Raw genomic sequence first — 144179 nt, forward strand, 5'->3', positions numbered from 1 at the left:
CTTTGTGTTAGGTTACGGTTTAGTAGCCCCACTCCACTGACAGCAGCACACTCACCATTGCGTACACACTCACACTCAACATTGCGTACACACCCACACACACACATGCACACACACATACAAAACACACTTGTGCACAAACACATACCCATATAATATCACTCAAAAAAGAGTGAAGAATCTCATTGGATTCAGACAGACACTGGATACCACTGTATTTGTCAGTGTTATGGTGACCCCAATTGGTCAGAGAGGATACTGCACCAACCACTGTGAGACGAGCAGCATGCTACTTCAGGTACAATCATACCACCTGAATTTGGAATGGAGCAGTGGGATAGAACATATTCCATTGACCCATATTCCATATGGCATAATGAACAGGAAATGGGGGAGATGCCATGACGACAAAGCGTCCACTGTGGGGGGATAGTGATGTCATAGACTGCCAATGGAGTGACCTCCCACCTTTCTTTCATACAGTATCCGATTCTGCAAATCGGGACTTTTTCAGTTGGGGCAGTCTCTGTTATGTAGTGTGGTTGGTAAATGGTACACTGTAGCCTAGTTGTATGTGATTCTTTGTGTATGAATAGTGTGTATTATAGTTTTTATGTTTCAGCCCTGCATGCAAACCATTGATTGTCTTGATTAGAGCACTTCTTCCATCACTCAGACGTCACACTCACTGTTGGCCATACACACACATTGCTTTTCAATGTAACCAGATTTGGAACAGAATTTGTTCTGTACTTGTGGGGTTTCAGATACACAAAGCCAGCCATCCTCATCAGCCCCCCTTTACAGAGAGGACTAGAGGAGGAAATCAGGCGTTACTGCTTGCAGAACTTTCGCATCTCTCCCACCATCTCTCGCTGGGATAGATTATTTAAAAACTCAATGAATGGTCCTTTTGTTTCCATCCTACTTCTGTAAGATGGTTATTAATCAAAATTGTACAGTGGTCTAAAAATGCAATTTATAAACTTTAGACATTAGAATACAATAAATCCTTATATTTGTAGAATGACAGCTTCTGAATGGGACCAATTATTTTATCACTTGCATTGTTCATCTGTTTCTGTATTTTGTATCAATTCTTCTTTTCTGAAAATCAATAGCGCTCTACATATTCTTGCCATATAAAACCATCCACGTGGTATAAAACTGTTGCATGAGACAAACGGGGCAAGTCGTTATGACTCATGGAAACTGGTCCTAACGGAGCATGGACAGGAAGTTACTGGGGGTGGAGAGGTCAAGAGTCACCGGGTTTGTTTGTATGCGGGAGTTTTTAATACACAGCAGCAAATTATGGATAAAAGAGAGGGAAACGACAGAAAAAGAGAGTAAATGGGAGAGAAAATAAAGATCTAGAGAGTTAAAGAGATATAAAGGGGTGAGATGTGGAGAACAGAAAAAGAAAATGGAAAATAACAGGAAGAATAGAGAAGACAAAGGATGAGGGCAGGGAGAGAGGAAAAAGAGGGGGAGCCAGACAGAAGGTGGGGGTGGAAGAGTTTTGTGCATTGTGTGAAATTTGATCATGTCATGGAGTCTTTACAGACAGCTGGGAAGTCCCCCCTCATTTTGTTTCCCAGCTGGGGATCTTCTGAGGGGGAGCCTGCAGCATCAGACTGGCTCCAAAGTGAACTGTTAATTTACTTACAGTGGGATGAGTTTGGGATGAAAATACACACGGGACACTTTTGTCTTTTTAGTCACATTTATTGATTTTAACCAGTATGACTACCTTTACACAGACATAACACCTCTCTATAGGAAAACAAAACAACACTTTCATAGGATTAGCTCAGCAGTAATACATTAGACTAAACTCATTTTTTCATCATTTTATTTTTTCACTTTTTCAGCATCTCCAAAGTTATAGGTTTGTTTTCGATTCTGTGTAAAGGTTCCCATGACTGAAAAACATGCATATGACAATAAGTTGTAATCAATATGCCACTAATTATAATGCACATTATTGATAAGAATACAGTACTGCATGACAATCCAAATAAATACCAACATACAGATTAAGTCGTTATTTCATATAAAGGTATCAAACTCAATATGGATCAATACTGAAACACAATATGACAATATAAAGTTTGCACGGCTAGTGTATTATCACAATGCTATCACTTCCAGCAAACAGAAAACTTTTATTTTCCTTGTAAAACAGCTTTTAAATTGCACTTTATTTTCTCTGTATTTTTCGCTTCTCAACCGTATTGATAACTTTTTACGCCTCAACAAACAAGCATTGGCTAGGATGGCACTATTCAAGCTTGTTGATGCAAAATCTGTTTTCTATTTCCTGAAATCACAACACTTTAATATATGATGTAAAAAAAAATATTCAATAAAAAAACAAAAACAAATCAAAGAGAAAATGCGCTCTCTGCACATTTGCCAACAATACTGTAGATATTACATTACCTTCACCATACAAAGCTAGAGATCATGTCGATGTTTCCAATAGTACACTGATCTGCCCAAACACATAGTGGTGCATGGAACATTTTGTTCAAAATGAGGCCAAAGGGATTTCTTTTGGTTCCCAAAGTTTGATAAAAAAAACTACATTTTCTCAATACCCCTGAATTTGCTGTTGGGATCACTGACCTGCAGAATTCAATACAATATCAGTTGAATTGAGCTAATTTCAAAACGATCATCTCACTCCTGCAAAAAGGGCTACTCCTCTTTGCATTTATTGCTGCTCACAAAGTCATTCAACCCAAACTCCTCCCCTAAAAAACAAACACAAAGTACTAGTCTACAATTCTCCCTTGAAACAATGAAAGGCACTACTGGTCAGAATGAAGAACAAAACAAACCCAAAGCAAAACCCGGGTAGCGCTTCAGCAGAAAGCCACAGCCCCAAACTACACCTTTCTCACTGATGTACGGCTTGTCTTTCTGATTCTTGAATCTTTTCAAACCTAAATGGTGTACCAGGATTTGGCACGATAAACAAAGAGAGAATTAAACAATTCCAATTTGGAATTTAATCGTTGCACTTGCAGAGAATTCTGTGAGCCAGTGATCCCTTATCAGTGTGACACCCCTGGTAAGAAGATGGAAAAAAACAAAATCATTTTGTCACTCCATTTTCCCCCCCAAGAACTTCTTACCAATTTTTCTGAGTCAGAGCGTCGTCAAGTTTCTGCGCGTTAGCTTTGAACTATTCCTAGGAATAATAAATACATGAAAACCCCAGAATTAGCTCACCCTGGATTTTGTTTAGAACATGGCAGTAGAACATACATAAAAAACCAAACCAACAGCATAATAAAGCAATAAGATGAGACATAACAATAAAAGGATGGTTATTCAGATGGATCAATTCTCAGAAGCACAATAACAATAGATGGACTCTGGTTTGCGCTGAGACTTTAGGAGAGTAAATGGTCTCCGTAGATGGTACAAAGAGACCATATACAGGAGGAAATATATTCCTATTAATATATGTGTATACTTGACTAAATAAGTCACAAACCTTAGCACTACAAACCTTTCCTAGGTTAATAATATAAAGTTATATAATCCTATAATAAAAGTGCACAGGTTAATGAAAACAAATAAACTAAAACAAAAAAAGATCAAACCAGACAAAACAGTTGGTTGATTTACATTGAGAAAAGACCATGGTTCCCCTGGCTTCTCATTGGAGGGATAACTCCGCCAATCACAAACTCTGATCATCATTTCATGAGGAGGGCAGAGTTCACTGTACTTGTGAGCATCGGCAGCAGCGAGGGGAAATGTGAAATACCTTGTTCATTCCCATGCATAGGACATAGAGGTCGTGCTATATTGCGAGTTAAAGGGCAACCTGGAGGAATATTGGATTTTAATATCAGAGATTTCATTTGATCTTTTTAGTCTTGAAGTGGGTTTCATAATCTTGGCCTATAGGGCTATCTGTTTTCTGCACAATGAATGTGACATCGGCATTGTGAGAGGATCCTGTGTTGGAGGATCCTCCTCCGGGCAGAATTAAATGACTGCAAAACGGAGAAACAAAGAAAACATAAAAATGTGCATTACTGGTAGAGAGATGTTAACTTCGTCAGAAATGATTCCATTCCAATCAAAAACATTAAATAAGGAAGAGTAAAAAGATGTACACCGAAGGCCCAGTTTAGTTACAGTAGCTACTAACTAGCGGTTGGTGCAAACTGGGTTAGTAGTGCTGAAGCAGACTGTCATATCAACATTGTGTCAATATGTTTCAGAGGAGCTGATATAAAAGCACCACTGCACGAGGAAGACCAGTGAGTGCAAGAAGCTGATGACCTCACAAGTACCATGACCTTTGACACACCTCCAAAACACATGATGAGCCCCAAGAGTTTAATCCACACCCCAGAACCAGGTCAGTTATAGGAAGGGCTTTCCTTACTGGCATGCAGGTTAATGAGAACGGGTGTGTTTTTTAGCGTGCAGGCGTTCAACCAATCAGGAATCAGACAAAGAGCGTGTGAGAGAACTCAAAGGTGAAGTGGGCGGAGCCTAAAGGCAGAGGTAGGAGGGAGCTTATTCTGGTGGCATTCTATTGATGACACCAGATAAACAGACATTGATTTCAAACTAAACCAAGAGAACTAGGGAGGGTCTCTCTAGCCACAATCACATCCTGGATTATGAAATATATAGATTATTCAGTGAATCTATAGTGCCTACACAAGGGAACAGGGATAGAAGGTCAACTCATTTGAATCAATGTCCACTGGTAAAATACCACATTTAGAGACAAAGTAGTCAAACAAAAACCTCATGTAAATACATTTGTCATCTTAGAGCATCTCCCTCAGAAAACCCTGGAACTCATTTCCCCAAACACAGTATCAAAATAATGTTCAGAATCGGCTGAGAGAGCTCGTCTTTCGGGTGCAGGTGCTTTTAAACACCAGTATTACTTCTCTCTCCTCTCCCACTCTCTACACCCAGAGCAAACTGACACAAAGTGTGATTCTATCACTTTCGCTTAAGTGGAACAAGAACAGAATAGTGATTTCCCCTCCCGTGGAGGTTCTTCTCTGATGTGAGCGATAGCCTCGTCTCCATACTGTGTGGCGTGACTAAAGGCCTCGTAGGGCAGCGCAGCACATACTCAACTCAAGCAGGGTTGAGGACGTCCCTCGTTCGGAGGAACCAAAGCTCTCCCTCTCCATACCCGAGAGAGGTGGCCTAGGAGTATCCTAGAAGATTAGAACCTGATTACGATCGTATTATTAAGAATATATAGTTTTAAAAAGCATAATTGAATTAATCTTCCAAGAATCTCTTCGCATCAACCCTGCTTTTAGCGCCACAAAGCTAATACCGTGTATGCATTACATGGATCTATCTAACACAAGCCCCACATCAGTTTTTTTAATCTGCCTGGCACTAGATTGCAAGGGTTAAAGCTTTTTTTTTTTTTTTGGGGGGGGTAATAAAGACAGTACATTGGTTGTCCTCTCACATCCACACAGCATCTCAGAAATGAATCTATTTGCAATATTTGGAGAAAACGACATACACACAAGGGTCTTTCACCTCAGTGTCGGAGCTGAGATTACACACACACACACACACACACAGGCAGGGTTCCAGAACACACGTGCGCAAGGACGTTACCTGACAATATCCAGGGGTTTTCCCCACAATCCCCCTCTCTACTTAAAGGGAGAGTGGTGTTGTAGAGCGAGCAAGCTGCTGACAATCTAAAAGAGAGAGAGGTTGTCATGACAACAAAGCGACGAACCACACGTTTGAGACGTGAGGAGGACAAGGTTTTCAGCCACATAACCACACATAGTTCATTTGAGAGCTCAAAAGGGCCTCCCAAAAGAGAAAGAGAGAAGCGACAGGGAGAGAGAGAGGACGAGAGATCAGCATTAGGCTGACAGACACAAAGACAGGGCTTTACATCGATATATAGATGTAGTTGATTTCAAGTGTTTGGGTCGACAGGCACTTTGCCGAGGGATATTGGTCGGTTTTGTTTGTAGAATTACGATCCGGATCTGGGTGCCATTGATTTTTGTGCTCTTTTAGGATCTTTTCTGTTATTACAAAAATCACCATCAATCAAAACTATATTGTATCTGTTCACAGTTATTTGATCATTTTCTTTCGTTCTTAAGTAATATGGCTGAGAGAATCCACCCAATATGACATATACTGGGTCACATGGAATAGCCCTCTGTTTATTTCTGCAGACGTTAAATAACTGCTCTGGTTCAGATGTAGAGCCCTGTAGCACATCTGCATGTGCTGTGACACACCTGTTTACAGAGAAAAACTGTTATAAAGCTCAGTAGCATTTTCAGCTGCAAAGCCATGCGATTGGACTGCCTGACTCTACCGCGTTGGTGTACAGCTTAAAGGATCTTGAAATGAAACACCTGTGGTCTTAGGTGCTCCTTTACCGCCCACCTCCGACATCATTAATTATCAGCCAACCCGCTTTGAGAATTTTGAATTTCAGTTAGAAAATCCAGCAAATCACACTGGGCTCCCTAGCAACAGCAGGGGGAGTTTGCATATTGTTTTGTTTCATTTGTTTATGTAAACATTAATGAGCGACCTGATTGGTCAGTGGGTTGCTGGGGCTGGCTCAGTCCTGGGGGGCCAGGAGAGAGAGGGGAAGAGGAGCGGGGGCTTTATCGAAGGAGCACCAACGCCAACAGGCAAGCAAAACGAGGAGAGGACGTCAACTTCTGTCACATGATCCTAAAAGTGACACCCTCTTCACAAGTCCCCACCCCCCAAATGCATTATGGTTACCAGGCAACACACTCAGGGGGGGTCAGAACACACTAAGCACAAAAGCTGCCACCTTTTACATCATCATAAGTACAGCACCATGACGGCGGAAAGAAGTGACACCCCATAATATCCACAGAAGCCCAACGGCGGCCGGTTGAGGCCATATCCACATGCCATACATTATGTCTACTACAATCCCAAACTTCTAGGGCACACTGTACTGTACGGTACAGTACATACACAGCTGCATTCCCCTAAGCGTTTACACTAGCAGGCGTGAGTGGCCACACGTGGCCATAGGCATAAGTATGTACTATAGGTTAGACACACACCAGGCTCTATGAGGCTGCAGGCTGAGCAGGCAGGGAGCTAAGCGAGCATAGTAGGGCTCTTTAACACTAAGTCAGGGGAGGACCTCGGGCTCCTCCCCTCTGTACACAGCAGTCCCGTGCTGACAATGCAGCCGCTTCAGTCGCAGTAGATCTTGTACTTCTCGCTGCAGAAGACCACTGGGCCTCCCAGGATGCCGTTGGGCATGATGTTGTGCTCACTGGGGCGACCGATGCCGGCGCAGGTGAGCCCGAGACTTACGTGGGGGTTGTTGGCGGTGTTGGTCTGGCCGTTGGTGGTTCTGCCATTGGTGGTCCTGCCTTTAGGTTTGCCCCCGCGGCGGGTCTGCTCGGTGTCAAACTCCAGGTCCTCCAAGCGCTGGGTCAGGGCTAGCTTCTGCTGGATGGCCATACGGAGGAGGGAGTTCAGGGTCTTCTTCTCATCCTCTGCCGCAGACAGCTGTCTCTGCATCTCATCCAGCTGAGTCACATACTCGTCACAGCTACAGTAGAAGGAGGGAGAGAGAGAGAGGGATGGAGGGAGAGAGAGAGAGGGATGGAGGGAGAGAGATCACATTAGAATAAGGCATTTGTCGCCAACGTCAGTGAGATTTCAGTCCTTAAACATTTACTGCATTTTCACTAGCCACCCAATAGGTGGCAGTAGAAACCTCCAGTGTTAACAGCCAAAGGCACAGTGATCTGACAGTGACTGTGGTCTGTATGGTTCACTACCATTGGTAATGGTCTGGATCTCCAATCTGACTGTTCATATTGTCTGTGGCTATTTCAGATGGATTTCACTGACCTTCAAGCCCACAGAAAATCAATGCAAGAAAAAAGGCTTAACCTACATTCGTCTTGACCTTTGACCTACTTCCCCAGTGTCTTCTCCACCAGATAAAGCCCTTGAGGTGTCTACCAGAGCCTTGCCATCCGGCAGTCTACCATTTCATCAGACTATCTCTCCATTTCCCCCAGCACCACTCTCTTCTCCCTGGAAACCTCTCTGTCCTAAACTTCTTGTGCTGAGCAATAAGTGCTTTTTGAGGTCAGTTTGGTTTCGGTTCGATTACGAAAAAATAATCATGGTTTTAGATTTCGGTTTTGATACTTTTTTTAAAACATGAAATGCACTATGTGGGTTGAATGCTGTAACATCCCAGAATAAAACAATTAATACAAGTCACATGATGGTTGTGAATGCCCATTATTAACCATCATTTATTCACATTACATTACATTAATAAAATATTTCAGCTGTTGTGTATATTAAATTTGTTTTATTTTATTTCAAGTCATCACCTCATCTCTATAGGGCTGCTTCCTATGCTGTCTGACAAAATCACTATTTTGTAGTATTTCAATGAAAATATGGCATACTTTTATGACTGCTGAACACTATCAATCACTTAAACCAGTGGTTCCCAAACTGGAAAGGAACTGAGTCCGGCTTTAAACGTACTCTTTGTTGTAATAGTAGAATGCACAAGGTGACATTACTAAATTGGGTAGTGCATCATGAGTTCCTCATCATGAGTCATGTTAGTCATTGCATACCTTAGAGAGCTATTTATAACTTGTCAGAAATGTCCAGATCAACTAGCCCATGTGAGCTAATGTTTTTTAGCAATTTTTGGGGGGCCCATAGACTTTGTCGTAATGTTCGAGTCACTTAAATATGAATAAACATTAGACATGGCAAAATGTATTGAATTGCAAGAACATTTGCTTTAAAACTGCAACATTTCTCTGCACCTTACAACAAAATGTGTAGAATTGCAGGAAATATGTTTTAAATCCAAATAATTGAAAGGTGTAGGTGAAAAATAACTGAAAAAAAAACAACTAAAATGTTGGTTAATGCTCAGCACTATAGACTTTAAACATCCTATTCAAGTAAGAACAATAGGAACTCATTTCACCCCCACAAGGCTCACTTAAGACCTCATCTGTATTGCACTGGGCCAGTAGAAAATGTAGAGATGTGTTTACTATTCACTAAAAGCCCAGCTACGCATGATTCACTTTGTACTGCTAATATCCAAACACAGTATGCATTATATATGAAGAGTTTAATGTCTGAACATACATCCCATTTGAATGTATCCCGGGGTTGGGGTTCATGTGGGCTGTGTTGATGTTGATTATAACCCCTATTGGTGTAATTAACATTCATGAACAGTGTTGCTGAGGGCTGAGGTTGAAAGCAGCTCTACCCGGACGTCTGTCTGCATGACAATATGAGGAGTCTGAGCACGGAGTAAGTTAATCGTAGACCACGTAGAAATACTTCTAAACTCACCAAACTGAGATGTTCCTTCCTCTCGCTATCACCCAAACAACTCTCTCCACTCTTTCTCTAGCACCAGTGTAATATAACATCAAATATCAATTCTGCCTCCCACGTTAGTGTGAAATAGCACAAGATCTCTCACTCACTCACTCACTCACTCACTCACTCACTCACTCACTCACTCACTCACTCACTCACTCACTCACTCACTCACTCACTGTGAGCACTTAAGTGTGTGTTGGGGCCATGCAGGTCCAAAAAACTAGGTCATGCTGCCTGGAATGTAGAGGCAGCGGTTCATATCACTGTCCTTCATCTGCTACATCCTTCCTCTTTCATTATTAATCATTCTGCCCTTCACTCTCTCTCTACCCCTCTTTCCTTTCTATGCACCCTCATATTACCTTCATCTCTCTGTCATCCTCCCTCCATCCTTCATTTATATCTCCATCATCCTTCCTCCATCCTCCTCTCTTACTGTCCTCTTCTCTGTCTGCCTCTGCCTTTCTCTAGCCTTTTTTCAAACTCATCTACTCTCGGTACCTGCAGTCACTCCACCCCCCCACCTGTCTCCATCCTGCTAACACAGCGATCTGAGATGACATTCCCCAGTGATAATGGTAGCCACACCTCTGCAGAGATCTGTGCAGTACACCACCTTCCCTTCCAGCTGTCATTCAGCCTAACCCACATTGGAATGAAATTCCTGGCATCTCAGAACACTCCTTCAGACCTACCTGCAGGACAAGAACAGTCTATATCAGGGGAATTAAAGGTTACTCTGAATCTAAATGTGGGACAAAAACACTCCCTGTTCTATCTGGTGGATTGGAATGTTTCCTCTACACTTCCAAGTGTCAATTACAATCTACAATGAGTGGAAAAGACATTAGGAACACCTTCCTAATATTGAGTCGCACCCCTTTTGCCCTCAGAACAGCCTCAATTCATCAGGGCATGGACATTACAAGGAGTCTAAAGTTGAACTGACGTCTGTGCCCAGTGCGTCTTCTCATTGGTCACATAGGACCTAATGTTGCTATTCAGTCTCTCACTATTGGCTCGTTGAAGTGTTGTGTTATTGCACATGGGCACTCCCCATGATGTATACATCCTCTCCCCCAAATACACAAACACAAACCCAGTCCCCCCTCGTGGGCGTGCAGTCGGACTCCCACTGGGGGACACACCCAGACAAAGGGGATCAGTGCAGCTTCATTTGACCCAGTGTGAGATGGCGAATGGGGGGGCGGGGGTGGGTTCCCAGGGGGTCACAGTGCCCTTTAAGATGGACCAGCCATGCTGGGTGGAGGGTGTAAGAGGGCGTGGGTTTTCCCGGGAAAAAATACAGGCTTCCATTCTAGGGATGAAGGGATACAATGGGGCCCTTCTTGGCCTGATAGAGAGGGACTGGAGGGCCACAATGGCCCTGGGTGGCGGCTAGCCCTTTGTAGAAGAACAGTCTCCACATTCAGAGTAGTGTGGAACAGAGGCTCCATGTCTCAGATAATCTACAGTAGCCAGGGGTCACGAGACACACACAGGCGTACTGCACACACATGCGCTCAGAGTATAACGTGCACAGCATACACTCATATCCACACCCAAACACATGCACTGCATGAAACACGATGAAACGTTCATAGGGAAGGGTATGGACTACACTGACAGGCACATACCACAGGGGGTTGGTGGCATCTTAATTGGGGAGGACGGGCACGTGGTAATGGCTGGAGCGGAATAAGTGGAAAGGTTATTATGAGCCGTCCTCCCCTCAGCAGCCTCCACCGGCACATACGCCCTAAATATACTGACAAATGAGTGTAGAAACACAGCACCAGAGCACATTTGTTCACATGGAGTGTTAACACAGACACACACTCGCCTCGGCTGTTCTCTGGCTATGTGGGAACAGCATTGGTCATTGTGGAGGAGGATGAGTGAGAGGATTTAGGAGGGAGGAGAGGGAAGATAAAGAAGGAATAAAATAACCAACAATGAAAGTAAGAGCAAAATGGGAATCAGAGAAAGACAAAGAGATAGAATGAGAGTGTGTGCCTGTTCGATTTGACTGGGGGAAGGCTTACTGATTCTTTGCATGTATAGTGCCTACAGCCTGCTAAGAGCAGGCATGTCCAGGCAGTGCTTCATTGGAGTCCGATCCTGCACCTCTCCATCGACTGTTTTGGTCCGGAATCTATTTGGCCGGATCCGGTAACTCTCGTGGCATGATTGTTTTTTCCTTCTCACTTTTTTTATATGTAAAAACTATAATAAAAGCGATCAAAGTTCATATGAGTTGCATCTTCGATAATTCTCCTGCCCCGGCAAATTACCGACGAGTGATCATTGGGTGAGTCAGTGAAACTGGAAAGCATTTTAAGGACTCCAGCTCAGAACTCCCCCACCCCTCTCTCTCGCTCACCTCCAAATTTTCAAATGAAGCACTGGTCGTAGGAATGTAAGAGACTGGGTCTTACTGTAGACTGATAACACAGTCCACAGCTGGAGTACAACACACATACACAAGATGGATACGTAGAAACTGACATAGAATACACATATTAGGAACTTGCATTACACAAAAGAGTCGAACAGAGATTTGCACATTCAATCAGTCCCACTCCATTCACTCTAACTCTCTCACTCTGAGGACACACACTCGAAACTAAGGCAGTCCACTGAAAATCTCAGGAATCCCCAAATCTACATTTAAGTCGACAGAGTATGTCAAAGTTGGAATAACCATGAGAAAGACTCTCAAATTAGCCCCAGGTCGAGAAGCTGAAATGAAAGACTCCCTCTCTCTCTGTAGGGTAGAGGGACTTGTGTTTTGCTGTGAGGATAAATGAGGGGAGTGAGGGAAGAAACAGGGGGAGTGTGGGAAACGTGGGTCAATCACATCCCTCTGCCTCTTAAAGCCTTTCAAAGAGCCCCCCCCTCCTTCCCCACCATCATTCTATAGGCCAAAATTAGCATACCAATACGTACAGGCTCCAGAAGGACCTGAATGAACACTACCACAAATACTCAGGCATGTACACAGCCCAGAACATACTGAGGCCGTGTCCAAAATGGATCCCTATTCCCTATAGTGCAGTATATAGGGTAGGACTGTCACGATAACAGTATTGCGATACTCAGCGGTATCGTGGCAAGGAAACAAAACAATTTCCGATAGCACAAAATGTTACATACAGTAGGTTTTTTAAAGGACCAAAGAGTCTGCTTTGTGCTTTTTTTGCCATCGTAGCATCGCAATACTGGTCTCGTGACAACCACAATATAGGGGGTAGCAAAAACAGAACATTAATTATATCTAAGGCACATAGAAATCACCATACAAGGTAAAGACAGAGGGATTTCCTGCGGACCCCTGAGCAGAGTTGAGTTATGTTTTGTTATGTTGTGTTAGGAGCATCTTCAGTGTCTTACAACAGCAAAAAGGGACAAGGGAAAGGCACATTTCACATGCGTGCCTCTCTAGCGCCGCCATTTCCCTCTGTATCACATCTACCACCCTCGTTCTGCTGCTAATAGCCAGTACCTCTTAAAGAACACTTGGTTTGAAACCCTGATTGGTCAGTGAAAGTCATTCTAAGCAGAATGCCAGTCATTTTCAAAATGGCTTCCTCTGAGGTGCTCAGTGAGAGCTGATTTCCTCTCATGTCTTCAGAGGGATGGCTTAACACCCGCATCGACAGACCATCTGGCCCTGCACTGCACCAAATCGTTATGACAACAGAAACACACCCATATTTGCAGAGGAAGACAGCTTTCTCTGCCATGTTAATCAATAAGCTACTACAGTTATATAGAATTTCTCAATAAGACCAGCTAATGGACTGGGAGTGCAGATACACCGTGGCATTACTCCACTGTAAATATGAGGGGTGCCGAGTGCACACTCTCTATGGATAGAGCAGCCCTCCCTTCTCTCCTCTCCTTTCTGCACAGCTTGATTTGAGCTTTGCTGTAAGTGGAGGAGTCTTAAAGACAGAGCGAGACTGCCTCAGAGTTGCCATCTGGTTCAGGGAGGGTTTGCAGGAGAAGGGAGGACGCACTGAGCCTCACATCAAAACAACAGAGCAAACAAAGTACCACAAGAATGTGCAGTGGTCTACATGCTTGTATACAGCGTACACACATTGCACACACACTCATAGTCACCCCCCCCCCCCCCCCCACAAACACACACACACTTCCTTCAGGAGGAAGACTACAGTACAGTGAGACTATGGTGAAACGAGAGTACATTGTATCTGAGGTAGTTATCCAGACCAGGTCGAGGTAGGGATTATAAGGGGAACCTTTGGCCTGCTTCTTATGGGAATCAGCAGGCTTAGCCAGCGAGGGGTTAACGTAGCCCCTCCATCTGATAAGCAGTCACTGGTCATAAATCACTGCTTCTTCAGCATAGTAATTACTACAGATTAGAGATGTGTCTGTCGTATGGCCATCCTCCACTCGCCCAGATTCACAAAGAAAAACAACACTCCTATTAAACCTGTCGGTTATTAAAAGCAGGCTATGTACACGTCGTTGGCATATGGTGAATATGGCTTACCGTGTGGTATTAAACACAGATTTACCTTGTGGTTGTCGCGAGTGTGGTCTTAGGATGGTGTATCGGTGGTGTTACTGCTAGGTTAACATAGTAAAAGTGGTCAGATGGACCCTGCGACGTCGAGGTGTTTTGGTCAATAAATCTTTCCATTAAAATCTCATGGCGAGCACGAGAAAATGGGAGCACGAGAAAATGAGTTTTGATCAGTCAGGGAAATGAAAGTTCTAAAAACATGTTGGCTCACTATTTAAAAAGGAGATGGAGAAGAAGGATGCATTTTGGCGCAGGTACAGTTGACTAGCGCAAGCTTATGCTACTTACAGTACCAAAAACAAACAAAAATTTTATCGATTTTTTATTTTTACAAATCGATTCTTGGGAGTCAAATATTGATATAATATTGCAATGTGTAACTGTCGCAATTTTTTTCTTCTCCCATCACTAGTTCCTAACTTGTTTTAAACGGGGCGCGTGACAATGTACTCCTCTTACCGTGTGGCGAACATCGCTCGGAGTGAGGAGAAGGTAGCGGCATCCTCCTTCAGGGCCTTCAGCTCGTTCCTCAGTTTCATCATGGTCTCCGTCACCATGGCCTTCTCGTTCTCATACTTACTCTTCAGGTTGGCCAGCGCCACCTCAGCCGTCTGTAGGGGGGACACAACACAACAACGGTCAGACCAAATAAAATGGGTCATTTTGAGTCTTTTTCCTGCAGCTTTAATGTCATTAGAGTCTGTTTTAGTGTGTGACCTTTGAAGGTTTATTTGCACGACAGTTCAGTGGGGAGCTGGCTGGATTTAAAGACTACTGGTGTGTTTCTTTACGTGAGGCTTTTGTCTGAGAGTCAGATTCAGGAGCTGAGGAACACACACCCTCTTCAAAGATCTGACAGCAACTGGACACACAAACATTAGGGTTCTGGGCTGTTAGGGAGTGTCTGCTTTAGTAAGCTTTCATCTTTTTTAAAAACTCTTATCACATAGACACACACAGAGACAGACACAGGCACACAGACACACACAAACACTCACAGCCACTAGCTGTCTCTCCCTGTTGTTTTGTTATGAATCTTGGCTGCAGTGCATTTGCTACGACAGCTGAAGAGGCTTTAGACAGCCACCTCCCAGTCTCCCGACTGATTCTTAGGGGAGGGAAATACAAGCATGGAGGTTCAGTATCTGACCTGCTTGTTGGCTTTGAGCACGGTCCTCAGTGTAGCGATCTGCTCCCTCTTGGTGCTGAGCAGGGACTTGAGTTTGAGGATCTCCTCCATGCAGGCCTCCATGTCCTTGTCAGCCACGGCGCCAAGCTCCAGAGACGCCACCCTCTGACGGGACAGCTCTGTGGTGCGGTCCACCGCCAGCTGCAGGTGCTTGATCTGGTCCCGGATGATGGCCACCAGGTTGTACACGTTCATTGGCTCCCGGGGCGAGGGGGAAGAGGAGACAGGGGACAAGGCGCTGTCGGCAGCATCGGGGACGGGGAACAGGCCCTTGGTGAGCAGGATGGGGGAGCGGCGGCCGCGACCTTCGGGACTCGTGCGCCCGCCCTTGCCCTCCTTGTAGAAGTCGAGCATGACGCGGTTGGGAGTTTCGTTGTTGCACATGCACACGTGGTTGTAGAGGGTGGCCAGCTCCTCACTGAAGGTGACCAGCTCGTCCTGTGCCACGTTCAGGCTGCCCTGGGACTCACCCGCCACGTCACTCACCTTTACAGATAGAAAGAGAGAAACTTTGTCAATTAATACAATTTGATCGAAGAGAGAAATCTGGGTTGCAAGTGTGAGGAAAAAGTACAAACAATTCCTACACAGAGAAAAGTGAAAATAATTGACTACAGATAACCACTCATCAATATAACACCACAAAAAAAAAAACATTAACTAGCCTAAGACATTAGGGGCACTGTATCATGGAGGGTGTTTCTCACCTTGCGGAGCTCCTTCGCCAGGACGGCCTTCTCCTCTCTCTCCACGCGGCTGGTCTTCTCCAGGGAGGACAGCTTCTCTCCCAGGGCCGTGACGTCAGTCTCCAGACGGCCTCGCTCCTCCTCGTGGCGTGACTGACAGGACTGGTACTCTGCCTTCAGGGTCTTCAGCTCCTCCTTTAGCTCACCTGCCTCCGACACCGCAACCTGAGACAACCAGAGGCAGAGTTAGGAATAGCCAGAGTTTTAGGAAGACAGTAGCTTCAACATCTGTGTATATGTGTATACATGTTTCATTACCTTGTACTTGCACTCCAGGATCTCGGGTCCGTTGATGTCCACCTCGTAGTAGTCTCCGTCGTCGTTGCTGTCGCGCTCCTTCTCGTTGTCCAGGGCTGACTGGCGCTCCTTGCTGGCCTGGAGCCTCCGGATGGCGTTGAGGTTCTCGCTGAGGCGGCTGACCTTCTCCTGGTGCTCCTCCAGGGCCCCGTGAGCCTGCTCCAGCTGCTTCTGAGAGTCCTGCAGCGTGGACATCAGAGACACCTTCTCACGCTCCATCTAGACAAGGGGAGACGGCGCATAAGACAGATGTATTCATTTGGTAAGTTAAGTAATGTTACAAGTGTCCGGACAGAAAAAAGACTGACGCAAATTATAGACAGATGACCATTTAGGCATAATTATGCAGGTTTAATTTTCCCATTTCATTGTGTTTGTCTATCCCTCTTCTTCTCTACCTAATGCATATGATTGTCCTAAAGGATGATAATGGTGGTTGTTTTTCCAAATAACAGATAACATCTCTGGAGGTTTTAGGCGCTAACTGAGGGGGCTGCAGTATAACATCTCTGGAGGTTTTAGGGTCTAACTGAGGGGGCTGCAGTATAACATCTCTGGAGGTTTTAGGGTCTAACTGAGGGGGCTGCAAACCTGTTAAAGATAGGGCTGACTACTGCCCCCTTTGGAGGAATTGCGTGCCCATAGTAAACAGAAAAAAAATCTGTCAAAAATTGTTATTGAATAGAAAACACTCTAAAGCTTCTAAAACCGTTCAAATTATGTCTGTATGTAAAGCAGAACTCTCAGGGCAGCCATTCTCCCAAACTCTCTCTTGTCATCATGAAAGTTGGGCCAACTTTGACGTCATCGCCACCACCCTTCCTAATCAGCTACGGATCTGGGAACAGTTCCTATCTCTTTAGCGCGATGTCTCCTTTCAGTGGGGCCTGTCATTGTGAGAATCGCGCGCTCCCTCGAGTTTTGGCGCGCTGAAACCTTCGGGTCACGCGAAAATACATGTACTTTCATGCGCGTGTCGGGTCCGGAGCTCTCTTTCTTCCAGGATTGACCAAACGATTTCGGTTTGTCTGTTCGAGCTAAGGATTGTTTTGCACGTTTAGAACATGCTAAAGCTTGATTCTGCACTTAGTTTGACCAGTTTAGTCGACATATAATATGTAATTTTGAAGTTTAGATGTGCATCCACTAGAATTTTTGCTGCATTTTGTCGCGTTTGATAACCTAAAGACACAGACTTGAAAACCAAACACAGTTTTTGGTAAGTATAACTCCTTCCACATCTTCTGATCGAAGAACATCAAAGGTAAGGGAATATTTAAGTTTTATTTAGTTAATTATGGGTTTCTGTGGACTCCGAGATAGAGGAGACATAATGCTAATTTCTGAGCGCCGTCTCATATTATAGCCTAGTGAACGAATTCTGTAACGTTAAAAATAAATGTAACACAGCGGTTGCATTAAGAAGAAGTTTATCTTTCTATCTATATGTAGAACATGTATATTTAGTCAAAGTTTATGATGTGTATTGCTTGTTATCTGACGTTCTCTGCCGGAGCTATCATCATTTCTCCGGACATTTGAGTAGCATTTTGTGAACATGGCGTCATTGTAAACAGAGATTTATGGATATAAATAGCATATTATTGAAAAAAACATAAATGTACTGTGTAACATGTCCTATTACTGTCATCTGATGAAGATTTTCAAAAGGTTAGTGAATTATTTTTCTTTTAATCCTGTGTTTGTTGATTGCATTTTTTGGCTATTCAAATGAGCTGTGTCTTTGGTGGTGGTTTGACATAAATATGTGCTATGTTTTCGCCGTAAAACATTTTAGAATTCTGACCTGCTGGCTAGATGAACAAGGTGTTTATCTTTCATTTGAGCTATTGGACTTGTTAATGTGTGGAGGTTAAATATTTCTAAGAATATATTTGCATTCCGTGCGCCACCGTTCCAGCTGAACGTGGGAGGGTTCGTTCCCAAAAGGGAACCCTATCCCGTCAACAGGATAACATCTCTGGAGGTTTTAGGGGCTAACTGAGGGGGCTGCAGTATAACATCTCTGGAGGTTTTAGGGTCTAACTGAGGGGGCTGCAGTATAACATCTCTGGAGGTTTTAGGGGCTAACTGAGGTGGCTGCTCTATAACATCTCTGGAGGTTTTAGGGTCTAACTGAGGGGGCTGCAGTATAACATCTCTGGAGGTTTTAGGGTCTAACTGAGGGGGCTGCAGTATAACATCTCTGGAGGTTTTAGGGGCTAACTGAGGGGGCTGCAGTATGTTACCAAAGGCAGTGTTACCAACTTCAGCATCAGAGGGCAAGGAGAGAACTGCCAATTCAGAGCCTAGGTGACCTTGGAGAAGTCTGGACTGGTTTCAATTCTTTGTTTGCAGAGGGACCACGGTCCACTTACACACGTAAGCGCTCACACAGAGCAGTGCAGGCCTCAGCAGCACGGAGCTATTTTCAGAGGCTGGGTGTGTGCCAATAATTAGTATCACATTCCTGTTTACATTAGTCTATCATTCAGCTGTGATGAATACGCCTCAAGGACAGGATTTAAAAAAGAGAAAATGGTTTAATTAATATCTATTTAGAATACTAGCCAAGATAGGTATCGGAAGGTACTTTTAGCTCTCAGCATACTGTATCTTTAAGCACAGTATATAAAAACATAATTATGTGATGATATGGACACTAAGAATACCACTTGCCATACCCCATCCCCCCCTTCTCCACCTGATCTGTCCCCCTCCCTAATTCTCGTTGATGACCTTGACAAACTTGTTGGTAATGCCAAGCCATTTTGGATCTGATTGCACAGTGGGGACATGGATTCTACTGCAACCGAGGAGTAGGGTGACCTGCTGCGAGCGATTATTCAGTCTGTGATCGAAAGGACGAGGAGAGAGAGAAGAGCATTGGAGCAGCTGAATTGTTGAGTAAAAAGGTCTGGGTTTCCCTGCTGCAATTCCCGCCAGTAATCTGTGGAATGGACTGCCAGAGGAGAAAAGACCCAGAGGGCTGCTTGACACGATTTTGGCTTAATGCTGTACACTAACACCTGCTGCTGCCCATGAGATTCAGTACCAAAGGACCAGAACAGGTTAAATGTCATGGTACTTATACCAAAGCAACACTATTGTAACATCTAGGCAACCCTGGGACAACATTAAAACATAATCGTGTTTGGGGTAGGAAGACCCAGGTCCTAAAGTCTTTAGTCTTTTCACCCACAGGTATCCAACCAGTACACACACTGTTAACCATGGAGACGGTTGAGGCGTTCTGATGTTCTGACAGATGGCCTAACACTGTGTGTGTGTGTGTATGTGTGTGTGTGTGTGACATCCTGGGGGTGTGTCCTACAGGATTAGCTCCCCCTAACAGGATTCAGAGGCGTGCAGCATGGCCAAAAAGAGCCACTGGAACTACGTGGCTATAAATGTTTGTTTTGAACGTTATCTGAGTATCAATGTGTATTGTATAATTAAAACCTTGGTGTCATTCATATCATACACAGTGTAAACAGATTCACTGAGTGAATGACCTACTATGGTTATAGCTGCAGCAGCTGGTTATACCTCAATGAATTAACGGTTTGTAGGGTGTAGCTACGTACCTGCAGCAGCTGCTGTTTGAGTTTCTGGATCTCAGAGATGTTCAGTTCACTCAGCAGGTCGTCTACCAGGCTGGGGACGGGACGGAACAGGTCACCTTTCTTGTGCGCAAACGCACGGTTGTCCTCGGCGATGGCGTTGGCCAGCTTGCTGAAGCCGTTCTCGTAACCATGGAGAGCTTCGTCGTTGTTGGGTTCCGTGGCAGCGTCATCGCTGAACTTGAGTCCATCCAGAGAGATGCTGAGGGGGCTGGTGAGAGAGAGAGGACCAGAACATAAAAACATGAAGTTCACTGTTATTCTCATAACAGTTCGTATTATATTATATTGTCTAAGGCTTTGGTGGATGCATGAGGTGTGACTTTGATCGTGTGTGTACCTGTGGTACATAGAGTCTCCTATGCTCATGTAGTGGGAGAGCTCTTTCCTCAGGGCGGCCTTGTGCTCACGCTCAGTCTTGATGGTCTCCAGCGCTTCCCCTAGCTGTCGCTCTGCAATCTCCTTCAGGCGGATGGCGTCCTCCAATTGGCTGTTCAGGAACTGGGTATCCTCCTCCAGACGACGAATCTCGTGCTTCAGACCCTCAAACTCCACCTGTAGGGGCGGGACAGACAAGGATGTGTCAAAGCAGAAGGGTGGGGCTTATATGAGAGAAATGCAAATAGGATGCCATACTGGTTTAATCAACTCATTTTGTCACCATAAATTGAGGGCTTTTAAAAGTGCAAAATTGCCTTTTTTATTGTCTTTTCATCTAAATAGGATTTGGTACTGTAATTGGCAATTAAAACTATAGCCTACAGGTCTTTGTTTTAAATTCATGCCTCTAAATTTAGCAAACAAAATCCCTTCATATAGGGCAGATGGAGAGTGTTAGCAGTTCCCACATAAAAATCTATTTCAAAAGGAAATCCCCTATTTGTAGATTCTCTTATATTTCGTGGCTGGTTTTACTCTTGCAATCAATGTGTGAATTAAAATCAGAGTATTTGCTTTGCAACTCCGTGTCTCTCTCTCTCTCTGTGTGTGTGTGTGTGTCTCTGTGGTCTACGGAGAGGGAAAGCTAGCTATCAGGAACACACCCTTTAAACTGTGTTACAGTCAGACACGCTCCCCCTCTCTCCGTGCGCAAATAGGTCGCCACATAAAGCCTAATCTCTTTATTACATTTGAGTGTGGTTTCTCTAATCTGAATTAAATTAGTGTATTCCAGGGCTTGTTTGGGCTGTGGTAGCAGAAACTGGATAATACAGGTAGAGGTCTATGGTGTGTGAGCATGGAAAACTGGGGGGGTGCACATAGACTGGGATGTGTAGTATACAGTAGTGCAATGCCTTGGTTCAGAGAGCCTGCAGCTATTGGGTTAACTGAGCCTAATGAGCAGATTCAGCTAAATGCAGATAATTGTAGTGAGGAGGGGTTCATTATGAAGTGTGAGTGGAGCAGTAGCCTGCAGAAGCGAGGGAGTACATATAAAAGGTGGGTTGATCTTTTCTAATTTTCCTTCCCATTCCCCATTCCATCTAGCCCCACCCCTAATCCTCTGTTCCCTTTCCTATTCTCCTACCATCCAGCCATGCTCTACCCCTAGTCCCACTACCTCCCCCCTCTCACAGTGTGGTTGTGTTAATCCTTACCTGGGTCTGTTTGAGCATGGAGACCTGTTTCTGCAGGGAGATGTTCTCCTCCTCCAGCTCTGTGTAGTCCTGCAGCAGACGTGCCTCCCGGAACTTATACTCCTTGATGTCATCACGCAGACTGGTCCGTTGCAGCTCCACCACTTGGCTGTTCTGTAGGAGCGAATTACAGGGACAGAGGGAGAAGGAGTGAGGGATGGAGAGAAAGGGACAAAAAATAACAAATATTGTCAGTGAACCATATTTTTGGCTTTTGTGTGAGTGTTTTAAAACAGCCAATCTACCTGGATAAGTATGTGCACCTATACTTATCCAGGTGCCAGGTTGTGTGTGTATCCAGGTGCCAGGTTTCTCTATGGGCATCGGGCCACGGGGTGCCTGTCTGCCAGTTCGGATGGCACCACAGCGAGAGCACCACACTTATATCCCAGATGGTGACAAAAGCTCTGACACAGGAAGGCACAGTAAACGAGTCGGAGATCTCTCCCTGCCCCCTCCTCCTGCAGTGACAGACTGACAGGCTCAAAGCCAACAGGATCAGATAAGCCCTGCAGAGCGGCAAGCCTGTGTCCTCACTGTCTCCCTGTCTGTCCTCCTCCATACCCCTTCCTCCCCCTCCGGTAGACTCGATCAACTCCCATACCACCACCCCTGAACCTCCCCCTGCCGTCCCCCATCATTACCCATCCCAGCCAGTCAGCCCTTATCTGACAAATGCAGGAAACCGGAGTCTGACGGTTAGGCTACTTAAAAGCTTTACAGTAAGGAGATACTCAGCAAAGGGGTGTGTGGTGCTTACTCTGAATGTACACTACCGTTCAAAAGTTTGGGGTCACTTAGAAATGTCCTTGTTTCTCACACACACACACACACACACACACAAGTCGAAAGAAGGCCAGTTTTATTTCATCTTTAATCAGAACTACAGTTTTCAGCTGTGGTAGCATAATTGCAAAAGGGTTTTCTAATGATCAATTAGCCTTTTAAAATGAATGGGCCTCTGTACACCTATGTAGATATTCCATTAAAAATAATCTGCCGTTTCCAGCTACAATAGTCATTTACAACATTAACAATGTCTACACTGTATTTTTGATCAATTTGATGTTATTTTAATTTTCTTTTTTCTTTCAAAAACAAGGACATTTCTAAGTGACCCCAAACTTTCGAACTGTAGTGTATGCGTGTGTGACTTTGAAAGAGAGCATGTGCAATCTGTTCTCTGTAGTTATCAGTTTTGTGCATGAATGCATTGACTTTGAGAATGAGTGTGAGTTCAGCTGCGCAGTGTGCTCTCTTTGGTTATGCTATTGTGTGTGTGTGTGTGTGTGTGTGTGTGTGTGTGTGTGTGTGTGTGTGTGTGTGTGTGTGTGTGTGTGTGTGTGTGTGTGTGTGTGTGTGTGTGTGTGTGTGTGTATGTATGTGTGTGTGTGTGTGTGTGTAGCGTGACACATGGTCTCAAATCCTTTCAGGTGATCGAGATGAGGTGACAAAGGAGAGTCCCTCAACACACACGTCACTCCAGTCACAGATCAGAGGGTCATTTTCCTTACGAACAGATGCTGTGTGTGTGTGTGTGTGTGTGTGTGTGTGTGTGTGTGTGTGTGTGTGTGTGTGTTTGTGTGTGTGTGTGAGAAGAGTTCGAAATGTAAATTCCGAAAACATCTTAGTAATTTGACTCATCACTTTAACACAACCAACGAATGTTACATTTTTACTCTCTGTTTACCCATGTAATACAACTTCATGCCATTATTAGCTTAGCTTATAGATACCATTACATATTCAGAGCAAATCAAATTCCCTGGTGAAGGAAGAACATGCTCCTCATTAGCGCTGTGTAATAATTCATCACTAAGTGCAGCGCCCGATTGATGCTGATGGTTGGGTGAAGGCTAATGAATATTCATGAGGCAGTGTGCGTGTATAATGAGCATGGGTGTAGTCTATAGTGCCTGTGTAAAAACTATGGTGCATTAATGAATAACTCATGATTTACCATACAAGATCAGACCTACTTTACAGCTGTTGCGCCTTCTTCACCACGCTGTCTGTGTGTGTTGACCATTTCAGTTTGTCCAAACTTAAAACTTACCACCTTCTCCGCTACTGTCCCATGAGTTGCATGGCCTCCAACTCAGTCATGGGTGAGAGGGCTGAGAGGGCTGAGAACGCGCCCTTGAGGGGCCCCAGTGTTGAGGATCAGCGGGGTGGAGATGTTGTTTCCTACCCTCACCACCTGGGGGCGGCCTGTCAGAAAGTCCAGGACACAGTTGCACAAAGACGAGTTTGGAGCGTACTGTTGTTGTTAAATGCTGAGCTGTAGTCAATGAACAGCATTCTTGCATAGGTATTCCTCTTGTCCAGATGGGTTAGGGCAGTGTACAGTGTGATTGCGATTGCATCGTCTGTGGATCTATTGCAAATCTATGGCAAATCAGAGTGGGTCTAGGGTATCAGGTAGGGTGGAGGTGATATGATCCTTGACTAGTCTCTCAAAGCACTTCATGATGACAGAAGTGAGTGCTACAGGGCGATAGTCGTTTAGCTCAGTTACCTTAGCCTTGGGGACAGGAACAATGGTGGCCTTCTTGAAGCATGTGGGCACAGCAGAGTACGGTAGGGATTGATTGAATATGTCCGTAAACATACCAGCCAGCTAGTCTGCGCATGCTCTGAGGACGTGGTTAGGGATGCTGTCTGGGCCAGCAGCCTTGTGAGGGTTAACACGTTTAAATGTTTTACTCACGTTGGCCACGGTGAAGGAGAGCCCACAGGTTTTGGTAGCGGGCCGTGCCAGTGGCACTGTATTGTCCTCAAAGCGAGCAAAGAAGTTGTTTCATTTGTCTGGGAGCAAGACGTCGGTGTCCGCGACGGGGCTGGTTTTCTTTTTGTAATCCATGATTGACTGTAGACCCTGCCACATATGTCTCGTGTTTTAACCATTGAATTGTGACTATTTTGTATCTATACTGACGCTTAGCTTGTTTGATTGCCTTGCGGAGGGAATACCTACACTGTGTGTATTCGGTCATGTTTCCGGTCGCCTTGCTTTAATTAAAAGCAATGGTTCGCGCTTTCAGTTTTGCGCGAATCCTGACATCAATCCACGGTTTTTGGTTAGGGAAGGTTTTAATAGTCACCGTGGGTACAACATCACCGATGTACTTGCTAATAAACTCGCTCACCGAGTCAGCTTATACATCAATGTTTTTGCCTAAGGCTATCCGGGACATGTCCCAGTAAATATCCCTGTAGCTAAACTATTACCTAGACTCCAGACTTACTGGACAGTGCACTTAAACTTGAGTGTTTTTCGCTTTTCTGGTTTTCAATCCTCCTTTCACTACTGATTAAAAAAACTTACTGTAGATGGTAGGCTACACTTATAAAGACAGTTTGAGGCTATTAAGTAACTTAAGGGTTAGGCTCTATAATATAATGACCATAATGAGGAAAGTTGGCTTATCTGTTAATGTAAATTACATGACCCCTGTGCTCAAATCTGGACGTAAGCCCCATCCAAGACATTCGGACATTTAGTTGAACCATATCAACAACATACAGCAATGTAATTCAGCTTCCCCTATACACCCCCAATTTAGCAGTGACACCAGTGACACATTTCTCAGAAACCTCATTTGGTCAGCCGCAGGAGTGCAGTTTTCTGCACACAGGGTTGAAATAAGGCCATTTTAATGGCAATGACCTACTTCTGGATTGAAGAGCACTTTCAATGGAGAGAGTTTTAAGAGTCGAGTCCAGGAGTAGGATACATCTATGTTAACATCATTGAGACTGTACAACTGCCATGGACTGTTTCAATTTGTCAAGGATAGACAAAATAGCCAGGTGGTCCAGGTCTCTTCAGGCCCAGGCCCCCGGGTCAGTTGCCTCAGCTGGAGGGTCAGTGCTGTCTGGCCTTAAAGCGGCAATCAGCAGTAGAAACAATAACGAAATGACCTACCCACCCCTGTTTTAGTAAAACGCTGAAGGATAGTGCTGGGGAAATATAAGAACTCTCAAATTCATAGACAGAGCTAGAGATGCAAGGACTGACCATCCAAATGTCAAAATTATAGTTTTAACCATGTTTTGAGGCAATATGGTGTTTGTTTACATTCACTTTGTTTACAAATATCGGAGTAAAACAATCTTATATTTTGGGTTCTAATGATGTACGACAGTTGAAATAAGCTCACGGGGCATTTAAATACATTTAAACTCAGTTTTTCAGAATTCCTGACATTTAATCCCAGTAAAAATGCTTAGGTCAGTTAGGATCACCACTTTATTTTAAGAATGTGAAATGTCAGAATAATAGTAGAGAGAATGATTTATTTCAGCTTTTATTTTTTTGATCACATTCCCAGTGGGTCAGAAGTTTACATACACTCAATTAGTATTTGGTAGCATTGCCTTTAAATTGTTCAACTTGGGTCAAACGTTTCAGGTAGCCTTCCACAAGCTTCCCAAAATAAATTGCGTGAATTTTGGCCCATTCTTCCTGACAGACCTGGTGTAACCTCGTCAGGTTTGCTCACACACGCTTTTTCAGTTCTGCCCACATATTTTCTATGGGATTGAGGTCAGGGCTTTGTGATGGCCATTCCAATACCTTGACTTTGTTGTCCTTACGCCATTTTGCAACAACTTTGGAAGTATGCTTGGGGTCATTTTCCACTTGGAAGACCCATTTGCGACCAAGCTTTAACTTCTTGACTGATGTCTTGAGATGTTGCTTCAATATATCCACATAATTTTCCTACCTCATGACGCCATCTATTTTTGTTAAGTACACCAGTCCCTCCTTGCAGCAAGGCATCCCCACAACATGATGCTGCCACCCCGGTGCTTCACGGTTGGGATGGTGTTCTTCGGCTTGCAAGCCTCCCCCTTTTTCCTCCAAACATAACGATGGTCATTATGGCCAAATAGTTATATTTTTGTTTCACCAGACCAGAGGACATTTCTCCAAAAAGTACAATCTTTGTCCCCATGTGCTGTCTTTGTCCCCATGTGCTGATGCAAACCATAGTCTGGCTTTTTTATGGTGATTTTGGAGCAGTGGCTTCTTCCATGCTGAATGGCATTTCAGGTTATGTCGATATAGGACACTGTGGATATAGATACTTTTGTACCTGTTTTCTCCAACATCTTCACAAGTTCCTTTACTGTTGTTCTGGGATTGATTTGCACTTTTCGCACCAAAGTACATTCATCTCTAGGAGACAGAACATGTCTCCTTCCTGAGCGGTATGATGGCTGCGTGGTCCCATGGTGTTTATACTTGCGTCCTATTGTTTGTACAGATGAACATGGTACCTTCAGGCATTTGGAAATTGCTCCCAAGGATGAACCAGACCAGACCAGGTCTATAATGTTTTTTCTGAGGTCTTGGCTGATTTATTTTGATTCTCCCATGATGTCAAGCAAAGAGGCACTGAGTTTGAAGGTAGGCCTTGAAATACATCCACAGGTACACCTCCAATTTAATTTTTTTTTTACCTTTATTTGACTCAAATGATGTCAATTAGCCTATATGAAGCTTCATTTTCTGGAATTTTACAAGCTGTTTAGAGGCACAGTCAACTTAGTGTATGTAAACTTCTGACCCACTGGAATTGTGATACAGTGAAGTATAAGTGAAATAATCTGTCTCTAAACAATTGGTGGAAAATTGGTGTCATGCACAGAGTAGATGTCCTAACCAACTTGCCAAAACTATAGTTTGTTAACATGACATTTGTGGAGTGTGGAGTAAATTTGGAGTGTGGAGTAAATTTGTGGAGTCGTTTTAATGACTCCAACCTAAGTGTATGTAAACTTCCGACTTAAACTGTATACATAATATTCTTCAAGACTCAATGGGTATATCCTGTATCATTAATTTATAAGAAAACATGTTATGTAACAACTGCTGATTGCTCCTTTAATGAATATCAACCAACATACAAACTGATTAAGAGGCTCCTCAACCTCATTAGGATGCAAACGAGAATTTTGACCTTTGACACTGCTTTCCGTAAAAGCCCACTCTGCCCTCGACCTCACTGGCCACACAGAGGTCCTCAGAGATTGCCTGACAAAAAAGGTGAGCTGTAGTTGCACAGTGGGGGATAAGGTGGCTGTGTGCATGCATGCCTGCCATAATACGTGAATAACATTTAGTCAGGCGAATGATGGAGCTCTCCCCTGGGGGTGTTAGTGATAGGGGCACAGGGGGTAGGAGATGGGGGGTCTGGTTTTATTTATGTTTGACGTGCTACCTTTAAGGACCCTGTCAATGGGAGGTCTCTGATTAGCATGAACAGATGTATGGTTTATGAAGACCCCCCTGCCTACTGCCACTACACTATAGGGACACACCAGCTGCCTCACTAAAAACACTCAAACCCACCTGACCAGGGAGTGTGTGTGCTTGGCTAATGCTTCAGATCATTAATGTTAATGTGTGTGTAAGTAGGCGCATGTAGCTGTGTGTTAGATTAAGCCTTGTGTGCAGTATACTGTATGTGTGTAGGACATTTGAGTACTATTGAAAAGTCCTTGACTGGTCTAATCCTCTCTCTGTAGGGGATGCAGTGAGTGCCGCTGTAAAAGACATGGAAGCACTAGCTCAGTCGATTCTAGAGGTCAGCTCCTTCCTCTGAGCTGATTCAGTCCTACTGGAACTGTACTCAACACTTCACTTTCTCCAGCTCCAATTTCACAACTAAAACTGCCTTTTACAGCATACTGAGTCTTAACCAGCTTAGGGCTCAGCAAAGCTTTGAGTTGACGCCTAAAGTGTTTGAGCTTAACACTGCTGTCGATTAGGTAGGCTTTGAAACTGTGGTTAGACTCTGGGTTGGTCTTAACACTATGGGATATCTGGAGTGTGTTTCTGTGAAATACCACATTTACCTTTTCCCATTTCCCTTCCCCGGAAAGAAAAGATGGGACGATCACAGATGGCACGAGACGGGATTACTGATATGACGGCACTGCCTGGCTTAATTTCGCATCCCCCCTCTCCTCTCGGTGTATCCCTTTTAGAGGCTGCGTGTCATATCAAACAGTCACCCTTGAGTTCTCTTTCCAGGTCAAACGTGAACTCTATTAGATCTATCTATCACACGGACAGGAGCAGCCTTGTCCAGCTCCGTTTACAGACAGAGATTGTCTAGCGAGACTGTGTTGCTCAGAGCCGTAGAAAACATAGAGAAGCCTACAGAGCAAAATAAGGAACATTGAAATGTCCCTGAGACCTGATTCAGCCCAGTACAGCTGTTCTACCCACAGGATGAGACGAGGACGAAGGGAATCAGACATACCATCTCACAACCCCCACCACACACATACTGTACAGAGACAATTCTATGGGAATAGTGTAGGTCTGAAATCGTGCTGTATTGTCAGAATCTGGGTAAAAATAGATATTATTTTATCCTGCTTGTTGCTGGGAGTGATTTTCATTCTATTCAACACCCCAGACACCGTGACTGGGACAAACACACTCAAGGTCACGTTCAAAGCTTTGAAAAGAATGCTAAAAGATCAGCTCTCTAGTCTTCCCTTTGTGTGTGGTTGTGTTTGTGTGTAAGTCTAGAGGGGTGATATAGTGCATACATGCACATAAATGTGAATGAGTGTTTCTGTGTGTCCAGGGGTCATAAATGTGTGATGTACAGTATGTGCATTAGTGTGAGTTAGTTTGTGTCTGTCTGTCTGTCTGTCTGTCTGTCTGTCTGTCTGTCTGTCTGTCTGTCTGTCTGTCTGTCTGTCTGTCTGTCTGTCTGTCTGTCTGTCTGTCTGTCTGTCTGTCTGTCTGTCTGTCTGTCTGTCTGTCTGTCTGCCTGTGCGTGTCTGAGTGTGTGTGAGGGGAGGGGAGGAGGGTCTGTGCGAGTGTGTGTTTGTGTGTGCACTGGAGTGTGAACTGTAGTACGTGGGCGCATGCCTGACAGCTGTTGTACAGACTGACTACCAGCTTATCGATCCAACATGAACAACCACTTTGGTGTTACTGGACGTGGGGCCAGTGTGACACTTTCAAAGCCCCGGCCCTTTAAAACAGATACGAAAAGACAAATATCATTACGAATCAATGGCAGATCTTTTAAATGTATTTAAGAGAGCCATGCTTTAGTGACTATAAATAGCCATCAATTTGAGAGACATACGGAATCGGGAAGGGTGGGGGATGGGGGCAGGGCGAGGAGCGTTGGGCGGGGTGGGAAGATTACCCAGGGAACATCTGGAGGGCTTAGTGCCCCTGGTTTCACACCTGCTCTGGGCAGACGGGGTAGGTTGGCTCCCCGTAAACGGATCTAACGCCACAAAGTCAATGTCATCAGATTAGACACACAGCTGTACAGTGTAGAAACTGTACATGTCATTTACCTCAGCCCTCCTTCATTCTAACTCTCCCCCTTCTCCTCCTCCGTCCTTCCCATTCCCCATTTCTCCCCTTCTCTCAAATCTCAATCTCCCCTTCTCTCTCTCGCTCTAATTCTCTATCCCTTCCCACTCTACCCCTATTTTCTTCCTTATTTTTAGTCTCCTTCCCTCCCTCCTGCTGCTCTCCCCATCACAATACAGGAGGAGATCATTCAAGGTAGAATACACCTTTATTATATTGGGCTTATGCCAGCTAATATTTAGAAGAAAGAATCCCCGCCCCTATCAACATTCTACAACCATTCACAATCTCCTTCAAAGAGCTACTCCTCTATTATAAAAACCCTAAAACCCAACCTCTGACATTCTAGAACATCCATTCTTGCCCTTGAGCATTTTCTAGATCTTTTTTTTCTTCTCCTTCCCTCGTTCCGTCTGGTCTTTAATCCAGCTAATTCAAGAGTTATAATTGAGCTTGTGAATTTAAAGGGGCAGCTTAACGTCTGAGAGGTCTACCCACAGTGTCAAATGAGACGGAAAAAACTATCATATTTCATGTCTGAATGACCAACTCATTACTCTGATTGGCTAAGCCAGAGCTCACTAATGTAATGTGTAAGGGGGAGAAAAAAATGGAATGTTACATGTTACTGGTCAGACAGCTAGACATGGGAGCAGTGCAGGCTACACGACTACACTATCTATCCCTGTCCTCTACTGTGTATCTGTAAGGGGATTTCTGCTACCATGTCTGACTAGACACTAAACAGTGCAGTGATAATGAATCCGTCTTTGTGTGACTGTGAGTGAATTAGTTAATTTCTTGAGCGGCTCACTGTGGGAATTCTGTGAGTGTTGAAAAGAGCGCGGGAGGCAGCACAGATTCAGTCTGTGACATGAGCGCTTGAGTCTAATGGAGTCACGGTCATTACCACACCCATTGTATGGCTTTAATCCTGTACTGTAGCTCGCACCGTGGCATAGAAGTGTGGCTTATCACTGCCCAAGGCTCTCAGTCACTGGCTGGGTGTCTATGGGCCTCATAGACGGCAGACACGTTTATATGTGACGTATGAACGCCGTATACCAGTGGTATGTTAAACAGGATCAATTGAAAGAGAGGGGGAGGGAGGAGGCTAGAGGATTGAGAAAGCATTCATAGGATATCTCAGACAGTCAATCATAGACAGCTGCCATTTTAGATGGTTTATAGGTCTGAGTAGTGTATATGCTTTTACTAGCAATAGGTTAACTGTGATGGATGATTATTGAGCATGGTAGGTCATTGAGGTGTAGTGGGGTCATTACCTCATGAAAACGAGCTCACCTTATGAACCTGTCTGACAATTATGTATCACATTAAAAAAAGACCCTCTGCATCCGACGGCAGACGGGTACTGTATCAAGACTTGTTTATGTTGTCGAGACTGCCACTTTGTAATAATAATAATAATAATAATAATTAATAATTGGCCCATGTAATAATTGGCCCATAGGGAATACAGTTGATTGAAATAAATTGATTTCTGAAAGATCCCATCGTTCAGCTATATTTCCAAATCTCTCATAGAGAAAAAAGGTTGACAATCACAAGGTGACCCAACTCTGTCTACGGAGTCACATGACAGACCAACTGACAGAGGTTTGGGAGAAAAACATCCCCTTGACTAAATCAGGGCTGCCAAGCATATGCCAGAAAAAGAAACAAACACATCACATTTCGGAGTCTCTGTTTTCTCCTCCTCCTAACGGATTTTCTTCTCCTCTTTCCACCCTCTCCCTTTCTCCCTCCATCCCTAGCTGCCTAATTTGAAACCCAGCTGACAAAGGGTTCTTTCAGAGTCCTCAGTCCCATCACAATGGCAGCCTCAGTGCCCTGGCTCCCGCCCGCTGCCCGCCTTCTGCTGGCTACCTCTGCCCATAAAGTGGCAGTGGATGGGTGTCATTAGCTCCTATACATAGTGAGATATACACTCCAACTTCCTCCATCTAGGCAATTAGCCCTGGCCGCCAACCTTGCCACTGCACCAGTGTGTGTGTGTGTGTGTGTGTGTGTGTGTCTGCATTCACAATGAGGTTGGCACCTGCAGGCAGACAGAGCCACACACAAGGGAACCAGTCGAGCACCGGTAACAGCACTAAACTGAAGACTGGCTCACAGCATTAATATGGAGCTAAAATCCGTATTCACAGAGAAAGAGTGATGTACAGTTGATGTCGGAAGTTTACATACACCTTGGCCAAGTACATTTAAACTCAGTTTTTCAGAATTCCTGACATTTAATCACAGTAAAAATTCCCTGTCTTAGGTCAGTTAGGATCACCACTTTATTTTAAGAATGTGAAATGTCAGAATAATAGTAGAGAGAATGATTTATTTCAGCTTTTATTTCTTTCATCATATTCCCAGTGGGTCAGAAGTTTACATACACTCAATTAGTATTTGGAAGCATTGCCTTTAAATTGTTTAACTTGGGTCAAACGTTTCAGGTAGCCTTCCACAAGCTTCCCACAATAAGTTGGGTGAATTTTGGCCCATTCCTCCTGACAGACCTGGTGTAACTAGGTCAGGTTTGTAGGCCTCCTTGCTTACACACGCTTTTTCAGTTCTACCCACACATTTTCTATAGGATTAAGGTCAGGGCTTTGTGATGGCCACTCCAATACCTTGACTTTGTTGTCCTTAAGCCATTTTGCCACAACTTTGGAAGTATGCTTGGGGTCATTGTCCATTTGGAAGACCCATTTGCAACCAAGCTTTAACTTCCTGACTGATGTCTTGAGATGTTGCTTCAATATATCCACATAATTTTCCTACCTCATGATGCCATCTATTTTGTGAAGTGCACCAGTCCCTCCTACAGTAAAGCACCCCCACAACATGATTGTAACGGCTGTTGGAAGGAGAGGAAAAGGTGCAGCGTGGTATGTGTCCATATTTATTTAATAAACACAGCCATAACAAAAATAACAAAGAGAACGACCAAAACAGTTCTGGCTGGTCCAGACACACAACAGAAAACACCTACCCACAAATCATAGTGGGAACACAGGCTGCCTACGTATGGTTCTCAATCAGAGACATCGATTGCCAGCTGCCTCTGATTGGGAACCATACCAGGCCAAACACATAGAAATACAAAACCTAGACTACAAAACATAGAATGCCCACCCCAACTCACCCCCTAACCAAACTAAAACAGAGACATAGGCCCCGAATAGGCGGGAGACTCCGGCAGCGCTGGTGTGAAGGGCGACTCTGGCAGCGCCGTAGTGAAGGGCGACTCTGGCAGCTCCTGACTGACGGGCGGCTTTGGATGCGCTGGACAGGAGGGAGACTCTGGAAGCGCTGGACGGGAGGGAGACTCTGGAAGTGCTGGACAGGAGGGAGCACCTGGAGGGAGGAAACGGAGAGACAGCCTGGTGCGTGGGGCTGCCACAGGAGGCCGTGGACGAGGCACCGGATGGACCGGACAGTGGAGGCGCACTGGAGGTCTTGAGCACCAAGCCTGCACAACCTGTCCAGGCTGGATACTCCCCGTAGCCCGGCAAGTGCGGCGGGGTGGAACAGACTGCACTGGGCTGTGCTGGCGAACCGGGGACACCGTGCGTAGGGCTGGTGCCATATAACCCGGGCCGAGGAGACGCACTGGAGACCAGATGCACTGAGCCGGCTTCATTGCTCCTGGCTCGATGCCCACTCTAGCCCTCCCGATACGAGGAGCTGCGATGTAGCGTACCGGGCTATGCCTGCGCACTGGAGACATCGTGCGCCTCACGGCATAACACAGTGCCTGCCCGGTCCGCCACGGTAAGCACGGGGAGTTGGCTCAAGTCTCCTACCTGACTTAGCCACACTCCAAGAAATATTTGGGGCTGCCTCTCGTCCCTGTTGAGCTGCCGTGCTAACTCCTCATAACGCCGCCGCTCGGCTTTAGCTGCCTACAGCTCTGCCTTGGGGCGGCGATATTCCCCAGCCTTGCTCAGGGTCCCTTACCGTCCAAAATCTCCTCCCATGTCCAGGAGTCCAGAACCCTCTGCTCCTGGTTACCACGCTGCTTGGTCCGGTTTTTCTCGGTAGTTCTGTAACGTCTGTTGGAAGGAGAGGACCAAGGTGCAACGTGGTATGTGTCCATATTTATTTAATAAACACAGCAATAACAAAAATAGCAAAGAGAACGACCAAAACAGTTCTGGCTGGTGCAGACACACAACAGAAAACAACTACCCACAAATCATAGTGGGAACACAGGCTGCCTAAGTATGGTTCTCAATCAGAGACAACAATTGCCAGCTGCCTCTGATTGGGAACCATACCAGGCCAAACACATAGAAATACAAAACCTAGACTACAAACATAGAATGCCCACCCCAACTCACGCCCTGACCAAACTAAAACAGAGACATAAAAAAGGAACTAAGGTCAGGACGTGACAATGATGCTGCCATCCCCCGTGCTTCACGGTTGGGATGGTCTTCTTCTGCTTGCAAGCCTCCCCCTTTTTCCTCCAAACATAACGATGGTCACACTCGCATTAAATAAAATTTGATTTGATTTGGTCATTATGGCCAAATAGTTATATTTTTGTTTCATCAGACCAGAGGACATTTCTCAAAAAAGTACAATCTTTGTCCCCATGTGCAGTTGCAAACTGTAGTCTGGCTTTTTTTTTTAAAGCGGTTTTGGAGCGGTTTCTGCCTTGCTGAGCGGCCTTTCAGGTTATGTTGATATAGGACTTGTTTTACTGTGGATATAGATATTTTGTACCTGTTTCCTCCAGCATCTTCACAAGGTCCTTTGCTGTTGTTCTGGGATTGATTTGCACTTTTCGCACCAAAGTATGTTAATCTCTATGAGACAGAACGTGTCTCCTTCCTGAGCAGTATGACGGCTACGTGGTCCCATGGTGTTTATACTACTGTTTGTACAGATGAATGTGGTACTTTCAGGAGTTTGGAAATTGCTCCCAAGGATGAACCAGACTTGTGGAGGTCTACAATTATTTTTCTGAGGTCTTGGCTGATTTCTTTTGATTTTCCCATGATGTCAAACGAAGAGGCACTGAGTTTGAAGGTCCTCCTTGAAATACATCCACAGGTACACCTCCAATTGACTCAAATTATGTCAATTAGCCTATCAGAAGCTTCTAAAGCCATGACATCATTTTCTGGAATTTTCCAAGCTATTTAAAGGCACAGTCAACTTAGTGTATGTAAACTTCTGACCCACTGGAATTGTGATGCAGTGAATTATAAGTGAAATAATCTGTCTGTAAACAATTGTTGGAAAAAGTGCTTGTGTCATGCACAAAGTAGATGTCCTAACCGACTTGCCAAAACTATAGTTTGTTAACAAGAAATTTGTGGAGTGGTTGACAAATTAGTTTTAATGACTCCAAACTAAGTCCATGTAAACGTCCGACGTCAACTGTAAGTGCAAGTATGTACGTAATAAGTGGATCCATGTGTTCATAAAGAGGGGGCTGATACTCTACTGTTACTGCAGACGAGACACAGCCTAAGTCAAACATAAGCTATGTTTGGAGAAAGACATCTGGCTTCCATAAAGCCAATCTTAAGACTTGTTTCAGTCGCCATAGCCAAGTAGCAACTGGCCTATTTCCTAGAGCCTGACGAAAATTGTTAGTACTTTATTTTTTTTGCCCTAATATCTATAAGAAATGCCAGACTGAAAGCAAAGTGTGAGGATTTGATTACCTTGCCGCAGACGCGTTTCCAAACTGACGGGGGGTGTCAAACTCCCTTAGAGGAGGCCTTCAGACCCTCTCCCCTCCCAGAACCGGAGTAATCGCTAACTTGAGCAGCAAAACGCTGTCGCAGAGCTTAACTAAATCTGATGAGTCCCAACATGGAGGGATTTGGGGAGAGGGGTTAAACAAGGAAGGGAGAGAGTAAGCGGGAGAGAGATTGGGAGAGAAAGAGGGGGAGACAGAGGGAGAGAGAGAGAGAGGGCTCACAGCATGCTTTAGTGATTTTCTGTGAACAAAGTAAAACCCTGAGAAGTTAATTTGTTTTGATTAAATACATTTGACGGGAGAAGGAGACACAGGAACAGTTTTTAGGCTTATGGAGGTGAGGTACCGCTATATCGTCTTGCCCTTCTTGTAATCTACTGTATATACCTTATCCTCTCCCTGCTCAGCAGCCGGTGTCAGAAATCCCTCCTCATTATTTCACCCTTAATACCTACTACTAAGAGAACACAGCCCTTCAGATCAAACGATCCAAAAGTGAGCCCCTCTCCTTCTGTCTCTCCCTCTCTCCTTCGGTCTCTCCCTCTCTTTCTGTCTCCCTCTCCTTCTGTCAGTTCAAAGCTAACCACCTCCCCAAGAGGGGCCTGGCCCCCTTTCAACATGCCGGCCCCTCTCGTTATTTCAATCTCTTCACTGCTGGCTCAGCCCAGACACACACACACACAGGCACACATACGCACACACACACACATATACACGCAGTCTCTGCTAATGAGGCTAATTAGGCCTGAATGTAAATGACATTTAAAAACAAAAGAGAGCACAGACGATACAGGATGCTATTATGATGATTGGGGATGTATGACCTGATGTCTCTGAGACAATGTGGGTGTATGTGTGTTAGTGGGGCAGTGTGTGAGGGGATGTCTCTGAGACAATGTAGGTGTATGTGTGTTAGTGGGGCAATGTGTGACGGGATACGAGTGGTGTGTGGCATCTCACCGGCTCTTATCTGGCCCATAGCGGACAAGAGGGCAGGCGGGTGGCACGGCTGGCGCTCTCAAACCAGGGAAGGATGCCAGATCTGATGGGAGAGGAGAGGCTGTGTCGCCAGGGATGGCCGATGGGCACTGCAGATAATCTCAGGACCTAGTGCCTGTACTCTGTGTAATATGCACTAGTGCCACAGCATAAATGCATTACTAATGCAACAATTAACCTGTAACCATAATATATGCATAATGCCTGATATGCCTAGTTTGTCTATAGTAGAAGTTGTCCTCAACTATGATCTGCTTTAATACTACAAATAGATTGTGGCTTCTATCAATGTAATTGTCTGCGTCATTTCCAACACCCCATATATTTTTAAATATTTTTTCCCCTAACCCTACCGCCCCTCCCCTAATTGGAGTAAACTAATGGACAACAACACAAGTTTTAATGACTCCAACCTAAGTGTATGTAAACCTCTGACTTCAACTGTATATAACATTCAATTGGTTGCAAGAATTTTGTATAATCATTTACATAGAAAAACTCTACGTTTTGAATCGATGTGCCATGGAATCGTTAAAAACGAAAATCTCCTCCCAACTATTTAGCAATTTGTATGGCACAGCTGTCAATTCTTTGGTCCTTAAATGAAACTGGTATACTTTTTTTATTTATCACAATTTTCTTCAACCAAGCAGTTGTTAACCTTTCCCTTCATCACGCCACAGCAGAGACAGGCCGTTAAGATTCCCCTGCTCTCTCCTTCTGTAATTTTAGCCTCGCCCAGATCCCCAGGGCTGCAGAGACAGGACCACATCAGTACGACAGCCATTATGGCGCTCGTTCAATCAGCCTGATCTGTGCCAGTTCACCACAGGGGTTGAAACTATCAGGGTGGGTGTGATTAGTCCTGCCTGAACACGCCAAGCAGAGTTCAACCGCTAGCACGGGAGTCGGGCAAGTCTGGAACTGTAGTCTAGTAGCCACAGGCAGGGTATAAATAATCTGAATGTATAGCAAATTTGCAGTCTATACCTATTGTCAAATCCAATCACAAATAATCCCAAAAATATTTTACATCATTTAGCAGACGCTCTTATCCAGAGCAATTTACAGTAGTGAGTGCATACATTTTCATCATGCTGGCCCCCGTGGGAATTGAACCCACAACCCTGGCAATGCAAGCGCCTTGCCCTACAAATCCAGTAATGGATAGTTAACTCGAATCTAGATCAAATCAAGATGGGATTACAATGTGTCTTTTGTGAATAGAGTCTACACCTGTCCAGAAAATATAATCTTACATGTTTTAATGTCAGGTGGCGTATTAGTCTGTATGCAAACTCGCATCTATAGTAGGATGTGGCAACTGAACCTGTTCTATCTTACCTCTCTCATCTCCTGGGCGATGGAGGCCAGGCGTTCGTTCTCTGACTGGGTGTTGGTGAGGACATTACGGGCCTGGCGGAGCTCCGTCTGCAGCTCCAGGACCCGCTGCTCGTAATAGGCCTCCTTACACACCGCCTCCTGGATCAGAGACTCCTCCCTGCTCTCCCCGTCTGCAGCCACCTTCTTATGGTTGGAGTAGGCTTGTCCAAACGCCTGGAGAGAGAGCGAGACAGGAAGGGAGAGAGGTTAGGGTTTGGTAAATGCAGTGGAAAGGCTACTGTTGGCTTGAGAAGAGCACAAGCATGTGAACACTATTTCAGAGAGTTCCAGCACGTAGGATTTACTCGGCTGATCTCCTGAGCTACTTTTCCCATTTGGAATTTCATCCATTTTGAAATGAGCCCACTTGTTCAGCGGAGGTTCAGCTGGGGACAGAACCAATTAAACAGAACAGAGAGGAGGAGAGTGCTGTCCCAAAAGCTCTCCCTCCTAAAATAGTATATCCTGGAGCAATAACCCCTCAGTCATAACAGTTTCCACCTGGACGCCATCATCCTCCCTCCATCATCCTCCTCTAACACCTCTATTCCTCCCTCCATCATCAGCCCATACCGACTCGCTCTTCTCCCCCATCCTCTCCACCCATAGGACGCTAGTCCATACTGCACATGCTCAACCAGAGACCAAGCAGAAGGCAGTTCAAACACTTAGGAACCAATCCGAGTAAAGCAGAAGACAGGCTATAGGAAACCTCATGGACAAACACTGTCCCTCTCTGATTATAGAATATAGTCCAATGTTCTTAAGGTCATCTATGAGTACAGGCAGATAAAATGAGGAAATCATCCAAATTCCCCAGATTGACAGCAGTTTAGAAAAGGAAGATGTCTCTACTACCACAGGCCAGGGACACACAAGAGTGTGACAGGGAGAGAGGTCTTGTAATTTTCTGATCCATTTTTGTCTCTTTGCTGCTATAATGGCCCTTAGTCAATAATGGCGTGTTTCACTTCACTATTAATTGTCCCTCTGTCAGGACTTTGACCCTAATTTCTTAATGGACCATGAGGCAGTCCTATCACAGTGCCTGTTCAGAAATGTCTGGTCATGCAGAGAGACTCTAGGTTTCTCTCTCTCTCTCTCAGAATAATCACCCTCTGATTACAGATTTCATTTCCAATCCCCAGTGATCCATTTGATGGAGATTTTAATTTCTCATTTTGTCTCTCAGCTGGACTACAATCCCTACGTCTGGATTCACCTGAGAATATCAGACATCTGACCTTGCTTTTATCTCCTCTCACTCTCTCTCTGACCCTGACACACTCTACAGTACACACTATAAAGTACACACTCTACAGTACACATGCACGTGACTGTGGCCAGATTAAGTCGTTTTTCTGCGTTTCAACATAATCCCAGTAATTCCTTCCTTTAGAGCAGGGGTATTCAACTCTTACCCTACAAGGTCTGGAGCCCGCTGTCCCTGTTTAGAGGGGAAGAATGAAAAAAAAAAACAGTTGACTTTGAGGGCTTTAGAGAATAAAGGAAATCTGCAATTTAAAATGACATTTGTGAAACTGAACTAGTTACAGACGGAGTTAAAATAAAAAATCCTGTGCAGAACTAGTTCAGTGGGTTACAGCCAGGCATGAAAATGACATCATGTCTCGTGCATGATGGACATCTCACGTGATGGGGAAAGATATAGAGATTGCAGGAAAGCAGACAGCATAAACATGATTAGATACACATTCCAGCTGAGAACAACAGTAGGCTTTCACTGGAAGACTGGAATGGCTCTAGAATGGTGGAATGGTTTCTGGCTGTAGCATGGAAAAAGGAGTCAAGGATCTCAGGCCACCTAGAGAACACCAATCTACACACAGGCTAGCACTGTGGAGCATTGGCCTTGGGATACCATAACGGGTGATAAATGACCAAGCTTGTACTACGTCGACAAACTGTATCCACACGCTTTGAGTGCCATCACACACCACATGGGCCTCAAAACGAGCCACCGTCCACTCAAAGCTCAACCCATCAAAACAACCGCATCCCCTCTTTGATTAAATCGTCATTAAGAGCAGGGATTAACCCAATCAGAAAGTAGGGGAATCCTATCATTATAATCTGGATTGTAGGGGGGTTGGACTCTGACCCTATCAATCTAATCTAGGGGGCGCGGGCAGGCAGGCTTCAAATGGGGGGCACCGAGCCGAAATCCGCTGACCCAAGCCCCTTAATCTCATCCCCTATGCGTGGGGTAACTTTTGGGGGATGGGGAGGGGGGAGCGCAAGCAATCCATACACAGCCAAAAAATTAAATACAGCACCACGCAGCACCATATGTTAACTGTAAGAGGATGTGAGTGAGAATTAGCATATTGCGATATGGCTAATAAAAGAGGAATTCATGATAACATACATACAGTTGACGTCGGAAGTTAACATAGCCTTAGGTTGGAGTCCTTAAAACTTGTTTTTCAACCACTCCACAAATTTCTTGTTAACAAGCTATAGTTTTGGTAAATCTACTTTGTGCATGACACAGATAATTTTTCCAACAATTGTTTATAGACAGATTATTTCACTTATAATTCACTGTATCACAATTCCAGTGGGTCAGAAGTTTACATACACTAAATTGACTGTGCCTTTAAACAGCTTGGAAAAATCCAGAAAATTATGTCATGGCTTTAGAAGCTTCTGATAGGCTTATTGGGATGGTTTGAGTCATGTGGAGGTGTACCTGTGGATGTATTTCAATGACTACCTTCAAACTCAGTGCCTCTTTGCTTGACATCATGGGAAAATCAAAAGAAACAAGCCAAGACCTCAGAAAAAGAATTGTAAGACCTCTACAAGTCTGGTTCATCCTTGGGAGCAATTTACAAACTCCTGAAGGTACCACGTTCATCTGTACAAACAATAGTACGCAAGTATAAACACCATGGGACCACGCAGCCATCATACCGCTCAGGAAGGGGAGGCGTTCTGACTCATAGAGATGAACGTACGTTGGTGCGAAAAGTGCAAATCAATCCCAGAACAGGAGGAGACAGGTACAAAAGTATCTAAAGCCACAGTATAACGAGTCCTATATCAACATAACCTGAAAGGAAAATTATGTGCAACATCTCAAGACATCAGGAAGTTAAAGCTTGGTCACAAATGGGTCTTCCAAATGGACAATAACACCAAGCATACTTCCAAAGTTGTGGCAAAATGGCTTAAGGACAACAAAGTCAAGGTATTGGAGTGGCCATCACAAAGCCCTGACCTCAATTCTATAGAAAATGTGTGGCCAAAACTGAAAAAGCGTGTGCGAGCAAGGAGGCCTTAAAACCTGACTCAATTACACCAGCTCTGTCAGGAGGTTTGGGACGAAATTCATCCAACTTAAATAATGTGACCCAAGTTAAATAATTTAAAGGCAATGCTACCAAATACTAATTGAGTGTATGTAAACTTCTGACGCACTGGGAATGTGATGAAAGAAATAAAAGCTGAAATAAATAATTCTCTCTACTATTATTCTGACATTTCACATTCTTAAAATAAAGTAGTGATCCTAACTGACCTAAAGACAGAGATTTTTTTCTAGGATTAACTGTCAGGAATTGTGAAAAACTGAGTTTAATGTATTTGGCTAAGGTGTATGTAAACTCCGGACTTCAACTATATGTATGTAAAGGAAGGTGACAGCTGACTTTAAGAGAATGAATCAGTCGGATATTTGTGGTAACGCAGAAACGAGCTACAAGCTCTAGCATGTATAAAGGGAATGGGAGAAGACAGAACCCACTGGAGATTTGGCCCTATGAAGCCAACAAGGTCTGATTCCAAATGAGCCCATATATTATGGGATGGATCTAACCAGACTTCCTGCTGGGTTCTAATCCCTATAGGCCCCCCAGGCAGACAGCAAAGCACATCATCACAGTTAGCTTCATCATCATGTGATGTTCTGGGGAGGGGGATGATGTGGTGTCATCTCTGATCTTCCTCTCTCTCTCTCTGTCTGCTTCTCTCTCTTGCTCTCTCAATTTTTCAATTCAATTCAATTTAAGGGCTTTATTGGCATGGGAAATGTATGTTTATATTGCCAAAGCAAGTGAAATAAATAATAAACAAAAGTGAAATAAACAATAAAATATGAAACATTACACTTCCAAAACTTCCAAAAGAATAAAGATATTTCAAATGTCATATTATGTACAGTATCTATACAGTGTTGTAATGATGTGCAAATAGTTCAAGTACAAAAAGGAAAATAAATAAACCTAAATATAGGTTATATTTACAATGGTGTTTGTTTTTCAGTGGTTGCCATTTTCTTGTGGCAAGAGATCAAATCAAATCAAATCTTCTTGCTGCTGTGATGGCACACTGTGGTATTTCACCCAATAGATATGGGAGTTTACCAAAATTCTTTGTGGGTTTGTGTATTTTTTTGTGGTAATTTTAAATTGAACCTATTTAACTAGGCAAGTCAGTTAAGAACAAATTCGTATTTAAAACGACGACAATGACATAATATGGTCACTCATTTAGGAGGAGGTTCGGAAGTGCAGTTCAGTTTCCACCTCATTTTGTGTTTTGACAAATTTAATTACGCACTTGTTATTTGTGTACATGGATTTTATAATGTCGTTGCACACTCTTGGCATTCTCTCAACCAGGTACCTCCTGGAATGCTTTTCCAACAGTCTTGAAGGAGTTCCCACATATGCCAAGAGTTTGCAAAGCTGTCATCAAGGCAAAGGGTGGCTACTTTGAAGAATATCAAATTGAAAATAGATTTTGATTTGTTAAACACTTTTTTGGTTACTACATGTTTCCATATGTGTTATTTCATAGTTGTGATGTCTTCACTATTATTATACAATGTAGAAAATAGTAAAAATAAAGAAAAACCCTTGAATGAGTAGGTGGGTCCACACTTTTGACTGGTGCTGTAGTTTTCCCGGTTGCCAAATGCTAAACAAACAAAATTATTGGACAAAAAAATGCTCACGTTAGATCCATGTATGATTAACATGAAGCATCAGTTGTGTGTCCCAATCTTTATATTACTTTCGCTCTGGTCTTCCAACAACATGCAGGAGGATGCAGCGCAATAGCTGCTCTAACTGCGACGTGAATAGTCTATCCACGGAATAGCCTCCGTCTCCCATAATCTGCATCGGATGAGCTAATAAATGCTGCTGCTACCCACGGAATGTTTTTTCAGAGATCGCAAGTTATGATGCTGCATGCATTTCATCAAACAACCAATAATAAGGTATGACTGTGTTTGGTTCGGACTGCGTTCTCACCTGCAGCGAACCGTACCACGGTACGAACTGAACCAGACGAAGACCGCCCGTTCTGAGCGAACCATGGTGCATTGTTTAGTGGGCTTCCAATTGCAGATAGTGTTCACACCAGTCAAAACGAACAGAACTAAGGGACTTAAAAACTTCTTCGGGATCGGTGTCCCTTCCACGGGACGGTTGAGCTAATGTAGGCTAATGTGATTAGCATGAGGTTGTAAGTAACATTTCCCAGGACATAGACATATCTGATATTGGCAGAAAGCTTAAATTCACTGTCCAATTTACAGTAGCTATCACAGTGAAAGAATACCATGCTATTGTTTGAGGAGAGTGCACAATTTTGAACAAATTAGGCATATTTGGGCAGTCTTGATACAACATTTTTAACTGAAATGCAATGGTTCATTGGATCATTCTAAAACGTTGCTCATATACTGCTGCCTAGTATACTGCTGCCCAGTGGCCAAAATGTATATTGCACCTGGGCTGGAATAATACATAATGGCCTTTCTCTTGCATTTCAAAGAAATTTACAAAAAAAATACAAAAGAACGGTTGATTTTTGTCTTTGTATTATCTTTTACCAGAACTATTGGGGTAGATTCCCCTACATTCCTTACACATTTCCATGAACTTCAAAGTGTTTCCTTTCAAATGGTCCCAAGTACATGCGTATCCTTGCTTCAGGGCCTGAGCCACAGGCAGTTAGATTTGAGTATGTCATTTCAGGCGAAAATATTTTAAAATGGAGTGGATCCTTAAGACACCAGAATGTGTATACCCCTCAGTGTCAGTGTTAAGAACGTATCCTGATAATAGTTATTCCCCTGTAATCTGACAATACAGACAGCACAGAGTGTTAGGGTTCAAAGGTCACTGATTAGAGGACAAGGCCTATCAGGACTGAAAAGGAGCTAGCGTGTGTGTCCAGTCAAATCTGTTATATGATCCTAGACAGCTACTGGTCAAAGACCACCTGCTTAAAGCTATACATCAGCTCAGAGAGCAGGTTAGGGTAAGATACAAGGGAGGGTCAGGTCAAAGAGTTCAACCTTGTTCTTCTACTCCAACAACCATCATCCCCCATCCAGCCACACACTCACACACCACATTCCTCCAAACCTGTTATCTTCAACTTTAAGAAGCTGAGCCTGTGATGACAAGCTAAACCCCAGCCGCATGAGATATTCTAGTTTCCCCCTCATGTTCCGATGCTAGAGAAGCAGGCGTATTGTTAGAGGGGTTTGAGCAGGGCCAACCCTGTGGGTGAACGAGGGGAGAGATCCTCAAGAGATCTAGCAAGACCTTCCGAAGCAGAAGATCAAACGAGCAGAAGATAAGCCCAATCTTCTCCGTTCTCTGCTTCTTGCTGTGTGTGTGTATGTGTGTGCGGTCCACTGAGAAAGGCCTATGGTGAACTAATCGATGCCAGATAGTTTTTTTTAACATACATAGCCTCAGGACCAAACCCTATTAAGAGCCCATTCTATCATGATCAATCCCATTTGGATTTGGATCCGCTTCCTCAAGCCTCTGACCTTGTGATGATCTGACCCCTTAAACTCCATTTTAACCCCACACTGCAATCCCCCCATTTACCATCACAAACAAAGTGAAATCAAAATGGCCCTGGATGAAAAAAAGTGGGAGAGAGAGAGAAGAAAAAGACAGAGAAAGGCAGAGAAAATGCCAAAGTCTTTGTTTGGAACCAGACAGTAGAGCGCTAGACTTTTCGTAATGTCACACGACACACAGTGAGGTAGCTAATGACCAGAGAGAGGAGTTATCTGGCCCCTGCATTGCAATCTTGAATTGGAAGGGATGGATGTCAGTAGCATACAGATATAGAGAGTAGCCAGTCAGCACACACAACACAAACACACTGCAGTACTGCAGGAAATAACACAGACATTGCATGGGCGTCACAAGCTCAACAACAAACCAAAGACTGTTCAATGTGATAGTATCTCTGTGCCAGATTCTGGTAGCTAAAATAATGGTACGCACCATGGCTGTTTCAGATAGGACAGGATTGGGCACGCTCACTGGGCAATACCACACTGGCAGGCCACACAACACACCCACAAGGGCGCCACCACCACCCGCATTACAGCCCAGAAACATGAGAAAGCAGAGACCTTTGGATCAGCACCACACAGTTTTAAAGAAAAACATACTATGAACTTCAACTAGGTCTACAATGACTATGGAAACAAAAACACTGCCTCACAGTTAAACATTTAACTGAAGGCTAAATACACACACTTTCTTTCAACCACAAGACTCTCTGTAGATGATACAGTTACCAACACAGAAACATTCAAATTCACACGACACTCCCAGCTCTGGCATGCAGAAGCAGTCGTGTCATACTATCAGAGAGGCCTGTAATGGTTACTCAGACAGGCAGTCACACAGCTGATGATAATCAGTACCTTGACCCTGCATGCCTCTGCAGTGCCTCAGCTCAGTGACGACTGTTCAGTGTTGAAGGTCGTCCGAGCAGGGGAGGTTACAAAAAATAAAAGAACTCTCAATGGTTATTCCTGACTTCTGAATCGCACCACACATGGCGCGAGAGAGCCTCCTGCAGTAAACAGAACAATTCTCCCTCCCCCTCTCATTCACGGGCCACTGCACAGACAGTGCAGTCTTATTCTCTACCTCTCACAGAGCTCTACCTCTCACAGTGCAGTTTCTATATTTAGCGGCCATTATCAAATGATTACAATTATGGATATCTCCCAGTGTGCTCTTCATAACGTGGACACGGCCGGACAGACACACACTGGACCTAGCACTGGAGGCTCTCTCTCACATCCACTTACTCCCTCTAACCGCATCTGAGGAAATTTCGATTTCTAAACAACAAAAACGCTGACCCGGCGTTTTCCCTTATCTACATCTACATAGCCTTGGTGAGGAATGTCAAGCCCTTCACGTGTGTTTGTGTGCCTCTGCTAATAATTTACCGAGAGGACAGTGGCACTGGCGGTTGATGTGCCACAGTGATCTCAAAGCCAGTGGCAGAGTGTTAATGAGTGACGGAGAGCTAAATACCACCCCTCACCGAATGAGCCTCTTCACCTCTTCTACACAGAGAGAGAGAGAGAGAGAGATGTAAAAAGTGGATTCCTCACATCAGTTTTCTTTCCCTATAGTTCAAACCTCATCTCCCTAATCACGGAACACCTACAGTAGGCTCTCATCATGTCACACATGAAAATCTGGGCTATGTTACCGTGAGAAATGGGTCTTGTTCTACATGCAGAATCATCAGATAGAACCCAAGTAACATACTGTATTTTCCCTCCAACCCTCAGCAGATCCAGGCATGAGTCATCTAACAGGAGATAAAAGGTGACGATCTGATTAACGACTAGGCCCTTCACTACATGGAACTATTTCAGAATGAGAATCATAATTTCAGAGAGCGAGAGGGGAACAGGGTGAGAGAGGGAGGGAAGGAACAGAGAAGCAAGGGGATAAAAAAAATATATAAAAAGAAAGAGGTGGGGCGAGAGGGAAGAGAGGAAGGAAAGAATAAAGTTAGGGAAACGGAGGTAAAGACAGTAGCTTTGGTCTAGCAGAGAGCCATATTGATTCTCTGCACAGAACAGAGCCACTGGACTTTTCACACACACACACACACACACACACACACACACACACACACACACACACACACACACACACACACACACGGCTTTACACACTTAACAAACAAGCGATTGCGTATTTTCCTTTTTCCTATTTGCCCTCCAGTCAGGTGTACTGCAGCACCTGGTACCCCATGCCTCCAGAGAGAGGATAGTGTTCAGACTTCTCACTGCTGCTGAGGTTCAGCACACACACTGAAGGGAAGGAATACTACACCAAAGAGCCTAGGGAGCAGTGTGTGAGAGGTTAGACAACTCGCCAACACACACAAAATTAAACTCACAGGCACACAATAGGAAAATAGCTCGGCAGAATAGGATTTTTTTTCTGGTTGGGGATCAGAGTGTTTTTGTGTTTTCCTCTGCTCAGCATGAGACTAAACTTTTGAAAGACTTGAGGGCTTGAATCTAAACTTCAACCCCTAAGAAACAACTACTAGGCCCGAGAGAGTGTACAGCTCAAGGGCAGGAGGGTAATGCTAGATGGAGAACGCCAGAGGCAGAGAGAGAGGTTGCAGAAATGAGAACCCCCCCTAACACACACACACCCACACACCTCTCTGCAAAATCTCTGCGCTAGAATGCCGTGCTATTCCGACTTAGGAGGCCCTTTACACGGCTGACATCAGCCTACAGTGTATATCTATGATGCAAAGGAGGCTGCTGAGGGGAACACAGCTCATAATAATGGCTGGAACGGAGCGAATGGAATGGTATTAAACACTAGGAAACCATGTGTTGGATGTATTTGATACCATTCCACTCCAACACCATCATTAAGATTGCCTGATGACACAACAGTGGTAAGCCTGATCACCGACAACAACGAGACAGCCTATAGGGAGGAGGTCGGAGACCTGGCCGTGGGGTGCCAGAACAACAACCTCTCCCTCAACATTCTCAAGACAAAGGAGATGACTGTGGACTACAGGAAAAGGAGGACCGAATGTCGAACAGAGCTGTAGTGGAGCAGGGGCTGTAGTGGAGCAGGTTCAGAGCTTCAAGATCCTTGGTGTCCACATCTCCAACCAACTAACATGTTCCAAGCATACCAAGACAGTCGTGAAGAGGGCACGACAAAACCTATTCCCCCTCAGGAGACTGAAAGATTTGGCATGGGTCCTCAGATCCTCAAAAGGTTCTACAGCTGCACTATCGAGAGCATCCTAACTGGTTGCATCACTGCCTGGTATGGCAACTGCTTGGCCTCCGACTGCAAGGCATACAGAGGGTAGTGCATACGGCCCAGTACATCACTGGGCCCAAGCTTCCTGCCATCCAGGACCTCTATACCAGGTGGTGTCAGAGGAAGACCCTAAAAATTGCCAAAGACTCCAGCCACCCTAGTCATAGACTGTTCTCTCTGCTACCGCACGGCAAGCGGTACCGGAGCGTCTAGGTCCAAGAGGCTTCTAAACAGCTTCTACCCCCAAGCCATAAGACTCCTGAACATTTAATCAAATGGCTACCCAGACTATTTGCTGCTGCTACCCTCTGTTTATTATCTATGCATAGTCACTTTAATAACTCTACATACATGTACATATTACCTCAATTACCTCGACTAACCGGTGCCCCCGCACATTGACTCTGTACCGGTACCCGCTGTATATAGCCTCGCTATTGTTATTTTACTGCTGCTCATTAATTATTTACTTTTATTTCTATTTTTTGGGGTATTTTTCCTAAAACTGCATTGTTGGTTAAGGGCTTGTAAGTAAGCATTTCACTGTAAGGTTGTACCTGTTGTAGAATTTAGGTAGCCTTGTTCTCAAATTTGCTTTGTTAAAATCCCCAGCTACAATAAATTCTGCCTCAAGATATATGGTTTCCAGTTTGCATATAGTCCAGTGATGATTACACCATGAGTCGTTAATCATCAAGCATACACCCCCGCCCTTCCTCTTCCCAGAGTGGTGTTTATCTCTGTCGGTGCGATGCATGGAGAAGCCTGGTGGCTGAACCGATTTTGACAACATATCCCGAGAGAGCCATGTTTCCGTGAAACAGAGAATTTTACAATCTCTGATGTCTCTCTGGAATTTCGTCTACCTTGTTGTCAAGAGACTGGACATTGGCTAGTAGTATACTCGAGAGCGGTGGGCAATGTGCACGCCTACGGAGCCTGACCAGGTGGCCACTTCGTCTGCCCCGTCTGCAGAGCTGTTGTTTTGTGTCGACTACTTGAATTAGATCCATTGTCCTGGGTGGTGGTTCGAACAGAGGATCCGCTTCGGGAAAGTCGTATTCCTGGTCATAATGTTGGTAAGTTAACATTGCTCTTATATCCAATAGTTCTTCCCGGCTGTATGTAATAAGACTTAAGATTTCCTGGGGTAACAATGTAAGAAATAATACATAAAAAACAGAACTGCATAGTTTCCTAAGAGCTCAAAGCGAGGCAACAATCTCTGTCGGCGCCATCAAATTACAACCAACTAAGATAACACTATAAAACATTTTTGCGTTAATGCTGCAATTAGTTGGTTGTAATTTTGGGTAGAGCAGACAATTCCATACATGTTTGTTAGCTGTATGTGTGACATAACTCCACCAGTCCTATTTATGATATAATTTACAAAGATTATACATTTTTTTTTAAACATTGAATCAATTTTTTCAATTTTTTAAAATCAATTAGTATATTTGAGTTTAACCACAAAAATCTGAAATTGCAACCAACTTTCTATGACTTGTTATAAAAATAGAGATATTTTGGAGATTATTTCATTTTCAAATAACCAAAAGTGAGAGATTAATGTGAATTAATATGGCATGTAAGGCATTGTTAGTTTGCCGAAGCACATGTGACAAATACAATTTGATTTGATTTGATTCCACTCCAGCCATTACCACGAGCCAGTCCAACGTGCTGTCTCCTCTCATCACGGGGAATAGACTACTGTGGCTACTGTGGCTATCAGACTATCCACTTCAATAGTGCCATCGTCAGATGGGTTTGAAGAGAATCATAGGGCTTCCTTTTTTATTCCTTTAATATACTCCTAGTAGCTGTGTTAGCTATCATGTCAGCTGTGTAAGCTATCATGTCAGCTGTGTTAGCTATCATGCAATCTTCATCTTCATTTTGAACCCTTATTTTACCAGGTTAGTAGGCTGAGAACAACACATTCTATTTTACAAATCTCCAACACAAGAAGAAATGTTGAATGTATCATTTGAAAGTTGTGGGAGGACCCAATACCTTGCACAGTTATTAGACTACACAGAAAGAGAGAGACTGTATGTGTCTGTATCTGTCTGGGGCTCAGTGTGTCAGTAGTACTGTGTTATTACAGGGTAAAAGCAGTCATTATCTACCCTTGATGTGGCATTAATCCACCAAGCTCTGCACTGAAACACTTTCTCTTTTTTATATAAAGAGGTGTTATCTGTGGGTGGTTTTTAGCAGTTAGGGCCTATTACATGATATGGAATGTTTTATGTTGGTAGTATAGCCATTTTGATTCCAGGCCAGAGGGAAATGTACACTTGCCCTAAATTAACCAAGTTCCATATTTAACATTTGTACAAAATAACAGAAATATGTGGGGTTACGAGGTAAGGTAGTTTTCTGAACGGTTTGGATCTGAACTGAGTTAGTGGTTTATTTACATAGGAAGAACACTGGAGGTTAAAACTCTGAGGGAGAGAAAAATATTTGTGTTATTTCTTCCTCCCCACAAAAAAAGCTGTTATTCTGCTCGGGTGCAGTTTCGCAACTGAAAGGAGAGAACCGGATTTCTCTGAGCAATTTTCTTAGTTTATTTCCCCCAGTCTCAACAGACAAATATGGAACGGGCAGGTTAAACTAACAATGCCTTACATGCCACATTAATTCAGATTACAACATCTCACTTTTGGTTATTTGAAAATGAAATAATCTTAGTCATAGAAAGTTGGTTGCAATTTCAGATTTTTGTGGTTACACTCAAATATACTAATTGATTAAAAAAACATGATTTTTCGATTCAATGTTTAAAAAATGTATAATCTTTGTAAATTATATCATAAATAGGACTGGTGGAGTTATGTCACACATACAGCTAATAAACATATATGGAATTGTCTGCTCTACCCAAAATTACAACCAACTAATTGCAGCATTACCGCCAAAATGTTTTACAGTGTTATCAACACACATTGATGGCGCCGACAGAGATTGTTGCCTCGCTTTGAGCTCTTAGGAAACTATGCAGTTCTGTTTTTTATGTATTATTTCTTACATTGTTACCCAAGGAAATCTTAAGTCTTATTACATACAGCCGGGAAGAACTATTGGATATAAGAGCAACGTTAACTTACCAACATTACGACCAGGAATACGACTTTCCCGAAGTGGATCCTCTGTTCGAACCACCATCCATGACAATGGATCTAATTCAAGTAGTCGACACAAAACAACAGCTCCGCAGACGGGGCAGACGAAGCGGCCACCTGATCAGGCTCCGTAGACGTGCACATAGCCCGCACATTGCCCACATTGCAGCTTCTTGAGTATACTACTAGCCAATGTCCAGTCTCTTGACAACAAGGTAGACGAAATTCCAGAGAGACATCAGAGATTGTAAAATTCTCTGTTTCACGGAAACGTGGCTCTCTCGGGATATGTTGTTGAAATCTGTTCGGCCACCAGGCTTCTCCATGCATCACACCGACAGAGATAAACACCACTCTGGGAAGAGGAAGGGCGGGGGTGTATCCTTGATGATTAACGACTCATGGTGTAATCATAACAACATGCAGGAACTCAAGTCCTACTGCTCATCCCACCAAGAATTCCGTACAATCAAATGCCGGCCATATTACCTTCCAAGAGAATTATCGTCAGTTGTAGTCACAGCTGTGTAAATCCCCCCTCAAGCAGACACCAAGATGGCCATCAAGGAACTTCACTGGACTATATGCAAACTGGAAACCATATACCCTGAGGCTGAATTTATTGTAGCTGTGGATTTTAACAAAGCAAATTTGAGAACAAAGCTACCTAAATTCTACCAGCATATTGATTGCACTACGCGCATGGGCAGTATCCTCAACCACTGCTTCTCTAACTTCCGTGATGCACAAAGGAGCCCTGCACTTCGAGAAATCCTACCACGACGCCATCCTTCTCCTACCATCTAATAGGCAGACACTCAAACAGGATATACCAGTGATGAGAACCCTTCAACACTGGTCAGACCAATTGGAAGCCACGCTTCAAGATTGGTTTGATTATGCAGACTGGAATATGTTCATGTCAATCTCAGAGAACAACATGGACCTATACGCTGCCTCGGTGAGTGCATTTATAAAGAAGTGCATTGAAGAAGTTGTACACACTGTGACTATTAAAACCTACCCTAACCAGAAACCGTGGATGGCTGCAAAACTGAGAGTGCGATCCACCGCATTTAACCATGGAAAGAGGTCTGGGAATATGAGTGAATATAAACAGTGTAGTTATTCTCTCTGTAGGCAAACAAGCGAAATGCCAGTATAGGGACAAGGTGGAGTAGCAATTGAACGGCTCAGACACGAGATATATGTGGCAGGGTCTACAGGAAATCACGGACTACAAAAAGAAAACCAGTCATGTCACGTCCACCGACTTCATGCTTCCAAACAAACTAAACACCTTCTTTGCCCGCTTTGAGGATAATACAGTGCCACCGTCGTGGCCCGCTAACAGTGCCACCATTGCGGCCTGCTAACCCCACCCTGTGCAATTGGGTCCTGGACTTTCTGACGGCCCCAGGTGGTGATGGTAGGAAACAACATCTCCACTTCGCTTACCCTCAACACTGGTGCCCCACAAGGGTGCGTACTAAGCCTCCTCCTGTGCACCCTGTTCACCAACGACTGCGTGGCCATGCACGCCTCCAGCTCAATCATCAAGTTTGCAGACGACACAACAGTAGTGGGCTTGATTACCAACCACGACGAGACAGCCTACAGGGAGGAGGTGAGGACACTCGGAGTGTGGTGTCTGGAAAACAACCTCTTACTCAACGTCACAAAACAAAGGAGATGATCATGGACTTCAGGAAACAGCAGAGGGAGCAACTCCCTATCCACATCAAAGGGGCAGCAGTGGAGAGGGTGGAAAGTTTTAAGTTCCTCGGCATACACATCACAGACAAACTGAAATGGTCCACCCACACAGACAGTGTGGTGAAGAAGGAGCAACAGCACCTCTTCAACCTCAGGAGGCTGAAGAAATTTGGCTTGTCACCCAAAACCCTTACAAACATTTACAGATGCACAATCGAGAGCTTCCTGTCGGGCTGTATCACCACCTGGTACGGCAACTGCACCGCCCGCAAGGCTCTCCAGAGGGTGGTGAGGTCTGCACACGCATCACCAGTGGAAAACGACCTGCCCTCCATGACACCTACAGCACCCGATGTCACAGGAAGGCCAAAAAGATCATCAAGAACATCAACCACCCAAGCCACTGCCTGTTCACACATCTTCCATCCAGAAGGCGAGGTCAGTACAGGTGTATCAAGGCCATCAGACTGCTAAACAGCAATCAATAACTCAGAGAGGCTGCTGCCTACATTGAGACCCAATCACTGGCCACTTTAATAAATGGACAACTAGTCACTTTATACAACGCAACTCTAAATAATGCCACTTTAATAATGTTTACATATCTTACATTTATCATATCGCATGTATATACTGTATTTTATTTATAACGTTTACATATCCTACATTGCTCATATCACATGTATATACTGTATTTTATTTATAACGTTTACATATCCTACATTGCTCATATCACATGTATATACTGTATTTTATTTATAACGTTTACATATCCTACATTGCTCATATCACATGTATATACTGTATTTATACCATCTATTGCACCTTGCCTATGCCGCTCGGCCATCGTTCATCCATATACTTACATGTACATATTCTCATTCACCCCTTTACATTTTTGTGTATTAGGTAGTTGTTGGCGATTGTTAGATTACTTGTTAGATATTACTGCACTGTCGGAACTAGAAGCACAAGCCTTTCGCTACACTCGCATTAACATCTGCTAACCATGTGGATGTGAAAAATCTGATTTGATTTGAAAATGGAAGAGGCAAGTGGAAGGGAGAAAAAGTGAGGAACTTGTCTGTCGGCCTTGCAATAAAAGACCAAAATAGTTGAAAGAAAATTGTGATAAATAAAAAAACGTATACCAGTTTCCAGGACCAAAAAATGGACAGCAGTGCCATATAGACTACATAACAGTTGGTAAGAGATTTTTGATGTACTGATTCCATGCACATAGTTCATGAGCTGAAATGCAATATGACGCAAGAACGTTATAAATATAGGGGGTACAACCTTCCCAGCTCTGCAGATTTTGCTGCGAAGAGACAGAGTCATTAGATCATTTATTTTGGTAGTGTTCACATGTAGCTTGTTTTTGGTCACAGGTCGAGGAATGGCTGAAGAATTGCAACATTTACCTGGAGCTAACTCTGCAAATAGGACTACTGGGTGATTTGAAAATTCATAGTCAATCGATCAATAACATAATAATACTTTTAGCAACAAAATATTTATCCTTCATTTACAATCTGTAGAAACTATGATAATAGAAAGGTTTAGAGCTTTTGTTAAACATCCCAGCACAGTTAAAAAATGTATGGCAAATAGTTGGGATGGGTTAAATGGAGCTGACGGGTGGGACTAATAACAACAAGATAACTCATGTAAAATATACTGTGTCCATAAAATGTATATAGGTTCAGAACTTTTGTGAAACAGCCCAGTTAAAAATATATGGCAAATAGAAATCAAACTGGATGGACATTAGAAATAGATGGGAGAGGTTGAGGGTAGAGGAAGGAGGACTAAAAACAATACTGTAAAATAGATTGTGTCTGTAAAATGTATATAGTATGTATAAGCTGGAAGTAGAAGCCTAAGTGTTGTTGTTCATTAGTTTACTCCAATTAGGGGAGGAGTGGTAGGGTTAGTGGAAAATAATAAAGGAAAATATGTTTTAAAAATGAATGTATATATATTTTTATTTGGTCACTACATGTGTTACTTCATAGTTTTGATGTCTTCACTATTATTCTACAATGTAGAAAATAGTCCAAATAAAGAAAAACCCTTGAATGAGTAGGTGTGTCCAAACTTTTGACTGGTACTGTATATATTTACAAAAAAAAGATATGGAGGATTGGAAATGATGCAGACAATTACACTGATGGAAGCTACAATCTGCAATATTAAAGCTGATCCACCCCCTAAAATAAAAATAAATGCCTTACATGCAGTCTATTGAATAGTAAGGGAGGGACCCATTGTATTTTGTAGTATTGGTTTTAATCCAGTCTATTGAATAGTAAGGAACCATCTGTATATATAGAGGATGTTTATAAGCAGCAGTCTATAGAAAATAAGGAGAGCAGCCGACCTCTAGAGGTTGTTTATGCAGTCTATTGTTTGGCTGCTGAATCTACTATCGACCATGAGGAAAGGGAAGGGGAACTCTCTAAAGGGAGAGCACTGATTCTAAAGGTCCAATATGGACCATACATCAGGTGCCCCTATCAGTGACTGTGTCTGACGTTGATGTAATTACTCATATCACAGACGCTCAGCGCAGCGCAGGCTTAGTCAGGACTTAGTCTTTCTGTGATTTGCAATGCAGAGACAGCCTTATCTGGTGCCGGGCCGGGCGTCCATAGCTCTAACCGCTCCCCGCTATTCAACAGAGGGAGATTTGTCTGTCTGTATGTCTGTCTGGGCCATATTTCGTTGATCCACACGCCCACAGCCGAGGGGAACAGCCGTCGTTATGGTTACCATGCCAATTACTGTGACAGAACCGGGGGCGGGAAGAGGAGGCTGGCAGAGGGGACACTCTGGCACAGATGGCTGTTTCAGAGCACTGCTGCCCTATCGCCAGAGACAGACCGAGTGAGAGAGAGAGACCAATGTGGTGCTCTGATTCCTTACACTCCGTTTCTCCCCAACTCCCCTCACCAAACTGACCAAATCTTCTCACCTCTCCTTGGTGGATTTTAAATGTTTGTTTTGGTCTGTACTGTCTCTGTCACAGTGTCATGATGATGAACAGTTCTACATCCATGAAGTGAATGAACTCTCCTCTGTGTATTAAGTCTTCCGCTCAGACTCATTCTTTCGTATGTCACACACACACACACACACACACACACACACACACACACATACACAAACACAAACAAACGTGATTGCATTCCCTTGCCAAAGCCAAGGTCAGGGAAGGGGGAGTAACACCCAGACCTTAATCAATTTGTTTTCCTCTTCCATAGTTCCGGTCAGGCTTGTAGAGAAGGGGGTTTAGCTGGTACTTAGCACAGTCTTGGAAAGCAGCATATCACTCATTTTAATATCATTCCAATTCATAAAACCAGCTGTCATTTAATCGGAGTCATTATCTTACACTAGATGAATATTGTATATGAGACTGTAATGCACTCTCCTAAATCAGCACAATCTCATATCACTACTCAGACATGTCTAATCAATCAGGGGGTGAGGGAGGGAGAAGTGATTGTGACTGATATATAGCAGATCTGCCTCCTTCCTCTGGCTCCCCACCTCGTAAAATGACTATTCACTCACCCGGTCCATCCCTCATTCCAAACTCCTTCCTAACCTCTCTCTACCCCCTTACACCCCAAAGCCTTTAACCTCCATTCCACACCCATCCACCGCTCACCCCAATTCCCTCTCTGCTAACCCACCCACCCTAACTAACCCAGTCTCTTGGGCTAGCCCCCTACTCCGGACGAAGAATAATGACCCCTTTCCCACTAGCTGTAATTACAGTCTCTCTCTCTCTCTCTGTACGTGTGTGTGTGTGTGTGTCTGTCTTTCACTGTGTGTGTGTGTCACTGTGTGTGTCACTGTGTGTGTGTGTCACTGCCCTCTCTCCCAGTTGGGTTAAGGCTCAGGTCAGGAGGAACATGGATGCCAAATGAGACCCAATATGTCACACACACACACAGACAGACAGACAGAGACAGACAGACAGACAGCATTCTTTTCAAAGCTTTGAACGTGACCTTGTCATATGCATTTCCCATTCTACATTACAATGACAAATGGCTAGGTTCCATATGCACCACACTATTTGGCCTTTCAGACACTTCACTTCCAAGAATTGCATTGACATTTCGACAAACGATCGATATCTTAGCATTAGGCCTCCTCCATTAATATGCTCGAACTCTAACATACACAATGCACTGAAATATTTGGGAGAGAAATACAGTGCAAATGCAGGCCACATATCCCTTATAACACAGCCTAACAATGGTTAAGCACTTCCCCTTTGAGTTGTGGCTCTCTAAACTTATTAAGAAGGCTACTGATGGGACCGAGCAGGGTTTTGCTCTCCTCTATTCTCCTCACACCTAAAAGATATCAGGCTCGTTCCCACAGGAAAGTCTGGCATCGGGCCCTGCCCTCTCTCCATCTCTTAGTCCAATTTCTCAAAGACCCCTGAGAGACTGGCACACAGCCAATTACAATCTCCCCCTACCTTCCCACATTTCCAAAACACACAATCCTTCCCCCTCCAACCCCACTGCCATCCCCCTCCACAGTCTACAAGTCCCTTGCTGTGATTGTTCTTGATCTACCCCCCCCAATGCTCCACCCATTTTTTACCACCACCCCGCCCTCCCTCTATCCCTCCTGGCCTCCCCCATCATCCATGTCTGACATACAATAGCCCATATAGCAGTGGTCCACTGGGGTTCCCTGACTAGGGTCCGCTCTCCCCCACACCCACCCTACTAGTGTGTGAGTCACCAAGGCATGGAGAAGGGGTTACTGTGGGAGAAAGGGGGAGGTATAAGGAGAGTGAGAAGGGGCCCAGACCCACTGGCCTACTTTCACTGAGGGCCTGGGGAGGCAGGGGAGAGGGATGGTGGGGGGGAGTGGGGGACCTCTCATGACGATAATGGTCATGTTAACAGAGGCCCTGGGCGAGAGCCTGGAATGAGAGGGTTTCCCCGGAAGAACTGGGTGTGGTAGTGTGGTGTGGACTCCAGAGACAGAGTAGAGAGGGGACCTATTCAATCTAGGCTACTTCATGATGAGAGGCTCTAAATCAAACCCTGTGGTAAAATGAATATAGACAAGAGGAGTGGAGAGGAAAGGCCACTTCACGATAATCACAAGTGGACACGGCTGACAATTATAGCAGAGCTGAAGAGGAGGGTGTCAAAACACATTTTTACAGGGAACAATAATATCTGTTGACTATTTCCTCTAGGCTGTACCATCAGACCCACAAACCAATCAAAAAGCTCCTGAAGGCAGACCTTGGACCTACCTTGATACACTATACTCCCACTGCACCCGAGGTCTTCTACATGGCAGAGCAAATAGTCAGCTGCAGACTGCAGTGTAAGATGGATGGATGGGTAGATCACTGAGTCAGACACCTTCCTGTGCCGGAGACCCTCGATTGAAGATAGGGATGAGGCTGGTCATGCCTGTGTGTTCGTGTGTGTGTGTGCCATAAAATCCTTATTCCTGCGCTCTGTATTATGCTAATTTGTGTAGGGTAACTCTACCCCCTCCCGTACCCCAAGGGGTTCTCTCATACACCCTCGGGGCCAATTCTTCCCCAATACGCCCTGGGGGTGTTCTTCTAGGGGAGAGGCTCAGGAGGGGAGGCAGATCCCATCTCAAATCAAATTGTATTTGTCACATGCGCCGAATACAACAGGTAGACCTTACAGTGAAATGCTTACTTGCAAGCCCTTAACCAACAATGCAGTTTTAAGAAAATGTAGCACTGAGCGCAAGTGTAATAGCCAGGTCAGTAGCGTATTCACACGTATTCACTAGAGCGTGCGTACATGTGTGTTAGATTAGAAGAGCTTAGTGAATGCTTACAATGACACTGGTCCACCTCTCCATGTCACAGAGTCAGTGTCACAGAGTCAGCTCAGAGGGGTGGGTATCCTCCATTTCCTTGGCAGGACAGGAGACACCCCACTGAGAGGAAACAAACACATTTCTTCCACAAACACCCACCTTCAGTCTTGAAAACACAAAAGGTGGTTGGCTTTTAATTGAACTCTTTGCCTCTGCTCCGTCTCTCCTATTCTCTCAAAGACGTCCGGTCTGGTCCATAGAGTCATATTTCAGCTGCTTCCGGGCCTCCTATTAATACCCAGCTAGGGCTGTGAGCGGTAAACAGGATACAACGCTGTACTGTAATTCAATAGAGGGAAGGAGCTGTGGAGAGCATTAGGGAGCTTGCTGAGGGAAAGGGGGCGGCCTGGGAGTCAGATTCAAGATGGCACTGGTTCGGAGTGAGGAGGCCAAGCAGGGGTGAGATAACTATAATACCCTTGTCTAGAGCTGCCCTTGCCGTATGGCCTTACCTTTCTGCCCTTAACTTCTGAGGAGGGCTGGGGGCAAGAAACATGTCTTGTTGTTTGGCTCTGAAGTGGGGACATGATCCTCAGTCATGTGTTAAAGGCCTAAAAAAATCACAGAACGGGGAGAGGGAAGGTATAGTGTTGCTCACAACAAGAGTGTAGGAGTGTGGTAGGGTGTAAGGCTATCTCTTTCCCTGTATCGGTTAGGGTGTGTGGGTGTAAACTAAACTACTGTATCTCAGGTTGCCTGGAGCACTTGGCAGAGAGCTTAAACAGAGTTTGAGGGGGATCCGATGATAGAATTAATCCACACACTCTAATAAAACGAACAATGCAGGCGGGAGTCAGGAGAAGACACACACGTTTATACAACTTACACACACACGTTTATATAACACACGCGTTTGGAGAAACAGTATCACATAACCAGCCTAAGCACTGATAGGCATTTACTCTTTGCCAGGTGAAGAACAGAATCACTACACAACCAAGTGACTTGGGTCACTTCTCTCAGGGAGTTAGTATAGTGCAGATCGTACGTATCGGTAAGTGAATCTAAAAGGAGGAGGAGGAGAGGGGAAGGAGTGGACCCAGGAGTCCTGTGTGGCTCAGTTGGCAGAGCATGGTGCTTGCAACGCCAGAGTTCCGATTTCGATTCTGACGGGGAACCAGTACGAAAAAGTATGAAAATGTATGCACTCGCTACTGTATGTCGCTCTGGATAAGAGCGTCTACTAAATCAGGGTTCCCCAAGCTCGGTTCTGGGGTCCCCACCTGGATGCATGTTTTGCTTTTTGCCCTAGCACTAAACAGCTGATTCAAATCAACAACTCACCATCAAACTTTGATTATTTTAATCAGCCGTATAGTGCTAGCGCAGAAACATTGGGTGATTTGTGTTGAGGAATTAATGAAGGTGATGAGTGGACAAGGCAGGAGAACGTCAGCCGTATACATAGAGACCAGAGCTCTTCTGTTTGTAGTCGTGACAGAGGACCTCAGTCCAACGATGATGACCTCATCCTCTACTTATAGGCTGATCTGGCTATAGTGCTCCACTAACAGAAGTGGAAAAATGACCCTGCTGGGCCACCGTACTGCTACTCTTAATGCACTGTGACTGGATGAATTAATTCAGAGCTGCCTCAATCTAATGTCCAAACAAGTAATCACTATTCCACACACACAAACACACATTGCCAATAGTAGTAAGATCACACACATTTTGGCTATTTGTGCCCTCCTGAATCCCAAGGGTACTCCGGGTGGGTGAGGATGTATTATGTATTTATGTATGCATGTATTATTATGTATTATGTACTATGTACTTTTGTAAATAACAGCTGGTACACGATATCTAAGAAAGTCTCAAGATATTGCTCGCCTGAGGTAGAGTATCTCATGATAGGCTGTAGACCACACTATCTACCTAGAGAGTTCATCTGTATTTTTCATAGCTGTTTACATACCACCACAGACTCTGGCTGGCAGTAAGACAGCATTGAATAAACTGTATTCTGCCATAAGCAAACAAGAAAACTCTCACCCAGAGTCAGCGCTCCTAGTGGCCAGGGACGTCAATGCAGAGCAACTTAAATCCGTATTACCAAATTTCAATCAGCATGTTAAATGTGCAACCAGAGGGAAAAAACTCAGGAACACCTTTACTTCACACACAGTGTCACACCCTGACCATAGTTTGCTTTGTATGTTTCTATGTTTTGTTGGGTCAGGGTGTGATCTGAGTGGGCATTCTATGTTGTGTGTCTAGTTTGTCTGTTTCTGTGTTTGGCCTGATATGGTTCTCAATCAGAGGCAGGTGTTAGTCATTTTCTCTGATTGGGAACCATATTTAGGCAGCCTGTTTGGTGTTGGGGTTTGTTCCTGTCTCTGTGTTTGCACCAGATAGGGCGGTTTAGGTTTTCTCACGTTTATTGTTTTGTTAGTCTATTCATGTATAGTTTTCTTTATTAAAGAACCATGAATAGAAACCACGCTGCATTTTGGTCCGCCTCTCCTTCAACTCAAGAAAACCGTTACACACAGAGACTCATACAAAGCTCTCCCTCGCCCTCCATTTGTCAAATCTGACCATAATTCTATCCTCCTGATACCTGCTAACAAGCAAAAACGAAAGCAGGAAGCACCAGTGATTAGATCATTAAAAAAGTGGTCAGATGAAGCAGATGCTAAGCTACAGGACTGTTTTGCTAGCACAGACTGGAATATGTTCCGGGATTCCTCCGATGGCATTGAGGAGTACACCACCTCAGTCATTGGCTTCATCAATAAGTGCATCGATGACATCGTCCCCACAGTGACCGTAATTACATACCCAAACCAGAAGCCATGGATTACAGCAAACATCCGCACTGAGCTATAGGCTAGACCTGCCGCTTTCAAGGAGTGGGGCTCTAACCCGGAAGCTTATAAGAAATCCCACTATGCCCACCGACAAACCATCAAACAGGCAAAGCATCAATACAGGACTAAGATCGAATCGTACTACATCGAGCTCTGACGCTCATCGGATGTGGCAGGGCTTGCACAGCTGAGAGCTGCCCAGAGACACGAGCCTACCAGACAAGCTATACTACTTCTATGCTTGCTTTGAGGCAAATAACACTGAAACATGCATGAGAGCAGCAGCTGTTCCGGAGGACTGTGTGATCACGCTCCCCGCAGCCGATGTGAGTAAAACCATTAAACAGGTCGCAGGGACAGACGGATTACCAGGACGTGTACTCCGAGCATGCGCTGACCAACTGGCAAGTGTCTTCTCTGACATGTTCAACCTCTCCCTGTCTGAGTCTGTAATACTAACATGTTTGAAGCAGCCTGTGCTCAAGAACGCTAAGGTAACCTACTTAAATGACTACCGACCCATAGCATGAAGTGCTTTGAAAGGCTGGTCATGGCACACATCAACACCATTATCCCAGAAATCGTAGACCCACTCCAATTTGTATACCGCCCCAACAGATCCACAGATGATGCAATCTCTATTGCACTCCACAGTGCCCTTTCCCACCTGGACAAAAGGAACACCTATGTGAGAACGCTATTTATTCATTGTTTACAGCTCAGCGTTCAACACCATAGTGCCCTCAAAGCTAATCAATAAGCTAAGGACCCTGGGACTAAACACCTCCCTCTGCAACTGGATCCTGGACTTCCTGATGGGCCACCCCCGGGTGGTAAGGGTAGGTAACAACACATCCGCTACACTGATCCTCAACACAGGGGTCCCTCAGGGGTGCGTGCTCAGTCCCCTCCTGTACTCCCTGTTCACTCATGACTGCACGGCCAGGCTCGACTCTAACACCATCATTAAGTTTGGCGATGACACAACAGTGGTTGGCCTGATCACCGACAACGACGAGACAGCCTATTGGGAGGAGGTCAGAGGCCTGGCCATGTGGTGCTAGGACAACAACCTCTCCCTCAACGTGATCAAGACAAATTGTGGACAACAGGAAAAAGAGGACCGAGCACACCCCCTCAGAACTTATTCCCCCTCAGAAGACTGAAAAGATTTGGCATGAGTCCTCAGATCCTCAAAAGGAAAAAGTGGACAGAGCACGCCCCCTCAGAACTTATTCCCCCTCAGAAGACTGAAAAGATTTGGCATGAGTCCTCAGATCCTCAAAAGGATCAACTGCACGGCAAGCGGTACCGGAGTGCCAAGTCTAGGTCCAAGAGGCCTCTAAACAGTTTCTACCCCCAAGGCATAAGACTCCTGAACACCTAATCAAATAGCTACCTAGACTATTTGCATTGCCCCCCCCCTCCTCTCTTTTACACCGCTGCTACTCTCTGTCTTTATCATCTATACTTTGTCACTTTAATAACTCTACCTACATGTACAATTGAAGTCGGAAGTTTACATACACCTTAGCCAAATACATTTAAACAAATTTTTTCACAATTCCTGACATTTACTCCCAGTAAAAATTCCCTGTCTTAGGTCAGTTAGGATCACCACTTTATTTTACTGCTGCTCTTTAATTACTTGTTATTTTTTATTTCTTATTCTTATCCATATTTGTTTTTACTGCATTGTTGGTTAGGGGCTCGTAAGTAAGCATTTCACTGTAAGGTCTACACCTGTTATATTCAGCGCATGTGACTAATAAAATTGTATTTTATTTTATAACTCCAAATTGCTGTTATCCTCAGGCTAATGCCCTCCGAAAGCTGAATACAGCTAATATCGCCCAACGCTCTAATCTGAGGTTCATACTGCACTAGAGAGGCTAGATGCGGGTCGGGAATTAACCCACTCTAGGGCGGCATCCAGAGAAGTAGCTGTCTCAACAGGGCATATGTTTAGAAACGGTGGCTGAAGTGAGTAAAGAAAGAAACGGAACTTCTACGACACCAAGTCTGACAGGACTGAGGGCAGGGTCAGTGAGAGTTGGTCAGTGAGAGTTGGCCAGTGAGAGGGATCGTGACGAGACACAGGTAAGACGCTTGATCTCTGATCTGAACGTGGCGAGAAACCTCCCCATTGCAGTCAATGATGACATCATCCTGCATACAATGGTAAAGGGGCAGTCCATCTCCACATGGGGTCCAGCATGTGTGTTACACTATAGGCCAGGGAGGTTATCGAACAGACAGCTACCCTGGAAAGCTATGAGAGACATACCAAGCACCCGAAATGCAAAACCTTTGCCCTTGCTGATGTCATGCCTGCTGTCTCCCAAAGTCACGACAGTTCAACAGTTCAACAGCTTCCTTGTCTAACCCTCTCCCAACCAGAGACCCACCCACACCAAACCTCATAACTGAAGGGAAACAAACACAGCTGTTCTCCCTCCTACATCACCTTGGCCCTGTGGACTGCTTCACTAACCCGCAGCTCCTATTTCAATACAGCCAACAAACAACCCAAAGCCCTTCACTGTACAGTACCTCAGACTTATGCGTGATATATGCGTGATCTGTGATGAATACAGCCTGCTGATCCTTCATCCATCATTGAGGGAAGAAACAAAAACCCTTAAAGTTATTAAGCTTTAACAGAAGTTGGTCATATTCAAATTTAGGTAAGATGGGGATCATTTTGTTTGTACAATCCAAGCCACCATATGGTCACTCGGTCCAAATGATTGTAGTTACACCAGATTCACAAGGGAGATGTGTAGAGACTCGGCCATGGCACATCTTTTAATTAATTTATTTTGTGTGACTCAAGTTACACAAACCTAGAGAAGGACTCCTTCCGGAAGTACACTATATTAGTGGATTCAGCAATTTCAGCCACACCCGTTGCTGAAAGGTGTATAAAATCAAGCACACAGCCATGCAATCTCCATAGACAAACATTAACAGTAGAATGGCCTTACCGAAGAGCTCAGAGACTATCAACGTGGCACCGTCATAGGATGCCACATTTCCAACATGTCAGCTCATCAAATGTCTGCCCTGCTAGAGCTGCCCCGATCAACTTTAAGTGCTGTTATTGTGAAGTGGAATCGTCTAGGAGCAACAATGGCTCAGCCGCGAAGTGGTAGGCCACACAAGCTCACAGAATGGGACGCCTGAGTGCTGAAGCATGTAACACTCACTACCGAGTTCCAAAATGGCTCTGGAAGCAACGTCTGCACAAGAACTGTTCGTCTGGAGCAGCCGCACACAAGCCTAAGATCACCATGCGCAATGCCATGATTTGGGGAAGTCCTTTTCAATGCCATAGTTTGGGGAAGGCCCTTTTCTGTTTCAGCATTACAATGCCTCCGTGCACAAAGCGAGGTCCATACAGAAATGATTTATAGAGATCATTGTGGAAGAACTTGACTGGTGTGCACAGAGCTCTGACCTCAACCCCATCGGACACCTTTGGGATGAATTGGAACGCCGACTGCAAGCCAGGCCTAATCGCGCAAAATCAGTGCCCAACCTCACTAATGCTCTTGTGACTGAATGGAAGCAAGTCCCCGCAGCAATGTTTCAACATCTAGAGGAAGGCCCTCCCAGAAGAGGGGAGGCTGTAGTAGCAAAGGGGGGCCAACTCCATATCAATGCCCATGATTTTGGAATGAGAGGTTCGATGAGCAGGTGTCCACATTAGAAGTCGACCGATTAATCGGAATGGCCGATTAATTAGGGCAGATTTCAAGTTTTCATAACAACCGGAAATCGGTATTTTTGGGCGCTGATTTTGCCAATTATTATTTGTTTTATACCTTGATTTAACTAGGCAAGTCAGTTAAGAACACATTCTTATTTTCAAAGATGACCTAGGAACAGTGGGTTAACTGCCTTGTTCAGGAGAAGAACGACAGACGTTCACCTTGTCAGCTCGGGGGATTCAATCTTGCAACCCTACAGTAAACTAGTCCAACGCTCTAACCACCTGCCTCATTGCACTCCACGAGGAGCCTGCCTGTTACGTGAATGCAGTAGAAGCCAAGGTAAGTTGCTAGCTAGCATTATACTTATCTTATAAAAAACAATCAATCATAATCACTAGTTATAACTACACATGGTTGATGATATTACTAGTTTATCTAGCGTGTCCTGTGTTGTACATAATCGATGCAACACTGGGGGATGATTTAACAAAAGCGCATTTGCGTAAAAAGCACAATCGTTGGACGACTGTGCCTAACCATAAACACAAATGCCTTTCTTAAAATCAATACACAGAAGTAGTCACGAGTCCGACCGAGGGTGTTTCCTTTTCCCGGGCGGGTGGCGCTCGGCGGTCGTCGTCACCGGCCTATTAGCTGCCACTGATTGTTTTTTTCCCCCTCCTTGTATGTTTAGTGGTAGCACCTGTGTAGGGTTAATTAGTTTGTCTTTATTAGACAGCCGGCCCGCCTGGTTGTTGTGCGGGATTATTTCATTGTAACCTTCGGCTCTGTTGTGTTTGAAAACGTTACTTTTGTGAGCACCCTGTGGTGTGTTAAGCGCTATTAAAAAGACGCACAGCATTGAAATTCTGTTTCCTGCATTTGACTCCACACCCACGACACCCGGAGCATTACAGAATCCCGCACCTATCAAATTGAATGGAGTCAGCAGGAGCAGCAGCCAACCCTCTCCCATCGATGGAGGAACGGGTTCTCCACCACACCACCGTCCTCCATCGGATCGGAACCGCGATGGATCAAGTGATGGAGAGAATGGACCGATGGGAGAGGAGTGGTCTCCTCTCTCCACCTTCGGCACCCACGGTTCCGGACTCTCCATCTCCCGACTCCAGCACCCTCCGTCTGACGCTACCGAAGGCTTATGATGGAGCTGCGGCGGGTTGCCAGGGGTTTCTGCTTCAGCTGGAGCTATACCTGGCCACCATCAGACCCACTCCCTCAGGAGCAGAGAGGGTGAGTGTCCTCATCTCCTGCCTCACGGGTCGTGCTCTGGAGTGGGCGAACGCAGTCTGGAATGGCCCAGACTCAGCGCGGGAGCACTACCCAGAGTTTTCCCGCCGCTTCCGTGCCGTGTTTGATCACCCTCTAGACGGCCGAGCGGTGGGAGAACGACTATTTCATCTCAGGCAGGAGAGGAGGAGCGCCCAGGATTACGCGCTGGAGTTCCGGACCTTGGCAGCCGGATCTGGGTGGAACGACAGGGCCCTCATGGACCACTACAGGTGTAGTCTCCGAGAGGACGTCCGCCGGGAGTTAGCGTGTCGGGACACCACTCTGTCACTGGATCAGCTGATTGACATGTCCATTCGACTGGATAATCTGCTGGCTGCCCGCGGGCGTTCAGAGAGGGTCCTGTGCATTCCACCACCCAGCCCCTCCGCTCCCATTCCGATGGAGTTGGGAGGGGCTGCGCCGAGGGGTACCGGAGGAGGAGGCCTTCCCTGCACCAACTGTGGTCGGAGAGGACACACGTCTGATCGGTGCTGGGGGTCCGTCTGGGAGTAGAGATGGCAGGCGGAACGCTTCTCGGTCACCCCAGGTGAGTCAGCATCAAACTCACCCAGAACCCCTTGTTGGCCACATGTTTGTCTTAACTTTTTTCCTTCACTTTTTTCCCTCTTCCCAGCATAGGGCGCTAGTCGATTCAGGCGCAGCTGGGAACTTTATGGATCGCGGACTCGCCCTTAAGTTAGGGGTTCCGCTGGTGCCGATAGATTCTCCCTTCCCCGTGCACTCCCTAGATAGCCGGCCATTAGGGTCAGGGATGGTCAGGGAGACCACGGTCCCACTGGACATGGTGACGCAGGGGAATCATAGGGAGCGTATCAGTTTCTTTATTATTGATTCGCCTGCGTTTCCAGTGGTGCTGGGGACTCCCTGGTTGGCCCGGCACAATCCTAAAATTTCGTGGAGACAGGGGGTTCTCCAGGGGTGGTCAGAGGAGTGTTCTGGAAGGTGTTTGGGAGTTTCCATCGGTGCCACGTCGGTGGAGAGTCCAGACCAGGGTTCCACGGTGTGCATTCCCCCCGAGTATGCCGATTTGGCAATCGCTTTCAGTAAAGTGAAAGCGACTAAATTACCACCTTATCGACCGGGAAGGGATTGTACGATAGATCTCCAGGTAGACGCTGCGCTTCCCAAGAGTCACGTGTACCCGCTGTCCCAGGAGGAGACGTTGGCAATGGAGACATATGTCACGGAGTCGCTGGGACAGGTACATTCGGCCCTCCATTTCACCCGTCTCCTCGAGTTTCTTTTTTGTGAGGAAAAAGGAGGGAGGTTTGCGTCCGTGTATCGATTATAGAGGTCTAAACGCCATCACAGTGGGGTATAGTTACCCTCTACCTCTCATCGCTACGGCGGTGGAATCGTTCCACGGAGCGCAGTTCTTCACAAAACTGGATCTCAGGAGCGCGTATAGTCTGGTGCGTATTCGGAAGGGAGACGAGTGGAAAACCGCATTTAGTACTACATCAGGCCACTATGAGTACCTCGTCATGCCGTATGGGTTAAAAAATGCTCCAGCCGTTTTCCAATCCTTTGTAGACGAGATTCTCAGGGACCTGTGCGGGCAGGGAGTGGTTGTTTATATCGATGACATTCTGATCTACTCGGCTACTCACACCGCGCATGTGTCTCTGGTGCGCAAAGTGCTTGGTAGACTGCTGGAGCATGACCTATACGTCAAGGCTGAGAAATGCGTGTTCTCTAAACGAGCCGTCTCTTTTCTGGGATATCGCATTTCCACCTCGGGGGTAGTGATGGAGGGTGACCGCATTAGTGCCGTGCGTAATTGGCCGACTCCGACCACGGTAAAGGAGGTGCAGCGGTTTTTGGGTTTTGCCAACTACTACCGGAGGTTTATCCGGGGTTTTGGCCAGGTAGCGGCTCCCATTACCTCACTGCTGAAGGGTGGCCCGGTGCGTTTGCAGTGGTCAGCCGAGGCGGACGGAGCATTCAACAGGTTGAAGGCGCTGTTCACTGAGGCGCCCGTGTTGGCGCATCCGGACCCCTCTCTAGCATTCATAGTGGAGGTGGACGCGTCCGAGGCTGGGGTGGGTGCCGTGCTATCACAGCGCTCGGGTACGCCACCAAAACTCTGCCCCTGCGCTTTCTTCTCAAGGAAGCTCAGCCCAGCAGAGCGTAACTATGATGTGGGGGACCGGGAGTTGCTAGCGGTGGTTAAGGCACTGAAGGTGTGGAGACACTGGCTTGAGGGGGCTAAGCACCCCTTTCTCATCTGGACCGACCACCAGAATCTGGAGTATATTCGGGCAGCTAGGAGACTTAACCCACGTCAGGCAAGGTGGGCCATCTTCTTCACCCGGTTCCGGTTTACTTTGTCTTATAGACCGGGCTCCCAGAACGTAAAGGCTGACGCACTGTCCCGCCTTTACGACACGGAGGATGGGTCCACCGAACCAACTCCCATCCTTCCCGCCTCAAAGTTGGTAGCCCCAGTGGTATGGGAGGTGGACTCGGACATCGAGCGGGCGTTACGGGCTGAACCCGCGCCTCCTCAGTGTCCAGCGGGGCGAAGGTACGTGCCGCTTGGTGTTCGGGACAAACTGATTCGGTGGGCTCACGTCCTACCCTCCTCGGGTCACCCTGGGGTGACGAGGACAGTGGGGAGCCTTCGGGGAGGTATTGGTGGCCTACGTTGGCTAAAGACGTTAAGGGTTATGTCTCCTCCTGTTCAGTGTGCGCTCAGAGTAAGGCTCCTAGGCACCTTCCTAGAGGGAAGCTACAACCCCTCCCCGTTCCACAGCGGCCATGGTCACATCTGTCCATAGATTTCCTGACCGATCTTCCGCCGTCTCAGGGGAACACCACGGTTCTAGTGATTGTGGATCGGTTCTCTAAGTCCTGCCGTCTCCTCCCGTTGCCCGGTATCCCTACAGCCCTACAGACTGCGGAGGCGTTATTCACCCATGTCTTTCGGCACTACGGGGTGCCGGAGGACATCGTTTCTGATCGGGGCCCCCAATTCACGTCTCGGGTATGGAGAGCGTTCATGGAACGCTTGGGGGTCTCCGTCAGCCTGACCTCCGGTTATCACCCCGAGAGTAATGGGCAGGTGGAGAGAGTGAACCAGGAGGTGGGCAGGTTTCTGCGGTCGTATTGCCAGGATCGGCCAGGGGAGTGGGCACGATACATTCCCTGGGCTGAAATGGCTCAGAACTCACTACGCCACTCCTCTACTAACGTGTCCCCTTTTCAGTGTGTAGGGCCCTTTAAAGTCCTGAGGAGAATAAACGAGGTGTGTTATCGATTACAACTCCCTTCCTATTATCGTATTAACCCCTCGTTTCATGTGTCTCTCCTCAGGCCGGTGGTGGCTGGTCCCCTGCAGGACAGTGAGGTACCGGAGGTCCCTCCCCCCCCTCTGGACATCGAGGGGACCCCGGCGTACAGGATCCGGGCCATTCTGGACTCAAGGCGCCGGGTGAGGGGCCTGCAGTACCTCGTGGACTGGGAGGGGTACGGTCCGGAGGAGAGGTGCTGGGTACCGGTGGGAGACATCTTGGATCCCTCCATGTTGAAGGATTTCCATCGCCTCCATCCGGATCGCCCTGCACCTCGTCCTCCGGGGCGACCTCGAGGCCGGTGTCGGCGCGCTGCGGGAGCCGCGCGTCAGGGGGGGGGTACTGTCACGAGTCCGACCGAGGGTGTTTCCTTTTCCCGGGCGGGTGGCGCTCGGCGGTCGTCGTCACCGGCCTATTAGCTGCCACTGATTGTTTTTTCCTCCCCCTCCTTGTATGTTTAGTGGTAGCACCTGTGTAGGGTTAATTAGTTTGTCTTTATTAGACAGCCGGCCCGCCTGGTTGTTGTGCGGGATTATTTCATTGTAACCTTCGGCTCTGTTGTGTTTGAAAACGTTACTTTTGTGAGCACCCTGTGGTGTGTTAAGCGCTATTAAAAAGACGCACAGCATTGAAATTCTGTTTCCTGCATTTGACTCCACACCCACGACACCCGGAGCGATGTGAAATGGCTAGCTAGTTAGCGGGGTGCTCGTTAACTTGCTCTGAGACTTGGAGTAGTTATTCCCCTTGCTCTGCAAGGGCCGCGGCTTTTGTGGAGTGATGGGTAACGCTGCTTCAAGTGTGGCTGTTGTCGTTGTGTTCCTGGTTCGAGCCCAGATAGGGGTGAGGAGAGGGACAGAAGCTATACTGTTACACTGGCAATACTAAAGTGCCTATAAGAACATCCAATAGTCAAAGGTATATGAAATACAAATGGTATAGAGAGAAATAGTCCTATAAATACTATATTAACTACAACCTAAAACCTCTTACCTTGGAATATTGAAGTCTCATGTTAAAAGGAACCACCAACTTTCATATGTTCTCATGTTCTGAGCAAGGAACTCAAACATTAGCTTTTTTACATGGCGCATATTGCACTTTTTACTTCTCCAACACTTTGTTTTTGCATTATTTAAACCAAATTGAACATGTTTCATTCATTATTTGAGGCTAAAGTGATTTTTATTGATGTATTATATTAAGTTAAAATAAGTGTTCATTCAGTATTGTTGTGATTGTTATTATTACAAATACATTTTTTTTTAAATCGTCCGATTAATCGGTATCGGCTTTTTTGGCCCTCCAATAATCGGTATCGATATCGACATTGAAAAATCATAATCGGTCGACCTCTAGCCCACATACTTTTTGTCGTGTAGTGTATGTATTTTTGAGACATTGCAGACAATGCCTTCTGCTCTACTGCCTTATGGACCCACACATCGCCTGTCTGCATTTATCCCAGCTGACCCATTCCATGGGACACCAGAGCAGCAGGACAGACCCAGTGGAGACATACAAGACAGTGGAGTAGGCTAGCAGGGAACAAGTGCCGGTAGAGCACCAGTGCGGGGGTGGGCAGGGGAGTGGAAGGGCAGGGCAGCAGCACCCAGACAGGCACTCTTTTCCCTGGGCTGAGCGTCGCCAGGCCCTGGCCTTGCTCCCAGACATCCATAAGCCCTGAGCACAGCGGCTGGGATTCATCCTCTTAGACCAAGAAGGGGGGGGATTTGGGACTTTATTTAGTGCCATTTAGAAAAGATTACCCCTTAATTGCGGAGCGGGTGTCCGGCACAGGGCCACCAGAGATGAAAGGACCGGTTAAAATACCCTCTAAAACAATATGGGGAGGGGGTGTTGGGATCCCAAAGTACATAGTTTAGAGAAGCATCCATATCAACCATGGTCTGGTGGCTCCAGGGAGGGAGGCCCTGCCAATCACTGACCAACCCCACTATCAGAGCTCCATTTTGGGGCAAACACTCCAGACAAACACCCCCTTACTAGAGACCAATCCAACCGTGGGACTACAACAATCAAGCTGAGGATGACTTTAGGACATCTCTTCCCTTACAAGAGAGCCAATGGACTGTGTTATCCTATTTTTAAAAGGCATCCAATAGCTAGGGCTGTGGCGTTCACTGAATTCTGTCAGCCCGTGATTGTCAAGCAAATAACTGGCGGTTTCACGGTAATTGACCTGTAATTAACATAAACACATTTAGCATCTCCTGGCTTCCACACAAGCCACTGATGCAGACCTTTGGAACATCTACATTTAAAAAGTCTAATAAATCCATGTAATATAGTCTACACCTTCACAACAAATCCATTACTTATTTTAGACAGGTCTAAAGAAACATGATATGAAGAAAGTCTATTAGTCTATATCAGAAGAACAGAACAGCATACTCTGAGTTGTCCTTATGTTAGGTCCTGATCTGGCTGTTGGGTACACTAATTCATTTAGAAGACAGGATTTGCTTAGAATTCCATGGCATTATTTTATAGTATGAAAAATTCAATTGAACAAAGCTGAATAAAATAGAAAGGATATTTTCCAAATGAACTCTGATGGAGTGTGCACATGCGGCTATTCTGTGTTGAGCATCAACAAAGAAACAGGTCCTTCTATATTCTTAATTTAGAGTTATTTATGTAACTTTAGTTGTTCTACAAACATCGGGTATATGTTTTGATTTTTATAACATTGTAAGGCTGTATGATGTGACTCTAATGAGTTTTTTTTTTTTTTTTTTTTTTTGCCGACCTGTACACACTTTGTCAGTCTCTCATTCACAATTTGAGAAGTACTTGATTACAATGTGCACGCCGCAGTAGATTATAAGCACAAATGTTCCATTAGTGGAAAATAATACTAGCAAAAGTGAACACAAATGCGATAATGCATGTAATGCTTTTATTATAAAGGTGGATTTTTATGGTGAATAGTATCTTCCCCAAACTTTAAATTCACACGCTGCTTATGTATCCCAGATAGACTCTACACCCCTTGTAAAGCAGAGTAATGTGCTTCATTTTAAGAAGTTATTTGGCCACTTTCGTTGTGATACACACCTTATCGCAACATATAGGCATTTGGGCTAGGCTACATGAGGTGTGCAACTATGATTTGATTTTTTTTTTTTTTAAAGGCATCTTGCTTTAAACTGGGCATAATTCACAAGTGATAACATATAATTCACAAGTGATATGCTAATATTGTCACCCATCAGACTATTCTTGATTTAATCTTGTCTTTAAATATATAGTTGAAGTCAAAAGTTTACATACACCTTAGCCAAATACATTTAAACTCCTGACATTTAATCCTAGTAAAAATTCACAGTCTTAGGTCAGTTAGGAGCACCACTTTATTTTAAGAATGTGAAATGTCAGAATAATAGAAGAGAGAATGATTTATTTCAGCTTTTATTTCTTTCATCACATTCCCAGTGGGTCTGAAGTTTACATACACCCAATAAGTATTTGGTAGCATTGCCTTTACATTGTTTAACTTGGGTCAAACGCTTCGGGTAGTCTACCACAAGCTTCCCACAATAAATTGGGTGAATTATGGCCCATTCCTCCTAACAGAGCTAGAGTAACTGAGTCAGGTTTCTAGGCCTCCTTTACTCGCACACACTTTTTCAGTTCTGCCCACAAATTTTCTGTAGGATTGAGGTCAGGGCTTTGTGAAGGCCACTCCAATACCTTGACTTTATTGTCCTTAAGCCATTTTGCCACAACTTTGGAAGTATGCTTGGGGTCATTGTCCATTTGAAAGACCCATTTGCAACCAAGCTTTAACTTCCTGACTGATGTCTTGAGATGTTGCTTCAATATATCCACACAATTTTCCTACCTCATGATGCGATCTATTTTGTGAAGTGCACCAGTCCCTCCTGCAGCAAAGCACCCCCACAACATGATGCTGCCACCCCCGTGCATCACGGTTGGGATGGTATTCTTCGGCTTGCAAGCCTCCCCCTTTTTTCTCCAAACATAACGATGGTCATTATGGCCAAACAGTTCTATTTTTGATCTTTTTGATTTTTGATCTTTGTCCCCATGTGCAGTTGCAAACTGTAGTCTGGCTTTTTTATGGCGGTTTTGGAGCAATGGCTTCTTCCTTGCTGAGCGGTCTTTCAGGTTATGTCGATATAGGACTTTTACTGTGGATATAGATACTTTTGAACCTGTTTCCTTCAGCATCTTCATAGGGTCCTTTGCTGTTGTTCTGTGATGGATTTGCACTTTTCGCACCAAAGTATGTTCATCTCTAGGAGACAGAACGTGTCTCCTTCCTGAGCCTATTATTTAACTAGGCAAGTCAGTTAAGAACAAATTCTTATTTACAATGACGGCCTAGGAACAGTGGGTTAACTGCCTTGTTCAGGGGCAGAACGACAGATTTTTTACTCGTCACCTCAGGGATTCAATCTGGCAACCTTTCGGTTACTGCCCCAACCCTCAAACCACTAGGCTACTTGCACTTAAATAGCAAATGGAGGACGCGTTTCCTGTGGTTCATCTTCATGCCAGCCAGGTAGGCTATACTCCTATTGTAAAGATAATCAATGTGCTAAATATATTTTGAATATTATGAAAGTTGAGAAATAAATATAGTAGGTCTAGCCTATAGAAAGCTGATGGGATCCTCCTCTTTTTAATAGAGGCCATCACTCTGTTTTCTTGCGCAATTGCATAGCCTATAAAAATGTTGTGCAACATGAGCTCATGGGATCTCATGAAGTGTTTGATTAGATTTTAGTTACATTTGCATTGATGTCAGAGTGATTCGAGGGATAATAGAGTCCTGAGTACCAGGCAGGTAGCAAGTTGGTAGTCTACTAATGACTCAGCAGCATCAGAGCTTGGAGAAGCCTAATTACCGTGACTAAACGGTCACTTGGAATTTGACTGCCTTCACGACTCATGACTGCCGGTGTGGCGGTAATACGGTCACCACAACAGCCCTAATCCTAGGGGTTTGACACAACGAACACAGTGGAGGGGTTTAAAGTCACACCAAACATCTTTGTTAAAGGACATATATATATATGTGCTTTAGCGATCTGGCATTTAAAAAGGGACAAAAGTGACCCATCCTTACAAATACAGCCACAATGGGACCTCTCTCAATCTCTCCTGAAGTCATTCCTCCGTGTTCTGAGAGCGTTTAACGCTCCCTTCATCTTTGGCACCCAAGACCTGTTAACCCTATCGGGCTTAGGCACTCAAAGGCCAGCGAGCCGAGCACAGAGTGCCCAGTTCTTCTAAGCTTAACTGTGTTTTAGCCTCCGATTGTCAGGGAGAATTCCACAGCCTGATGCACAGCTGCTGGAGAGAGAGGGAGAATGAAAAAGAGGGAGAGAGGGAGGGGGCGTGACTGAATGGCTATAGTGTGTTCTCTGACACTCTCCACAATGTCACAAGAACTCAGAGAACACTGGCCTTTGTCATGACAACAGTAGTGTGTGTGTGTGTGTGTGTTGACTAACAGCATTGGTCCAGCATTGGAGAGAAACAAAGAAAAAGATGTGGAAAGAGAAGGCTATGGAATGTTCTATGGGCCCGTTGTCTGCTCCCACAATAATTTTAGAATGCTGTCATCTTTATGGCCACCCGGTCAACCTCGTGACAATCGGTTCCACAGGCCTGAGAGAGGCCCAGAGCTTTAGATTTGCTACATGTAACAGCAACAGTTGCTTGAGATAATGTCACATGCAACATTGCATCCTAGCTGTGTAACACCAGTCTCAACATTCACAACAAGACAGATATTCCACAGTCTCAGTGAAGTTACCCCTAACCACTGTTTTATTTCCCTGTAATAGTTATGGTTAAAATGGGTTTCGAGGAAACCACAATTTCCAGCCCAGTGATAAACAATACCTGGAAGGATGGCATCACGAGACTATGGGGTTAAAGTCATCTAATCCTGGATCTGTGGTTGGGGACTCCCACGAGTCACAAGAACAGTTAAAGAAAGGTGTGGCACATGATGTCTTTGCTGAGTGGTTTAAATTAAGAATATAAACAACAGCTGTGGGGGCTCGAGTCTGTAAACCTGTGATATCATCAACTCGTAAGGTGAAGGTGTAGTATAATATCATTAACTTGTCATTTGAAGTTGTACTCTAAATGGTAAAGAGGCTAAAGTCCACAGTCGTATCATCAATAAGGTGGAGAGTATAGCAGCCTAATCACATTATAGGACTAAGGAGGATTGTGCTAAACCTGCTCTTATAAACCTACGCTTTGACAGCAGGTTTACCTTGTGTTTTGATAGGATCTTATCATTGGAGAGGATGGAGAGGAAGAAAAAGGAAACGAGGAGAGGAATCCATCTTAAATTATTGAGAAGCACCCTAGGACACCGCAGAGGAGCCGGGGGCCAAGTGACCCAGGATGTAGGTCTAACAGGCCAACAGATGGACACTATAATCCAAGATAGCCATAGCAGCTATTTTGGCTATAAATGGGCTATCAATGGGTAGCAACAGTCAACAACCTGAAAGCACCCTCTACCCCTGAAAGGTGTGGTAAGATTGGGGGGTGGAGAAAGTTGGCTTGCCAACGGTCCACTCACTCAGAAACCATGACAAGAGTCAAAGCAAAGCCAAACACAGAGGTTGTGACCTTATGTTACAGTAACATGTAAGGGGAGGGTGAGAGACCCAAGGAATGACAATATACCAACAATAGGAATCTAAAGCCTGGGCAGTATGTTAGAATGGGAGCAGCATGTCAGGGTGACTAGCAAGTAGCAGGGCAGGATTCCTAGAATACTGGCTACTAGAAAATCTGGAACAACGAGAGGGAAATAACATGTAAAGAATCAGTGGATGGACATATAGAAAGACAAAAAAAATATCCTCAGAATATACCATATCAAATCTATCCATAGAATAGCCTCCATCCATGGACGGTCTCTGATGGTTTCCTGTATGTGTGCCATTCTGCAGCAGCAGGTAGCTGTAAAGCCTTCATTTGCAGAGCAGCAGCCTCAGTCACACACTCACAGTCACACTGGTCGTAACACCTGCTGGGAAGGCAGCATGCCGGATTCTCAAATTAAGGCAAAGATCTGTGCTGTTACTAGGCAACAGACTAGGCAACATCACAGAGATGAATTCCTCCAATTTATTGTGCGTGTGTGTGTCCTCTTCTGCAGTTTGCCCTTCCCTGCCCCTGGGGTTAGGCCTACTCCAGTTTCAAGGGCAACTGGACTTTGCTCAATGCCAACAATGATTTCTGACCGGCTTTTTCCCACCCAGATTGGGACAAAAGAGTAACATCTGTCCTTTTAACACACAACAAGTATGAATTGTGTGCACAAGCAGAGACGAACACAGGGTCCAGTGTTGGACAGACAGTGATGTGTAAATCAGAGAGGACAACCAAAGAGTAAAGATAACCAAATATGGTATTCACCATTGTAAATAGTAGCCAGATACAGCTATGTAATAACCATCTCCAGGGACAATGGTCATCCAACATTTACCTGACTAGACAGTAGTCCAACAGTCCTAGCAACCCCTAGAGACAAAGGACAGGCAACATTCTGTTTGTATAAGTCAGCTAGACCATCTTACCAGTCGCCAAAGTTGCTGCTAATAGTGCTCCCTTAATTAACTCAGCACACAGTGGCAGGCAATAGAAATTAGCCATTTGAATTCAGACAACCCATTGTGACTGAAGTACTATAATGACATGAGTGCACTGCACCATAAGCCATCTGAGTTAACAGTGTGTTTCAGCAGAATAACATCTCACCCTCCTCTATTACAGATTATTCTATTCAGGCATCCTGTATAAAATGAAATATGATGAAATGTTTTGTTATTATTGTATTGTATTATTGTATTTTCTGTGGATATCATCCACTGAGATAAGGTGTATTTTTAGAAGAAGAAAAAAATTCTGGGGTGCTGGAGCACCCTCAGCACCCATACCCACACTTCCTGCGGCTATGCATTGAGGGCAGTCATTAAAATATAAATTCAACTTGGCACACAGCAAACGGATCCAGGTATAACTCTATGGAAATCTCAATATCCACGATACTCTCACAAATGGCAACCCCACAAACAATTAACTGATTTCCTGGTGGACAAGTCTTAATGATCATCAAACCAGAATTGCTCAAACAAACGGTGGATATTAGACATTTGTTAATTCAAAACACAATTTTCCGTGACTAACCAACGAGTCATCGCCAACTTGGTAAATCAGACAAAAATGCAAAGATTCACAGGCTGTTTAAAAAAAAAGAATAGTCTGCTTCGAAAAGTGGAAGAAAAACAAAAGCACAACCTATAATTTTCTTGAAGCAATCAGTTTACCCTATTCTTGCTCTATCTCTGTCAGTTTGTTTCCTCTATTCAGGAGTTTTCCATGTTATTCTGAGATAGTGGCCAAAAGAAAGCATGGGAACACAGAGCAGAGGCTGCTGAGAAAGCACTCTAAAAACCCAGCCACTAACCACAGAGAGAAAGCGAGAGAGAGAGAGAGAGAGAGAGAGAGAGCGAGAGAGCGAGAGAGAGATGCAATAGTGAGGGGGAGAAAGAGGGCGAAGAGACAGAGGAAAGGGACGACAGAGAGAAACAATGTGTTTATTGCCTTAAGCTTTTACTGTGTTATATCTGTTCAGCCAAGGGTTCCTCTCCCTTTTTCTCTGCCTCCCTCCTCTCTCTCTCTCTGCCTCATTCCACTCACATATTTACGGACCCAAGGGAGCTGTCATCATAGGGTACCCGGCCCACTGTGCCATGATGATTGGTTTGTTCTAGTCATGTGGGAGGCAATAAGGAAGTAACATCTCAGAGATAGGTTCCACATAGCAGGAAGTGACTCATCCAGGCCATGCAGTGAATCTCTGGGGAGAAATCTCCAAAAGGACATGCCCCTTTTCTACCAAACTGCTCTGGGACACGTAAGCTGTTCAGCAGCTGTAGCAGTTCACTCTGACTCCCTATCCTACTTCTTACCCCACTCTCCTTCTTTCCTAATCAAAATCACAAGGCTGCTGAAACCTCGGCCAGGAAAAGGAAGGTAGAACTAGGACTGGCGTGTTACATTTAAGTGGGAAAGGGGTTTTCACAGTTTGAAAAGACATGCCAGTGCTTTATCCTGTCTCCCTGCCTTAACTAACAGTCAACATTCCTCCCATTCCTGAATGGTCAAAACTCATTTAGTTTCCTCTGTGAGTAGGTTACTCATCCTTCCTCTTTTTCAGGCGGGAACTTTCAAAATTCAAAAACCACATGTCCGCCTCTTTTTCAAACCAGACTGGAAATACCAGATAATTAAGGTCCTCTGGTTTGAGAGACTGCTTCACTAAGAGTATTGTCAAAATTGGCATTAGAGAGGACTTATGTGTGTTTAAATGAGGGATTAAACGATATCAACCAAAAGCAATTGAGTGAATGTCCACTTTTTTATCAGTTGCACATTAATAAACAGGGTGGCAGTGGATAACCATTACTCAGATACATTAGTGAAGACAGAATGTTCAGCAAGTCAGATAACTCATCTTCAGCCTCATTGGAGTAAGCCTATAATAATTCAGCGGTGCAATATACACTGAACAAAAATATAAACACAAGATGTAAAGTGTTGGTCCCATGTTTCATGAGCTGAAATAAAAGATTCCAGAAATGTTTCATGTGCACAAAAAGCTTATTTCTCTCAAATTATGTCCACAAATATGTTTACAGCCCTGTTAGTCAGCATTTCTCCTTTGCCAAGATAATCCATTCCCCTGAAAGGTGTGGTATATCAAGAAGCTGATTAAACAGCATGGCCATTACACAGGTGCACCTTGTGCGGGGGACAATAAAAAGCCACTCTAAAATGTGCAGTTTTGTCACACAAGTTTTCACACAGGTTTTGATGGAGCATGCAATCGGCATGCTGACTGCAGGAATGTCCACCAGAGCTGTTGCCTGATAATTGAATGTTAATTTCTCTTCCATAAGCACCTCCAATGTTGTTTTAGAGAATTTGGCAGTAAGTCCAACCTGCCAGTCAACCACAGACCACGTGTATGGCGTCATGTGGGTGACGGGTTTGCTGATGTCAATGTGCCAAGTGCCCCATGGTGGCGGTGGGGTTATGGTATTGGGCAGGCATAAACTACGGACAATGACCACAATTGCAATTTATCGATGGCAATTTGAACGCACAGATACCATGACGAGATTCTGAGGTCCATTGTGGTGCTATTCATTCACCGACATCACCTTATGTTTTAGCATGATAATGCACAGCTCCATGTCGCAAAGATCTGTACGCAATTCCTGGAAACTGAAAATTACAACATTCCACAGGCCACAATTAACAGTCTGATAAACTCTATGCAAATGATATGTATCGTGCTGCATGATGCAAATGGTGGTCACACCAGATACTGACTGGTTTTCTGATCCATGGTCCTACCTTTTTTTGTAAGGTATCTGTGACCAACATATGCAAATCTGTATTCCCAGTGATGTGAAATCCATAGAATAGGGCCTAATGCATTTATTTCAATTGACTGATTTTATTTCAACTGTAACTCAGTAAAATATTTTAAATACAGATATTTTTGTTCAGTATATTGGAGTCTTAACCCCACAGCAAATGACAATCAACAAAATTATGGAAAAAGCTAATTCCACAGCAGTTTAGAAAGATATTCCACAGCAGTTTAGAAAGATATTACGAAGCCTAGAGCTAGAAGGGGCAGTATGGCAATAATATAAATCCCCCTGAGAGGGGAATCATTGATAGAACATAAGGCAAAGTTACACGTACTTCATCACCCCCCCCCCCTCCCGGCACCCCTACAAACGCACACAAATATAAAATGCATGGCATTTTATAGCAGTTAAAATGTATATTTCAATTTCATACAGAAAATGCACACCGTTAAAAGACTACAACATACCTCTTTGAGCACGTCCAGTTCCTGGCGCACGGTCTCGTATTCGATCTCCAGGTCGTCATACTGATGTTTAAGCTGCTGCTTCTCCTCCAGCACTGCCAGCCCGTACTCCGCCGCCTGGATCTTCTCATGGGTGGTCTCACTCAGCTCCCGGGAAAGGCGCTCTATCTCGGCTCGCAGACACTCCGGTTCGGCCTCCAGCACGAGCATCGTTTCAGAATAGCGCTGCTCCTCCACGGACATACTATGGATGTTGGTGATGGATCAACCTTGGCCGATGCGCCAGCTAATCCTACGACGAACTACGAGGGTATGAGACGGCTTCAAGCGGGTCCAATCTTGAAGGATCGCGGAGAACCCTTTCGTTTGAATAGATTATTAGATTCTTCTGTATTTGAACTGCATGATCGGTACTCTTGCGTTTCTCGTTGCCACTTTGGGTATTGCGTTTTCGGTCATGAAGCTGTGGTGTCTTTATTTCTTCCGGCAGGAGAGGCTTGTCTGTTATCCCTACAACTGCTCCATGACTGCAGTTCCTTTGCCCTTCGCCTCTCCCCGGCTGCTCAGAGCGATTGGGGGGAGAAGCTGTCTAGCGCTGTCAGATCACTCAGCTGAGAGAACTAGAATATAAGAATGGTGGTTGATGGGAAATGTAGTACCACAAACGCCAGTGCATAGACGTCAGGCAAATGCACTCATATCCCATCAGGCATTGTGTGCAGGCTAGTCTAAGGTGAAACGTGTGGAACACGGAAGCGGCATTTTATTTTCAAAGGAATGGGTCTAGAAAAGATTTGGTCACTGTGCATCTCGTGCCATCTGTCGGTTGTTTCTGTAAATTCACGATGCTGTAGTCATAGCTATAGCCTATAATAAAAGTGTCTCCAGCGGCTTTTGACAAGAGCATCACTCTGAGCGATCAACTTGATCAAATGACTAAAGCAGATAATAGGTTATGAACTAAATAGCCTATTGTCATTGATATTGTCATGCATTTATTGAGGCTAGGAGCTACTGGATGCATTGTTTTTTTTGCCGGTGTGGTGGTATAACTGAGCTGTTGGAATATGACAATATGAGCGCTTATTGTAAAGAGCGATCCGTAAGCCATCCCCAGTGGGCAGAGCTAGGCATGTTGCACTGGACACGTTTTAATACGATGATTTTTGTTTATACAATGGGTCCCGTGTGGGTATCCCTCTAGTGGTGTGGGGGCTGTGCTTTGCCAAAGTGGGTGGGATTATATCCTTCCTGTTTGGCTCCTGTCTGGGGGTGCCCTCGGATGGGGCCACAGTGTCTCCTGACCCCTCCTGTCTCAGCCTCCAGTATTTATGCTGCAGTAGTTTATGTGTCGGGGGGCTAGGGTCAGTTTGTTATATCTGGAGTACTTCTCCTGTCCTATTCGGTGTCCTGTGTGAATTTAAGCATGCTCTCTAATTCTCTCTTTCTATCTTTCTCTCTTTCGGAGGACCTGAGCCCTAGGACCATGCCTCAGGACTACCTGACATGATGACTCCTTGCTGTCCCCAGTCCACCTGGCTGTGCTGCTGCTCCAGTTTCAACTGTTCTGCCTTATTATTATTTGACCATGCTGGTCATTTATGAACATTTGAACATCTTGGCCATGTTCTGTTATAATCTCCACCCGGCACAGCCAGAAGAGGACTGGCCACCCCACATAGCCTGGTTCCTCTCTAGGTTTCTTCCTAGGTTTTGGCCTTTCTAGGGAGTTTTTCCTAGCCACCGTGCTTCTACACCTGCATTGTTTGCTGTTTGGGGTTTTAGGCTGGGTTTCTCTACAGCACTTTGAGATATCAGCTGATGTACGAAGGGCTATATAAATACATTTGATTTGATTTGATTTTGATTTGGGTCTGTATGGCCTAGTTATGCTAATAGACAATATTTGAGGACAGTGTATTGCAGTTAATTTCATCTTTGACTTAAGAAGTAAAATATATTTGAATAGTAGGCCTAAACAGGGAAACAACAAGTCCCAGATCAAATTTCAATCAAATGTATTTATGAAGCCCTTCTTACATCAGCCGATGTCACAAAGTGCTGTACAGAAACCCAGCCTAAAACCCAAAACAGCAAACAATGCAAGTGTAGAAGCACCAGACAGTTCTCAATAGAACATACCAAAGGGGGCATAGTTTTCTATTTTAATTATTGGGGGTCATCTGAAATCAGTGGCATTATTTTGACATTAATACATTTCGCATATCAGTTTACAAACAATGTAAAAATATTTTTTTTTTTAATAAAGCCGCATACAAACATGGTCTCTTTTTTGCTTTCTTGAGCAGATTCAAAATGGAGGTGTTTTAGCCTAGGTCAGTGCTTTCGGCAGCCAATTGAAAATACAGAGAGTAAGGGTTGGTAATGTCCTCTAGTTGCGCCGTGATTGGTTCAGTGTTCTGTCACTCATCGGGATACTACATCACCGAAAAATCTACAGGGAGAGCTATTGATTTACATTAGACGTGCCCATCCAAGAAGGCTCAAGGTCATTGGCCACAGACAAAATTACGTCAAATCACGTTATATCTACCGTAGCTTTGATTGGGCTGATCATGTCAACATCATGCTTTCAAAATCATAGCTAGCTAGTTAAACAAGCAGTCATCATCATGAATCAGGTCGACAATCTACTGGCAAATCCTTATGTAGCCAAATCCACATGTAGCCTATAGTCTGTTTTAGAGAAATGTCATCATCAAATATTGTAAGAGCTTTCATTGTCTGCTTATATGCCCCCTTTATTTATCCTATGGTTCTGACTTGGTGTACAGGAAGAATACTGTAAGAATGGCCCATGTTCTGCATTCTGTCACTGTACATTTCAAAAGTCCTGAACAAATAGTTATATTGAATACGTTAGCTCGCTCATTGTTTTAATCGAAATTACGGACTGCCTCTTATCCGCTCATCATTCCTTTATACATCTAAATTGTCAGTAGAAATCACATTTGTTTAAGCAAGTCTGCCATATCAGCTATGTTTTTTTTAAAGGCAGTAAATGAGGCTGAATGAACTGTTTCGCTGCCAGACAAGGCTTCGCTGATAGCCAGGTGTAGTGTTACGTTGTGTTGTGTAGTGGCTTTGCTGGCATGTGTAACAGTATAGCTTCCGTCCCTCTCCTCGCCCCAACCTGGGCTCTGCACACATCAACCACGGTCACTCACGAAGCATCGTTACCCATCGCGCCAAAAAAGCTGTGGCCCTTGCAGAGCAAGGGGAACAACTACTTCTAGGTCTCAGATCGAGTGACTGTTATGGGTGTAAGATGGCACAGTGATGCCATCTGTTGGTAAATGTTCATCACTGCAACTCATGTGTTTTACCGGTGTGCTTGAGATTGTATTGTACCCGAGTATTGTGATGTACTGAACAATACTGGTTACTCGCATCAATGCCTCTGAGATCAATTCATTTTTTTAAAGAGAAAATGAAAAAATTAGACTTCAAAAAGAATGGAAGTCATTTATTTTGAGTCAAATGACGTAAAGGTACGTGAATCAAAGTAAATTAAGGTTGAAAATACCCATTCAAATAGATCAGTTTTAAACTAGAGAGATTGACACTCAGCGTATCCGTCTCGATCCTCCACAACTGCTTATGTTACCCCTCCATATCTGCAGTGAAAGATGGTGGACCTAGATCGTTTTTTGTCAAACCATAAGACATACCTATAATCGGTCTTCTCACAAAAACATCTCTAGCTTCCGAACCGTTTGACCTACACATTCATATGACCACTCTCTGTAAAGGGGAGACCCTCACGTTTGGTCAAAGAATTATCACTTTCCACAAAAATGACGGTCAAGATATGAGTCGGTGTCTCCATGTTGCTAATGGGCTGCACATAGCATTGGTGGTATAGTGGTGAGCATAGCTGCCTTCCAAGCAGTTGACCCGGGTTCGATTCCCGGCCAATGCAGAGCATGAGGACTTAATTTGTTTTAGGGGCTGGATGTCATTTCAAGTGTGTTACATTTGAATCATTATCGTTGTTCGTGGAAGTCAGAAATGCCCCTACATTCTGCAGGTTATCTAAAATAATAAATGTTGTGCTACGTTGAACCAACAAGTGCATATCAAAATAGATTTGCAGTCCATCGCGAAATCCATTCAGCCACCTTGTCCTGCGCCCAAGAGGTGATAGTTGGTGCTCCGACCAGTGGCCCAAGATCTGCCTGTCTGAGCTTGTTCAAGGATCTGCAAAAGGGATCATCCGGGATTTGAACCCGGGACCTCTCGCACCCTAAGTGAGAATCATAACCCTAGACCAACGAGCTTTATGCCAAAAGTTATTTTTTTGCTTTCTGCAGCAATGACAGTGAAGATATCGATTGACGTGTCCACGGTGCTTGGAACGATTGAACATCATGTGAGTGTTTTGTGCTTTACTTGTGAGCATAACAGTCTTCCAAACTCTTGACCATGCTTCAGTTCAAATCTTCTGTAGTTCATCTGATGTGTCTTTCACATTCTGTCTTCTTCAGTCGCGACAGCAAACTGATGACGAGTTTTTACATTTGAATAAAGTGCAAAATGGAAGTTTACATACACTTTAGCCAAGTACATTTAAACTCAGTTTTTCACAATTCCTGACATTTAATCCTAGTAAAGAAAATTCCCTGTTTTAGGTCAGTTACAGTTTTTCTCAATTGCTAAAACACAATTTCTGAAACCTTGCTCCATTTCCTGAAAACATTAAATACAAAACCTTATCTACAAGCACTATTTACATAACCTCTGACTCCTCTTGCAAAATGAAACATTTGCCTCGAAACAGTTTTACCTGTGTTCAAAATCAAACACTGCTCTCAAATCATAAACAAAGTGATCAAAATGATATACTCTCTCAAGCAGTCAGTAAACAATACACCGAAAAATAGAAAACACATTGTTCAAAACATACAATTCATTCATACAGTACATTTTTTATCAAAAAAAAAATCATATTTTTACATCATTGTCTTTTGATGAACGAAAACATGTTCTATCATAGTAGCTCAAAATTGATCAGAAATTATTACTCTGCTTTGCTCTTTGCAATTTTGTTTTTTGTTCTTCCTCCTCCTTGTACCCCTATTTTTACAGTACTGTACCCTGCATCTCACAAACTTGTCCTTTGTCTCTGGGATACTGTAATTCATGTTCTTTGTTGATATGAACCTGCAACCAGTCAAAATCTATTGAGCAGTCAGTACTGTTAATAAATGGAAAGCACAATTTTCAGGGCCATACAATTTGTCCATTGTACAGTATACAGCCTACAATGCACTGTACTACAGTATCCATTCTCAGACTTTCTCCTTCCCACCTTCAACAACCTGTTTGCTCTCTGAACGGGTTTATACTGGTTGTGTCGCATCATTTGAAACAGGTTAAATCAATTTCGAGTGGTTGTGTTTAATCAATGACATATGTTCTCTATTTGTATTTGATTGTTGCCACTTGTGTTTACCAGTATGGATGACATGTGCATTAGAGTGCAGAATGTGTTTTGAGAATGAGAATGTGTTTAGAGTTTTGCTGAAAAGTCTAAGTGAGATCTGCAAATTGTGTTTACCATGTGAAATAGTTTAAGGTATTGACAACAGACTGCATAATTAGCTAAATGAGTCCAGGCAACTGAGAACTTTGTTCAGCCAATGGGTTTGAGTGTTTTAGCAATTGAGAAAAACTGTAAGATCACCACTTCATTTTAAGAATGTGAAATGTCAGAATAATAGTAGAGAGAATGATTTATTTCAGATGTTATTTCTTTCATCACATTCCCAGTGGGTCAGAAGTTTACATACACTCAATTAGTATTTGGTAGCATTGCCTTTAATTGTTTAACTTGGGTCAAACATTTTGGGTAGCCTTCCACAAGCGTCCCACAATAAGTTGGGTGAATTTTGGGCCATTTCTCCGGACAGAGCTGGTGTAACTGGGTCAGGTTTGTAGGCCTCCTTGCTCACACACACTTTTTCAGTTCTGCCCACATATTTTCTATAGGATTGAGGTCAGGGCTTTGTGATGGCCACTCCAATACCTTGACTTTGTTGTCCTTAAGCCATTTTGCCACAACTTTGGAAGTATGCCTGGGGTCATTGTCCATTTGGAAGATCCATTTGCAACCAAGCTTTAACTTCCTGACTGATGTCTTGAGATGTTGCTTCAATATATCCACATAATTTTCATGATGCCATCTATTTTGTTAAGTACACCAGTCCCTCCTGCAGCACAGCACCCCCACAACATGATGCTGCCACCCCCATGCTTCACAGTTGGGATGGTGTTCTTCGGCTTGCAAGCCTCCCCCTTTTTCCTCCAAATATAACCATGGTCATTATGGCCAAACAGTTCTATTTTTGTTTCATCAGACCAGAGGACATTTCTCCAAAGGGTACAATCTTTGTCCCTATGTGCAGTTGCAAACCGTAGTCTGGCTTTTTTATGACGGTTTTGGAGCAATGGCTTCTTCCTAGCTGAGCGCCCTTTCAGGTTGTCAATATAGTACTTGTTTTACTGTGAATATAGATACTTTTGTACCTGTTTCCTCCAGCATCTTTACAAGGTCCTTTGCTGTTGTTCTGGGATTGATTTGCACTTTTCGCACCAAAGTACATTCATCTCTTGGAGACAGAATGCATCTCCTTCCTGAGCGGTATGACGGCTGCATGGTCCCATGGTGTTTATACTTGCGTACTATTGTTTGTACAGATGAACGTGATTCCTTCAGGCATTTGGAAAATGCTCCCAAGGATGATCCAGACTTGTGGAGGTCTACAATGTCTTTTTTGAGGTCTTGGCTGATTTCTTTTTATTTTCCCATGGTGTCAAGCAAAGAGGCACTGAGTTTGAAGGTAAGCCTTGAAATACATCCACAGGTACACCTCCAATTGACTAAAATAATGTCAACTAGCCTATCAGAAGCTTCTAAAGCCATGACATAATTTTCTGGACTTTTCCAAGCTGTTTAAAGGCACAGTCAATTTAGTGTATGTAAACTTCTGACCCACTGGATTTGTGATACAGTGACCTATAAATGAAATAATCTGTCTGTAAACAATTGTTGGAAAAATTACTTGTGTCGTGCACAAAGTAAATGTCCTAACCGACTTGCCAAAACTATAGTTTGTTAACAATACATTTGTGGAGTGGTTGAAAAACTAGTTTTAATGACTACAACCTAAGTGTATGACACGTAATTCTGAATTACCTGTATCTGGGAATTCTCAAAAGTTTCTCCCTTCACGGCCGGTGTAGTAGGAACTGGTGCAGCGGGTAAATTAAATACCACAGCAGAGGACTACCTTGACTGCAGCTGAACTGCTGGGGGTTTCAGATCTAATAGAGAGAAACACAATTTTCTTAAATGACAATAATCATAGAAGTAAACAGACTGAATGAGTGCAAGGCCTAGATTCAATCAGATCAAGCATTTACCGCCGATAGCCGACACTCACATAGCTGATGTTTAGGCCGTGTCTGAGGTGTAAACTGCATTGGATCTGTCAAATCAGTAAGCAGCTGCTCTTGATCATTGTCAAGAAGCTACACCCGTCCTACTCACGTCACAAGTTCAGAACGAGAAAGTGTAGGCTATATAGAAATAATGACACTCAAATAAAAAATAGCTGTGCAGCGACACTCCCCATCCAACCTAACAGAGTTTGAGAGGATCTGCAGAGAAGAATGGGAGGAACTCCCAAAATACAGCTATGCCAAGCTTGAAGCGTCATACCCAAGAAGTCTCAAGACTGTAATCACTGCCAAAGGTGCTTCAATAAAGTACTGAGTAAAGGGTCTGAATACTTATGTAAATGTCATATTTCAGTTATACATTTGCAAAAATGTCTAAAAACCTGTTTTTCTTTGTCATTATGGGGTATTGTGTGTAGATTGATGAGAGGGAAAAGAGAAATGTAATCAATTTCAGAATGAGGCTGTAACATAACAAAATGTGGGGAAAGTAAAGGGGTCTGAATACTTTCCGACTGCACTGTATACTATTCTATCCTATGTATTCTACATATATACTAAATATTCTATCGACATACTAATGTCTATACATCCCATCATATATATATATATATATATATATATATATATATATATATATATATATATATATATATATATATAAAAATATATATATACAGATCTAAAAGTAAAATAATTGACCATTCACAGACTCTGACATTGCTCATCCTAATATTTCTTAATTCCATCATTTTACTTTAAGATCTGTGTGTATTGTTGTGAATTGTTAGATATTACTGCACTGCTGGAGCTAGGAACACAAGCATTTCGCTACAGCCGTAATAACATCTGCTAAATATGTATACGGACCAATACAATTTGATTTGAAAAAATGTAATTTGATTTGATTACTTTTCGTATAGTTTCAGCTAGGGGGCAACGTCATTTAGTTACTTATGGTGCGTGCACGACAACTGGGAACTCGGAAAAACACGAGATCAAATCGTCCGTGATCATAAGGTCGGAAATTCGGAGCTTTAAAAAGAGGTACGAATTCCTGACTTGGAATTCGGATTTGGATGACCGTTCAAACTAACTTTCCCAGTCGGAGCTCGTTTTTGTTCGAGTTCCCAGTTATCTTGAATGCATTGAAGTCGGCGATTTCCGAGCTCCAGTTGGAGCGCTTCTGTTGGGATGACGTTCGTTGTCTCCTCTTCAAAAAGCGTGTCCACACCTACAACCCGTCCTAGTATGCCATACTCCGACACTGATAATGTATTAGTCTAGTAATTCGTTCTGCGTTTGAGAGGAGAAAGAATGATGAAGTCTGGCTCGGAGGCTCCCATTCAGTCAGAGGAGAGCGAGACGCAGAAGCATGGATTTGGGAAATGGCTTCCAGAAACGCACAGACCATGCAGCATACACAGAAAACGATGGGGGCTACATTTCAACAGGTAGACCTAATTTCTTAAATTAGTACAGTGTTCTTTTTTCACCAAGCGCAACATAGCTTCAGTGTGTAAATCAGCTAGAAAGATGTGTCGGCATTGAGTAATTGTCTCTGGCCCCCTCCTAGTTAGGGGGAGTGATGAGCTCTTCAGCAGAGTCTCACAACTCATTCGCTGGTTGAAAACTGTTTTCTGCCCCTCCCAAAAGATAGAATTTGTAGATAATTGGCCCTCTTTCTGGGACTCACCCACGAACAGGACCAAGCCTGGCCCATTGAGGAGTGACGGACTCCATCCTAGCTGGAGGGGTGCTCTCATCTTATCTACCAACATAGACAGGGCTCTAACTCCCCTAGCTCCACAATGAGATAGGGTGCAGGTCAGGCAGCAGGCTGTTAGCCAGCCTGCCAGCATAGTGGAGTCTACCACTAGCACAGTCAGTGTAGTCAGCTCAGCTATCCCCATTGAGACCGTGTCTATGCCTCGACCTCGGTTGGGCAAAACTAAACATGGTGGTGTTCGCCTTAGCAATCTCACTAGGATAAAGACCTCCTCCATTCCTGTCATTATTGAAAGAGATTGTGATACCTTACATCTCAAAATAGGGCTACTTAATCCCTCACTTCCAAGGCAGTTATAGTCAATGAAATAATCACTGATCATAATCTTGATGTGATTGGCCTGACTGAAACATGGCTTAAGCCTGATGAATTTACTGTGTTAAATGAGGCCTCACCTCCTGGTTACACTAGTGACCATATCCCCCACGCATACCGCAAAGGCAGAGGTGTTGCCAACATTTAAGATAGCAAATTTCAATTTACAAAAAAAACTATGTTTTTGTCTTTTGAGCTTCTAGTCATGAAATCTATGCAGCCTTCTCAAATCACTTTTTATAGCTACTGTTTACAGGCCTCCAGGGCCATATACAGCGTTCCTCACTGATTTCCCTGAATTTCTATTGGACCTTGTAATCATAGCAGATAATATTTTTATTTTTGGTGACTTTAATATTCACATCGGAAAGTCCACAGACCCACTCCAAAAGGCTTTCGGAGCCATCATCGACTCAGTGTGTTTTTTCCAACATGTCTCCAGACCTACTCACTGCCACAGTCATACTCTGGACCTAGTTTTGTCCCATGGAATAAATGTTGTGGATCTTGAGTTTTTCCTCATAATCCTGGACTATCGTACCACCATTTTATTACATTTGCAATCGCAACAAATAATCTGCTCAGACCCCAACCAAGGAGGTAAATTGGTAAATGTACATTTTATGTTGCATTGGTTTAAACCAAAATTAAATAGAAGTCGGTCTCTGTCTTTCTCTGATCAATCTAACCTAGTGGTTAGAGCAGTGGACCAGTAAACCAAAAAGTTGCTAGATCAAATCCCTGAGCTGACAAGGTAAAAATCTATTGTTCTGCACCGGAACAAGGCAAGTAACCTAGTTCCTAGGCCATCATTGTAAATAAGAATGTGTTCTTAACTGACTTGCCTAGTTAAATAAAGGTCAAATTAAAACATCTATCACAATATGATTTGTTTGAATGCATTTTACACACACAGATCCTGTCACGGAACTGTTCTATTGGTCTAGCAATTTTTTTTTTTAAATGAGACTTGTTTTAAAATTATTTCACTCTGTGGCTTCAGTAATTCTAATCTCTCTACATTAAAAGCTCAAAACCATTTAGTGACACTGTTAAATGGACACTAGATGAGGTAGATGTTTCTAATTTTAATAATGTCCATGTTCTTATGTAACCTGCAATTCAGTTTTCTTTATTGTAAACTGCTTAAGTGCACAATTGTAGCACATGCATTTGTGTAAATTAAACCTGTCTATATATCTGACCATTGTCTTGTAGACATTATACATCCATTTGTAATACACTGTACAAAGATATTAACTACATAGATATCAACTGTACATAGTCACTTTCACTCCTGCTCTTATCCCTTATTGATCCCTCTCTATTCTCTCTCTTTCTCCTGCTGCAACAGAATACAGCACTTTCTCTTCTCATGTTTATGCACCTTGGTAGCATTGTGTTGTTTAATGTGCTCAGCTGGTAATAACAGCAATCTCCCCTTGTATCAAAGTGACTCCGAACACCTCACTGCACCACGTTATGCAAGTATGATCAGTAGAGAGACCGACGGAGAGAGAAATGAGGGGGGTCAATGAGGGGTAAGGGGGGCGAAAGTGACTCAAGTTATCTATTAATCCATTGCCCCTGGGCAGTTAGACAGAGCAGAAGTCCAGCTAGAGTACTAGAGGTGGTAGCTGGTGATAGAGTGAGAACGGGGAGGGAGTCCTAGACATGAGAGGTGCCAGTGTTCCGTCGCAGAGATTCAGGGGGACGTTAATCAAGCCTGATCAACTTATCCCCCAGCCATCACAAGCTGGATTCGGTGGACATATGTTTGCTATCAATGTGGGGTAAGGAGCTGAAACCTGACATCCCTCCCCACCCAACTTGTTGCTGGAAACCCTGAAACCAAACCCTCTCCTGCCATCTACTGGCCAGACACCAAAACAGCAGCTACAATGTTCCCCATGTTGCTGTAGAGCTGGTGTTCCCTAACCTTTTCACTCAGGTCCCCCTTACAGCATTGGGGAACTTCCCGCGCAACGTCTCTTTCTATGGGCACAAGCACTGTTCATGATATAAACTGTTCAGACCCCTCTTGTTGGTGGATTTTTTTTTCTTCTTGCAATTATATACATTTTGCCATGTCTAATGTGTATTAATGTGATATTTCAGTCAAACATTACACAGGTGATCAAATATTCAAAGCTTGGTGATGAGTTGGTTGTTTGAATCAGCTGTGTAGTGCTAGGGCAAGCAAAACAATGTGCACCCAGGAGGAGCCCCAGGGCAGAGTTTGGGAAACCCTAAGCTAGTTGACTGATGTGGCTAGCCAAAAATGACTTGTTTTGAAAGTTGGATCATCTTATTTAAGTGTTCTTACACTATGATTTGTAACATTCAAAGCAACTGGTAATCATCCATGGCAGGCATTGTTGTCACCTTCGCTTGCTACATAACTTCTCAGTGATAGGAAGCACGAGCACCAACACCAATCAGCCTACACCACTGCACACACACCCGTTGTTACTATGACAACTAGTGTAGCCATGTCAGCAAATGACTGCTGTCTGAGCACACACAAATCTGATTTGGTCACTTGTAACTTTAAAAAACGAAACTGATTTGAGCATTAAGTTCTGCAGTGTGAAGAAGGCTTTAGAGATGGGCCCGATCCAGGAACAACCCCTAGTCCAGCTATTCAATCAGCCTCGATGTAAAGCTCACTAATTGGCCAGTCCACATACACGGTGTCCCATTTTCCTGATTAGACGGAGACAATGAGAGCCAGCAGTACTTTGGTCCTCAAGTGTACAGTACATTTGAACAGACTCACTTTCAGCCAATTACGACGCAATCTGGATGCACACTAGTAAAAAAATTACATTTTTACTTTCTGACATCTAACTTTTTGTCTTGTTTTATTTACAGATCCTTGCAATACCACCAAGTGGACCAATGTTCCCAAGGCAGTTGGTATGTATACTGAACAAGAATATAAACGCAACATGTGAAGTGTTGGTCCCATGTTTCTTGGGCTGAAATCAAATATTTCAGAAACTGCAGGAATGCCCACCAGAGCTATTGCCAGAGAATGTAATGTTAATTTCTCTACCATAAGCCACCTCCAACGTCATTTTAGAGAATTTGGCAGTACGTCCAACTGACCTCACATCCGCAGCCAACGTTTTTGGTGTCGTGTGGGTGAGCAGTTTGCTGATGTCAACGTTGTGAACAGAGTGCCCAATGGTGGCTATGGGGTTTTGGTAAGGGTAGGCATAAGCTACGGACAACAAACATAATTGCATTTTATTGATCGCAATTTGAATGCACAGAAATACTGTGACGAGATCATGAGGCCCATTGTGAGGCTCTTTTAAAGGTATCTGTGACCAACACATGCATATCTGCATTTGCAGTCATGCGAAATCCATAGATTAGGGCCTAATGAATTTATTTCAATTGACTGCTTTTTCTCATATGAACTGTAACTCAGTAAAATGTTAGACATTCTTGCATGTTGCGTTCATATTTTTGTTCAGTATACCATATAAATTGTACTATATTTACAAATTGTTTTGACAAACTTAGATTATAATAGTTGGTTAGGGTGTGCATACACACTGATTTGTGAGATCATCAGCAGTCTGGAACAACTCATGATCATTTACTATCACCAGTCACTTTTCTCCCAGTGCTGTCCATAGCCTATACTGTATACTGTGCATATGGGCCTACTTTCTTTTTTTGACTGAGGATGTAATAATGCTACCATGCACTTTCATATGTTTTTTTGTAGTGTTTCTCCAATATCAAAAGTTGTCTGATGCCACTTTTTGTTCTTATTTTTCAGAGTAAATAACTCACGGACACTCGAGAAGCTTTAACCAAGTTGAATTCTGCCCGAAGGTTCTGTACAGCTGTAATTCAGACAGCCAAACATTTCTCACCATCACAGTTATATACATCCAACTTAAGACACTCCTTCTCTCCAATTCTTACATCTTATGGTTCTACGGGAAGAGGGTAACCAGATACTAAACCCTGATTATTCCCTTAAGGGGATCTGACCTCATCACCTCAACCCCTCCTTCCCCTAATCCACAGGTACCCATCTGTCTCCCCTATCTCAACACTTTGCTCTCCTCCCTTCCACCCAACACATTCCAAAGCTATTTGTCTTCCTACAGAGAACCATTAACTTCTGACATTAAAACCCAGTATCTTTCACCCCTTCTATTCTAGGCTTCTTCTCTATCATTTATTTAATATCTCAATGTTCAAAGTTTAGCCGATTCCAACAGTAGTTACAATAGACTTAATTTGTAGTGCATAACACATTTTCTTTCATTTGTTTGAATAGCAGCTGTGTGGTAGATGCAAAGATGGATGTTTATTTTGTGTTTGCTTTTAATTAGTTGCGTCATTATTCAAGTGCATAATACCTAAATCTGGCACTTTTAAATGCTTTCTTAATCTTGCGGCTATTTTTTGGACAGATGCCCTACTCCAGAAGCTCTTTGAGACTTCCGATGTCCACGATGAGGTCTCGCCACCATCGCTCACAGCCTCATCAGACTGGGCTAGCAGACAACAAATGACTTCAGAAAGGCTGAGGGAGGCGAGACCATATCTCATTGACAACTGGCAACAGTGTGGTACCAACCCAGCTGTCTTGCACTGTAGCGACCACCTTCCGTGTCCCTTCTTTGGTGCTGATTTTGACAGAGCCAGGCATTCTCTTTTTGTATTCCACAATCGGGATGCCATGATGAAAAGCTTCCTACAGCCACTGCCTCTTACTGCAGGAATCAGCCATTGACAGCAGCCCTGAACTGCATTGCTGGTTAAGGACTTGTAAGCATTTCACATGCTCCTAATACACCTGTTGTATTAGGAGCATGTGCCAATTAAGATTTGATTTGATTTTGATTTATCCAAACCGACTTGGTAACTTTTTAGTGTTTTAAAGATCACTAATTCTATTTACTTTCCTTGCCATGTTGAATGTCATTTGGAGTTGAATATCCTTTGTCATTAATTGTATTCGGATATCTGATGTCTTCTGCCTGTAGAGTTCCTGCAACGTTTTTGTCTGTGTCCACAACCAGCAATTAGGGTTTGCCCTGGCAGATCTGTTGCACTTGTAACCATGGATACTAAGGATGCAGTATACCTTTATTTAGTTTGTCTTATTCCAATATGTTTGAATTGTAAACCAATCAACTTTACTGACCCATTCCTCACTTTTAGGTTGTTATAATCTGGCATTGCCAGAGCTCAATTGTGAGACCTGCAAGGAGACCGGTACAGCAGGCATGAAAGACCTGCAAAGGAGTGGCAACTGGCCTGTCACCATTTTAACTTTTGCCTCATTATTTTTTTTTTAATATATATACTTTTTACCCCAATTTCGCGATATCCAATTGGTAGTTACAGTCTTGTCCCATCGCTGCAACTCCGGTACACTCGAAGGTCGAGAGCCATGCGTCCTCTGAAACACGACCCGCCAAGCCGCATTGCTTATTGACACACTGCTTTTTTTCTTTGCAATTCTGCCTAGAAGGCCAGCATCCCAGAGTCGCCTCTTCACTGTTGATGTTGAGACAGGTGGTGTTTTGCGGGTACTATTTAATGAAGCTGCCAGTTGAGGACTTGTGAGGCATCGGTTTCTCAAACTAGACACTAATGTACTTGTCCTCTTGCTTAGTTGTGCACCGTGGCCTCCCACTCCTCTTTTTATTCTGGTTAGAGACAGTTTGCGCTGTTCTTTGTATGGAGTAGTACACAGCGTTGTACGAGATCTTCAATTTCTTGCATGGAATAGCCTTCATTTCTCAGACCAAGAATAGACTGACGAGTTTCAGAAGAAAGTTCTTTGTTTCTGGCCATTTTGAGCCTGTAATCGAACCCACAAATGCTGATGCTCCAGATACTCAACTAGTCTAAAGAAGGCCTGTTTTATTGCTTCTTTAATCAGTACACAGTTTTCAGCTGTGCTAACATACAGTTGAAGTCGGAAGTTTACATACACTTAGGTTGGAGTCATTAACTCGTTTTTCAACCATTCCACAAATGTCTTGTTAACAAATCGGTTAGGACATCTACTGTGTGCATGACACAAGTAATTTTTCCAACAATTGTTTACAGACATATTATTTGACTTACAATCACTGTATCACAATTCCAGTGGGTCAGAAGTTAACATACACTAAGTTGACTGTGCCTTTAAACAGCTTCGAAAATTCCAGAAAATGTCACGGCTTTAGAAGCTTCTGATAGGATAATTGACATAATTTGAGTCAATTGGGGGTGTATCTGTGGATGTATTTCAAGGCCTACCTTCAAACTCAGTGCATCGTTGCTTGACATCATGGGAAAATCTCAAGAAATCAAGACCTCAGACATTTTTTTTAGACCTCCACAAGTCTGGTTCATCCTTGGGAGCAATTTCCAAATGCCTGAAGGTACCACGTTCATCTGTACAAACAATAGTACGCAAGTATAAACACCACGGGACCACACAGCTGTCATACCGCTCAGGAAGGATACGCGTTCTGTCTCCTAGAGATGAATGTACTTTGGTGCGAAAAGTGCAAATCCATCCCAGAACAACAGCAAAGGACCTTGTGAAGATGCTGGAGGAAACAGGTTCAATATCCACAGTAAAACGAGTCCTATATCGAAATAACCTGAAAGCCCGCTCAGCAAGGAAGAAGCCACTGCTCCAAAACCGCCATAAAAAAGCCAGACTACGGTTTGCAACTGCACATGGGGACAAAGATCGTACTTTTTGGAGAAATGTCCTCTGGTTTGATGAAACAAAAATAGAACTGTTTGGCCATATAATTACCATCGTTATGTTTGCAGGAAAAAGGGGGAGGCTTGCAAGCCGAAGAATACCATCCCAACTGTGAAGCATGGGGGTGGCAGCATCATGTTGTGGGGGTGCTTTGTTGCAGGAGGGACTGGTGCACTTCACAAAATAGATGGCATCATGAGGACGGAGAATTATGTGGATATATTGAAGCAACATCTCAAGACATCAGTCAGGAAGTTAAAGCTTGATCGCAAATGGGTCTTCCAAATGGACAATGACCCCAAGCATATACTTCCAAAGTTGTGGCGAAATGACTTAAGGACAACAAAGTCAAGGTATCTGTCACGAGTCCGACCGAGGGTGGCTTCCCTTCCCGGTCGGGTGGCGCTCGGCAGTCGTCGTCAAAGGCCTATTAGCTGCCACTGATTGTCTTTCCTCCCCCTCCTTGTATGTTTATTGGTAGCACCTGTTTGTGATGATTAGTTGGGCTTCTTTAGACAGCCGGCCCGCCTGTTTGTTGTGCGGGGTTAATCATTGTAACCTTCGGCTCTGTAGTGGAGGAACGTGTTAGTTCCTGGTCTGTCACGTTCTGACCTTTATTTCCTTTGTTTTGTATTTATTTAGTATGGTCAGGGCGTGAGTTGGGTGGGCAGTCTATGTTTGATTTTCTATGATTTGGGATTTCTATGTTTTGGCCTAGTATGGTTCTCAATCAGAGGCAGGTGTCATTAGTTGTCTCTGATTGAGAATCATACTTAGGTAGCCTGGGTTGCACTGTTTGTTGGTGGGTGATTGTCTATGTTGATGGCTTGTTTCAGCGCAGCTCGCATTAGCTTCACGGTTGTTATTTTGTTTACTGTTTTTGTATAGTGTTCAGTGTTTTCTTTATTAAAATTCATGATGAACACGTATCACGCCGCATTTTGGTCCTCCGATCCTTCTCGCCTCTCCTCTTCAGATGAAGAGGAGGACGACCGTGACATGGTCGTGCATTTCTCAGTTGTACATTTTTCATTCCCTGTGTTTGGGGCCGTGATTATTGTGAGCACCCTGTGGTGCGTTGGTGCAATTAAAGAGCACAGCATTGCACTCTCTGTCTCCTGCGTTTGACTCCACACCAACGACACCCGGAGCATTACAGTATCGGAGTGACTGTCACAAAGCCCTGACCTCAATCCTATAGAAAATTTGTGGGTAGAATCTGAAAAGGCGTGTGCGAGCAAGGAGGCCTACAAACCTGAGTCAGTTACACCAGCTCTGTCAGAAGGAATGGGCCAACATTCACCCAACTTATTGTGGGAAGCTTGTGGAAGGCTACCCAAAACGTTTGACCCAAGTTAAACAATTTAAAAGCAATGCTACCAAACCTACTGGGAATGTGATGAAAGAAATAAAAGCTGAAATAAATCATTCTCTCTACTACTATTCTGACATTTCACATTCTTAAAATAAAGTGGTGATCCTAACTGACCTAAGACAGGGAATTTTTACTAGGATCAAATGTCAGGAATTGTGAAACTGAGTTTAAATGTATTTGGCTAAGGTGTATGTAAACTTCCGACTTCAACTGTATATATACGAAAGTGGTTTCGGCTATTTCATCCACACCTATTGCTGATAGGTGTATAAAATCAAGCCCACAGCCATGCAATCTCCATAGACAAACATTGGCATTAGAATGGCCTTACTGAAGAGCTGTGACTTTCAACGTGGCATCGTCATATGATGTTATCTTTCCACAAGTCAGTTTGTCAAATTTCTGCCCTTCTAAAACTGCCTCAGTCAACTGTAAGTGCTGTTACTGTGAAGTGGAAACAGTGTTCAGCTGTGCTAACATAATTGCAAAAGGGTTTTCTCATGATCAATTCTCCTTTTAAAATGATAAACTTGGATTAGCTAACACAACGTGCCATTGGAACACAGGAGTGATGGTCGCTGATAATGGGCCTCTGTACACTTATGTAGATATTCCATTACAAATCTGCCGTTTCCAGCTACAATAGTAATTTACAACATTAACAATGTCTGCACTGTATTTCTGATCAATTTAATGGACAAAAAATATGATTTTCTTTCAAAAACAATGATATTTCTAAGTGACCCTAAACTTTTGAATGGTAGTGTATATCAAGCAACTATTTTTATATTCCACAACTATTATCAGATTAACTGTTTTTGTACAGATAATTATCAGACTACTTTCACAAAAGTAGTGTACTGGGCCTTTACTGGTGCTGTAGTCGCGGATGTCTTTAGGTCTTTAGAGCAGGCATTTGTTTTCCTACTGCACCCCCCAAAAAATATTTTTAACGAATTGCAGCACCCCACCCCAAACTACTTCCCGCGGCTATGCGTGCTGGACGGTGCCTGAACCCGCCTTGTTGGTTCTTGACTGGGGTTAGCTAGCTAGAATTAGAGCCTTCTGGCTAGCCTGTAATTTATGGTTGTAATTACGTTGTGTAACAGCAACATGTCTATGTAATTGTCATTTGGTTGTAACTAACGTTTGTTTAAATTGGCTAGCTAATGTTTTGAAGAGAACAGGCTAGCTCCCTGTAGAATCTAGACCAGAGTCGATGCCCAGATGTGAGGCTGATGCAGGGCCCAGACGAGATGAGAGCAATCTTCTACAGAGTTAAGGTAAAATTTCTCGGATTATATCTTGATTTCAATGTTAAACAAATTTGAAGATTGACATTTTTTGGCTTACTAATTGAGCTGCTTTTCTTGGGCTCTCGAGTAGCGCAGCAGTCTGAGGCGTCACTACAGACCCTGGTTTGATTCCACGAGCAGCCGTGATTTTATTTTACTAGGCAAGTCAGTTAAGAAATTCTTATTTCCAATGACGGCCTAAGAAGAGTGGGTTAACTGCTTTGTTCAGGGGCAGAACGACAGATGTTTACCTTGTCAGCTCGGAGATTCGATCTTGCAACCTTTCGGTTACTAGTCCACTAAGCTACCTGCCTCCCCGGAGTCCCATAGGGCAGCGCACAATTGGCCCAGCGTCGTCCGGGTTGGCCGTCATTGTAAATAAGAATTTGTTTTTAACTGACTTGCCTAGTAACATAAAAAAAATCCTAAAATTGTCTATCAGATAAAGCTAGGTAGTTGTTGCTCTAATTCAATGTTCATGAAATGAAACAGCCACAACATCATAATCAAGTAGTCAAGCATCTGCAGACCAGCCTATAGAACAATAACAACTAGCTAGCTAGTTATTGTTTTACATTGACATTTTAGTCGTTTAGTAAAGTGCCTTGCTAAAGGGCACATCATGTTTTTTCCCTAGTCAGCTCAGGGATTAACTAGATCTGTATTATATTCCATCGTTTTTAATCTAATTGCACTGTGTTGCTATCTGTCTCATGTTATACAGTTAATTCGCATGAAGATTGAATTCTGTTGAATTGTCAAGTGGACTAAACTCATTAAAATAACTGTGCCTCTTTCAGATCTGCCAAACACAACTCTGTCTCTGACAGCTTCTCCCTGTGCTGACCACCGATGGATCTTACACATGAGAGCTGCCGTTGATGGACTCCTGGTCAAGCAACACAGGGAGAAAGACATCCTGAAGCGGGTGGATGGGACATACAGCTCTACCACCAGTGTCATGACTGTGTCATTAGCTGCCACAGCTAAACTAATTTACTCATGTTTATTGCACCATATAGTATGTTTTTTTTATCCATACAAGATCTAGGGCAACTCTGCCTCAGAGTGGTTGGCTAAGCTCCTTCTTGGTTGGCCCTGTCCGTTGAACAGCACCAGTGTCTCACAACCCCTCTGTCTCAGTCACCAGTAATTATGCTGCAATAGTTTGTGCCGGGGGCTAGGGTCATCTTTTCTTATCTGGTGTACTGTGTGTTTTTAGGCATACTCTCACTAATCCCCTCCATTTGTCAACAACAGCATCAACACATCATAGCAACATGCTTGACTGAAAATCTTTAAACGTGTATATAGACTTCAGTGGAGGCTGCTGAGGGGAGGATGGCTCATAATAATGGCTGGAATGGAGTCAATGGAATGGTATCAAATGGGATTTCCATGTGGTTGATACCATTCCATTGAATCCATTACTGTGAGCCATCCTCCCCTCAGCAGCCTCCACTGATAGACTTTATGGAGGTGATGCTGTTGCCCATCAAATTTCATATGTTATGCCAATATGTCAAAGTTCTCAATTAGGAAGATGATGTTCAGAATGATATGTTCATGACTGTTGATGTTCACAGGACTCTCCAATGCTATGTTGAATGAGCACCACAGATGAAAACAGATAAGCTTCTCTCTACCACACCTTCACCAAGTCATCCAATTTTTGCTTCATTTTCTAAAATAAATACAGAATTAATTTTGTTTCTAATAGTTTTTTATGCTAGATGTGAGTTAATTTAGCAGGTCTATAATGTATTGTTTTGGAATGTTATTAAATATATACTCAGTCACAAGTCATTGCCTTTTTAAATATTTGCTACTTTGTAGATGCTGAAACAGTCATTAGTTTTGGGCTAAGACTATGATCTGTAAATGTCTACAACCCTTTTTAAAAAGTTGAGTGAAATGATTTGTTTTGCTACTGTCTGGTGAGGAAGTGGGCAATATGTAATCAGTTTATGGATGTATAAATGGAGGGCATCTGTAAAAGACATGGACAACGCCAGGGAATAAGCAGGTAAATGTAGAGGCTGTCAATGACGAACGATGCAGAGAAATAACATTTCTTAGGATAACAGATATTAGATACGTTTGTGTGTGTATATATATATATATATATATATATGTATATATATATAGTGTATATATGTGGACACCCCTTCAAATTAGTGTTTTCGGCTATTTCAGCCACACCTGTTGCTGACAGGTGTATAACATTGAGCGCAAAGACATGCAATTTCCATAGACAAACATTGGCAGTAGAATGGCCTTACTGAAGAGCTGTGACTTTCAACATGGCACTGTCATAGGATGACACCTTTCCAACAAGTCAGTTTGTAAAATGTCCCTGCTAGAGCTGCCCTAGTCAACTGTAAGTGCTGTTATTGTGAAGTGGAAACGTCTAGGATCAACAACGGCTTAGCCATGAAGTGGTAGGACACAAGCTCACATAACGGGACCGCCGAGTGCTGAAGCGATAAAAAAAAAATTGTCCTGGGTTGCAACACTTACTACCAAGTTCCAAACTGCCTCTGGAAGCAATGTCAGCACAAGAACTGTTCGTCGGGAGCTTCATGAAATGGGCTTCCATGGCCGAGCAGCCGCACACAAGCTCTAGATCGCCGCCATTGGATTCTGGAGCAGTGTGAATTCATTCTCTGGAGTGATGAATCACTCTTCACCATCTGGCAGTCTGACGGATGAATGTGGGTTTGGCAGATACCAGGAGAACGCTACCTGGCAGAATGCACAGTCCACATACTTTTGGTCATGTAGCGTATGTTAGCTGGGCGTGGCTAACTAGTTATTTTCAAAACAATGGACCAACTTGAGCAATGAGATCCCAGCTTGCTACTGTAGATAGCATAGCCTAACCAACTATAAACCTTTTAGAAAACAATTTTGTAAAATACTGTTAGCTTCAACTAACATAACAAGTACATAGACCTAAAACACTCGTTTTAAAAAATGGCTAAAATGTTTTCCAGAAGCGTATTGCTGTAGCTTTTAAATCCTGTGAATGTAATTTAGCAATTTTAACGAAATCTCCTGTTGGCTACCTGACATCGCACCCGAAACGGCTTCCCCAGTATGAAGAGCGGTTGGAGCGTGGAATGTGCATTGAGGGTAGTGCGTCCGTCTCTTTAGTCCTTATAATTCGAACGATTGCTCAGAAAACAAGGTGTTTTAATCGGCGTATGCCTTGCGATTACTAAAATAAGCAGAACGATTGCTCAGAAAACCAGGTGTTTTAATCGGCGTATGCCTTGCGATTACTAAAATAAGCAGAGTAAGGTGTTTACATGGCTAATTACATACTCGGCCTTCTGCCATAATCAGTTTAATATCGAGTATTTTTTGAATCGTTTCATGAGCATTGTGCAGTACTGTACTCGGCCTCTAGAATGTGCCATTGATTCACATTAGGTCCGTAGGCGCACACTGCGTCCATACGGAGACTCAGGAGCTGTCAAAATGGCTACGACTATGTCATGGGCATCATATCTCCTTATTCATTTAGTAATATTTTCATGGTATGTCTTTACGTTATCGGCGAATTGCTCATTGAAAAGCACAGAGATACATCCAGGAGCCAAAACATTTGGAGGCCGCTGGAAATATCTGACTTTCCTCAATCTGGTAAATGTGCTTGGTTGTTGACATCGAGGGCGACGCAAACGAAATGTCGTTGGAATGAATGGGACATGTACAGTAGTAGGCAAAAAACGACAGCGTATGTTAGAAATCGGTTCCACATCCTCGTCTGCATTTTACATCCCTTTTGATCTTCCTGTGGCTTCAAGACATGTTAGACAATGGTTAATTCACTGCTTTATTTGTATAGCTAGCCATAGTGTTCAGAGTGGCCTAACCATCACTGAATCATTATTCCACAGGTTTTGCAGACCGTATTCTTCGGACTCGTTGTTTTGATTGACATCATCCACCTGATATTGCCATCCAAAAGTTTGAAGTGTGGTGTACCGCTCCTCCTAGTGAAATTAAGAGATACCATTTTCACTATTTTGGCGTTTCCTATTGGGACAGTAAGTGCCTTTTTTTTCTTTTTTCTACATGTTATGTATTTATATTTTCTGTTCGCGCATAAGCTACCTTTATTACTGATAAAGGTATAACTTGCTTTGTATTGGACAAAATATAACCCATTTCCTCTTCTGTTCTCCCCAGTTTGTGTTCTTGTCCTTCTGGTCGATATATCACTATGACAGAGAGATGGTCTATCCTAAGTTTCTAGATGACATTATTCCTAGCTGGCTGAACCATGCTCTGGTAAGCACACAATCATTTGCACGTGCTGGACTTTGTACTAAAGTGATCCCAATGTATTCATTTAAAGATGGGGCTTCATCCAATTGGCAGTGCTGCTCAGCCTGGCTTTGTATCACATTGCTCTTGCTAGAAATTTCTTGCTAGAAATTCAAGGGAAGAGATTTTTTTTTATAGGATCATACTCAGATTCACATAGCTTTGTCTCCTATGATCATTATATTATGGTTGCATTGTAAATGAATTTATGTAGCCAGTCACACAGCAATTTGGTGTTCCCAATATTTTAACCAACTGAGCCCAATTTAGAGCTACATTAGTAATCTGTCAGTGCATAATGGACACTCCTCTCACTCTTTCTGGCCTCTTTCTCCACTACACCTATACAGTACATACTTAGCCAGTTTTACAAGTTGACAGTAGAGTACTTTGTCAGAACTGGTTTTAACCAGTTGCGAGCTGTAAAACAGTCTAGCATACACTCTCAGTAGATGTTTCACAACAACGATTACAAAATAGCCGGACCTCTTTCTCCATTTCATCTCGTTGTTTCTCAATCTGTTCCAGGAGGTGCATTGGTTTTGTTCTGGCCCAACACTAACATGTCATACCCTTGTTTATGTGGCCACAATGCCTTAACACGTGCAATGGTCTACACATTTGTTACACATGGGGCTACGATGATAGGGTTGTTTTATGTCATTCTTCAATTGGCATGTCTTTTCTGTCTGTTTGCAGCACACTATCATCCTGCCCCTGGCTCTGCTGCAGATGTATATTCAGCCTCATCGATATGGCAGCAAGATGAGAGGCATCCTAGGTCTGGCCTTCTTTTCTGCTGTATATCTGGGATGGTAAGCAGAATTCAACCAATCATATTGTTAAGTTGTTGTGGTTTGATTAAACATTTTCCGTTTCTTCAAGTCTTCTTTGTCTCGCTCACTCCTCCCCTCTCCTTTCCTTGACTGAATGTTATGATACTTTGACAACATTTAGAAAATCTCCTAGAACAATCCTCCATCCCCATCATAGGGTTCTGTGGGTGCACCATGCGGCTGGTATCTGGGTCTACCCCATCATGGAGCGCCTGAGTCCCGTGGGCCTGGTTATATTCCTGGGGGTGGCTTGCATCACCCTGGCCCCCCTCTACCTGCTGGGGGAGAAACTCAACCACAAAATCTGGAGGAGCACTGCGGGATCTGCAGGTGGGACCGCTCTCATACTTTATGACAGGGAATAACCGCACACCGTTTAGATGCCCCCACCATTTTAAAGTAGCAGTGTCTCTCTTCTAGAGTGCCACAAGGCTTATGAATTTGATTCGGCAGTTTGTCAGAGAAGTTTACCTTTGGTATTAAGACATGGTTATGGGTGTGTTATTACTTTTATAAAATGGGTTACCAGCATTAAAAAGCAATATTCTTTCCCAAACCATACATTTTTCAACTAAACGTGATGCTACATTCACTAACACTGGTTGTCAAGTGCAATTTTAGGCGTTCTCTAGTCGTTAGTTATTCGTATTGACTGACATGTCAAGGAAAACCACCCAGAACTTTGCAGGTTGCTATGGCAAAAAAAAAAATGTTGCTCTGTCTTTCCCCCTTGCTAGCTAGCCATCTACACAGTTAACACCATCACTTTAGGCTGAAGTTGTAAAGACGGGCAAACTAGCTGCATTTTGTTTGACCTGTTTTTTTGATTGACATTACTTTGTATCTATAAAAAATCATGCTGATTCATGATTTTGACTGGTTGAGAAAAGCTGCCTGTCTGACTTGTCCCGACTCGTCCTTTATTATGGGATACAATGGAGATCGACTTTTAATATTGCAACAATGCTACAAATGTTGGAGATAATGTCTAGATGCTTTTTACGGTGGAGATCAAGTTTATGAATTGCATGGGAGGGCAGATGACGATGGATCTGTCAAAGTAGTAGCAGTGCGTTGCTAAGTAACGACAAACAATGGCACTTTTTATGAATGTACTGGGCATGTGTATGTTTTCTATATCATGGGCAGGATAGACTCTAACACTGAGAATTCCTAACCAACCTTTGAATAATTGTTAATGAACTACTATTACTCTCTTTCGCTCTCTTTAAAAGGACCTCAGAAGAAAAAGAAGAAGTAAGCATGTGCTGGCATGAGTGCCACAGAGGGGACCAGAGAGGCCTATATGATGATATCACACGAGGACAGACAGACAGGACACAGCACCCCCAGCACTGATTACCTCAACCAGAAGAGACTGGTGGATCTCTTGTTGGAGGTAGAAGATGCCCCGAACCACAGATCTAGAATCAGATTACCTTATCCTCAGTCCTCATTTTAACCATTAAGATGAAAAAAAGTATATTATTCTGATCCTATATCAGCAGTTAGAGGCAACCTGTGCCTGCTCTGTATCGCTCAGGCAAATCTCAGGCAGTGGGCATAATGTGCTTCTATGGTCAAGCCAAATTATTTTAAGATTAAATTCAATACTTAGACTTAATTTACTCCACAAGGGGATATTGTGCTACTTGTCACAGTGAGATAACAGCTCAATATAAAACTTAATATTAAGTTGATCCTTATTGGTTGTGTTAACCCAATTGTTCTCTCACCATCCGTAAAGTAGACTTACACTGACAGTAGAATAATACTTTAGCATATGCAACTCTAGTGATCTCTCTCATTTTGTGATGCTATTTCCTTTATCATGATACTGTTTCACTTGATACTGTACTGTGGGTTGTGAAAGGGACAGTCCCTTATGTGCACTTGCTAGCTTACCCTTTGAATTCATGCGTATATGCTCACTTTTAGAACACAAAGTCCTTATGTAATTTGGAGAGAAATAAGATGAAGATAATTAAAAGATTTGAAAAATAACACATTGATGTCACTCCCTTTTTATTAGGTGAAATATTCAACACATTGCAATCTGATCTGCTTTATGACCAAGGTGAGGATTCATTATATTATACCACGCTGGAATCTTTGCCCATCACTGCCATTTGTAGCCAGGTGATGGAGCCATCAGGTCAACATTTTCTCCTCTACAGGCAACCAGGGTAAACCTTGTCTATGGCAAATATCCCCACTCCTAGGGTATCGGAGGGTAGAATGGAGCTACTACCATTTTGTTTTAAGTAAGTACAGCCTTGTTCACACTGCAGGCCTTAATGCTCATAAAGTTTTGTTTTTCAAATCTGTTTTGGACTACTGACTGTCCAAACAGAAAGTTGCAAGTGACCAAATCGGATTTGTGTGTTCAGACAGCAGTCATTTGCTGACATGGCTACGCTAGTTGTAACGACAGGTGTCCGCGCAGTGTTGTAGGCTGATTGGTGGTGGTGCACATCCTTTCTATCCCTCAGAAGTTATGTAGCAAGCGAAGGAGACAATGCCTGACATTTTCCAGTTGCATAGAATTTTCTAAATCATAGTGTAAGAACACTTTTAAAGGATAAGATGCTCCAAATGTCCAAATAAATCCTGTTTGGCTAGCCACAGCAGTCAACTAGTGAGCTATGTAGCTGTTTTAGCTTTTCTAGCACATTCACTAATTTGTTTGCAAACAAATAACAAGCTAGTTAGCTACCACATGTTATTGTAAATCTGTCAACCGTGTAGCTAGCAAGATACAAGATATACCAAATAACAGTCTAAAAACCACTTGAGGGCAAATAAATCAGATTTGACCCTTCAGACAAGTCACATGACCAGGAATCTGATTTCAAACCACCTGCGAAGGTGGTTTGAAATGTGGCTTGAAATATCAGAGTCCATGTGATTTTTAGCTGTTCAGACTGCAGGAAAAAGAACAGATTCAAATCGGATATACAAATAAATAGGATGAGTCACTTCAAACTGCCAATGTGAACATGGCTTTTAGTAGTCTTCTCTGAGCCAGACTGGCCCATAGGAAAGGTTCCTATTTATGTAACGCTAGGCAGCTTGATGTACAAGTTTACCACCTGGACAGGGCGCTAGTGTGTCGCAGGGCCTTAATGGGGCATCATTTTGATAATCTTTGGTATGAGTCAACCGGGGATTGATTCCCCATCCATCTAAGGGTGGACACTAACCACGAGGTGACTAAGCTGGTATTACCATTTTGTTTACCTACCAAAACAGGTCTATATGAAGTGTCTAGTGGTGGGGACTATAAGTTGTTTATAGATGTTAATTTAGTTAGTGTCTATCCCTGGGCAGCTGTGATCTCACTCATCAGGCCAGGGTAATCTTCTCAACAGCATTCTCTCACCCAGAGGTCAATGTATCACCCTCTTTATGTAAGACTGTAAGACTCCTACACAATTAGATATCTGTACAAAAGAGTGTACAACTAAGCAGAAAAGTAGTGGTATTTGGTCACACTTTAAATGAGGTTATGTGTAATGGCATAGACCTGCACAATGGTGCATTGTGTCCCCAGAGGATCCAACAAGACTGAAATACTAAGCTTAGATATTAACTAAGATCCTTCTCATCAATTGAGCCCCCTGATCCTGTCACACATTCATGAATCATCTGTTGTGAAAGCCATTGCTGGCAACACCATACCAGAAGGTTCTACTTTACCAGAGGGACGTCAAGGAAACCTGAGGTAACACTTTCTCTTCCAATTAAGGAGACCCAATTACCATTAATTGTGGAGTTGTTAAAGAGTGGCCAAAGATAAATCAGCGTCATATCTTTTACTTCTTTCCTTCTTAGTGGATGTATACATAATCAGCTTTCACGTACCTCAGGTAATCCAATCAGGAGCTAACATGACAGTGCTTCCTATGTCATTCAGGCTACTCTGCAGTATCTGAGACTGGATGTCACAGTTAATGATAGCTGCTTCAGTTAGGTTGTTATTCACATCAACAAACAAACAAATGTATTGTAACTTGAACATATATATATATATATATATATATACACAGTACAGCATAGCACCCTGAATGATTCCATGAGATTACAATTCATATTTTGGTATTGTAGTGGGGAGCATTTTACATACATACAACCTTTTCCATATAGTGGACAAGAGCAAAAAGAGACAGAACAATGGTCAATCAGTACTTTTATACCATTTGACCTGTTTGTATTTGAAATCAGTTGTTGACCAACCACAGACCAAATCAGAAGTAATACAACTATGATAGCCAATCAGATCAAACCAGCTAACATTCTCTAGGAAGGGGGTCACACCTTCGTGTGATGGCCTGAGAGGGAAATCTGAGTACAATAGAGGTTTACAGAATACAGATGGCCCCAGACATACAGCATATTAAACCTCACATATCCATATAGATGACATCAAAGTTCTCAGAATAACACTATTGCACCCATGTTTGGTATCTAACACACATTGCAGTAGTCAGTCCTCTGGATACTGTAAGGCAGAGAGGAATTGTGTCCTCTCAATGGGGAAAGGGATGACTGGCCCCTATAAAATAACCATTTGTATTGTTTGGGGAATTTATCCATTTGGACCAAGGTGAAATTGAATGTATTGATTTCTGATCACATGATATCCCTGGCTGATTGATCCGGAGCCAGTAATGAAATGTCAAACAAATAGTATCTCATTGTGGTTATCAACTGAAGGGAGTTCAAACAGATGGTCAGAGATGATCAGTAATTTTTGCTCTACTGTGAGGTGAAGTGGCCACGGGGGCCTTTGCCTCTTGAGCCTACTTCTACAGCAATGAGATTAGTGGGTTAATCCGGAGGGAGGAGTCAGGAATGGATCTAGGTGCAGTGCATGTCTAATGAATAAGGAGTGAGAAGGAGCATCCAATGAGGTGTGTTACCATTCAGAGCCATGCTACAGATGAACCTACACCTCTGATGGTCCTCCTTACATTGTAAAACCACAGTGGAGGCCAGGCCAGGGTACTGTATTCCTATGGCTGAAGCAAAATGCCTGTTCCTGGTGAACATAAAGGATGAAGTGGATGGTGTTGTTGCCACACCCCTAATTTACAAAGATAATCTGGACTGAATTAACTGAAGACCCGAGGTGGTGCAGGACTACCAAAACTAAGAAAGAAAGCATTTGAGGACATTGCTGTGTCAGTGGTCCAACGTGGGAAAGTGGAGTAGTTTTATGTTGATGTTTGAAGATGCTGACGATCACTAGCTCCACAATCTTTTTGCTTCAGGTAAACGTGCTGAGGATACCTTATTGGGAGGTTGCTGTGTTCCAATTCCTAAATGGATTATTACATTATGGATTATAATGGTTGATGTCACCTAGGTCATCATGGATTTTCATCTTTGACAGCTGACACTGCTCTCTGATTATGTGTGTACACTGTAAAAAAAACACACATGTTTTTACAGTAAGTTACTGGCAGACAGTAATCTGTAAATTACTGTAAAAAAAGTACAGTATGTTACTGTAAATTCCAAATAAACCTTGGTTTATTAACAGTACATTACTTTAAAGAAGTGCTTTCTTTGGAATTTACAGTAACATACTGTACTTGTTTTTACAGTAACTTACAGGTAGGTAACTGCTTCCAGTATGTTTTTTACAATGTAGCCTCGTAAACTGATCAATATAAGGACCTACCACACTATTTCACTATTATGAAATGTAAATGAGGTTTTATCTTAGACTAACGTGAGTGTGTGTCCCAAGGCACTGCCATGGCAGTGGAGGTCTGCTTGAGTATTCAGTCATACAACACTCCACCCTCAGACAAGCAGTGGAGTCCCCTACCCCCTCATGGAGTCAGGTATTGATATACTATATCATTACTCACATTTCTAACATAAATTATCATGTAGTACCGTTAACTAATATGATTTATCAATCTATTTGAAGAGAGTTTGAACAGGGTGTTGCGTTGCTATTTTTATTGTAATACTGTTAAGCCTGGTGGTGTGTGCCAGACGACAGATTAGCTTGCTGTAGATGGCACACTCCCTGCTGAACATTTCATAGTTAAGCTTGACACTACTTCTTTACATTGGGAACACCTCATAGTTAAGCTTGACACTACTTCTTTACAATGTGAACAGCTCAGTTAAACTTAACACTACTTCTTTATATTGGGAACACCTCATAGTTAAGCTTGACACTACTTCTTTACATTAGGAACATCTCATAGTTAAGCTTGACACTACTTCTTTACATTAGGAACATCTCATAGTTAAGCTTTACACTACTTCTTTACATTAGGAACATCTCATAGTTAAGCTTTACACTACTTCTTTACATTAGGAACATCTCTTAGTTAAGCTTGACACCATTTCTTTACAATGTGCTAATCACAGATATTGTCACTACAGTTTGTTTCTGTAAGAAGACATACTAGTGTACGCTTTATTACATTGATTGGGCTCCACTAGTCAAACTTACGTTTTTGGTAGTCCATTGAAGTATCAGTTCTTTCCAGACTGCAACATAAAATATAATTCTGAATGTAAACTGCTGAGGTCAGCTGGTTGAAATGACCGAGGACATTGTTTTACAACACCCCTCCTGTCTCCTTTTAAACCCTCCAACCCTCCATGCGTACCCCCAGTCAGGACACCCCAGTCGAAGTACACGTTGGTGGGGGAGGTGATACGTCACGTCATCCCTGGAGCCACACAATGCTCCATAGGGTGTGGAGGTCAGAACTGCAAGTATGAGAACCCTGACCGCTGGAGCAAGGACAAGCAAGCCATCAAAGGCCTTTACTCCTCCTGGTAGGAATCAGAAAGGCTCTATAAAAATGTGTATGTTGAATGTAAGTGGATTATACCCGTAAGTTTAATGCAGAAACATGTCTTTCCTTTCAGGGTCACGGAAAACCTACTTGCCATGGCCAGACCATCTACTGTATTAATAGAAAAGTACAACATTATTGACCAATTTAAAAGGTAACACTATTTTATTTCAGGGTTTGCTGTCACCATAAGTCAATTCAATGCTCCTAGTATAGATCAAATAAATAAATTGAGATGTTATTAATTGTGTGTGTATGCGTGTGTCTAGATGTGGCCTGAAGACAGTGATAAACCTGCAGAGACCTGGGGAACACGCCAGCTGTGGTCCCAATGCACTGGAATCAGAGAGTGGATTCTCCTACCAACCTGAGGTCTTCATGGAGAACAACAGTAAGTCTATGACCATTCCTCTACAGTGACAAAAACTGTTGCGGGCCAATGCAAATTTACTGTGTGAATGGTTAAATGACTGTCCTTATATTCCAGTATATTTCTACAACTTTGGTTGGAATGACTATGGGGTGGCCTCCCTCGCATCCATCCTGGACATGGTGAAGGTCATGTCCTTTGCGATGCAGGAGGGGAAAATGGCTGTCCACTGTCATGCTGGTCTGGGAAGAACAGGTAATGTATAGGACAAAAAAGTTGTATTATTAATCAAATGATTATGCTTTGTGGTCACATGACTGAACCTCTCGCTAATGGTTTTGCCACTGCCTTCCATCAGGTGTGTTGTTAGCGTGTTACCTGGTCTTTGCCACCAGGATGACCGCTGACCAGGCCATCGTGTTTGTACGTTCCAAACGACCCAACTCCATCCAGACCAGAGGTCAGCTGTATTGCGTGCGGGAGTTTGCCCAGTTCCTGGTCCCTGTCAGGAGTATTTTCTCCTGCGCTGAGCCCAGGACTAACCCCATGACCCTGTCCCAGTTCCTGACCCGCCAGGGACACATGCTGCATGGCTATGAGCGCCGGGAGCTCAGGCACCTGCCCAAGATCATCCAGGTGATTTGCAAGCTGCTGCTGGACATCGCTGAGAACCGGCAGGTCATCGAGGAGGACATGCTGGACATCCATGACATGACGGCAGAGGAGGAGATGGAGTTTGAACGCTATCGCGACTTTGGATTCACCAAGGGAAGCTTCGGGGGAGGCGGCCTCGGAGGGCAGCCCCGTTTACCGGGACCCCCAACCAAACCCCGGCATGCCAACGAACCGCCCCTGTTCTACCACCGCAAGAGCCTGAGCTACAGCGAATCGGACCTGCGGAGGCTGGGCTCTGAGCTGAACCTGCCGACCCTACCTCTCTCCAACTCGCTGTCCGCTTGCAACATGTCTGTGGCCTGTTCTCCCTCCCTGAACTCCCTGCCTAGGACCCCGGCCACAGGCAGCCCCATGGGGCCCAGGCAAATAACCACATCCTACGGCACCCAAGATGGATCCCTCTGGGAGCAGAAGAGCCTCGCGGAGGGATCACCGCTCCTAAAGAAGACACAGAAAGCCTGCCAGCGCAGCGAGTCCGAGTGCAACCCCGAGAAGAAAGGGTATAGCAGCATGTTGTTTAGGTGGAAGGAGGAGCAGAGGGCCAAGTTAGCGAACAATGGTGATGTGTCTCAGATAGAGGAGTCAGAGGTGCCCTTCATCACCATCCAGACAGAGTTGTCCAAGGAGGCCAGGCGGCTGCTGGTGGCCCAGGCCCTGGCTGTGGATCTGGAGCAGGATGGAGAGGAGGAGCACAGGGAGAGACTACAAGCCTGGCAGGTACGAACTTCATATTCTACACCATTGTTATTAAAATACTGTATCTACCTTTTGGAATACTGTACATACAATATTATATATTGAAATAGTCTAGTCATTGACGAATCCTGTTTACCTGAACAGTATCTGACAACTACATTTGTACATAAAGGAAATTCACAGAGGTTTGACTTTCCATTTTTAATACTGGAGTGGCGTTAGATTGTTAGCTCCACTACACCTGATGTGGGTTTTGGTGACACTGATTGTGTATTCTGTGCATTTTTGCAGTCAGAGTTGAACATGGGAGGGGCATGGGAGAGGCTATGTACATTGGAGAAGGACCCGTTTGTGCTGTCTGGGCTGATGTGGACCTGGCTGGAGCAGCTGAAGGAGCCAGTCATCTCCATCAAGGATATACAGAATCTGGACCGTAACAACAGTGACCCTGCAAACCCAGAGGCTGTCTTCAAACCACTGGACCAGGTCAGCAGCACTTACTGTAGGTCATTACATTTACAAGTAATAGTCAAAGATATGGACACATACTCATTAAAGGGTTTTTCTTTAATTGTTATCTTTTATACATTTTAGAATAATAGTAAATACATCAAAACTATGAAATAATACATATTGAATCATGTAGTAACCAAAAAAATGTGTTAAACAAATCAAAATATATTTTATATTTGAGATTCTTCAAAAAAACACCCTTTGCCTTGATGACAGCTTTGCACACTTTTGGCATTCTCTCAACCAGCTTCATGAGGTAGTCACCTGGAATGCATTTCAATTAACAGGTGTGCCTTGTTAAAAGTTAATTTGTGGACTTTCTTTCCTTCCTAATGCATTTAAGCCAATCAGTTGTGTTGTGACAAGGTAGGAGTGGTATACAGAAGATAGCCCTATTTGATAAAAGACCAAGTCCATATTATGGCAAGAACAGCTCAAATAAGGAAAGAGAAATGACAGTCCATCATTACTTTAAGACATGAAGGTCAGTCAATACGGAACATTTCAAGAACTTTGAATGTTTCTTCAAGTGCTGTCGCAAAAACCATCAAGCTCTATGATGAAACTGGCTCTCATGAGGACCACCACAGGAAAGGAAGACCCAGAGTTATCTTTGCTGCAGAGGATACGTTCATTAGAGTTAACTGCACCTCAGATTGCAGCCCAAATAAATGCTAGAGTTCAAGTAACAGACACATCTCAACATCAACTGTTCAGAAGAGACTGCTTGAATCAAGCCTTCATGGTCGAATTGCTGCAAAGAAACCACTCCTAAAGGACACCAATTAGAAGAAGAGACTTGCTTAGGCCAAGAAACACGGGAAATGGACATTTGACCGGTAGGAATCTGTCCTTTGTTCTGAGGAGTCAAAATTTGAGATTTTTGGTTCCAACCGCCGTGTCTTTGTGGGATGCAGAGTAGGTGAACGGATGATCTCTGCATGTGTGGTTCCCACCCTGAAGCATGGAGGAGGAGGTGTGATAGTGTGGGGATGCTTTGCTGGTGACACTGTCAATGATTTATTTAGAATTCAAGGCACAGTTAACCAGCATGGCTACCACAGCATTCTGCAGCGATACCATCTGGTTTGCGCATAGTGGGACAATCATTTGTTTTTCAACAGGACAATGACCCAAAACACCTCCAGGCTGTATAAGGGCTATTTGACCAAGGAGGAGAGTGATGGAGTGCTGCATCAGATGACCTGGACTCCACAGTCACCCGACCTCAACCCAATTGAGATGGTATGGGAAGTGTTGGACCGCAGAGTGAAGGAAAAGCAGCCAACAAGTGCTCGGCATATGTGGGAACTCCTTCAAGAATCTTGGAAAAAGCATTCCTCATGAAGCTGGTTGAGAGAATGCCAAGAGTGTGCAAAGCTGTCATCAAGGCAAAGGGAGGCTACTTTGAAGAATCTAAAATATGAACTATTTTCATTTGTTTAACACTTTTTTGGTTACTACATGATTCCATAAGGGTTATTTCATAGTTTGATGTCTTCACTATTATTATACAGTACATCGTAGAAAGTAGTACAAATAAAGAAAAACCCTAGAATGAGTAGGGGTGTCAAAACTTTGACTGACACTGTACATTTGTCATTTAGGAGATACTTATCTAGAGTGACTTACAGTAGAGTTCATACATTTTCATATTTGTTCATACCGGTCCCCTGTGGGAATCAAACCCACAACCCTGGCGGTGCAAGTGCCATGCTCTACCAACTGAGCCACAACAGGGCTTCTCACTCTGGACCCAATCATACTGTACATGACAGATTTACTACAGAAAACTTGGAATAGCTCCATACTGTATGAAATTCATTTCTACTGACTACTTCTGCTCAGTTAACCAACTCATTTGGGGTGGCAGTAGCCTAGAGGTTAGAGAAGCCGACCAGCAGCTGGAAGGTTGCTGGTACAAGCCTTGAGCCAGGCAACACAAAATGGGAATGGAACTGGCAGCTGGAAGGTTGCTGGTACAAGCCTTGGTCCAGGCAACACAAAATGGGAATGGGAACTGGCAGCTAAAAAGGTGCTGGTCTTTGATCCCATGTACGATCTCCTGCAAGGCACTTAATGCCCACAGTTGCTCTTCATCCAAGGATGTGTGTATCTGGGGGTGTTGTGAAAGGCAGAAGACACATTTTAGTTCTAACCAATGGACAATTAAAGTTGTATTCTATTCAACCACATCCCCTCCAGGCTCCCAGGGAGATGTTAGTGTGCATTCTGGACTGTATGGCTCATGTTCTCACAATTCCAGAGGAGGTGGAGGCTGCTTTCCTGGAGCGCACCATCAAGGCTTTCACAAAGGTAGAACACTAGATGATGTAGGGTTCTCCTTTTTAACCGCGGCACAGTTATAAAAAAAAAAATATTCAATGGGTATCTCAACCGTTCTGACTCTCCACAGATGGGAAAAGGCTCAGCGGTGTATCCGGACATGACAGAGATCCTTAGGCTGGTCCTACACGACATGAGGTTTATAGCCATAGAGGAGGATGAGGTACCAGATATGGCGCCCATTCCTACTGTACTGATCCCATAAACCTTCTGTATTCTGTTCCAGACCATCCCTTGCTATACTAAAACATATGTTGTGCCTTCCTGCGCAGTTTGGATAGTTTTTCACATACAATATTTTGTCATTAAGTATTGTACAGTTAGTGTATTGTACATGAAAGATCACTTTCCAATGTTTACCTCTGTATTGTACAGTTAAAATGCAGACCCAAGAAAATGCAGTTTATTTGAGAGTTAAAATAAATTGTCAGTTTGGTTTTGATAAGAAGATCAAGGGGCAGTATTTGTTACAGTATATGCCCTAAGGATTTAGGTTATATTGAACATGTAACATCCAACACAGGGATTTAAATACCTAAGCTCCACATAAAGCCAGCTAAGTGATTATAACCATTCATTCCTGTACAGAAATGTGTTATTGCACAAAAATAAAGTATCATGGCACAGCAAACTGCAATGTTTTTCCCCTTCATACTTGCATGTTTTGCATAACATGTAAACACATCTGCGATAACTCTTGATTACAATGTATATTCCATAAGCAGAGGGTTTGTAAAGACAAGGCACAACATCAGTGATTAAACTACTCAGAAACATGCACAATTAATTGTTAGCGACTGATGCTAACTACTGTAGTACCTGCGAAGACCTCCTAGAGGACAGTGTTGCTCAGGAGTTGAAAGAGTAGGCCTTCAGGACATCCTTCCCATCCACTGCTTCCACTGAAGCCACAATGGTTGAGTAGTCACAAACCACATAACTGAACCCTCTGTCAACACAAGACATGAAATGTACATCAGTTCATTACTACATCATAACAATCCAACTTTAAATACAGAGCCAGAATGTACCATTTGTTTCATTGACGGACAGAAATGTCTTTCTGTACCTGGACATGGAGTGAGAGCCTCCCAATAAGTGGTATCGACTTTCCAGTGTGAGCCCTTTGTCTCTGTCAGTTTTCCACGTCAGCACTCTTAAGGACAGGTCCCGAGAAGCAGTGACTACACGGAAACTATCCTGAGAGAAAAGCCTCACTTTTAGGATAAATTTCATGGACATCCTTTCCCCGAGCACCATATAACCGTAAACGTCAATTCCCACACACTCTCACCACAAGGTCTATATCCCAAGGGATATTCTGCTAGGTAAGATCCAAACTATTTAAAAAATAAATCATGGGGAATATATTATCTAGAACACTGCAGTTTTCCCCATAATATGTATAGCACTTTGAACTCCAATATATAAATTCCAATGCGTAATTACTATTATCAGTAGTCCATACGCACAATAAGAGTGAAAAGCATACCACACAAATAGAGCAGATAGGTTCAGTATGGTCCTTGAAGCTACAGATGAGTTCTCCTTTCACAGTGTAGACCTTCAGCTCTCTGTGAGCAGCTACAACCAGAGTGCTGCTTCCCTTGCCTTCCAGAAGGATGTCCGAAGTCCAGCCCTCAAATACCAACTCGAATTTCTCCACCTGCTCAACTGAACATCTGTGAAAGTTAGGCCATCGCTCCATTTCTAGCATAACCACAAAAATGAGTACAACTGACAAAATGGCACATGGGAAGAAGCTTGCTAACGTAACAGGTAATGATAATCTAAATAGATGAAGATATTAAACGTCTCAACTTGACACTTTACCCTGGATCTCTGTCTTGAATCTGGTCTTTTTTATGATGACATCGAACACAGAGAGGACCTTGTTGTGATGTGTGTTTGAGTGTGAGTTGTCCTTGCAGTGGACCGTGGCCAGTCTGGCTGGCTGGGAGGGCAGGAAGGCAGCAGCACTGCAGCCTGAGACAGGCAGACACTGGCACAGAGGATCCTCCTCCTCAGAGGGACACGTCACACTCTGAATGGACAACACCTGCCAGTCAAACAACACAATACACATTTGAACAACGATGAAACATTACTACTTTTCAGGACTTCTGGGATCCACAATAATGATTATAGACAAACATGTCAATTGTTACAATTACCTTTGGACTCATATCCATATTCTCTGTAGTTCCAGCTAGGATCCATTTCTTGTCTGGCGATGCCAGGAGTAGGTTTACTTTGAATGTGTCACACACCACCAGAGTGGACAGCTTTGACAGTGAGGGGCTAGTCAGAGTATGGACAGAGCCTTGACTGGTCCCCACCTGGTGAAAAGGAAAAATGTTATGTATTATGCGTAAGTCAGATATTGATCTGGCAACCAACCAGACATGGTTGGCTGTTTGGGTACTCACTGAGAGAAAAGAGCTGCCTTCCATACTGTAGGGCAGTAAGGTGCACTGTGGGGATGCTGAGGAGTAGAAGGACATCTCCTGTCCACTCTGACCATCCCAGGCTTTGAGCAGCCCTGTGGAATCTGACGTGATGACCCCACCATGCCCACCGTCAGCTACCATCCCAGTCAGAGGACTCTGAACAGGACTGCACCACAGCTGTACCCCCTGGTTAAAAGGGGAAAAGGAAACACCATTTCCTAAGTGCTAACTGCAAATCCTTCTTTGTGTAGACCAGTAGACCATATAATATGGCTACTGAAGTGCGGGTGCTACACCTTGGTGGTGGGTAGGATGAGTAGCCTACATACAATGTAAAGCGCTCTGAAGCCTGGTAAATAAAAGCCTCATAATAAGTATAAAAGGGTAGTATTGTTTTCACCTGCTGGACATCCCAGGCACGGACTGTACCATCTGAGGATGAACTGCAGACAGTAGGGGTGGAGCTCCAGAAGTCAGGGAGCTGGGGAGAGTTCCCTGACAGGTACACACACCCAACCACCCTGCCTGGAAGATATAGATGTTGTAGACCATACAGCTATCTAAATACTGTTTCCATAGACAGTTCCATCCTTTCTAAATAAAGAAAGAGGCTGTATGCTCACCTGTGTGTCCCCTCAAGCTTTTACAGGTGTAGTCCCCACCGGACCTGCCCTTGGTCATCTTCAGCTCCAGGTGAGAGCGACGCAGGAAGTAGCTCTTCCAAGCCTGCTTCCCATGTTCAGAGCCCAGCACCGCAATGTTACAGAAACCCCAACGCTGCAGACACATTTCTCTGCGGGGATAGATTACTAGGCATTAATATACAGTTATTATTATTATTATTATTATATACGTGTTATATAGAATATACAGTGCCTTTGGAAAGTATTCAGAGCCCTTGACTTTTTGTTTCGTTACAGCCTTAGTCTAAAATGGATCAAATAAAATCTACAATCTACTAACAATACCCCATAATGACAAAGTAAAAACGTATTAGAAATGCATTAAAATAAAAAAACTGAAATACATTATTTACATAAGTATTCAGACCCTTAGCTATGAGACTCGAAATTGAGCTCCGGTGCATCCTGTTTCTATTGATCATCCTTGAGATGTTTCTACAACCTGTGGTAAATTCAACTGATTGGACATGATTTGGAAAGGCATACACCTGTCTATTTAAGGTCACACAGTTAACAGTGCATCTCAGAGCAAAAACGAAGCCATGAGGTCGAAGGAATTGTCCGTAGACCTCCGAGATAGGATTGTGATGAGGCACAGATCTGGGGAAGGGTACCAAAACATTTCTGCAGCATTGAAGGTTCCCAAGAACACAATGGCCTCCATCATTCTTAAATGGATGAAGTTTGGAACCACCAAAACTCTTCCTAGAGCTGGCCACCCGGCCAAACTGAGCAATTGGGGGAGAAGGGCCTTGGTCAGGGAGGTGACCAAGAACCCGATGGTCAATATGACAGAGCTCTAGAGTTCCTCTGTGGAGATGGGAGAACCTTCCAGAAAGACAACCATCTATGCAACACTCCACCAATCAGGCCTTTATGGTAGAGTGCCAGACAAAAGCAATTCCTCATTAAAAGGCACATGACAGCACGCTTGGAGTTTGCCAGAAGTCACCTAAAGACTCTCAGACCATGAGAAACAAGATTCTCTGGTCTGATGAAACCAAGATTACACTTTTTGGCCTGAACGCCAAGCATCACGTTTGGAGGAAACCTGGCACCATCCCTATGGTGAAGCATGGTGGGGGCAGCATCATGCTGTGGGGATGTTTTTTAGCAGCAGGAACTGGGAGACTAGTCAGGATTGAGGCACAGATGAACGGAGAAAAGTACAGAGAGACCCTTGATTGAAAACCTGTTCCATCGCATTCTGGACCTCAGACTGGGGCAAAGGTTCACCTTCCAACAGGACAACGAGCTGTTGGAAGCACACAGCCAAGTCAACGCAGGAGTGGCTTCGATACACATCTCTGAATGTCCTTGAGTGGCACAGCCAGAGCCTGGAATTTAACCCAATCGAGAGACACTTATGTAAATGTGATATTCCCGTTATAATAATAAGAAAACATTTCTAATAACCTGTTTTTGCTTTGTCATTATGGGATATTGTGTTTATATTGAGGGGGAAAAAATATTTAATCAATTTTAAAATAAGGCTGTAACCTAACAAAATGTGGAAAAAGTAAAGGGGCATTTTTACTTTGAATACTTTCCCGGAGTCACTGTACTTCAAATATGATGCAGCTGACCACATTGTCAAAAACATGCCAAGAGACATTGATGAATAATCTATGCAAATGTATAGTGAATAAAGTATGCAAATGCCCAACCACACTCTCGCCCTCACCCATATCCAAACCAACCTCATACCCACCCAGTATATTATTCATTCTGACATGGGTAAGTAAAACTGATCAGTGGGTAAAACCCTCAAACTCACCGCCACAACCAAGGTGTTTCTGCTGCTTCTTGCCATTCCTAGATAAAAAAGCCACAAGTTATCTCGGGTTGTTAAAATAGGCTGTTACACCAGTCCAGTTATTAAAATATATCTATCAACATATATATTGCAAACTAATAATAACATGATGTTTCAAAGTAAAGCAACCGCTTGACAAAAGAACAATATGTGGAACACTATAACTATAACTGTTTAACATAACCAGATTTTATGCCTCTTACTTCCGCAAGTTTTTGTGACTCTCTTACCTTACAGACACTTGACGCTCGAATTAAGTCATCTTCTTTAAAAAAAGAGAAAATGTGAATTAGGCAATCATTAGTTAGGTAAGGATGATAATTCATTTCGACGTTTTACAGCTATGCTGTATTGCTGGCTGTGAGGTAAGACTATCAGCGAAATATCAATATTTTGTCCGCAATTTCTACATAGGCTACGGGGAGGCTGAAAGGACAAAACTAATTTCCGTTCTTTTTATTTTTTCAATACTACCAATACTTATTTGTCTGCAGGTGGCGCTATTATAAAGGGTACAAACATCTCCAAAGCAGTAATTGCAGAGGAGACACTGGACACTTGATGAAGTAGCTTTCACAGCTAAGCAAATCGTGTAGAAATGTTGTGCCAACATACGATATATATAAAGGTGGCCATTTGTTGGCATTGTTTAATGCCCAGTAGGTTATGTGAACAATTTATCAAGTGAGTGCAATGAAATGTGATACTTGCAATTCAATTTGAGTTTTTGCGCGGCAGTTCGAGTTACATGCGTGCATCAAGTACAATATATTGCCTAGGCCTAGATTAGTTTTAAACCCATAAAATGCATGTTTGAAGTAGGCATATAAAGGAAACAAAACATATACAAAATAGACAGAAAATGTCAAATAGTTTTTGTAGTTACATATTTCAAAGTATTATTCAATGATAATCATACGACTTCAGTGAAAGTCATTCATTCTCATTATAGTCACACATTTATTTGGCGCCGGAAAAAGTGGCTGACGTTTCACGTGCTCCTAACCGAATGTGTTTTTTCGTTCGTTTTTTTCGTTGTTTGTAACTTATTTTTTTTACTTATTCTGTACATAATGCTGCTGCTATAGTCTCTTATGCTCGCTATTGTTATTTTACTGCTGCTCTTTAATTACGTGTTCCTTTTATTTCTTATTCTTATTTATATATATTTTTTAATTGCATTATTGGTTAGGGGCTTGTAAGTAAGCATTTCACTGTAAGGTCTGTTGTATTCGGCGCATGTGACAAATACGATTTGATTTGATATTGACAACCATCACTATCCACTGCTTGTGTTGTTTTTATTAGAACGCTAATTAATGAGCAATTAATGAGCAGGTGAATTGACACAACTGGAATAGTTGTGGAGAGATTCAGCCCAGGCGGGATTCCAGAGTAGGGCTCCATGCCATGGCTTCTCTGAACACGCCCCAGATAGATACACCAGATAGCCTATATAGATCCTGCTGGTAGCAAAAAATACAGTGAGAAGGAGATAATCGCACTACAGCACTTGCTCATCCTCCGTTTTACCTGTGACACCCTCGCAATGATAAAACGGCACAGTAAAGGGGCCACGTAGGGGAGTTTACGGATATCATTAGTCTACAGCTAAGACTAGCCTAGTATATAAAATAATTGGCCTATCTGTTGGGGATATTCGTTTGTACCGAGTTGAAGTAATTTTGGATAACTTGGACAGTGACTATCGGGAGAATATATATTCATCGCTTTCTTTTACACACTGCATGAAGCTGAGAGTGGAAGCACCATGAGTCGAAAAACTAGACGCTGGATTTTTCGGGTTTTGCTTTGCCTTGGGATTGTCTATTTGAAAATTGGGTGAGTTTGTGATTGGCATGTTCATTAGGTAGCCCGTGTTCCTAAAAAGAAAAATAGAAAATATAAGAGTAGCCTATAACATAAAGTTTCGGTGTGAAGTTTGTTTGAATAGACATAGCCTACATTTCTATAAATTAAACTGTATATAAATTATTATAATTATTCATCTAACTAAACTATGTCCATTGCTTATTTGACATTGACCCGTCATCATGTCTGAGAGCTTCATTAATCTGTTCTAAAAAGCATATAGAGTTTGAGTTTTTACAGTTAGAAACCACCTGACAAAGGTTTATTCTGAATTATTTATATCTATAGGCTACACATCAAATACATGGGTTCCGGGTTCATTTATAAATTAGAGATGGCTTCAGATGTGTCCTTCATATTTTGTGACACACTTGTATTTCACTCAAAGACAGAATAATTGAGTTTAAGATAAACCGTGTTCTCACCACTCATCTCTCGTATTTCTACAGCCCATATGTTTTTATAACCTCCTCTAGACAAGAAAAACAATAAGTGCGCGTTTAAATTGTATGAATGTTAATCCCTTTTTCACGTTATAAACTTGTAGGTTATAAAGCTTTAATAAACACCGTTGTATAGCCTATAGGACATTGAAAGCCTATACTACATTTATCATGGTTATCTGGCAGTCAGTAATTTCTCTTTAAATAGCCACAAAACTACAATATACCATTGTTATATAGGTTAAAAAAAAAAAAGTCAATCAATGTCTAACTATTATACCCTTACAGTGGCTTTTCATCGGTGGTCGCGCTAGGTGCGAGTATAATCTGTAACAAGATTCCCGGTTTGGCTCCCCGACAGCGGATAATCTGTCAGAGTCGCCCGGATGCCATTATCGTCATCGGAGAGGGAGCACAAATGGGGATAAACGAGTGTCAGTTTCAGTTCAAAAATGGGCGCTGGAACTGCTCTGCGCTTGGAGAACGGACGGTCTTCGGAAAAGAGTTGAAAGTGGGTATGTTGCAAATCAATTAAAGTTTGGTTAGAACATTTTGAAATGTCATTTCATCACTGAAAATGTCCCCATGTTTATATAGGCCTGAAGGTTCATTGTGCTTCAATAGCGCACTGTGGCGCATGTAGCCAAATGGCCCGTATCTTTTTGAGTGCCTGCATATCTGCTCCAATGAGAGTTGACACAAATAGTTCCTAGCTTTTCTGAATGTCATTTGCGGATGACACATTATGTGTGCCTTGACAACATGGACAGACTTTGGAGGAAGGTTATTGTGTGTCATTTGAGAACAACATGTGGTGGCAATTACAAATAGTTCCATTTGAGCAGTTTCCCATAGGCTATACACTAGAAGTATCGACAGGGAACGTTTCCTCAAAACTGAAATGCTCATAATTGGTGAACAGATTGAAGCAGTGTCATACACTGGTCTTTCAAGATAGAGAGAGTGCGAGAGAAAGGATGGGAACTGAACAAATCCAAAAGGTATCAGAAGCCAGCACTGTAACAAAACTCTTGTGAACATTGACAGCCTGTCTTTTCAGGTCAGCGTAGTCTCCCGAGGCATATATTCACTGGTCTTTATCCTTCTCTCTCACTGGGTGCTGTGGCTCTCACTGTAAAGACGGCGATCTTACCACGGGTATAAGTTACAGTAGATAGAAAGTACAGAGGAATAAAAGCTTTAAATACTGAGCTGAACATACACAGAGGAGTGATGAAAGAAAGGAAAAGTTCAAATGAAGTACTGTATCTACCTGGTTAGGCAATAGGTTTCACAGCAGTGATGGATGTCTTGGATGTCTTTGGGGACACAGAGATGGCCTACAGTAGGTGCAGGTTCATGGCTGGTCCACTGGAAGCTGAACTTTCCAAAGAAACATGTACAGTTTTCTTTTTCTGCTTCAAAACGTTTCCATGTTGTGCCTATCACACATGCCCGGAAGTTGTCTGAAGGACTTCTTGGGGTATTCTCCTGTGCATAATATTACATAATATTATCACTATACTGACTGTACAGTTACAGTTACTCTGAATAACACAACAGGAGACGGCTAATCTGTGCAGATTCTGTGGTACTCACCAGATTGTTGCATATTCAGAGAGCAACTAGAACGTAATCTAGGATTGTATCCTATCCCAACCTGGATTTGGGCTGTTCAGTAGAGTCACACACAACAAATAGCTAGTAGCATTGTAATAGAACACGTGTTCTAACCATCAAGCAGCTAGACTAGAGAGACCTTCATACAATGTATTACTATAAATCCACAACTAGTGCATTCAATGGTGATTCATAATATTACTGGTTGGCACTATGAAAAGCTCTTTACAGCTGTTGGTGTGAAGGGCATAATCCTTTTCTGCTGTTCAAGTGAAAGCTGTGGTCTTTCACAATATGTTTTCTTCTTGAATGAGTGTTTTAAGTCACTGAAGAGTCTGGCATAGACAACCATGCAAAATAGATTGGTTTCACTGATCAGATTAGAGGTTAGAAATGAATGCCATTGTTGATGTCTAGCGTGAGTTGGGTGGAGCTTGCACACTCTTGCTTGTGCCAGCCAAAGAAAGGCAGCCTGTATAGGGTTTATGTTTGCTGGGGTGCAAGGTGCATCTAATGTTTTTAGTGTTTCTGTAGTAGTTTGTGCATTGCAGATCAACCAACACACATATGTAAAGTTAAAACTAAAATAACATTTGATGTGACTTATTTAAAAAGAAACTATTCTACACTTGGTGCAATGAGAGTATTCAATTTGCATATGGCTCTTACTACTTACTCATACAGGATAAAGCATTGCTTCCGTTGCTTTTAGGTCTTTCCACTCAGGTCTCATGACAAAGTACTGAAGAATTCCTGCCATCCTTTGTTTTGAACCAATGCACTAGGGACTCCTGGGGGAAAATTAACAACGGAGCAGTTAGAACTGACTGCCCGGCACACCTTCTTTTTTGGCTCGGGGCCCATCAAATCTATAAAAACGTCCACATAATTGATGCCTCAATATGAGGTTTTCTTTCAATGGCAAGGGCGCAGATCATAGATGTTTATCAAAAACAGGGCAGCAGCACCTAGTGACTCTGGGTTCACCAGGAAGTACAGAGGAAGGTATCATGTTTGTTTTGAAGAAATGTGGAGTAGTTTGTTTACATAGATATAATGGATATTGCCATCAGTAGCTGGTTGTTTGTATATACCGAACTGCAGATGCAGGTATTTCACTCCATATGCATGCATACACAGAATTACAATTGGGTTAATAATACGATTAATATTGATAACTGAAACCCATTTGTTTGCATCAGGAGATAACATTACACTTAACAAACATATTGGAAAATGACACATGGATGCACTTGTACAGTAAAAATTGGAATTGGTTTAAGCCATTTTCCCAGTTCTCTATTTGCATAGCGTGTTGGACTTTAAAATGATGCTATGACTAAGAACTTTTAACAAGAAGCTCACTCTTTCAATCATGACAGGTTAACCTTTAATTATATGCTGATAATTCAAACATCCCAGTGTGCGTAAATGATTTGTTCAGTGGACATGGGAGAGATAACCTGAATCAAGATCCTCCCTGCAAGAATACACAGAGCGTACCGAGCTCTAAGCTGATCAATAGCTCATCCTTCTCCACAGCCATCTCATTCATACTACTTTATTGACTAGGAAGTTTACAGACATTTTGATTCTAAGGCAGGCCAGTTTCAAGGTCAGTTTTCAGATGACTGTAGTCCTTGAGTGGTTTGTTTGTCAAATATGTTGACATGAGCACTGACACTTAATGGTTAAACTGCTCTCAAGTTGCTATTCTTTAACATACAGTATACAGTATATTTGATATACACCATATAGACGGAAGTATGTCATGGAAATCCAGATTTCCCCCCCCCAACCCTGTGCCATTTATCAAGCTGTGAAACAAACAGCTGTAGCACCATACAAAAAATATGAATTCTCCCAGACATCTGATATCTCCCAGATATCACACCAGTTTACACATAAAAATGATTAAGCATACTAAATACTAAGTCCCAACTGTTTTCCCTCCTAGGCAGTAAAGAGGCTGCGTTCACCTACGCCATCATAGCGGCCGGCGTTGCCCACGCCATTACTGCAGCCTGTACTCAGGGGAACCTGAGTGACTGCAGCTGTGACACGGAGAAGCAGGGTTTCTACAGTAAAGGCCAGGGCTGGAAGTGGGGCGGCTGTTCAGCAGACATCAGCTACGGCCTGGGCTTCTCCAAGGTGTTCGTGGACGCCAGAGAGGTCAAACAGAATGCCAGGTCTCTCATGAACCTGCACAACAACGAAGTGGGACGCAAGGTACGTGACCACGCCACTCCTCTTCCCTTTTCTCTCTCCATAGTGAAGGATTTTAGATGGACGGCTGCATGCATTTTGATGGTAAAAATGTAATCCCAGCAAACCTAAACTGGATCCCGGAATATTTCATTAGGTTGTGGGAAAGAAGCAGGACCATTCCAAAAAAAGGTTAAATACAGCTAAATCTGCAGGTAGTTCACTCAACAACAACAAAAATACAACTTTTTTTGTGGTAAAAAAACTCAAATAGATTATTTTGGATGAATTGCTTTATTCTCTTATATGTCTTTACTGTAATCGGGAGATGGTTCCTTGAAGATTAACATGTGCTGTAGTTTACTTAAAGCTGCTGTTACACAACACAGCTTGCATGCAATTGTAGTTACTTGCTTCATGAAACACCCCGTTGCAACTAATAAGCAACTGATCTGCAACTTGGTTGCATCCAGTTAAAATGTTTCAACCTTGTGCGAATAGTTTCAAGCAACAGCCAATCAAAACAAACACTTTTGTCACATGATCCATTCGATGGTTCGGGAATTACAACCCTGTTGTCATGTCAACATAGCTGTCAGTGCTGCGCAGCAGAATCCGCAATCAGGGCTTTTAGTGAACCCAAACCTTTCAACTGAAATTGTCCCCCATGAACTGTGCTACTGTAGCTAGCTTAGTTCGTTGCTAGCTTGGTTAGCTTGTTCCTAGCTAGCTAGCTGTGTTTGTGGGAGGCAGGTAGCCTAGTGGTTGAAAGGTAACTGAAAGGTTGTTGGATCGAATCCATGAGCTGACAAGGTAAAAAAAAATCTGTTGTTCTGCCCCTGAACAAGGCAGTTCCCCGGAAGGCTGTCATTGTAAATAAGAATTTGTTCTTAACTGACTTGCCTAGTAAAATAAAGGTTCCATTTAAAAAGTTAGCTAAATTGTACAGGCTGCATTTCTTCTATGTCCTTGCTATTACAATAGCCAAATGTTGGATAAACAAATTATTTGTGAAACCAAGGTGTAATGCAGCAGATGACATCGGGTGAAATTAGAATTCTCAAACAAGCAGCTTCAATTTGATTGGCTGTTGCATGCAATTTTTAGTGCGTTTGAGTTGCTTCATGTAACAGCGAAGTTGCTTGAGATTATGTCACTTGCAACTAAAATTGTGTGAAAGTTGTTTAGTGTAACCCCAGCCTTACAGAGAAGAGACCGAATCTAAATCTGAGTCCGAAGTGTTGGTTAACTACACGGCCTACCGAATATAGGCTAGGCCTCAGTAACCATGGTTGTTGTGATTTAGTAGTCTCCACCATGCTTGGGAGTGGCTGGACCTTGCCAAGGATCTGGGTATTGGGGCCAAGATTAAACAGGCAGTGAAATAAAGGGAAGCTTTTTTAGAGGTGAAGAGCAGTTTAAGTGGCAGGGTTTTATTACGACCCAGATCTCTGGGCTGAAAACAGATTGACACTGTACAAAAAGGCATTAGCCTGCTCCCCTATGATCTGCACTGTTGAGAGAGGATACAGTTACTGTTTATCGCAATTCCTAAATTCCTTGGTTTGTCTGATATCCTAGAGCCAAGCGCTTATCGTGTGTAATAGTCTTGTGCCATGGGTTGCTGTGTGGTACTTAGTATTGTCGAATAATATCTACTGTATCACTATGTCTCTTGGAAGTCATTACCTGCCTAACAGAGATGTTACGTTAACTTGTGTGATACACCTAGTGTTTTGTAGGATTTGTAGTCTGTCAATGACTCACATTGTGGCAAATCCCTTGAAACAACCAAGATGGATCAGGGACTAGGTAATGTTCACATTCTCAGATCAAGGCTCCTGTGCATCCATGGCTGCAGCAAATACTAGATCAGCTCTGAGACTCCAGCAAGTCTGGAGGTCAAAGAATGAGCAGAATAATTGTGCCAAACAACTTGGGCGAGGCTCCTTAGCAGTACACTGGAGTTAGTGAAGAGGAAAGAAGCACCTCTCCCTCCAGAGTCAAGCCTTACCCCTCTCGTCTCTCTCTGTGCCACAGAGGCCTGATTCAAACCACCAACACGTACCCAGACAGACTGAAAAGCCTCCACTCACACATTGTGCTCAACAGCTCACTGTTGCCTTTCTGTGTGGGGCCTGAATTCAGCCCTGCTTATCTAGACAGCTAAATTGCCTCTCACAGTGAAACAGGCTACACTCGTGGATTCCGATTATCAGTTGGGTTTTTTCTTTTTTCCGTATCCTTGGTAATAAATGGCCTCTCTGTTTTGATAGTTGTCCACCCCCCCTTTATTTATGCTAATCAACGCAGTGACACTGAGAAGGAGCGCAGTTCACAGCCCCCAGGTCCAATACGACCAGACAAAGCCTGTCACAAGTGTTGGTCACAGGGCTACTGAGGGATTAGTAGCTGGGAAGCCAAGTGTTGTCTGGTATACCACAGAAAGCTAACTGCATTTGTATGCATTTTCAGTACAAGGCACTAAAATTCATTTGTTTTATTGATTCTAGAATCAAATTGCATTTGTGGAAAAGGAAAATCCATATATATTTTTCTTATACGACATTTCACTATTTCGTTTTTTTTTCTTCACTTTTCACTCATTGATTGCGGGAACTCACAAAATCTCCATCTATCTTAGTATGAAGATAGTAGAATGCCAAACAAGCTCCTCATACATTTTAGTTCAAGGAAATGGGACAAGTAGTGTAGCTATAGTGTTGGCTGTGCCTTTTCAGGTATGAGACACTTGTAATAGTCATCGGAGCAGGCTTTAACAGTTATATCCACATCATTCAGCAGCTTGTGCAGTCAATCCTGACCTTACCGTGTTGTGTTGTGACTACACACGAGGAGACGTAACCTGATCCAGCATTATGGCTTCTGTGTACAGTCTGTACAAAGCTACTGTTTTGTAAAGGGCTGTTGTATTCAACCTCACAAGTAGCTTGTTGCTGATCTAATGCTGCACTGTGCGTACAATGTTACCCACCTCCTAGACTTTAGCATACGTGAGTGTCAGTGTGTGTCACCGTGCTATGTTGCTGTTTTCAATGGGATTGCAACAATCGAATTATGTAGGCCTATCATTTACTTCAACCTCCACTGACCCTTGGGCCCATACAGAATGTTTAGATTTTAGAGGGATCATTTTCAGGTTATTATGACAATAAACATATAAGTTCATTATCTACATAATAGTATGGTATGTTTGCAGAGGCTTTTCTTTTTCAGTGACTTACTCATGTATAGTAATATAACCTTCAGCAGATGGTTTGCCAGGTCTGTAAAGGTAACCTCTCTCTCGGTTGTTTGTGTGTCTAGATCCTGGAGAAGAACATGCATTTGGAATGCAAGTGTCATGGTGTTTCGGGCTCCTGCACCACCAAAACCTGCTGGACGACACTTCCCAAGTTCCGCGAGCTCGGCTACATTCTCAAAGAGAAGTACGCCCATGCTGTGCACGTGGAACCGGTCAAAGCCAGCCGCAACAAGCGGCCCAAATTCCTCAAGATCAAGAAGCTCTACTCCTACCGGAAACCCATGGACACAGACCTGGTGTACATGGAGAAGTCCCCTAATTATTGCGAAGCGGACCCGATGACGGGCAGTGTTGGAACGCAAGGCCGGCTGTGTAATAAGACTGTTATGCAGCAGATCAGCGGCTGTGACCTGATGTGCTGCGGACGGGGGTACAACACACACCAGTACTCCCGCGTGTGGCAGTGCAACTGCAAGTTCTTGTGGTGCTGCTACGTCAAGTGCAACACCTGCAGCGAGAGGACAGAGGTGTACACCTGCAAATGACAATATTTATTGGACCGTCAGATGTGTGTGTTTGTGTGTCTGTGCATAGTGGATTTTTTAAAACTAATGGATAGAGGCTGTCTTTGCAGAAATAGACATTGAGGAACTAAGAAGATGGAACAACAGCGATTTTGTTTGCACACAACGCTCCTCCTCCCCTCTCAATATACATGTACTGGGATGCTTGCTTTCGCTGGTGACATAAGGAGCTGTGTGCTATGGTGCAACACATCAACATAAAGGGAAACACTGTGTCTTGGAAGCCAGGATGGGACAGCCTCAGGTCATGAACTATAAGACACTGAGCTGCCTACCTGCCTGCCTACCTGGATTGATGTGTACTAGCTACTTACTGTTGACTGTAGAGCTAATGGATTCTCCAACGCTCACCATGAATCAATGCTGGATATAATGCTGGACTGTGCTACTACTGTAGTTCTCTGTACCTGTAGCTCAATAGGACACGCTATGCACAAATGAAATGAAAGAGCCATCTGGAATATTTAACATACTGTATTTAGAGACAAAATAATAATAATAATTTATTTTATAAAGAAACTACTGATTTTGTCCGTTATGGAGCAAGTCTTAATTGTGTAGATGATGGGTGGTTCCCCCAATTAGAGTTTGTTATTGGTTTGTTTGTTGCAATCAAACATAGAACATACAGTCATACACTGGAATGAGTCAGCCTGGAATTGTCCTCTGTGGAATATTATGTCCCTCATATTGTTCCAGGTTAGGCTGGTAATAGACTACTGACATTTACTTTCTCATGAGTTTGGGCTAATCTGAAATCCTATTCCCTTTATAGAGTCTCTGACCAAAAGTAGTGCACTATATGGGGACTATGGTGCCATTTCAGATGTGGCTTTAGTCTTCCTTCTGTTTGCTGCTAGTCTGGAGAGTCACTCACTGTGGTCTAAGGGCATCAACACTACTGTCTGTGTTAAATGACAATGCTCACCTCAAGCTGACTAAATTTAACAAGACATATTCAACCAGACAGACACTCTTTTTTGGTAAATACTGGTAAAGAGAGTATATTTTGTTAAATCCTATTTTTATATGAATGTCTTATTTATACTATTTCTTCTGGCATAATTCAATTTCAAGCTCTTCCCTCTTTATCCCTCTGTAAAATCCTTGTGGGAAAATGTGTGATCTTGTTTTCGCCACTGGTGTCACTTCACTGCCATTGTTGTCTACTGTATGTGATTGGAACCCTGAGTTTATCCCTGTGAGTATATGGCTGTGTTCAAACTGCTCTGTTTACTGCATTTCATGACTGGTATGGTTGGAATACAGGAACAGGATATGACTAACAAACCATGACTCTGAGGGTTTCATTTCACTACCAACCCTACCTTGCATGATAAAACAGGCAGCCGAAATTGGTTCTGATTTGCAGCCTGAATCTAGCCCGGTCCCTAAAACACACTGTTATTACATATTAATTACATGTTAACTACACATTCATTAACTATGGGGTTTATTACTTGGACTTTAAGTTGATTGTATTGTATGACAGTTTAATGCTGCCATTAGGCTACAACACGCCGCCACATTGAGCAAGCTATTATCTACTAAAGACAATGAAGTTAAAAGAACATAGATTTCATATGGTGATCCTGGGTAGGCCTACATGCCTTGAGTTAAATCAATCACTGAAATGGTTCACTTTATGATTGCAATCCGTGAAGTAAGTAGCGGAAAAGAAAGAAAGACATTCTTGGATAGGGGGCAAAGTTATTCAGGCTTAATTGAGGGCCCATCTTGGCCCTGCAGACTGGGAAGGAAGTGGATGAATGTAGCGGAGGAGAAAAGCGTTTGTGCACTAATGGTAGGGTGTTGGTGTAATTGATGAGGCTGGTCGGGCTGGCTGTCATGGCAGTGATGACTTGCTCGGGCAGGGAGGAGTTGGAGCTGTCTGTTGATAGATGACTAGCACATCTGCTTCATTCACTCTTAAAGCCGCTAGTTGCTACAGCAACTCCCTCTGCGCCCCAGAAAATGTGAGGCAGTCTCCAGGAGATGCCGGCCGACACGTCAAGGAAATGTTAACGATGCTCAAGCCCACAATCGCCCGCTTCCACTCCCCATATATAACTAGAACACGGAGAGAAAGGTGTCAACGCAAAAGTTGGTCCCAATGAATTTGGCACCTATCTCAATATTTCACCAATGTTGAGTATACCACTTACATTACTATGGTGAGGGCCCTTCTTTCTCTCCCAAATAAAATCTTCTGATGTAATATTCTGTATCATGGCCGCATTCGTAAAGCATATCAGAGTATGACTTCTGATTTAGGATCAGTTTTGTATTTTAGATAATAATGAATTGATAGTGGGACCTGATCCTAGATCAGCACTACAGGCCTAAGGATATAAGGGTCCGGCTAACTAAAAGTACCTGAACTAAAAGGACCCTGGAATATATTGCTTTTGATGACCCCTGAAGAGGAACATGGGAGTGAAGGAGGGTAGTAACTGTGACTTCTTTTTGATTGACAGAAAACCTCCCAGCGTTCATAATAATGCTTCAACAGAGTCCCGCATAAGAAAGGCAGCTGCCTAAACACTCTGGTTAAAGTTAAACCAGGGTTTGTGTTGAAGACCTCCCTCTCTTTACATATCTGAGGATCTAATATGGGTAATCTATTTAGACCTATTCACACTCACTTAGTCATGTCTTCAGCTAACCTTTAAATGACTGTGGAGAATCTCAGGCTTGGCTAGACTGTGAATGATGTGTCCTTATGTTAGAGCTGACTTAATGAGGTGCTGTTAAAGTCATATCGTCACCTATCCACTAGTCAGATCCAGTGACCCAAAGAAACCCTACACATGTATGTGTCTGTGTGTATGTGTGATCCACCTGCAGCGTGACCCCAGTCAGATCTACACCACAACAGAAGAAACAGTCACCCCCCCCCACACACACACCGTTTCATCAACCCAAATCCCATGTTCTTTGATATCACGGCATACAGTAAGCCAGAAACCCTACATCAAGTTCTAAGATCACAGCATTACTAATTATACGCTAAGCTGTGTTTCTCCATAAACACGAATATGTCACTGCCAAAACATTCAGGTGTAATATCCATGTCACTCTGTAATGGAGGGTTTGGACCCTTTTGATGAATGTTTACAAACACACAAACACAAGCATACAGACACACTCACACGTGCACACACACACACACACACACACACACACACACACACACACACACACACACACACACACACACACACACACACACACACACACACACACACACACACACACACACACACACTTATGCCAGGGGTAGTACCTGTGTTACCTGGAGATTGGCTGGAGAGTATCACCGTCCAAGGGAGGAGATAGAAGCAGCTAGAGCGGAACGGCGAGGATACGAGGAATTAGAGGAACGGCAACTATACAAGAGGTCAAGGCTGGCAAGGAAGACCGGGAAGCCCACACGGGGCACATGTGGAGGTTGGCGTAGCTAACTCCCCTTGCTCACGGCAAGGAGAGTGGTACTGGTCAGGCACCGTGTTATGTGGTAAAGCGCACGGTGTCTCCAGTGCGTGTGCACAGCCCGGTGCGCTACATTCCAGCTCCCCGCATTGGACGGGCTAGAGTGGGCATCCAGCCAGGATGGATGGTGCCGGTTCAGCGCGCCTGGCCTCCAGTGCGTCTCTTCGGCCCAGGACATCCTGCGCCGGCTCTGCGCACTGTGTCTCCACACCAGGCTTCCAGTGCATCTCCCCAGTCCGGTGAGAACTGTTCCGATTCCACGTACCAGGCCTCCAGTATGTCTCCCCAGCCTGGTAAGCCCTGTGACAGCTCCATGCACCAGGCTTCCAGTACGTCTCCTCAGTCTGGTGAGACAGTTCCGGCTCTACGTAGGAAGCCTCCAGTGATGATCCATGGCATGAAGCCTCCAGTGATGATCCATGGCACGAAGCCTCCAGTGATGATCCATGGTACAAAGCCTCCAGTGATGATCCATGGCACGGAGCCTCCAGTGATGATCCATGGCACGAAGCCTCCAGTGATGATCCATGGCATGGAACCTCCAGTGATGATCCATGGCCCGGAGCCTGCAGTGATGATCCATGGCACGGAGCCTGCAGTGAGGATCTATGGCACGGAGCCTCCAGCGACGGTCCCAAGTCGAGAGCCTCCAGCGAGGGTCCCCAGTCCGGAGCCTCCAGCGAGGGTCCCCAATCCGGGGCCTGCAGCGAGGATCCCCAGTCCGGGTCCTGCAGCGAGTGTCCCCAGTCCGGGGCCTGCGGAGAGGGTCCCCAGTCCGGTGCCTGCGGCGAGGTTCCCCAGTCCGGGGCCTGCGGAAAGGGCCCGCAGTCCGGGGTCGGCGACGAGGGTCCCTGCACCAGAGGCACCACCAAAATGGGGGGAGTCAGAGGTGGAGCGGGGGCCGAACCAGAGTCTCCGCCAAGGGTAGATGCCCACCCGGACCCTCCCCTATAGGTTCAGGTTTGCGGCCGGGAGTCCGCACCTTTGGAGGGGGGGGGGGACGACTGTCACGCCCTGACCTTAGAGAGACGTTTTATTTCTCTATTCGGTGAGGTCAGGGTGTGATGTGGGGTAGGCATTCTATGTTTTGTATTTCTTTGTGTTTGGCCGAGTGTGGTTCCCAATCAGAGGCAGCTGTCTATCGTTGTCTCTGATTGGGAATCATACTTAGGTAGCCTTTTCCCCCACCTATGTTGTGGGATCTTGTTTTTGTACAGCTCTTGTAGCCTACGGAATGGTACGTTCATTTGGTTTCACTTTGTTATTTTGTTGCTGGTTCTCATTTAATAAATATGATGACCACAAATTACGCTGCGCCTTGGTCTCCTTCAAACAACGCACGTTACAGAAGATCCCACCACAAAAAGACCAAGCAGTGTTTTCTGGAGGAGTGGACATGGGAGGAGATACTGGAAGGCAAGGGTCCCTGGGTGCAGGCTGGAGACTATCACCGTCCAAGGGAGGAGATAGAAGCAGCTAGAGCGGAACGGCGAGGATACGAGGAATTAGAGGCACATGTGGAGGTTGGCGTAGCTAACTCCCCTTGCTCACGGCAAGGAGAGTGGTACTGGTCAGGCACCGTGTTATGTGGTAAAGCGCACGTTACACTTTTGACGAAAATACACGTTGTAATGTGATGACGTGGAGTGTTTCAAAAACACATGTTTTCAAATGATTGCACATGTGAAATTTAATGTGAAATCACGTGTTTTTTTCTGTTAGGGTCACTTGTACGGTTTATCACTACATACTTTATGTATAAAAATACATCTATGGTAAAGGGAGGTGACACAACTTCACAGCATAAAAGTTAAAAGGAATTGGATATAAGCTTAATTCAAAACAAACCAGACTTTGTAAGAACAATAATTAGCTGGGTTCAAGCACTTCACTCATAGGACACCAGTAAAGACAGTAATTTGGGAGAGGGGAGGAGATAGAACATTTGCTTCTCTCTCTCTCTCTCTCTCTCTCTCTCTCTCTCTCTCTCTCTCTCTCGCTCTCTCACTTTGTCCATAAATCTTCTGACACAAGATTCTGTCAGTCATACTTTTGTTGTTCCTCTGGTTGGGACATGCACAAGCACCTGAGCTCCGCAGCAATAAATTGCAGAGCACAAGGCTCTCTTTATGCGATCTCTCTGAGATATGGGCACATAGCTCATTGTGCAGTCTCTTAACAGTGTGTGCGTGGTGTTGGAGGCCCTGCGATCGAAGCGGGAGATAGCCGACAATATCCACTCCCAACAAGAGAGATCCTCCACTGTTTGTCTCAAAGCAACCCTCACAGGGTCTATCTGGCTTCCCATGCTCTATCTGATTTCAGATGTAAACACTTTTGGCATGATAGCCTCCTGGTATTGTCAGTGGCATTAACAAAATCAGTAAGAGCCCTTGACAGAGGTCGTATCAGCTCTCTAGGGGACTTTCAAGGAGACATTCAAGTGGAGAATACTGGCCCGTTCTAACAGCCCCTGTGGTTGAGAAAGCTCCTGAAATATGTAATCAGGACACAGTAATGCATCTGAGAAATGAGACCTTTGAGTGCACTGTTTAACGACTGCCTTTGATGATTGTGAATGAGCTGTGGAATATAATGCAGTATCTTCAAAAGATCAGAGCGGCCCCATATGATACTTTTCCTTTTTTTCTCTGCGAGTGGTTTGAAACAGGGTAGGTTATGGAGGACCCTCATGCCTGCCCCTCTCTGACAACGTCACCTGAGTCAAGCTTACAGTAATCCGCTGACGTCCTGGGCATCCTGACACGGGATGTTTTGAACAAAAACACTAAACTCAGAGACTCTTGGGAAATATCCCTGATCTTCCTCCAGCAACGTGCCAGCCAGCCAGCAAGCCAAGCTGCCCTGAAAACAATAAAAACTGTAATCTCCTATCGTTGGATTTTTCCTCTTTGGTTGACAGTGCAACAGGTTCATAACTAACCTCAGAGTCGCGCAGGCTCACTTTTTGTCAGTAGTTGCCGACGGATTACAAAAGCCCTCTCCAAATAGGGTTCACCTCACCGGTTCAACACATAACCCTGTGATCTGGGAAGAAGAAAGGAACAGTATCAAGCTTCAAATTGAGACTAAGCCAAATCTTCTCCACGTTTTAATTACAGAGACTCATACTCTTACGACTACGTACATATTCATAAACATATCAAATGTCCTGTTTCTTTGATATTCAAGTGGTGATGACCTGCTTAAGGAATGACGAGGAAAGGTGCACAAATAAGTCATTGTGAAGTAAATATTCTGTGTGTACTTTACCGATGGTGTCATTGCTTCCAAACCCTGTCACTTGGCTGAGGGGTTCAGAGGGAGTTGCAAGGTATTCTCTCCTCCAGCATCTTGCTACCTGCCCGGACTTGCTTCGAAATGTATCATTGCAGGGAACCATGAAACAATTTGAGCTGATGCTACCAGTTTAAATAACTAAACCGTGTGGTCAGAGCTATTATATCATTAATCTTCTGATCCTCTACTCATGCTGTGCCAAGCGATGGATAACACCCTCACCCTAAATGATACTCTAAAGTATTTTGTTTGATACACAACACCTTCACGTAGGTATCAAATGTGTGCTAACAATTCTTGAAAACCTAGAACACTTCAGGCAAGTTTCAACTTCATATTTTAGCAGACACTCTTATCTAGTGTGATTTACAGTAGTGAATACATATCTTTTCATATGAGTCACCTGTGGGAATTGAACCCACAACCCTGGAGTTGCAAGCACTATGTGCTACAAACTGAGCTACATGGGATCCTCAAACAGCATAATAACAGGGGAATTTCAACTTGGTAGGTGTTTTCAGAGCCAAGCCTTATTTAGCTGTAGCAACACAATCTGTTAGCAGAGAAAATGTGTTCTGCCCAATTAAAAAGAGATTGAAAATCACCCTAGAATTCAAATGATAAAAGAGTAGAAACATAACAGTAGATCTGTTAAGGGGAGAATCTTCCCTCCAGAGTAGTTCTACATTCCCGATTCCCTCCCTGTAAATAATCGGGCAAGTGTTTGCTGTAAACAGCTGAAAGTAGAGAAGAGCTCTGATGAGTGGTACCTCCGGTCATTCTCTCTAGAGACACTGGACTGGTTGTTAGGCTATTCAAAAAAATATTTGTATCCACCATGTAACAGTGTACTGAATAAGGTCCAGTGTGGGAACGGCCCCTTGTGACAGTTCTAGATGGTTCTACAGTTCAGATGGAGGCCAAAGGTTGTTGTGTGGGGCAGAGTACCACAGCTGGATGCACTGCTCTGAGGTCAGCCTAAGTAATGGTAATAAGATAATAAATGGGACAAAAGATGGAGGGTAAAGAAAGAGATGGGGGAGAAGAGGATAATTGTATCATCCAGACACTAATCAGAGATTAGTTTGTCTCTCCAGAATGGTTCCATTGATGTATTTTAAGAACCATATGTTTCTTAGAGCTAGGTGAAGGCGTAGTTGTCTTATGGTTATTTTGCATACAACTTTCCCACAACTTTCTGGGAATGGTGCATTCTTAGCACATTTAAGGAACTTGCCAAAAAACATTATTTTCTTGGTATTTCATTACTTCCTAAAATTAATTTAATAAAAATGTTGGTAATGTTCTAGGAACGTTCTCCAACTGGTTTGACATTGGGAAGTTTCTCAAATAGTTCAGAGAATGTTAGGAAACAATTTTCTTCTGTGAGAATTTCAGTACTTCAGCATAACGTTTCCTACAGGTTTCCTCAAGGTTCTATTTAATGTCATGTTCTCAAATTGTTCTGGGAACATTAAGAAAACTTTCCAGAAAAAACACAACAAAACTTCAGTAATGTTCAGAGAACTGTATTTAAAAACACTCCGTTCTCAGCATCAACAAAACTCTCTCTGTCCTCTGTCTTGTTAAGTGTGTTCATGTGTGTGTGGGCCACACCTGAACCCTTAATGAGTGCTTGTTTCCTTTGAAATAGGGTCTGTTTGAATGGAATAAAATGAACAGCTTTGTATGCGTAAAAAAAACACAGCACACCAGCCCCATCCTGGTGGCACAGTGGACTAATTCAATGGATAGGAACAGAAGATTATAGGTTTGAATCTCACTGATGCTATGTCGCAATATAAAATAAATGTGTTTGCATGATTAATGCCTTATGAAATTAATTTCCATGTGTCCTATCTGTAGTTGTAGTTTACAAAAGTAACCCAAAATAAGGTGTTATTATATTCAAAAACCTCCAAATAATTTCCGTTGTCAGTGCGTTAATAAAACCTTAAAAGATAACTTTCAAGGAACCGGAATAAATTGTTCTCAGAACCTCCCTGCAACCTAAAAATAAATGTTCCCAGAACAGTCAAAATCTTGACTTCTAAAATACGTTTAGTTTAATCGGTCAGGAAACATATGGCTTAGCTCCTAGAACCGATGGGAAACCAAAAACTTATGTTCCCACAACTTCAAAGGAACCAAATGTGCTAGCTGGGTCTGTATCATTAGGATGGACATGATCAATCATGAAAAAGAGATGTTGAGTCATAATTACAGTACTTGGTATTTAGGCATACATTATTTGAGTATGACAACCACAGGCTGGTAAACGGTGACACTGCATTAAGAGCTAGACAGTTCCAAACTCCCATGAGGGGTTTCTGACAGGAAGTGTTAAGACTGGAGGCTGTTCTGCAATCAAGAGACCAGCCCCTCTGACATGCACTGAGGAGAGGAAGACATTAGTGGCACATGTCAGGGTGGTTAGAGCGAGGCTTAATAAATGAGATGGTGTGGAAGGATGTGTCTATTGAAAGGCCCGTCCCACAGGGGGAAGGTATACTCTTATCACTATGAATTATTGGCACCACTGTCTTCTTCAGATGAAAAAGAGAGGTTGAGTATTGTCAGCCAGCACGGATACCAGTGCTATCACTTCCATCATAAATTATACTTCTTCAAAATCACTGATCTCTGATTACAGGAAGAGTAGTCCAGCTGGTAGTCTGGTAGTCCAGCTACAGTAGCATCTCAATGGGAGAAGCGGGATGGTTTAACACCACAAGTAAAGGCAGGTGTTAGAGGGAGAACTCACTGAGTTGAATCAGGTATGTTTGTGTGGGGCTACAACAAAAATGTGTGCTGTTGGGGATACTCGAGGACTGGAGTTGGGAACCACTGTTCTAATTCATATCTTTTCTACTTTAACGGTTTCCTCTCACAGCAAGCCTACCTGATGATGACACAATATTTCCTGACTGAAAATCTTCCCTAGAATGTGTGTCTGTTTAAGACTGAATAAGCACCACTATTTCTTTACTATTTTCCTTCCTTACCCACTATAATGTAGTACATCATAGCCCAGTAAGCAGTATGCAGGTTGATACAAGATTATGCACTGCAGCATGTGGCTTCTTTTGTATTTCAATCATCCATCTATGAAAAATACACAATTTGGCCCAGGGGTTGCTGATTTTCATATGATTGGTTCATAAAATTGACAGATTCTCACAGAATGTCTCAATAGATGTGAGTCCCTTACTAGAGCTTGCATATATCTGGCTTGCTTTGATTATGATATTTATGAAAATGATGATGAGCATTGGCAAGAGAGCTACAATCCGCTACAAGATGAAGCATGACACAGAGTTCTTCCAGGTGAAGGCTGGAAACATCTACACTACTGATGCCTTTAACAGGTGGAAGCTTGCTGCAGGTGGAAGGCCTTCAAAGGCAAGAAAGGGAGACAAGTTTAGACATCAAGAAAACGCTAGGCCTACTGTAATACATACAGTCTATGGGGGAGGCTGCATGCAAAGATAATGTAGTCATACACACATAGTGATTCAATAAAATTGAAGGTAAGATGAGAACTACAGTAAAACCTTTACATGTTTGATATGGTATATGGGTCATGGGTCGTGGACGCAAAAACAGTATCTTTCAAAAAAGTATTACATTTACTTATTTAGCCACACATAATAGTAAACTGCCCAGAATAGAGATACCATGAATGTAAAATGCCTTGCCCCAGTGATCATACATACTCCCTTTAAAAATGTTAAAATAATGTTGTTATATGAGGAACACAATCTGAGTTGTTATCATCCTTTGAGGGCATGAACTTTCTCATGATAGATACATCATGGGTTTCTAACCCAATAGTGTATTTCTAAAGGGCTCTACATGTTGTTTGTCTGGCAGGCAGATTCAGTCACATTATTTATAAGCATTGTACTCCAAGTTTCAGAAGGCTATGACAAAAGTCTATGGTAACTTCTCCACCCCTCTGTCCCGGGTAGTACTGTAGGGCAACCCTTCAAAGACCTGCTGAAGTAAAGGCATTAATAAACAGCCTAGAGTGGTTACACTCCATCAGCCTGTATGGAGACAGGGCCCACTTTTTCCTAGGGGATTCATTCATAAAAGTCTGAATGAGTGACTAGTCATCACAGGACAAATCCCTCCCATTCGATGGGTAATGCAGACATGTTCAGAGATCCTGGTTGTTATTTTGGAATAGAGAGAAAGGCTGGCCACTTGGAGCCTAATCCACACCCTTGAATGTGTTTTTTTTTAAGTGCACTGAAAGGGAGAGTATAAGACAAATGAAGATAAAGAAGATGGATGAAAATACTAGTCAGTCTCAAATAAAGGAGTTCTGCTGAGAGAGGGGACGCTGCTTGTGTGGCAGAGAGAATGGAAAGGGAGTGTCGCCCCCTTGGGTTAAGGACAAGTATAACATCACCCTGTACTCTGCATTTCTGCCTATTGTTTGTCAAATATGTCAATACATTAACAGTGTCAACACAGTATTACTTACCATGAGTAATTTAATTACTGTATCACAGACAGAGGAATAACAATGCTAGGATGTGAGCTAGATCCTCAACACTCCAATAACTGGGTGAGACTACACCACAGGTATTTCCCAGGTGATTGAGAAAAGACAGAGACAAACAGACGACAAGCCGTCTGTGGTTGTTGGAGCTGAGCTCTGCTCTAACCCAGAAGACCGTGAGCAGCCATCTATGGACAGTAGAGATCTATCCTGGGGGGAATTCCATTCCACCAATGCCCCTCTCTGAACAGACTGCAGTTGTCAACATTTGGTCATATGATGATATATATGTGTACAATGTCAGTTGGAAAGATTCCACTATTATTTTTATTACTTTTTTTAGAATGTATTTATTGGCATTTTTTACAATTTAACAATCAGCAAAATATGACACAGATAATGTGGTTATTCCTTCCACCTACACAAAACAGTGTGCTACACTGGAGCACATCATACAAAACCCTTCCCTCCCCAGCACATGAACACCCCCCTCACCCCTCTACCGGTACTAGCGTCAATTATTTTACCTTTATTTAACTAGGCAAGTCAGTTAAGAACAAATTCTTATTTTTAATGATGGCCTAGGAACAGTGGGTTAACTGCCTGTTCAGGGGCAGAACGACAGATTTGTACCTTGTCAGCTAGGGGGTTTGAACTTGCAACCTTCCGGTTCAACGCTCTAGCCACTAGGCTACCCTGCCGCCCCAGGGCGATAACAAAAAAAGAAAAAGATTCACCTTCACATTCAATGCTAGAAAATAATTTATTCAACGCAAAAACAAATAATAATAATAATATATTAATGAAGAAAATAATAATTAGGAGGCTAAGGTGCGTCTCTAGCAACTGCTGAAAGTCCCCCTAGACATCAGTAAATTCAAAGGGTTTATTAAGTAAATTGTACATTATTTTTTTCAGATGGAATATAGGAAGTTAGTTATTTTAGCCACATCTGCTTGCTTGGCGGAGTGTCAGTCTTCCATATAATAGCTGTGCATTTATTGGCTGCAATGACTGCCAATTAAATGAATCTGGTTTTGCTACCAATATTAACTGGTAGAACAGAGCCATCTCCAAAAAGAATAAGGGAAGGATCTACTGGTACCATCATATTAGTGACCTGTGATAAGATCTGAACAATGTCTTTCTAATAATTACCTAGTTCAGGGCAGGACAAAAACATATGCGTAAGTGTGCCCACCCCCGTTTTACACCTTGGGCAAAATGTAGAATATTTAGAATTGATCTTATACAGTCTATCTGGTATAAAGTAGACACTATGTAAAATACTTAATTGCATCAACTTGCCTTGTGTCAATCTAAAAAGAGCTTTCCCCATTTCGCATCCTCAGAAATGAGACCAAGGTCATCATGCCACTTTATGCAAGCCTTCAGAGCTTCATCGTTCCCCAACA

At 43.5% G+C, this 144179-nt stretch overlaps 5 protein-coding genes and 1 non-coding gene across 12 annotated transcripts; 4 read left to right on the plus strand and 2 right to left on the minus strand.

Moving 5' to 3' along the window:
- Positions 1-1838: 1838 nt before the first annotated feature.
- Positions 1839-81523, minus strand: LOC112215753 (protein bicaudal D homolog 2). Of its 4 annotated transcripts, XM_024375115.2 has the most exons (12): positions 80926-81523; positions 37925-38137; positions 21447-21599; positions 20189-20403; positions 19813-20059; positions 16187-16444; positions 15890-16093; positions 15144-15668; positions 14453-14604; positions 7360-7600; positions 5635-5720; positions 3919-4016 (listed from the first exon to the last, which is right to left on the minus strand). In XM_024375115.2, exons 1-11 carry the CDS (start codon positions 81163-81165, stop codon positions 5673-5675), a joined length of 2496 nt encoding a protein of 831 aa, XP_024230883.1. In that variant the 5' UTR covers positions 81166-81523; the 3' UTR covers positions 3919-4016; positions 5635-5672. The 4 variants fall into 4 exon arrangements, with proteins under 4 accessions (XP_024230882.1, XP_024230881.1, XP_024230880.1 ...); XM_024375114.2 differs by having other exon boundaries at positions 1839-5720; XM_024375113.2 differs by lacking the exon at positions 5635-5720 and having other exon boundaries at positions 1839-4016; positions 80926-81522.
- A 3270-nt stretch (positions 81524-84793) lies between these two features.
- Positions 84794-84865, plus strand: trnag-ucc. Its single transcript has one exon. It is a non-coding gene; the product is annotated as a tRNA-Gly (tRNA).
- A 17876-nt stretch (positions 84866-102741) lies between these two features.
- Positions 102742-107100, plus strand: adtrp1 (androgen dependent TFPI regulating protein 1). Of its 2 annotated transcripts, none has more exons than XM_024375118.2 (6): positions 102742-103058; positions 103829-103978; positions 104121-104222; positions 104958-105073; positions 105252-105424; positions 106330-107100. In XM_024375118.2, exons 1-6 carry the CDS (start codon positions 103023-103025, stop codon positions 106353-106355), a joined length of 603 nt encoding a protein of 200 aa, XP_024230886.1. In that variant the 5' UTR covers positions 102742-103022; the 3' UTR covers positions 106356-107100. The 2 variants fall into 2 exon arrangements, with proteins under 2 accessions (XP_024230886.1, XP_024230885.1); XM_024375117.2 differs by lacking the exon at positions 102742-103058 and adding an exon at positions 103073-103571.
- Positions 107101-109657: 2557 nt separating this feature from the next.
- On the plus strand, positions 109658-117282 carry ptpdc1b (protein tyrosine phosphatase domain containing 1b). 2 transcript variants are annotated; one of them, XM_024375119.2, is made up of 10 exons: positions 109658-110367; positions 110850-110946; positions 111739-111904; positions 111998-112078; positions 112194-112315; positions 112412-112549; positions 112653-113686; positions 113957-114151; positions 116384-116494; positions 116595-117282. In XM_024375119.2, the coding sequence occupies exons 2-10, from the start codon at positions 110937-110939 to the stop codon at positions 116727-116729; spliced, it is 1992 nt and encodes a 663-aa protein (XP_024230887.1). In that variant the 5' UTR covers positions 109658-110367; positions 110850-110936; the 3' UTR covers positions 116730-117282. The 2 variants fall into 2 exon arrangements, with proteins under 2 accessions (XP_024230887.1, XP_024230888.1); XM_024375120.2 differs by having other exon boundaries at positions 109658-110946.
- Positions 116913-121902, minus strand: fbxw12 (F-box and WD repeat domain containing 12). Its single transcript, XM_024375121.2, has 10 exons — positions 121704-121902; positions 121435-121472; positions 119598-119767; positions 119375-119499; positions 118954-119160; positions 118699-118863; positions 118358-118583; positions 118017-118198; positions 117594-117724; positions 116913-117473 (listed from the first exon to the last, which is right to left on the minus strand). Exons 1-10 carry the CDS (start codon positions 121797-121799, stop codon positions 117374-117376), a joined length of 1440 nt encoding a protein of 479 aa, XP_024230889.1. The 5' UTR covers positions 121800-121902; the 3' UTR covers positions 116913-117373.
- A 1053-nt stretch (positions 121903-122955) lies between these two features.
- On the plus strand, positions 122956-132752 carry LOC112215757 (protein Wnt-7a). 2 transcript variants are annotated; one of them, XM_024375122.1, is made up of 4 exons: positions 122956-123315; positions 124077-124303; positions 127366-127637; positions 130941-132752. In XM_024375122.1, the coding sequence occupies exons 1-4, from the start codon at positions 123245-123247 to the stop codon at positions 131421-131423; spliced, it is 1053 nt and encodes a 350-aa protein (XP_024230890.1). In that variant the 5' UTR covers positions 122956-123244; the 3' UTR covers positions 131424-132752. The 2 variants fall into 2 exon arrangements, with proteins under 2 accessions (XP_024230890.1, XP_024230891.1); XM_024375123.1 differs by having other exon boundaries at positions 123234-123315; positions 124150-124303.
- The last annotated feature ends 11427 nt before the right edge of the window (positions 132753-144179 follow it).

Source organism: Oncorhynchus tshawytscha, linkage group LG16 (assembly GCF_018296145.1).
Source record: "Oncorhynchus tshawytscha isolate Ot180627B linkage group LG16, Otsh_v2.0, whole genome shotgun sequence".
In the NCBI taxonomy this organism is placed as follows: Eukaryota; Metazoa; Chordata; class Actinopteri; order Salmoniformes; family Salmonidae; genus Oncorhynchus; species Oncorhynchus tshawytscha.

Bases quoted from the DNA above. Each gene is read 5' to 3' on its own strand.
- LOC112215753 (XM_024375112.2), bottom strand. From the start codon at position 81,165: ATGTCCGTGGAGGAGCAGCGCTATTCTGAAACGATGCTCGTGCTGGAG. The intron at 21,600-37,924 runs GTAAGATAGAAC...TCGCTCCTACAG, and splicing joins TCGCCCAGGAGATGAGAGAG to AACAGCCAAGTGGTGGAGCT. The intron at 14,605-15,143 runs GTCAGATACTGA...TCCCCCCTACAG, and splicing joins TGCTCAAAGCCAACAAGCAG to ACGGCTGAGGTGGCGCTGGC.
- adtrp1 (XM_024375117.2), top strand. From the start codon at position 103,407: ATGGCTACGACTATGTCATGGGCATCATATCTCCTTATTCATTTAGTA. The intron at 103,979-104,120 runs GTAAGTGCCTTT...TGTTCTCCCCAG, and splicing joins TGGCGTTTCCTATTGGGACA to TTTGTGTTCTTGTCCTTCTG. The intron at 105,074-105,251 runs GTAAGCAGAATT...TCCCCATCATAG, and splicing joins TCTGCTGTATATCTGGGATG to GGTTCTGTGGGTGCACCATG.
- ptpdc1b (XM_024375120.2), top strand. The intron at 111,905-111,997 runs GTAGGAATCAGA...CTTTCCTTTCAG, and splicing joins AAAGGCCTTTACTCCTCCTG to GGTCACGGAAAACCTACTTG. The intron at 114,152-116,383 runs GTCAGCAGCACT...CATCCCCTCCAG, and splicing joins TCTTCAAACCACTGGACCAG to GCTCCCAGGGAGATGTTAGT.
- fbxw12 (XM_024375121.2), bottom strand. From the start codon at position 121,799: ATGAATTATCATCCTTACCTAACTAATGATTGCCTAATTCACATTTTC. The intron at 118,584-118,698 runs GTAATTGTAACA...TTTGACTGGCAG, and splicing joins ATATGGATATGAGTCCAAAG to GTGTTGTCCATTCAGAGTGT. The intron at 118,199-118,357 runs GTAAAGTGTCAA...ACAGATGTTCAG, and splicing joins ATTCAAGACAGAGATCCAGG to TTGAGCAGGTGGAGAAATTC.
- LOC112215757 (XM_024375122.1), top strand. From the start codon at position 123,245: ATGAGTCGAAAAACTAGACGCTGGATTTTTCGGGTTTTGCTTTGCCTT. The intron at 123,316-124,076 runs GTGAGTTTGTGA...ATACCCTTACAG, and splicing joins ATTGTCTATTTGAAAATTGG to TGGCTTTTCATCGGTGGTCG. The intron at 124,304-127,365 runs GTATGTTGCAAA...TTTCCCTCCTAG, and splicing joins CGGAAAAGAGTTGAAAGTGG to GCAGTAAAGAGGCTGCGTTC.